Genomic DNA, 124,149 nt, shown 5'->3' on the forward strand with positions numbered 1-124,149 from the left:
TCTCTGATGTCTACATAGAAGGTATGTAGCACTGGTCAGGGAAAAAAATGTCCAGATGTGTATGAAGTTAATTTTGAGCCAGATGTTTAAAATAGAATGGTAAAATCTACAAGCAAAATATTGCAAGTCAAAATATCCAAAATATGTTGCAAAAATATATAATGAAAGTAAATTTTCAAAAAGAGTACTGCTCATTTTCTCTCTGAATTTTCATTTTTCATTTTGTCAGTTTTTGCTTTAATTTGAATTTGCTGATTTTGCTGATTATATTTTTTGCCCCTGGAATCACTCTTTTGCTTCTGAAATTTTTCTTTTGCTTCTGACTTCAGTCTTAGAAAAGGTTGTTCACCTGCACTCTCTATAGGTCAACTGATTTGGAGTGACAGGTCTTCTGAACACAGCCACTCAGTATGAACCCCCAGCATTGAACTGGCATATCTGACATGATGAGCTATGTTTGTCATATTCATTTTAAATTATTATTCTGAAACGTTTATGGGTCCTTTGTCAACCTGTATAAAAGGATGTAGCTGTTATTTTGGACTTTGACGAATGAATGAAGCTATACCACCTTTCAAGGTTACATATGCTAGTGCCAGCTATGGATAAATAGGCTAGGCATACTGGTAATAAAACTATTCATAATACTACTCTTGCAGAGTTTAGTAATCAGTTAAGGAGCTGGATCTGATGTTTTAAGGTAAGGAATAGCTAGAACATGTGGAGCTGCAGGTCAGCAGAAAGAGGGTTAAGAAACACTAATTTAAACAGCTACAAAGCTCCCCTAGTTAGCCCTTTAGCTGACACTACAAGGCTAGTTAGCACTAGCATCTGCAAACTCGAAAGGTAGTACAGCTTTATTCAACAGCTAAGTTTACCTAACATAATTCAATTTCCACAGTATATATTTTACACATATTTATCTCTACACAGGACCAGTGCGTGTTACGTTAATAAATACAAGCATTGCTCATAATGTTGGACAAGCCAGCACAATTCTCTCTGGCAATTCTACACTCAGTACAACGTGCTCTGTCGTATTCGAGGCAGATCACGGCTCTCAGAGTGGGCGTGGCTATAAGTTGTCAGACCTGTCACTCCAAATCAGTTAACCAATAGAAAGTGCTGGTGAATGTGAATATGAGGTCGAATATCAGAAGAAATAGAGAGATTCTAGAAGCAAAAAATATGTTCAGCAAAATAAACAAATAGAAATAAATTAAAGCAAAATGAGTAATACAGCTATATTTTAGAATCAGAGAAAACGAGTAGTAATCTTTTTGAAATTTTTTTTTGTATTTGCAATATATTTTGGATATTGGATATTTTGTTAGTGATTTTAGTATTTTATTTGAAATTTCAGGGATCAAATTTTTACACAGCCATTTACAACCCTGTGATTGTAAATAGCTGTGTTACTAGCTGAGCTATTTTCCTTTTTGGGGGGGCTCATGAATAATTTGATGAGCTCTCATTTTACAGAGAGGCACAGCAATGGCTCACACAGAAGCGAAAATAGACAGGAAGGAAAATAAAATGAGCCTCTGGGTAAATATGGTAGGTCATCATACGATTTAGTTAGCTATGCAAGTTACTTGCAGCTTGCTAGTAACTAAAATTACCCATACTAGCTAAATGCTTTTGATCTCGACGACAAGATGAAGAGCCCTATTGGCTGCCCTTCACATAGGAAAAATGGATTGAGTGCCCTCTAGGGTGCCCCTTCATGCAACAAATTATGACCATGTGCCCTCTAGAGCAAGAAAAGCAGATAACGTGTCTTAATAAGTGCCCTTCTAGTGGAGAAAATGGCGGATTACAGGGTGCCCTTCCAAAGATCTAACTATGACAAACCCATGGGGGCACTTCCAATGGAATGGGATAATGTTGTGAATTGCCCTCTCTGCCAGCCATACATGACAGTGTCCGAAAGGTTACCCTTTCCTGTAGAGACAATGGGATGCAGTGCTTTTTGGGGTAGTCCTACATGATGAAGTGCCCAATTAAGTGTTCCTGTGTGATACAGTGCTGTAAATGGTGTCCCTACATGCATGAGAATGAGGGATGGTTTCCTAATGGATGCCCTTTCACGGGGAGAAAATGTACCGTGGTGTCATATAGGTCCAAGTAAGAAAACACAAAGTGACAATGGAGAGAAAAAAATCCCAGTGCAGAAAATGAGATGGAGTGCCCTACAACATGCCCTCTAGGGCAAGCTTTCCCAAAGTGGTTGCTGTGATGACAGTCTAGGGGTGCCACCAAATACTTTGATGAGATTTTGAATTTACCTTTCAAACCCTGTTAATGCTTAAAATTGTAATTGTATGGCTGCTAACAAATCTTTTCTGCACTTTTACAAGGGGTCAGTAAGTTAGGCCAATATCTAGCCGGCATTTTGATGTAATCTCATCTGCACTGTCCCTGTTGTTTGTTTTTCAGTGTACGCTTTAGGTTAGGTTAGATTATGTTAGGTTAACTGTATATGATAGAAAAATACAAAGTGTTGCCGACAATGACAACAAAGTTTCAAATACTCTTGTTCAAATGTCAGAGGAGTCTTACTACAGTCTGAGCTGTAATGACATCCTACAACAGTGTGTGAGGTAAGACACAGCAAGCAAGAGATTTACCAATAATGCATAACTAAATACTATTGTAAGTAAACTGCCAGTGCTTTTATAGACAGCTGTATCACATAGCCTATATGTCTAACTAAGGAGCTAGCTAACCAAAGTTTGGTGTTGCTTTTTCAATTAACTTGAGTGACTGCTCCTGACTACTAAGGTCCCAAATAATAGCTTTCTCATTGACATTATCACATCTGTGTGTGTATGTGTGTGTTCGTAAAACAAACGTTAATAGTTCCCTCTGTGTTTTACTTTGGAGGTGTTTGCGAAATAAACATTTTAAAGGATTAGAGTTTCCTGTGTAATGTGGATTGTCGAATAACATAAAACTAATCTTAGTCAAGAATAAAGACTTGATGGAAGACTTTTACATGATGTATCATAGATTTTTGTGTACTGGTGGGACCCCAGTGTTGTGCAGTAGGTGCCCTTTTTATTTTTTGCCCCTGCCCTCCAAACAGCCTAAGCCCGCCACTGCACATGAAAGTCAAAGAGTGTCTACATTTAAACATGCGCAGGTAAAAAAGTACCAAGTAAACGTTTTAACAAAAAAAAAAATGAAATTCAGTGCTGATCACATTCTGCATAATCCAGACTTGCAGGCCTTCCTCATCCTAACAGAGTGCTTATTCATTTCAAGTGAACATAAACTTAAACTTAAAAGCACTCATCAGAAGCTGAAATTCTGAGTCCTTCCACATTTAACTAGACGTTTGTGGCTTAGTTTGAAATGCTTTTGGCGATTCTGATCCTTTTAGCATTTGTGAAAGTTCTATTTGCTGGAATACACCTGCTTCGTCGGCTTGATTGTTACCCTGCCAACAGCAGAAGCGACCGTAATTGTTCAGTCAATTTTTGTTGCTGACAAAAGTTTACAAAAATCGAACAGGGGTGTCGCACTTCTATTGGTCCATTCATCACAAAATTCTCACATGATGTAAAGAACAGCTGTTGAGCTCCAATTATGCAGAAAACAAAAAATTGGGAAAAACTGATACGTTTTGTGCCCTGCGATGGACTGGCGACCTGTCCAGGGTGTATCCTGCCTTCCGCCCAATGACAGCTGGGATAGGCTCCAGCACCCCACCGCGACCCAGAAGGATAAGCGGTTTAGATGATGTATGTATGTATGTATGATACGTTTTGTTTTATAACTAATTACATAAAAATAAAAAAAAAATAAACATTACAGAACAGTTTAAAGAACTTTGGTTACCATGTCACAACACAAGCGTACTACTGCAGCGTGATATATGTTAGGAAAGTTGTTGTTTGCTGTGCAGATGCAGTGTAAGTATTCTCTTTATGGAGATGATTAAACACCATTTCACACATGTAATTACATAAGAAAAAATATGATGTTACAGCTATCAAGACCTGTGCAATTATATGAGTAAAAACCAAAGTTAATATACATGCATATTTAAATAAGCTTGTTAATGTAAATATGGTTATTACACAGCCCTGACTCACAAATCTACTCTTTCAATAGCAGCCTTTATTTAAGCAAGAAGACTCATTTGTAACAGGGCCACATAAATTACATGAACAAATATACACAAAAGCTCAAATTTAAAAACAAAATAAATAAATAACAACCAACCAGTCAAGCACATAAAAACTGTAAATGGTAAAGCATTTACATTTAAATGAGCCCACTTTTAGATTCACTTCTGATGTAGCAGAGCTCACAATGCTGAACTGCGGTTTACAAGCACACACAATAAACTAGCTGGCTAGACTGCGGGTCCACTGTTCTGCTGTTCAATCAAATGTTTAATATATTGATATGTAAACACGCAATTATGTTATAAATAGTTTAAAGAAGTGATACATTTTAAATAAGTGTAACAGTGAGGTTTTACCTCATCCAGTGTTGAGATGCACAGACTTACGGGATCACATACACTTGTTACTCAACATGTGTTACCGACAATTAGCTGTACCTGTTACACTGTTACACATTCCGCTTTGAGGATATTCTTTTGTGGCTAGCTAAATTACTATTGGAATGTTTTTAGTTGTGCATGGGAAGGTGGGGTAATGTAATTGCTCAGTGATTTTAGTCTCATCCTAATCCTCAATGTTGGTCATTTTTACATTTTTTACATTCATTTTATGTGCTCCTGAATCAGTAAAGATTTTCCTACTTGCTACAAAAGTCCTTAGAAATAATGCCAGATTATATTAATGGCACCCAAATCCATATCAACGCGAAAAGTGTATGATTTTCAAACCAACAGGTAAATGGAGAGAAAAAAAGATTTTATGTGGTAATGTTGGTTATTGTCTGTTTCAAGCCAAAGCCACACTTCATTTGCTTAAATCAGATAAGCAGATGGTCAGGGTGAACAAAGTTGCACTTTAATTGTTGTGAATCGAGTCACCCCTCCCATTTCTTACCAAGATATCTTATTCCACGTGAATCAGTCATTATCATTACAAATGTTCTGCAGTAAAATGACTTTATCCCTCCTCCTCATGAAAACTAATACAGTCCGAATAGCACTCAAGTCAGTAATACTTTGTCCTTTGCAGTGTACATTTGGTGTGAAGCTAATTTAAGCACTAATAATACATATTCGGTTAGCCCTCTGGGGTCTAAAAGGCAATTTCTTGATTTTTGCTGATCTTCTTAAATTCACCTTTAAAGACACTTGCATATAACATGATACCCATTTGTTCCATGTCAAAATGCTTTGTTACCTTCGTCGCTACTTTCCAAAACTGCTGCAGCAAATTTAGCAGCTGTAAACTTTTTGCACACTATTTCTTAACCTGTCTTTATAGCCTCATAACTATAGATGTGAGTCATGTATGATCTTGCAATAAGATGGAATCGAAATGGCAGGCCCTACAGATTCAGGAAATTACCATATTTCTGTGCTGTATTATTGCAAAGATAGAAAAACATATATAGAAACATCAAATCTGACATGTTGGCACATTCATGGACCACAAGCTAAACAGACCATGTATCTGACACTTAACATTAATCAAGGCTGCACATCATTCCATGTTCAGTAGGAGTTCCTACATCTTCATTTGTGCAGCTGTGATTAGCAAGCTAGTTGTTCTAAAAACATTCTCTCATAAAGGACTAATTCATAGCAATTCATAGAATCTTTCATGAAAGTGTTACTGGCCATATTTTCATGTGCATTAATACTCTAATATTCATAATAAAGTTGTTGCCATGCCAACTCATCATAACACTGAACTAAACTTCAAAAAAATCATGTCTTAAATACTGACATTCACTGCTTACAGAATGACTGAACTGAGCTCAACTTTTAACTGTAAACACAGAAGAATATTTTAGTTCATTTTAACTAGTTTCTCGTTAAATCTCTACAACAGGTTAAAAAATTGGAGGACGTACTGCGAATCTTTTATATGTAATATTGGTGTTAAATTGTTTATGCTTGTTTTAAATATAGCATTTATACATTTCTGTTAAACTTATGAATAATAAACTTCTGCAATCACTATTTCACGCTATATCATGTTAAAATAGCATCAGAATTAAAAAAAACTCAATACTCAATGTATCACTTAACTGAAGAGCTGTTTGGAGCATCGTTCTGAAATTGTGCATGTTTGAATTAAATAAGAGTTTGCATGATTTTCATGTATATATCACAGGTGTAGCTATTCCTACTAGCACATATGACCACACCAGACTGCTTTAGACTACAGAACCCAGTTTGGCCTTCTGCGCTAGTGGCATGCGGTAACGCAGCTGCTTCCAGAATTTTGCATTAGGCTTGGTGGAGTAGTCTTGCTTCCAGTGCAGGACACCCTGAGTGCAGCAGATGTAGCGCAGTGACTCTGGCAGCTGGGCTTCGTCCACCTTTGCTCCCACCTGGACCAGGATGACCTGCAGGCCCTCTTTAACCAGGGCATCATACAGGCCCACCCACCACTCATACGGACCCCATCTTGAGCCATACATTTGAGCTGGGCAGAAGACAGCAGGATGAATTGCTGTTTTGTTATTGTTTATGCTCACATGTTCAGCAGACATTTCCTGCAGAAGTCCCACTGTAGCACTGTTTGTAGGCTTGGTGAAGGCCTGAGATGTAAGAATGATGATTAACCGCCGGCTTTTGCCAACTGTTGCAGCAATGACGTCAGGGACCGCTGGAAAAAAACAAAGCATAGAATTCTGTATAGGGCTGTATGTAAAATATTCGTGTTGTGGCACAAATGTGAATTCTTCAGCACTGAGAAAATAAATGAACTTGTCACTTTAACTGTGAAAAAATGATAGCATAAAAGCAGTGTGTAAAATGTTTGTATTTTAATGTTCATTTTGCAAAATGTACAGATTAATTTTTTCTACATGGGGCGCTATTAGGCAGCATTTTTTTTCTGCATCTTTGAGTGCGACAAAACCCATGGAGCACACAAGTAGGTAGAGTCCTGCATTTTAAAAATGGGAAAATGAAACCGTTTATCACCTAAAGCGAACACTCAGTATTGTTTAAATATATGTGAATTGTAAATTAGTCAGCTTATTCTTGAAAAAAGGCTAAGTATAGTACACAGACCCACCACAGTAAAGGCGAATTTGGGAGGCGAAGTGTTAAATCCCAAATCTCTGATTCTCCTAGAGCCTCAAACTAAACAAGTTCTGGGCATTTTGTACATTGCAAAACTCTTTGTTTACAGACATCTGGATTTGTTCTCTAGTGTTCATATTACCTGATGAACTACAACTACCTTCAACTTCAGAACTGAATTGTTGTAGCAGATGACTTGGGCAGTGTGAAAATGTTTGATATTGCAACACCACGTAGTTAGAATGGCTGACAAATAATTAACTATAATTAATTGAGTATGACTTCCATGAGCACTTGCACTCAACAAAATATTTAAATGAAGATGTACACACCTGCACAAGAAGGTCTATAGTATGTGTGCGACTGTGATCTTTTATGCATTCACACAGCATTAATTTTTCCTAGCACGTGGAACAATATTATGGTGCTGCTGTAAATGCGCATATGTGTAATTTGAGATGTTACACATTAAGTAGAGATGGCATTTCATTATCAGTGGGTATCTGCTGATAACAGCACATAATGCTGGATGGGATATCGGAGAGAAAAAAAACAAAGTCCTGCAAGTTAATGTTAGTTAGTTGTAGTTCTTTTCTGAGAGGCGTTGCTGCCATCAAGTTCTAAATGAGTTAATATTTTTCATGAAATGGTAAAATGTCTCACTTTCAACATCTGATATGTGTTCTATGTTCTATTGTGAATAAAATACGGTCTATGAGATTTGCAAATCATTGCATTTTGTTTTTATTTACATTTATTTACATTTTACACAGCGTCCCAACTTTTTTGGAATTGGGGTTGTAAATCTAATGCAATTGCAATTCTTTATGAAGTTGATACGTTAATAACTTACTAATGCAATAAATGAATGGAGAGATTTTTTCCCCATTAAAAAAAAACAGGGCCTTTTTTTATAGCTTCAGGCAAAAATAAAACACACTTCAACAGGTAATTTTTCTGCCAATTATGGTGCACAATTTCTATTTACATGCTTAACAGAGTTGGAAAAAATTAAATTTAAATTTGCCATAAATTAAGCACAGACAACATTATGCTCCCCCCCCCCAATATGTTAAATTCAGCAAATAAACAGTATTTGTGTATTAGAACATGCAGAAGTGTGTGCGCAGTAGAGGATGTGTTAATTTATTTACACAAACATTTACAAAATTAACACCAACATGGAATTTAAATGGGGTGCCCAAACATTTGTATCTATAGCTATAATAAAATACAAAAGTCTCTCTTTAGGCTAAAATTTGAGCAAATACAACTAAATTAACTATGATTTACAAAATGTGAAACGTAGAGCAAAATGACAATAATATCTCAAATGTATGGGTTAAACATACTGTAAACAGACTGTTTATAGTGTATGTATTGTGGCTTATTAAACATACAGTAATTAAACATTAAAGGATGTGCCCCAGTATGAGCCTGACTGTATGTGTACCTGCTCCTGGTAGATCATCCCGACCACTGATGAACAGTTTGTAACCTAGATGATCCTCTAGCACCTCCGGCAGGACATGCAAGGCAAAGGCTGTTGCAGAAGATATGCTCTGATCACTGCTATGGAGATAGCTGACATAGGCATCATAAAGCTTCCCATCTGTTAAAGAAAAAATTAGACACAGTCAGATCCATAAGTACAACCCCAATTCCAAAAAAGTTAGGACGCTGTGTAAAATGTAAATAAATCTAAATAAAAACAGAATGCAACGATTTGCAAATGTCATAGACCCATATTTTATTCACAATAGAACATAGAACACATATCAGATGTTGAAAGTGAGACATTTTACCATTTCATGAAAAATGTTAATTCATTTAGAACTTGATGGCAGCAACGCATCTCAGAAAAGCTGGGACAGGACCATGTCTACCATTGTGTAGCATCCCGTCTTCTTTTATTTTTTTCTTTTAAAAAAGTCTGCAAACACCTGGGAAGTGAAGAGACCAAATGCTGGAGTTTTGGGAGAGGAATGTTGTCCCATTCTTGTCTGATGTAGGATTCTAGCTGCTCAACAGTCCTGGGTCTTCTTTGCCGGATATTTTGTTTCTCGATGAGCCAAATGTTTTCTGTTGGTGAAAGGTCTGAACTGCAGGCAGGCCAGTTCAGCATGTGGACTCTTCTTCTGCAAAGCCATGCTGTCGTGATGGATGCTGTATGTGGTTTAGCATGGTCTTGGTGAAATATGCAAGGCCTTCCCTGAAAGAGAAGTTATCTGGATGTGAACATATGTTGTTCTAAAACCTCTATATACTGTTCAGCATTGATAGTGTCTTTCCAGATGTGTAAGCTGCCCACACCATAGGCACTAATGCAACCCCATACCATCAGAGATACAGGCTTTTGAACTGAGCGCTGACAACAAGCTGGATGGTCCCACTCCTCTTGAGTCTACAGGACACTGACCACAGAACAGTTTTCCATTTTGCCTCAATCCATTTTAAATGAGCTTTCGCCCAGAGAAGACGGCAGCGTCTCTGGATCATGTGGACATATGGCTTCTTCTTTGCATGATACAGCTTTAACTTGCATTTGTGGATTGCACGGCAAACTGTGTTCACAGACAATGATTTCTGGAAGTGCTACCGAGCCCATGCAGTAATTTCCAGTACAGAATCATGCCTGTTTTTAATGCAGTACTGCCTGAGGGCCCGAAGATCACGAGCATCCAATATTGATTGTCGGCCTTGTCCTTTGCGTACAGGGATTTCTCCAGGTTCTCTGTATCTTATGATTATATTATATACTATAGATGGTGAGTATTCACAATTTTACACAATTTAGTTTTTCTGAAATTGTACCCCAATTTTTAGATGGTTTTTTGCAGATTGGTGAAAATGCTCTTTTCATACGCAGTCATGTGAGTTAGTTGCAAATTGTTCCTCCAGCTGTTTTTCATTAGTACCACTTACTTTTCCAGCCTTTTGTTGCCCCTGTCCCAGCTTTTTTGAGATGCATTGCTGCCATCAAGTTCTAAAGGAGTTCATATTTTTTATAAAATGGTAAAATGTCTCACTTATAATATCTGATATGTGTTTCATGTTCCATTGTGAATAAAATATGGGTCTATGAGATTTGCAAATCATTGCACTGTTTTTATTTAGATTTATTTACATTTTACTACATGTGATTAAAGTGTAGACTTTCAGCTTTATTTCAAGGGGTATAACAAATATTCTACTCAACGTTCAGAAATTAAAGCCATTTTTACATAGTCCCTCCATTTTCACAGGCTCAAAAGTAATTGGACAAACAAACAATTATAAATACAAGAATTATTTTTAATACTTTGATGCAAATCCTTTAGAAGCAGTTAATACTGCCTTAAGTCTGAAACCCATGGACATCACCAAATGCTGAGTTTGCTCCCTTGAGATGCTTTGCCAGGCCTTTTCTGCAGCCACCTTTAGTTGCTGCTTGTTGTTCTTGAGTGTTATCAGTGGTTTGCATCTCAAGGTAAACTTTCTGTATTTATATTTCTGAAGGTGTTACTTGATTGTAGACTTTAATGATATGCCGACCTCCTCTGGAAAGTCATAGACCTGACTAGATGTTGAGAAAGTGGTTTTCTTCACCACAGAAAGAGTTCTGCGATCATCCACTTTAGATGTCTTCCATGGTCTTCCAGGCTCTTCTTTTAAAAAATGTACACTAAAGTTTATGCTGTCTCTCTGATAGGTTTGTTTTTTGTTTTTTCAGCCTAATGATGGCCCCATTCACTTGTGTCGACACCTTTTTGGGCCGCATATTGAGAGTTCCCATGAACAGCTAGAAAATCAGTGTATAATTATAATAATAATGATCAGTGCTTGGAATCAACTCCAGACATTTTATTTCCTTAAAAAGGGAACAGGCCAGGGGCCTCCCGAGTGGCGCAACCGTCTAAGCGTTGGCCCTATCTTCAGGAGATCGCGAGTTTGATCCCTGCTACAGCCATCCGTAGCCAGGAGTCCGAGAGAGCACAATTGGCCTTGCTCTCTCTGGGTGGGTGGGATGGCCCCTCCTTCTCCCCCCATCACTCAGCGCGATGCTAGTCAGCGGTTGGCGCTTTCCTCCGAGCGCGTTTGGCTGTCCAATGACGTTGCGTGAGCGGCACTTTGAAAAGAAGCGGTGGTTGGCTTCACAGGTCTCGGAGGAAGCCCGTGTTAGCTTTCACCCTCCTAGCGTTGATAGCATCGTGTGATTGGGGGAGTCCTAACTAGTGGGTGGAATTGGAGACGACTAAATTGGGGAGAAAATCGGGGTGAAAATTAAAAAAAAAAAATAAAAATAAAGGGAACAGGCCACATCTGGCCATAAAACTGCTTATCAGGCAACTGTCAAATTACTTCTGAGCCTGCGAAAATGGAGAGGCTCCATTTTCACTGTAATATAGCTGTAATTCCTAAACATACATCATCTAAACCGCTTATCCTTCTGGGTTGCGGTGGGGTGCTGGAGCCTATCCCAGCTGTCATTGGGCGGAAGGCAGGATACACCCTGGACAGGTCGCCAGTCCATCGCAGGGCAATAATTCCTAAACAGTTAATGCAATAATGTTGTAACCCTTTGAATTTAAGCCAAAAGTCTACACTTCAATTACACTGCCTTATTTCAAATACATTATGGTGGTGTACAAGCCCACATTTGTTACTGTCCAAATACTTATGGACCTGATTATAATCAAAATGCAGTGTATAAACTTGATTTATGTAAATTTGTTATAACCTACTGAATTCACACATTAAAATTTTAAATTTAACATTTAAGGACTAGGTCGAACACCTCTGTCATATCTCATCTTTGGTACTAGGGATCTAGTTGATTCACCATCAAAACTTATCACACACTGTTTTATTTACTTAATTATTTTTGTAATATAAAATTACAAAAATAATAAATGCATCACTCACCACTCGGTGTTTTTAAACACGGGCTCAGCTTTCTGTAAGCTAGAACCAGGTCAACCTTGAAGAAATGGAACGCCAGCAAACCCAGTACGACTACTGTATAAGCAACAAGCAGCGCCACCCCGCAATACAGCTCACTCTGACTTGCTGTGAAGAAAGACAGAAGTAGATGTATGTGGATAACGGGCACATGTTAATTAAACTGCATTTTATGTGTTTGACGTTGCATCGTTTTTAAACATAATGTCAACTCTGTTCTCCATATCATTTTGTAAAAGGATGACATAAATCAATTAAAAATATATTCTCCCTCTCTAACTGCCTGAATTAAGATCTGGATGAGCTCTAATTCCCTTAAACACAACACAGATCAAACTAATTTCCTAAGAAAATGTCCCAACACGTTTGTCAACACCCACTCTGAATCTTACTTATCATATATCAGCTCACTCATCATGACTGCCGTTTTTGTCCCATGCTCAGCAGTAACAATGCAGAAATGCTAGATCATGTCTCCATTACAGCATGTTCTAAATCCAGAGTCTAGCTAAAGTCCTAATTCACACTAAATGCTGTTCCCACATTTCACCCATTCCTCATGAACTGCACTGATTATTCATCCATTTTCATATTCATTTAGTTAGTTACTGTGCATAAACTTTAAAGCCATCCATGGACGTGACCTACCATAAACCCTATTGACTTTTCCATGGGGAGGTAGGTAATGCTAGTTTACCACATGATGTCTGTAATGTTCATGTTTATAAAAGATATCTCAGTATAAATGACAGAGATGGGAGGGGATACTCAATTTACACACTGCATTTACTCTATAACCATATATCGTGCTGTCTCACATTAATGCAGTCACTAGTTTGGAAAGTAGAGCTGGGCGATATGGCCAAAGACGTTATCACGATAAACAAAATTCATATCGTTCGATATCGATACATATCGCGATAAATGTCAAATCATGATTTCTTTCACGTTTGAAGGCTGATTTTGCTCCTGGGTGGTTAACTGTGGTTTTAAACCATCACTTATGGTCTGATCATGACAAACACTCGGCAAACAGTGGAACATTTCACTAATCTGTCTTGGGACAGTGGGAGAAAGTTTCTGAGCTGTTTTTATCAGCTTGAAAAGCACAGCTGCAATTTTTGTAATAGTCATGATTTAAGAAAGAAAACATTATTTTTAGCTGCCTGGTGACGAGCACTTGGCTACCCCGTTACAAATGCTAAACAAGTGGCCAACGACAGTGCTAAACTCTTTAGTTTCTCAACAATGTCAACTCGGTTCGGGAGGTCACTGATGTCACTCCTACCACATCCATGTCAGAGCATATCACAGTATTCAGACACCAGCTAGCGACGGCTGGGTTTCTCTATGCTATCGTAGTAGTTTAAGGGGTGAACCGCAGTATATCTGACGTTCGCTGTGTAAAAGCATTATCTGCAGTGTGAATCTCTCACACCAGTCACAGAGTCCTCCTTTTAGGTATGTTTAAACTGAAAGCGGTGATTTTGTGTCTTGTTTGATCTACACTAGCATCAATTCACCGTGTTGTGCGGGAGCGCTGCTTCAAGTTAGCCAGCAGCTAAAAACAGCTAGCCTGGAAAGATAGCGCTCTCCCGCTCTCCGATGCCTCATAGCTTCCTCAGTTTACTTTCGAACATGAACCCACTTCTTTCTTTCACTTTCGTTGCTCGAGAATGCACTAATACTAACATATGACGGTTTGGCGCTGTAACAGGCGCTGCAGACATGATTTAACACCGCTTAAACTGTTAGGATGCACGGAAAGAGGTGAGTTCGCTGTAGGACAGTATAGTTACACCACTGACCTCGTCACTCACACTCAGTCACAGGAGAACAGATCGCCGATAACATCCACTCAGACAGGGAATGTATAACTCCGCGTTTCAGCCGTTGCTAAAGTATATATGGCGACCCTTACTCGTGGCCCCCTCCCGCTCTAATCAAGTCGAAAAACTCGGAAGTGCGCCCTCTCCTGGCGACAGCAGAGTAGTGTCGCTTTCCTTGCAGTAGAAAACGCCACCGGGGCTTTTGCTAAAACGTGGAAGTGTGAGAATGGTGTAATATATCGAACATTTATCGAACCTGTCTTATCTCTCTATCGAGGAAAAGTTATATCGCGATACTTATCGTTATCGTTTTATCGCCCAGCCCTATTGGAAAGTCACAGCAAATAGTCAACTTCACATCATAGAATATTTTTTTTGTACACATTGTGAGTTGTACACGTAAGACTTGATTTTAGCCACAGAGAACACAAGTAAATACTTCTTCGAGCCTCCATACTTCAGAAACTCCTTTTTTACAGAATATGAAAGCATTTTTACTGACATGTCAATTCACACTGGATTAATACAGCCTGAGGTAATTTCCTCAGCTCATTTTATGGAAGGTAAAAGGTGGCAGAATCTTTACCGAAGTGGGAGCGCACAATCAGTAAAATGACTGACATTTAGATGGAACTACAAACACCGAGAAACACCAGCAAAAATGCCATTACCTCCTTGTGTAAAACCAATCTTGTCCGAATAGAGCTATACATTGCTGAACCTCTACATCCCTACGCCCAGCCTGTACACTCAGGTTCTCTGGTACTGGTCTGCTTTGGGCTCCCTGGAGAAGGGTCCGCAGGTCAAAGGGCAAAGCTGCTGGACGCCTCAGAGCCGTGTTAATGCACGTGCCACGTTGAGGAAGAGAAGCCGCTGCTCACATGGGCTAGGAAGGGTCTGTAGGTCAAAGGACAAGGTCGCTGGAGGTGCGAGCCTTGGGCGACGCTTTGGACCAGACCACACTGGCAAGGCAGGCTTCCTGCAACGCGTGGCAGCCTCGCCAGCGAGGAACGCAGGTCTTCTTCTTGGCGAGGCAGGCAGTGGCTGGAGCAGGCTCTCGATGTGGATTTCAGTCAGCACTGTGTTTGCTTTTGTTTCTGTTTTTAAACTAGGTTCGTAGCGGCCTATCGTTGCCAATTAGACTTCAAAATGGATTAACGAAAGTTGCAAAACAAACGTAGCTAGATGCCGCTTTCAATAGTCTAACCTTACAGGTACAACACTTTAAGATTACTGAGTAGATGAAACGAACTAACAGCTCACATTTAAGATCTGCAGAACTTAGCTGAAGTGCAAAAAAAGAGGAGAGCGGGCTTCTTTACGTTAAGGTTACATGTTGGTTCAGGACCGACGAGAAGGGGAATGCTGCAGACCGGAGACCTAAAGGGGAGGGAACTGGGGGGCGGGAGTCTGTCAATCATTTTTTGAATCCACCAATTAAATAACTAATGTTGACCGTCAATCACATTTTGCATTGACCAACCGCAGATTAGAACGAGCTGTCCGTCATTTTTTCCATTAGCTAATCTAAGGGTCAGGCTGCAGACATGCACTCTCAGCCTGACATGCACCGCCAGCCTGTTAACGACATCAGTGCCGGTCTGCCACGGCAGTGCTTTTGTCGGATCACGTACTGCTGGGCAACAAGAGTTACACTGAATGTATATTAACTTTGCCATACCGATAATAAGGTAATTAAATATAGAAACTTTAAAAAAAAAAACATGACGATAAAACATAATGTCAAGTTTATTCACAGAAACAATAAACAGGCTACTGCTGAAACTCACGAAGCCATGCTGAAGACGATTAGAACCGTTAGGAATAAAACCGGTTTTGCTTCCTAACGGGAGTTGGCTTGATGGTTGCAGAGACCATTAGGAAACAAACGACTGTATATGGAATCAGTCCCAGAACACCTAATTAATTGATTTGAATCATTTACACTGTGATATCAACCTCTCAGGAAAACACAGAACACCATTAGCGACTACTGAAAACCACCAGGAAGCAGCTGACACTTTTAATGGGTTCTGTGACTTTTTTCAATGAGGAGTTAAATTAAATGGAATTCTCTAGCTGAGTTATGGACGGAAAATGGATGAAGTGATGATATCACTAAGCGGAAGCAGCCAAACGTTAACGTGCAATCGAGATGTTATTAGGCTAGTTTAACACCCAGTTTTGTGAGAAGGGGAACGCTGCAGACCGGAGACTTCAATTATCATAAGCACAAAACACTGAAGGTAAACAGTTTCCATTAGGAGCCAAGTGGCTATTAAATAACTTTTTGTGAACAAGCAAAGTTTCGGTTTATCTTCCCACTTCCGCCTGAACAGTATGTAATGCCTTTTTGCACTTTCCTTCAAACCATTGGCTGATACACAAAATTAGAGACAGGTAATTCACACTTGTCATTGGCCAATGCAAGTTTTTGATTGACAGTTCATCTCTGTTATACGATTGGCCGATGCAAGAAATGATTGACAGTGTCTCTGCCTATTTGTTACGCCCACTGGTTCTCCGGGCTGCAGTTACATGTACTTGGGACCAACCCTGTTCATCTGTTTCTTTTTCTGTATCTTGTTCTCGTTCTTGCTGGCTTTAAGGAAAGAACTTTGAGGGGCGGGGCTAAGGCAGAGCTAAGGCAGGGAAAAGGTTTTGGTTGGTTTCTTAGGTTGCATATAATGAATATGCAATTTCTTTGAATGCTGCTCAAGTGTCACATAATCCTTTGGAGATTCTGGGTGTGGTTACATTTAAGTAGAAGAAACTTAGAAGCATGCAATTTCATATATAAAATATTACTGTTTCCGTAAAGACTGTTACAAATAACTATGGAGCTTACAGATATATATCTAAGTATATTTAGTATATTTAAACGTATACCATAATATGGTTACATACAATTAGTTGAATCCTTAACCATTCTAGTCATATAAGAAATAGGAACTACTTAGAAAAAAGAATTAAATTGTTAAAAGACAATTTCGAGGTTATATGTCACACTACCATTTCTAAACAATGCTTAAATGAATGGTTACATAACTCAAGTAAAATAAGTGAGTACATTATCATCAATATTTCTGTAGATATGTTGGCAGAAGCTCTATGATTAAAGTATACATAGTCACACAAGCTACAAACTTCATAATCCTACTTCTAATAACACTACAAGAAGACTTGCAAGAAAAGCAGATATATAAGATTAACTGTGATTACGAAACAAATGGATTGCATGTTTCTCAAACAAAAGAAAAATGAATAAAATGGGTGAAATGAACACAGTTGCGAATGATCAAAGACCAACACAAAAACCTAGATCAATGAAACAGGGTTACAATTCAAGAATCAAAATAACTACTGGAGTATAATAGAGTATAGGGTAGAGAGTTTGGTATCAATTCCCTTTGGCAGGGATTAATTGATTCACGTCTGACAATGCAACATGTTAACTGTAAGAGAGGTGTTCTTCACAGTTTGATAAAGGAAAGGCATTTGATTGATACTTGATTAAACATCACATTGTGAATAATTAGCCAGAAAATAGGGCTCTCAGGAGCCTAGTCTCTGCACGGACCCAAAATTTACAACACTGAAGGAATGCACTTAAGAGTATCTGGCCACACCAGGGGTCTGTTCAGGGACTTGTGAGGTCTCAACAGTCCCCTCACCCAGGGTTGACTGGTGTGCCATCTTTGGCCTGTGTTTTAGGCTAGATGTCTCTCTTTGTGGGGGAAGGTGAGATGTATTGGGGGTGAGAGAGAGATAAAGGAATTTTCAAAAGTCACAATTTATGGTATCCAAAATTACTTCGGTGATGTCCAAAGGTCTCTTTAGGGTGTTTATAAAGGGGTGGCATGAAGTTCCATTAAGTTGCACTTAAACTGTTAGTCAAAAGAAAAAGAAAGTCTTCAGACCTCTAGGTCAAAGTAGGTCTGTTTTGAGGTGAGCCACCCCCCCCTCCCCACTTCTGCACTAGGTTGCCAAAAGATGGGGGTTGCAAGACGTGTCTTTAGCACTCAGCCATAAATTTACTATAGGTCCTTCTAAACATCCTGCTGCCTGCAGATGCAGATTTCTCTTTGCTCAGAAAGTTCTGATCAATTTATGAATTAAAAGCAGCAAAGCACGCTTCAATATATGTGTGTGTGTGTGTATATATATATATAAATAATATATACACACACACACACACACACACACACAAAGGGGACAAAACCTTGTATCTTCATTATTTCTTATTTTTGAATACATTTGTTTTAATTTGAAAATGCCAGCTGCTTTTTATAACTTATGAATAATTATTAATGCATAATTGAACCAACAGAAATGGTTCAAAATGACCTGTAATAAAACCTTTTTTGCAGTAACTTATGTTAATACATTTAAAGTTACCACTGCAAAGATACAAGGTTTTAGTCTGACATTGACAATTTATGTAAAACAATGTGATGAGTAATGAGTGATGAGTGAGTATAGTTTAATCACTTACATGGGACAAGTGTCACTGTGCCATTGCTTGTACCTTTGGAGTTTAAGATATAACACGTAAAAGGGATGTGCAGAAATTTTGTCTGAACTTCCAAAATGGTAAGAGTACTTTCGCAGTACTTTGTGTTGTCCACTGAGTTACAGCTAAATCAACAAAAGAGAAAATCTCAGAACATACCGAACATGACTTCATGCTGTATATCACTGTACAAGTAGAGAACCATGACTACTAGAACTAGGCCTTCAGTTCAGTCCAAAAATATCAAAATCTGAGTCAAAAAACAAGACCAAAAAAACCCCACTGTTACAATAATTCTACTTTACATTCCATATGTTTTATTTGAAGCTTGTAATGGCAATTAACATATACACTAAATGGTCAAAAATATGTGGACACCTGACCATTACACCTATATGAGCCTGTTGGACATCCCATGTCAAAACCATGGGCATTGATATGGAGTCCCCCCCCTTTTGACTTTGTGCCCATTCAGTCAAAAGACCATTTGTGATGTTGGACGAGAAGGCCTGGCTCACAATCAACATTACAGTTTATCCCATAGGTGTTCAGTGGGATTGTATATTAGCAGAGCAGAGGCATGTAGGTCGAGAGTGTTCAGGGTGAGTCAAAAGACGATGCTCAATTTTTATAACCCCACTGACATTCTACATTGAGAACACCAGCTTATTCCATTACAAAGGTGCTTTCAAACACTAATGTGTAGAATCAATCAATAAAAATATTCATTTATTACTAAAGTTGTATGCAAAAGTTTGGGCATCTGTGGTCAAATTACATATGTTGTTCATTTTTGAAGTGAAAAGAATTATCTGCAGTGGGTCCAGAGTGGCAGGTACTGAGGAGACTTTATCTGCTCCTCACTACCTGCCACTCTGGACCCACAGCAGTTCGCTTACAGACAGAACAGATCCACTGATGATGCGATAGCCCTGACTCTACACACTGCCCTCTCCCATCTGGACAAAAAGAACACGTATGTGAGAATGCTGTTTGTGGACTACAGCTCACCATTCAACACCATCGTGCCCTTTAAGGCTCGACATTAAGCTTCAGGATCTGGGTCTGGACAGTTCTCTGTGCAGCTGGACCTGAACTTCCTGACGGACCGATGCCAGGTGGTAAGGATGGGCAACATCACCTCCTCCTCACTGACCCTTAACACTGGTACTCCTCAGGGCTTTGTGCTCAGCCCTCTCTTGTACTCTTTGTACACCCACGACTGCTCAGCCAGACACAGCTCCAATGTCATCATCAAATTTGCAGATGACAGCACAATTGTGGGCCTGATCTCCAATGACAATGCCATTAAGCGGAAAGCTCTGCAGAGAGTGGTGCGGACAGCCCAGCACATTAACAGGGTCCAGCTCCCAAACCTCCTGGATTTATACACCAGCCACTGCCTGAGGAAGACCAGGAGGATTCTAAAGGACTCCACCCACCCAAGCCACTGTTTGTTCTCAACAGCTGCCGAGCAGGAGGAGGTACAGAAGCATAAAGTCCAGAACCAGCCAGTTACGAGACAGTTACTTCCCTGAGCCATCAGGCTGCTGAACAGCCAGTAGTGCTGGTGTATTGGTCTATAGGCCTGTCACTGCACCTCTGATTCATCATCTCCATGGACAATCTACACCTTATCCACATCTCATCAGACTCACTCAGATCTTATGCATCTTCAATCTAGCAAATCTGTACTTACACATATAGATTGACATCTTGTACATCTTCTATCCATATCTTGTATAATCTGGAAGATTTCTATATAAATATTCTATCCCCTGTGTACCTGCATCTCAGTTATTTATCTACCTGAGACTAATTGCACATACGGAATGGGTACAACAGTACATTTCATAGTATTATTAAATAACTTATTACTGTACTGTACTGTATAGAAAATAGTGCAATACTGGTGTATATTGTGTATACGTGTATATTCACAGTCGGTGTAGATATATTTCTTTTTTTTTCTTTTATATACGGTGGTGTGAAAAAGTGTTTGCCCCCTTCCTGATTCCTTATTCTTTTGCATGTTTGTCACACTTAAATGTTTCAGATCACCAAACAAATGTAAATATTAGACAAAGATAGCACAAGTAAACACAAAATGCAGTTTATAAATGAAGGCCTTTATTATTAAGGGAAAAAGAAATCCAAACCTACAGGGCCCTGAGTGAAAAAGTGATTGCCCCCCATTAAAACATAAATTAACTGTGGTCTATCACATCTTTGGATAGCTGAGTTCAATTTCCCTAGCCACACCCAGGTCTGATTACTGCTACACCTGTTCTCAATCAAGAAATCACTTAAATAGGACCTGCCTGACAAAGTGAAGTAGACCAAAAGGTCCTCAAAAGCTAGACATCATGCTGCAATCCAAAGAAATTCAGGAACAAATGAGAAACAAAGTAATAGAGATCTATCAGTCTAGAAAAGGTTATAAAGCCATTTCTAAAGCTTTGGGACTCCAGCAAACCACAGTGAGAGCCATTATCCACAAATGGCGAAAACATGGAACAGGAGTGAACCGTCCCAGGAGTGGCCGGCCGACCAAAATTACCCCAAGAGCGCAGCGACGACTCATCCAAGAGGTCACAAAAGACCCCACAACAACATCCAAAGAACTGCAGGCCTCGCTTGCCTCAGTTAAGGTCAGGGTTCAAGACTCCACCATAATAAAGAGACTGGGCAAAAATGGCCTGCGTGGCAGAGTTCCAAGACGAAAACCACTGCTGAGCAAAAAGAAAATAAAGGCTCGTCTCAGTTTTGCCAGAAAACATCTTGATAATCCCCAAGACTTTTGGGAGAATACTCCAAAACACACCAGCAAGTCCACCTCTGAATGGCTTAAGAAAAACAAAAGTAAAACTTTGGAGTGGCCTAGTCAAAGTCTTGACCTGAATCCGATTGAGATGCTGTGGCATGACCTTAAAAAGGCGGTTCATTCTCGGAAACCCTCCAATGTGACTAAATTACAACAATTCTGCAAAGATGAGTGGGCCTAAATTCCCCCACAGTGCTGTAAAAGACTCATTGCCAGTTATCGCAAATGCTTGATTGCAGTTGTTGCTGCTAAGGGTGGCCCAACCAGTTATTAGGTTTAGGGGCAATCACTTTTTCACACAGGGCCCTGTAGGTTTGGATTTCTTTTTCCCTTAATAATAAAGATCTTCATTTATAAACTGCATTTTGTGTTTGCATATGTTGCCAAAACATGTATATATCATTGAGCATTAATGGTGCCTTCACAGATGTGCACGTCACCCATGTCATGTGCACTAATGCACCCCTATACCATCATGAATACTGGCTTTTAAACTGTGCACTGATAACAAGCTGAGTAGTCTTTAGCCTGGAGGACACAGTGTCCATGATTACCAGAAATAATTTCAAATGTAGATTCGTCGGACCATAGGACACTTTTCCACTTCCCCTCAGTCCATTTTAAATGAGCTCAGGCCCAGAGAAGGTGGCAGCATTTCTGGATCCTGTTTATATATGGTTTCTTCTTCACATTTTAGTTTTAACTTGCATTTGCAGAAGCAGCGACAAACTGTTTTCACAGATAGTGTTTTTTAGGAGTGCTTCTGAGCCCATGCAGTGATTTTCATTACAGAGGTGATGAAACACAGTGGTAAACATGCCCCCATCCCAACTTTTTTGGAACATGTTGTTGGCATCAAATTCAAAATGGGCATATATTTTTCAAAAAAACAATACTATTTCTCAGTTTCAAAACCTAATATGTTGTCTTTGTACTATTTTTTGTACTATTTTCAATGATTAAATGATTTGAATTTAAATGCTTTGCACATCATTGCATTTTGATTTTATTTACATTTTGCACAGTGTCCCAACCTCTTTGGAAATGGGGTTGTAGATAAAAAGTAGATACATAAGGATAGAAAAATATATAAAAACACTTCCATCCTGCATTTCCACTGTCTGAAATGTCATTAAGAAATGTCACTAAGGGGAACTATGGAAGTTATGGCAAGACCTGGTAGCACAAGAAAACACCTGGATAGAACTGCTCGTATGGTAAGCAGAAAGGCAAAGGAAAACACCTATATGAAAGCAAAGGACCTGCAGTAAGGTTTAGCTGACAAAGAAATGGTGGTGTGTCTTTTTACTGCACAGTATTGCCTCCACAAACATGATCTGCATAAAAAAGCCATCAGAATTAAACTTCACCTGCAACCCCATCACAAAATTTACTGGCTGAGGTATGCAAAACATCTGAATAAGCCAGAGGCATTCTGGAAACAATTGCTGATGAAGTAAAACTGGATCTCTCTGGCTACTGTCACCAAAGTGTTTATGTGCAGCCAGTAGCACAGGAAACACTGCAGGTTTATTGTTTGTGTGCAGCCAGTAGCACAGGAAACACTGCACAAGTAGATGGGAGAATGGATTTCACTAAATAACATCAAATTCTGGAAGCAAATGTGACATAGCTACTCAAGGAACGGAAGCTGAAAAGAGGCTGGCTTCTACAACAGGACAGTGATCCAAAACATGCCTCAAAATCCATTGTGAAGTATTTGAGGAAACACACGCTGAAGCTTTTTTGACCTAAACATCATTGAAAATTTGTGGGCAGATATTAAACATGCTGTTCATGAAAAATGGCACAAGAATATTGCAGAACTAGAAGTTTTCTACATTTAAGTTAATGAAATATGAAGTAACTGTGCATTAAAATTTACAGAAAAAATGTTTTTAATACTTTGTGCAGAGGTTGTGTTTACCTCTTTTCAGTTTCAAAAATCAACAAAATATGTGATTTGGCCTGTGGTGCCCAAACTTTTGCATACAACATTATGTCTATTAATTACTTAAAAAGGAAATGGGGTGAGGTGCAAATGTGGATGATTAGCACTTAATGGGGAATGTATGTATGTACTGAATTGTATAGTGAGTAATGTATAGCCACCTTTTCATGCTTTCTTTTTTGCACAGTCCACATATAATTTGCACTACACACATTTTCATACTCACCTGACTTCACCAGTAACAATGTGTTCTGAGATATCATCAGCATAACTACCGTTCACCATCCAAAAAATCATGGTAGGTTCTGAATTATCTTCACCAGTTCCAACAAACACTCTGCAGTTCAACTCATGTCTTATACCTACAGCGTAAAACACACAAACACTTAAACTCAATTACAACATTGGTACAAAACAGGCATATATTTGCAACTGACTGCAAAAGTACAGCAGAGTAGGTGTACTTTTAGCAAATAATTTAGCTTGTGGAACAGACAAGGGTGTTACACACCACTTACCAACTTTAACAGTATGCGTTTCCTGTTGATGTGGTTTGACCATTCTGGGCTTCTGTGGAACTGAACCTGTTGATGCATTAAGTAACTACTATGACCCATTGCGGAGAATACAAAAATGTAATAGTAGATCTCACAACAGACAAGTACATGAATAATGTTTATTTAATTTCACTGCTATAACTTGACATGATTTAACTTTATAGTCTGTAAACAGCTGCTCATTCAGAGTTTCTTCTGAAATGAAGGGTGTTTGTCCCCTTTTGCTGCAGTAACAGCCTTGACTTTCTCTAGTTCCACTGCTCCACAGCCCAATGCTAAGGTTTTTATATTCCTCTAGCCCACGCTTTACATTGGGTATGCTGACCTTAGACTCATGTGCAGCTGCTTCAGAGCATTCCATTCAATTGGTCAATGCTTTTCTATGGAGATTATGAAAACTGTGTAATAAAACACCTGTATCAGCACCTTAAAGCAGCTGAGTTCTAATTATAAAGGCTGTCTGAATACTTTTGGATGTTTAGGGCCACTTTCCCAGATCCAGATCAAGCCTAAATTTGGCCTAAAAAGAATTCCACTTTGCACCTTGTATTTGTTGTCTAAAATAATACTGTTTGCTACATCTAACAAAAATAGCTCACTATTCTAGGCTTGTTAAAATGATCATATTAAATTTACTCCACGTTCATTGGATGGATTTTACAAGCTGATTTGTTCTTCTTCATCACGCTTAACAGTTTCCTAAAGCTTGAAAGAGATGCTCAATCACAAATCAGTATGCTGTCCAGGATAAACAAATGTACAGTGCTCTTTTAAGATTTGTTTGGTAAAAATATGTCTGTAGAACTTTCTTGCTACTCTGGTCAGCAGCACAAATGCTGTGTGTGAGAATGACCAGTGCGGGCAAGCTGTAGCATCTGAAACACCCAAAATCTTGTCCAAATGTAAACGTCTGAAACAGTGTAAAAACACAACATATTTCTTAAAACAGTAATATATTTAAAAAGTAGTCCAAACAAAGATATTCTTCTTCTTGTATAATTTTTACCTGCACTGCACTTTAAAACTAGCCGGATTTGTTGGGAAAACCAGCAACGCGTGACATCTCTGTTCTGTTCAACACAGAGCCATGACAAGAGCTGAAATGGAAAGCCGTGCAAGGGTAAAACTATGTGCAAACGCCGCACAGCGTGACTGACAAAACAGAACTTGCTCATAATGGTTCGTGCACGTGGCATACACCCAACAACACACTTGCTTTGTGCGCACAGCCACATAAATTTATGCTGACTGATGTACAAGGCGCTGCGAGCAGCACTCAGCGGTGATGTTTTGTCTAAAACACCATTTTGCTTAGTTTATAAGAGTTATTTAAGCTGTTCATGCTCACGGTTAATTTGTCTCAGGGGTGCCAATGTTTGTGGTTCAGTGTACTTGGGACTATCAAAGTATCCACTGTACAGCAAAATTTGTATCATCATCATACTAGTATTTAGTTTTATATCAGTAAACCACCCACCCCTACTATGTACTAAATAATGTCGATATCCATTAAATGCATCAAGTGTCGACTAGTTCATCCCATTAAAAGTTTCACAAGCTTAAGATGATTGCATTGAGATGTAAACCACTCCCATTTTTACTTTACAATATTCCAAACTTAACTAAAATTATCGTCAGAATGTAAAGAAATAACAGTTTTAATGTTATGTCAAAGTTGTCTGTGTATCGTGCTGCAGAGATATCTACTGAAGATAGCATGCAACCAGCTAGCTCTGTCCTACTCTGTCTTGTAATACTACTTTTTACCCCAAGAGGCAGTAGTGAGTCACTGTAGCATCAGGTAAACACAACTATGGCTGAGGCTTTGGCAAGCGACTATTATCACCACCACCACCTGCTCCTGGCAGGAAACCACATTTGTCAGCAAAGAAAAGAAGTGACATAAATAGAACCAAAACAAGAGTTAACATTGGTGTTGCTTTCCACCGCTTGAGACAGCTCTTGTTGAGAAAATATTGGTGATATGTTTCCCCCTATTTGTTTGGAGTGTGAAGAATGTGACAGTTTGCATCATTTTACATATTGTTCCTTTAAGCTTGATGTGCAGGAGTTTGTAAGTGTACATAGGACAATAAAAATTGCGCATCTTTACATCTTGCCAAGGCTGAAAAATATTGTAAATTACAAAGATTCTTGATATTGAGTGTAATGCATTTATATTATTGATAAATGTTAGAGAGTTCAAAGAGGTAGGAAAGCAAAGTTCTTCTTCGATATTAAGACCTTTGTCTGGGCAGCCCAGTAGTACAACAGAAAATCTGTTGAGTCCCAGTAAATTTTTCTCTTTAGATGTATTTTTTAGAGCTATTTTGGTTGAGGAGTTTTTTCCAAAAAAAGGAGCTTATCAATTTGTTTATTTGTTTTAAAGAATGCATTAATATAATATAACAGGGCAGTGACCGAAACATAACTAAACTGTGGCAATATATTCAGTTTTATCACTTTAATTCATCCAAGAAATGAGATAGCAAGCAGATTCTAATGTTTCAATTCTTCCTTGATCTTTTTAAGTAGCAGGGCGTAATTTAGGAGAAAAATCTTTAAAGGTGATATATACGACATTTTAAACATTAATATAGCAGCAAGCAACTATCTTCTATGTAAAAACATAGTGGTGCAATGGCGTCCTGAGCAGAGAATGAAGTCATATTCCCTCTCTATGTGCTGTAATCCGAGCTTATCTGTTTTTTGTTTTTATGGCCGGTCTGGCCGTGCATGCATGTTAGTCCCGCCCTGTGAAAACGGTGGCCCTCCCCACATTTTGTTTGGCCCTCCAGTGACCATCTAAACAGCGTGCATGCACAATTTAAGCCGGAACGGGACAATTCTAACAAGAAGCTGAGGCTCCAGAATGTAGTCTTAACTGCTGCACTTTTCAAGGTGGAACGGGAAAATCCAAACAAGAAGATGAAGTGCTTGAATGTAGTCTTAACTGGTGCACTTTTTAAGGGGAAATGGCAAAATTTGAACAAGAAGCTGAGGCATTAGATTGTAGTCTTAACTGCTGCACCTTTTAAGGTGGAACAGGAAAATTCAAACAAGAATCAGGTGCTGGAATGTAGGCTAGCTGCTGCACCTTTTAAGCTGGAACAGGAAAAATTAAAACAAGAAGCTGGCAAAAAAGAAGCTGACTTTAGCTTCATTGAAAGTTGAAATGAATAGAAAGAGATAGGGAGATTGCTCGTGCTGGACAAGTGGGTAGCATTAACTCATTTTTGCGGTTTCACAGAACCAATAGGGCAGTTTTGTTTTGTCCTGTTTGTGAATGTTTGTGATAGCAACTGGTAAGCTTCACAGCAACAACTGCAGCGGCAGTTTGCTAACCCACTACCTAGCTAACATTCGTTACATTACTTGCTGTGTCTAACTGTAACTGTTCACTCTAACGTTATATTATGGTATTTGTGTGTACAATGTTTGCGAAGGATTTTATGGCCACAAAGATCTCAAAAAGCGTGTTGACCTCGACAATGCACATCCATGAATTTGGGTGCAGAGCTTTTGAAGGAGCACTGAAGGGAGGGGTGTGTTTGTTATACTGTTGAGAATCGTATAGTGCTCCTTTAAGTTTAGGAGATACATTCACCCCCAGATATTTAAATCTGTTTAAATATGCCCAGGTAAAGAGAGAAATACTCATGGGTTTACCTGAAATTGATAAGCCCTTGGCTATTTTGATTAACAAATCATGTTTTAAAAGGTATTCCTCTGCGTGATTCTAAATTCTTGTGCAACACCTAAAAAGGAAAGTTACATGTCTGTATTAATTTTATCTGAAATCCATTTTTATCTTTATCTCTAATATCCATTCATGAACTCATTTATGCATACCACGAATACTTATAAATATCCAAATTTGTCTAAATGCACATCCCTAGTAGTTATAAGTAAAGAAATCCCATTACAGTTTGATAAACAAAATTAGTGATTTTAAATGGATTACTGTTTTAGTAGCTAAACCCCAGCACTGATGACAAGGAGATGAAGCCACTTTACGCAGCTGCAAGTGACATTTGTGGTCTACTATGACCTGCTCATTTGGGTCTTGCCACAGTGTTCACCTCAGAAACACAAACCTCAAAAAAAATGGTATATAGAAACATATCACATGCATAGCTTTCTAAACATTGTTTAGAAATTTTATAAATGTTATTTATTTACCAGAAATGACGGACACTGTCAGGGTCTGGGCAGCGGTGTACGAATTTCCTTCATGGGTAAAATTCAATAAGCAGGTATACTCTCCTCTGTAACTTTCTTTAACACTCAACAATTGAAGAATGATCCCTTTTGAAGGAAGAGGGCTGCAGTCCTTTGCAGAGGTAGAAAAGAAAAGAAAATGAAGTTTCACCTGCATGACCATAAGCATACATGCCACTACCATGCCAGTGTCACTGCAGACTACAATCTCTAATTATAGAACTACAAAGTGCTCCTATATGGTAAGTGGAGCTGATAAAATGAACAATACACATAGAGGTGTATTAATGAAGTGGCCAGTGAGATTTATAAGCCAACCAAAAATCCACCTCTATGAACAGAAAGCTCAACTCAAAGTAGATTTGCATTAGGTAATAATGTAGATTGTTTATGAAACCAAATGAAAAAGATGTCTCAGTAGAAAGTCATACCTTCATCCAGGTCACATGAAAATCAGCACCTAAACTGAGGATTTTGCTTATGTGGCCAGAGTTACAGTTGAGGAGCTGATTAATGCCCTTGGTTAGGTGGATTGGGAAGGGTTTCACTGAGGGACAAGTCCTATTGGCTACAGAAATGACAAAGTTGACAACTTTTTCTTCTTTTCTCCCCTTGCGCCTATTATGAGGACACAGATACAAAGGAGAAATAGTGTCAGAGTCATAAAAGGCTGTAAATGGGAGACAGCTTCTGTTTACACTCCAACTGATGAATCATTTGGCTAATAAAATTGGCCTGTGTTAAGGTAACTTGGAAAGCACTGTTTAACTACCAGTTTCTTTCATTTTTGATCATATAAAGTTGTATGAGTCAAGTATGTTCTTATCTCATATTGGTTACATATTAGTGACAAAATGTTCACTCGTCAGGGCCTACTGCATTATATTATCTTGTTGGAGAATACCAAACCTTGTTTTAATGTTTAATTACAGTATAATCCAGATTTTCCCACAAGTTTTCTCACAAGCTTAAAAGCTAGCTCCGAACTGTCCACTTCACGTAGATAAGTAACAGCCTAACAGAATAAGCACAATTCAAATGTCGAATATTCCAGCATGCAGTGACCAAAATGCTGACAGATTAGCCCACATTTTTAATGATGCTTTAAACTGCAGCAATGCATAAATGCCTATAAAGACTTTCTATATATATATATATATATATATATATATATATATATATATATATATATATTTTAGGGGTGGGAATCTCTAGGCACCTCACGATTCGATTCGATTACGATTCAGAGGGCTGCGATGCGATTATAAAACGATTATCGATGCATCTCGATGCATCTTTTTCTTCTATATAGCATTTATGTTTTCTCATTGTGTGAGCTCAAGTTTTGAGTTCAAGTTTATTTGTCACTTGCACAACATGTCAGGACATTTATGCATTGAAATGCTTGTGGTGAGGCTCAGCTAATCACTCTACAGAAAGTAAATAAGTAAAAATAAAAATACAACCAACTGAAATATATTTAATATACACAAAATATAGAGACAATACACATTTTAAAGTGACTAAGTAACTCGGTCTTATTGTTATTTAAAGTGACTTGGAACTTTTAAAGCAAAGTATTTGTAATGATCCATAATGAATTTACTTCCAACATTTTTTTTTATAAAACAAATGGAAGTGATGTGGCAAGTGAACTAGAAGGCTCTCATTCAGTGCTCTTGTTAGGAGCACGAGACGCTGCTGCCACTCATCTGCGCAGTTACGGTGAAATAAGATCCAGTGGTGATGGATGTCCACGCAGCGCGTTACAGCTATTCTACCCGTTTTCTTTAGTGATTTTATAACTTCGGTTTTGGTCTTGTTGTAGAGACGGGGGGATCGCTGTGTCAGTAAAATGTCTTTGAGACGGGTCGTGTGAAACATAGCGCGAAAGCCCTGTTTCGCAATGACTGAGAACCGCCGTGCGGACTGCAGGTCACATAGCAGCAATGCGTTATTCACATTTATAAACAGCGCAGTTGGTTTCCTGGTACGTTAAACCTGCAACGAGAGACTGTCAAACACTAAGAAGTGGTGAAGGTGAAGTCGCTTCTCTTTCAAATTCTCCCGTTCCACCTTAAATGGTGCCGCATTTACATTCGGCGCCTCAGTTAGAATTTAAGGTTGAACGGGTAAATTCGAACAAGAAGCTGGAGAATAAGAAGCGACTTCAGCCTTGTAAAACAGTCGAACCTTTTGCGGTCTGTCAACATTACATTATAAATTAAATATTTAGAAAATCGATCTTTGACATTTGTGAATCGATTCAGAATCGTTCACGTTCGCATCGCGATGCATCTTTTTTTCCCGCACCCCTAATATATATATTTATATATATATATATATATATATATATATATATATATATATATATATATATATATATATATATCAGATAATCATAAATAAATTGCATTTTAAATTTTTTAAATTTTGATTGTAAATTTCAATTAATTTTAATGCCCATTTCTACTGACATGTGAGAGTAACCATGCAAAGTACTGTTATGCTGTGACTCCCAATCCAAATACAGGGTATTCCATGCTTTGGACATTTTAAGAAATAGTTAATGCCCAAATCGATTAAAGGAGATCAAACAAAACATTTCTGAAGTCAGCTTCTTTAGTTTTGCACTGAAGATATAAAGTTAATGAAGATAACAAGTCATAGAATTTACTTTTATGAGCCACATAGCCACACTGCAAAACTAAAGACACTAACTGCAGACACCAAATGTCTTGATCAGTCAACTCCACTCTTAAAAAAGATGGTTCTTCAAGGGTTCTTAAGTAAAGACAATGGTTTTATATAGAACCATGAACATTCAAACAACCATTTGCATGCTTTAATGGTTCTCTGAATGGTGAAATAGTTCTTGAGATTGATGGAGAATGTGTTTTTTATAGAACCTTACTAAAATGGTTCTATATAGCACCAAAAAGGTTCTTGTAATGAATACAAGCTTGACATTGTAACAATAGCAGAACCTTTTTTGGTGCTATATAGAAGCATATACAACACACTGATGAAAGGACTTTATGTGTGCAGATGGTTCTTTGAGTGTTCATGGTTCTATATAGAACTACTGTCTTTACTAAAGAATCCTTGAAGAATCCTTTTTTAAGATTGTATATTTGGTTTACCCTGATACAACTTGTAAGCTAACTGACCTCTCCATGCTTCACTCAACAAGAAAATTGTGGCAGTTGTTGCAATTTTGGATGAAACTTATAGAACATTAGCAAAAATCACAACCTAATAAGAATGTGTAGCACACAATTACATAATTCTTTTAAGGATAGGAATTATTCACATCGGACTGCTACAATTTCTGTTCAGATAAATACGCATCAGCTTTCTCAGGACGGGAACTGGGAGCTACTGTGTTTTCGTGATAGGATGTCCTCACACCTGAAATTACAAGAGTAGTTTCCACTGTGTGAGGGTTGTGCAGGAAAGAACCACAGCAAGTGATTTCGAAGCTTCATTCCTGCAGGAAGACCGTCCTCATCAGAGTTCTGCTTCTGCCCCCAACTCCAGCTCACTTCAGTGTCCTCTGGGAGAAGCTGCTCACACTCGAGTGGAAACACATGACCTGCAGTGATCTCAAGTTGCTTTGTCTCATGATCCCCTGGAGAAAAGAGAGAAAAGTTGATAGGGTACACTTTTCCCATTATAGAGTAGAGTAATTATACTGTATAGTTCTCATACATTTTTCCAGTAAAAAGAAAGTTTTTTAAATGTTGAAAATATGCCAGCAGAAGTGCTTTTGCATTTTCACATTTTTGCTGGTGAACTAGTATGTATGGTTTCTTCATTTGTAGACAAATCGGTGAAAGGTGAAAAATACACACAAAAAATGTATTCAGATAAAATAAGAGCATTTAAATTAGGAATAATATGGCAAAGGAACATCACAATTGTTAAATTTTGGACTTAAAATTTGGTTTAAGAAAATAAATACACACTTTTCCTGTTAGCCTACAAGTAACTGATCAGCCCAGACAAGTCTGCTTCTTTAGATCTGCAGCAGAGCTACAAAGCTAACATAGGTAAAAAAAATAATGGAAGCTAACGTCATAGGTTCAGCCCATACTGTTTACCGGTTTTGTCACAGTTTTGGACGTGTAAAGATGTGACTAGTCTAATGCAGGCTCCCCATATCTAGACAATAGTTCTGTTTTTTAGGGTGGTGGAATATGTGAATAAGTGTACTCGTTTATGTAAAAATACTTTCAACACACGCACGCTGTACACACCTCATGAAAAACGGATCAACACATCACTTGCCAGAACTTAAAAATTCCAACCACAGTCTCAGTTAACTCATCTCTACATACAGGCAAAAACTTAAAACCAACAAGCCTGTCAGCACAACAGTGAAGAGGTGGACCAGTGGAGATGTTGAAAAGCTTCATGGCTGCTCTGAATCCACAAATGGCACTCTTTTTGAAGAGGCAACAGATGGACTCGACGAATACACAGATACTGTGGCATCATACATCAGCCTCTGTGAAGACAGCTGCAATTCAACCACATTACTGGTGAAATACAGCACTGGTTTTCAGCTTCGGAGGAAGAAAGAGGCAGTATTCAGAAGTAGTGACAAAATTCTCCACAAAGAGGCCAAACAGAAGCAAGAGAAAGAGATTACAGCAGCAAAGAAAAACTACTCAAAAAAGCTAAAAAAGCAACATTGCTGCTAACAACCAAACTTCAGTCTGGAAAGGGCTCCAAGAGATCACCAACTACAAGGTGAGCCACAGCCAGACATGCTAACAGCTTTTTCCCCAGAGCTATAGCGTTCATCAACCACAGCGGACACCCCACACATTAAATTTAAACTGAAACTAACAAACTTCATACTGTATTACAGTATAACTCCTGTGTACCATAATGATTATTTGCCCAGTCATACAAATGTTAATTTTTGTAAAGGATCATTTTAATGTGCATTTCATTCTGTAATATTCAGTATAAGAGTCAATGACAAGTAAGATTTTCAAAAAAATCTTATTAAAAAGAACAATGTTGTTATCATATCAAGAGTAGACATGCAGAGATTACAGTAAAACTAGGTTGGTCTTTACTTGAGAATTCACAATTAATTCAAAAGGCACAGTCAGAGCAGGCAAAGGTCAAAACCAGAGGGCAAGGTAACCAAAACAAAGGGAGTATTAAGGGAAAATCCAGAAAACAGAAAAGGCATCCTCAGCGGGAGCATGACAGATGTGCAGTTTTTGATAGATAGATAGATAGATAGATAGATAGATAGATAGATAGATAGATAGATAGATATTGCACATTTACATAGCATATAAGACAGATTGGTTGTATTTACTTGAGAGCAGGTAGTGCACTAGTTGGTATGAGGTAGTTACAACACAATGAATATAAGCATACCTATGAATATCAGCAGTATACATATACCTGAATACATATTTGCATTTATATCTATGTGCGTTGTATATCTTAAACATAGTTGATGTTTTCAAAGTTTTTAAATGCCTGTTTCAGTTATTAAAACTTTACTGTTTTGGTTGCACCATTTGACTACTATTGGTTGTGCCCGCTGACTTTTCAGACTAATTTCAAATGGAACTGGCATTTACTTAGACAACTGTGCAAACTTTTGATCTCGAACTTGAGTTAATTCCTACATTTCAAATTACTACACATTATTATAATAATTATGCATTTTCATGGTTTGCCTGAGATTGTACCACCTGACATGGTAAAATGAACCATTCTAACCAAAAATTTTTCCAAAATTATTTATAATGCAATAGCCCAGTCCCTCTTTTGTGAATGCATATCAAAATAAAAGTCCTTTGTTTTTGGTTGTGCCGCCTGACATTTGAGGAAGAAAGGTCTTGCGGACAAAAGTTTTCAAACATAAAATCGTGCCAGAACTTTTCTGATAGTTTAGTTTAATCAACATACATGGTTAGTTTAATCAACATACATGGTTCGGCGGTTGCACCACCTGGCATTTTGGTGGCAAAAATGAACTTTATGTGGATGCACTGAAAATTGTTTGACATAAATAAGGTATTGTTGAATAATTAAATATGTAATATATTTAAATTATTTGTTGGGAAAACCGTGGACTTGGTTATCAATCACTAACATAATAGTTAATAATTATATGTCTACTCAGAGCTGCATATGTGTAAATATTCATATCTGCATATGTACAGACATTCATACATTTCTTTGTTATTCTTTCATATTCTTTATTCTATTTATTGTACTTTTATATTTACTATTTATTGTACACAGTCTGTGTGCTTGTCTGGTCTGTTCAGTAAGTTATGTGAGCTTTCACCAAGACAAGTTCCTCAAAACTGTAACTTACTTGGTAAAATAAAGTGACTCTGATCCTGAAAAAGTTCCTATAACAATCAGATCATTGTTTGGTCTGATGATAGGAAAAAACATTCCACAATGATTTTAATGATGTAAATATAGAGCTATGAAAAATGATATTTTTAATAATTACATCACAATATGTCACAATAAGCTTTTCTGAGCATATTGCCGATGTTTGATTACAAAGACAGCACAAGTCCTGTTTAATTGGATTTAGTGCAGCACAGTGCATGAAATGCTGAATCAAAGTGATTGGATTCGTAGTTTTTTGCAGTACTTTTTTAAATGTAGCAATACTTTGTCTGTTCAAGAACATGTGAGTGGAGCAGTGTGGGAGCAAAGTGACATGATTTTGCTTGGAGTGCACAGCAGCTTTTTAGAAAGTCAGCGTGCCAGTGTTCTGTCTTGCTTCGAAATCATTCCAGTATCGCTCCATCCTGCAAGTCAGACAGTCCTTTTTTCCCCACTGACTGCCTCTGTGTGACATTAGTGATGTGGCAGTGACTCTACAGCTTGCACACGACAGCCATTCATAGGCAGCTTAGTGTAAGTCTTGTGTCATTTATTTTGCTGTACGAATGATAAAGATGATATTAAAAGTGCATGCATTCATTTACCCTCTGCAAATTTCTAGATTAGGCTGCTTTAAGCCTAAACTTTCAGAAAAAAGCCTTGTGTAGCTCAGAATGTTAATATAGCTTTTCGTTTAATAATGTCCATACATTCAAGGCGCAAAAAACGTCCTGAAGTATCGTGATATTGCACTTTGCCATATTGTCCAGCTCAATGTACATGTAGTAATGTACATGGGTATATGTATACAGTTGAAGTCTTTGAATATAAAGTTCACTGTCTCTAGAGGTTGACACCTGTACTATGCACTGTGCAAAATTTTAAATCATCACACACTTGCCTCAAACCACACAGCTGTTCAGTAACCTCTGATTGACTTTTTGTGTTTCTGACACTGTATGGGTCACTGTTATCCATATATCTATATAGTTTGTATCCATTTTCAGATAACAGTATTTATATTTTTACTATAACTTAATTAAACTGTAGATACTGAATGCAACAATTAAAGCCCTTTTTAAAAAAAACTTTGCTTCAGAAAATTCAAGCAACGTTCACTGACTAATAATCAAAGATACTGGCAAGTCAAAAAAATCAGATTATTTTAGCATTTCAACTGAATCCTCAGACAATGCAATATACTAATAGATGCAGTAATAAACAAACGCTATGTAAAGGTATGACTATCTATTTTTTCAGCAGCATGTTCCAGAAAAACTGAAACATTTGTGGTCTCTGGTCCTTGTAAATATGGGTCATGAGGACTTGAAACTTTGAGCTTTTCATATACTGTCCAATAACAGGTGTGACCCAGATGTGGGTTGTGGGATATACCAAATCAGTTGTTGAAACGAGTGACCTAAATTATCATTTAGAGAAATTTGAAAGTTGTTTTTGAGAATTGGCAATGGAGAAAGGTGCTCTAACGTTATGACTAAACCTAAACGGTAGACAATTTAGGTCAAACACGTTTCCATGTAGACCACATTAATTTCTTCCTAATTCTTAATACTTAATATACTTAATACTTAATAATTGTCCGGGGGCTGAAGACACAAACTGATTGAGTTTTGACATTTTTTGCCATTCTTCAGTTATACAAATCTTAGTTGTGTAACCATATGGGACCTTTGCTGTTGTATTTTGCACTTTATAATGTGCCACATTTTTAATAGGAGACAGTTCTGGACTGCAGGCACATCTGTCTAGCACCTGCACTATCTGACTACGCAGCCAAGCAGCATAAAGCCACTGAACGTGGCTTGGGGTTGTCAGTTTGGAATAAGCATGAACGTCCCTGAAAAAGAAAGTGTTTAAGAGTCCTAAATGTGTATGTATCTTTCATCCTTTTACCATGAATGGTGCTTTCAGAGATGTGCAAATTTCTCTACAACACCATGACAGACAATGGATTTTGAATTTTACACTGGTAACAATCTGGATGGTCATTGTCAGACACAATACACGTTTACAATGTGCATCAGTTCATTTCAGACAAGCTTTACAAATCACTGAATGCAATGATGTGCAAATCATTTAAACCCTTTATTTAATTGAAAATTGTACAAGGACAACATATCAAATGTTGAAACTGAGAAATTGTATTGTTTTCTGAAAAATATATACCCATTGTGAATTTGATGCCAGCAACAGATGCTCTTGCATGCATTACAACAGTATGGCTTAGTGGTCCGGATGCAGTCCAGGCCTATCACCCATTAAAAATATTTTGCTCTTTAGATGAAAAATATGACAAATGAGACCTTGAGCTGTTGAGCAGCTCAAATCCTATTTCAAGCAAGAATAGGAAAACAATTCACTTTCAAAACAGCAATTGGTCTCCAGCAATTGGAGATGGCACAAAATATAATAATAGAATCACAAATAATTCTAAGTCACCTATGGTGCTTTTACACCCCCCCCCACCCCATACTCAGATAAAACAGAGGTTCTTCTTCTTGGTCCAAAAGCTGCTAGAAATAGGAGACTATCTAATTTAAGCTCAGTAGTTTCTCAGTTACATCAGGTACATCTGTAAAAAACCTTGGTGTCACAATAGATCCTGACCTGTCCTTCGATAACAAATATTTCTAGAATAGCTATTTGGTGAAGCTAGACTAAATTTAGCACAACAGTAGACTCAGCTTAGCTCCAGGTTTCCTTAAAGATACAGAAGCACACTTAAACTAAACTCTCATTCACAAAAACTAAAGATTTTTTTCCTCAGTAATTTTATTTCATTAGTTTTACAGTAGTTTTAATTCAGTTTTCATGTTTTAGAAAACTATTGTTTTTATTTTTATTACAGTTAACAAGCATGTTTTTACATTGGTAATTTTCATTTTAGTAATAGTTTAAGTTAACTATAATAACCCTGGTATGAATTAAGTGTATCTACCTACCTTACCATGCAAGTGGTCACACTGTCCTGAAATGACTGTGTTGCAGTATTTCACTTAGATAACTCTGCCCAGGAACAGAAATATTTGTCTAGAGCAGTATGTATCTAATATGAATTATAACATATAATATTGTATCTAATATGAAGTTCTCCAGTATCTTTGGTGTACTGGAAAAACTTATATAGGTCACAAACTGCACACTACTTATTATATTTGGGAAAAATCACCACTGATGCACAGTGCAGCCAGAGCATAGATTCTACAAGACTGTGGAACTGAAGGGATGGAACACCGTTCTTCTAAAAGATACTGCCTCATTTGATGTTGACAAACCTGGAGACCATGTTGGTCCAAAATTGCCCATAGGATTGTGATCTGGTGACTGTGAAGGCTGCAGTGTATGATTTACATCATTTCTATCCTCATAACACCATTCAGTGACTACTTGGTCGTATGCTACACATGCATTCGCACACTTTAATGTGGTGACTCATCTGACCATACTTGAAAAAATCATTGGACACTTTTTTTCCCTGCGTTTTTAACTGGCCTCCTTTAGAGAAGACCAGCTGGATATTGGCCCCTGGGTAATCTACGTTGAGTCAAGACCCCTGACCTAGACAATATCCGGTCAGGGGTGATCCTATGTTCTAAAGTTGTAAACCTACAGTGCAACTATATTGTAGGTGTTCCTGATAAAATACTCAAGTGCAGTTTCAATGTAGCTGTATCAAATTTAGGGCCTGACATGTAAAACGATTCTGGTTGCGTGCAAAACAAGTGAAGGAAGATGATCAGTATTTGATATGCCACTCCTCCCCACCACTATATCCTGTTTACTTCTTTTCAAGTAGCCAACTGAAGGTCTTGTGTGCTCTTTGGTATCTATAAAAGTGGAGCTGATCTGAAGTGTTTTTGAGGTTTTAACTGATGTCACATATAGGTCTGAACAATTTGCAGAAAATATGTAATTGTGATTTTTCTGACCAATATTGTGATTCTGACTTAAATTGCGATGATTTTCGATAAATTGAGGTTCGGGCCTTTTTTAAGGCCAAGAAGGCTAGTATATCTACTTCTTCAGGTTTGAGGCTTGAGCATAGCCATTTATCACATCAGGCTGCCAGGTAATTGTTCATATACACAGCACATGGTTTGTTTCTGATTGGTCTAACTCATCTACAGGTGGTTCACAGGTTCCAGTTTCAATGTTGTTAGGTTAAATTTTACCACTTAAAATTTGTTAAGGTAACATAGTTGATAATGTAGTTTATTATAGAAATTGCAGCTCTTGTGATTTTGCACCCTTTCACACTGCGATTTTGATATATAAAAACCATACATTTTTCAGCCCTAGTCACATTCATCTTTTATTCATCTTACTTTTATTTTACTGCTGTTTCATTCAGAATATTTATTTGAGTCAACTAAAACCAGATCAATTGCTTGTTAACATGTTAAGAAATTTTATTAGGTTGAACTAACAAGCCATTTTTCACAGTGTTGCAATTTGTGCATTTATTCAGTTTGGATTTACAGTTCTGAGATTCTGAATATGCCAAGCTTTTATTGTTTGTGCACTTTTTCTAAAGCTGTATTTAGGAAACTGTTTAATGCATTCTACAGCTGCTCCTCAATACCAACTTTGTAATGTGAAAGAGAAAATAATAAGGATTGCACACTGTTTGTTAATCATTCTTCATTATTCACCATTATACAGGGAGATTCACTCTAAAGAGGCCCTGAATATTCTGTAATAACTCTCGCTAGGACAGAGCAATCTGGACAAAACAACGTGCAACGTGCTCCTCAGTATATGGAGCTTCAAACGAGCTAGGATGCCCCTGCGTCGGAGCGATGAGTCGCAACGTTTAACTTTTCGGTGCATGCCCCCGTACCCCTTGACTCAGTCACTCGATCAGGATGGTGTTGTACAGTCAAGGTATGTAGTGTACTTTTTGGTTCAGATTGCTTCATCCTAACAGGAGTTACAACAGAATATTCGGGGCCTCTTTCGAGTGAATCTCCCTATATCACTGAGTGCGTTTACATGCATTTAATATGGAACTGTGCTTTACAACCGGCCAGTAAACTCCAACCCTTCAGACAGCACTGCATTAAAAACAGGCATGTTTCTGTGATGGATATCACTAGAATGGGCTAAGGAATACTTATAAAAATTGTTGTAAGTAAAAAAAGAAAAGGACATCCAGATTGTTGCCAGCATAAAGTTCAGCATTTGTCACGGTTGGGGGTATATTAGTGCACATCTGTGAAAGCACCATTAATGCTGAACACATTTTGGAGCAACATATGCTGCCTTTAGATGCCATCTTTTTCCAAATCACATTCTCCACATGTTACAAAAGTATAGCTATGTGATCAGAGAGTGCAGGTGCTAGGTGCCTGTCTGCAGTGCAGAACTCTTTCCCATTGAAAAAATGTATTTCATTAAGCTCAAAAAACAACAACGATGATCCTGTACATTTACACAGCTAAAGAACTGTGTAATTGAAGAATGGAAAAATTCAGCTTTTAAAACTCGATTGATTTGTGCCTTCAGTCCCCAAATGATTATTAAGTGTTGTTAAAAGGAAAGGTAATGTAATACAGTGGCAAACATGCTCCTGTCCCAACTTTTTTGGAACATGTTGCAGGCATCATATTTGGAATGAGTATATATTTACAAACAGTAAAGGTAGAACCAGGTCAAATATTGTGTTTGTGTATTGTTTTCAAATGAATACAGGACAATGTGGATTTACTAATCACTGCTTTTTTCATTAGCATTTTACATACTGTCCCAATATTTTTGCCATTTAGTAAGTTAAATTAATGAGGAAAGGCTGTCTTGAATACTATGTAATTTCACTTAAAAAAATACCCAGTCACTATAGCATACTTCTCAGCATTTTCTTTTAGCTAACAGAAAGGTCTGTGGTATTTCTTGCAACAGCCTTAATTATCTGGGAAAGGAAAAACCCTCCCTTAACGTTCATACTTCAGGGAAAAGGTCTTGTATGAATGTAAATAACTGGGGGCATAGCCAAGACGGGTGCTGAGTAAACAGAATAAGAACTTTGCTCAGACTCAGCCCAAACTTCAAGACAGATTAAGCTCTACTCCTTCGCCTCAGCTCCATCACCTGCTCATGCAGTACTTCTGCAAGAAAGTGTTAGCCACAATCATATCATGCAGCCCTTCAAAAATATATTTTTTGGGGGGGTTTTGTGGTGCCTGAAAACAACATGTTGGTAGGCTGACACATAAGAAGCAAACTAGATTTAAGAGTCCTTCTGTTTAAATCAGATTTGGTCAGTTGTGTCTGGTGCTTCATCTGGAACAAGCGAAGGAAAGGGTTATGGGGTTTCATCTCATATCAACTGACTCATCAGATAGAATTTTGTCAGCTACAGTCAGATTCAGATAGTATTTTGTTGTCTACAGTCAAATTCTGACAGAATTTTGTTGGCCACAGTCAGATTTGGATTGTCAAGTCACCTTTATTTATATAGCACATTTAAAGATGATGTGTCAGCTAATGCACGGTAAAATAAAATCAAGTCATTTCAAAATGTTGTTTGGGTCAAGTGATATTCAGGCAGAGAATGTTCTGGATTTTTATTCAAGCTTAGATTTTTGTCATGTTTTACCAGTCATGTTTTTGAAACGTTTCAGTTTCAGGCTTATAGGTTTTTCCACATTTGAAGAGAAAGAAGCCTGATCCTGTGTGAGCGGAAATAGCCCTGTGGAGGTGTTGCTGAGGTGGGTGAGATGTGATGAGTGAACAGATTTTTCTATAACGACTTTGCTCAGATCCAAATTTCAAGACAAATTAAGCCAGTTGTCACTAACCTTCAGCTCCAACCCTAATTGACCCCAACTCACCCACCTAATTACTGCCTTCAGAAGTCCTTGATTAGCTGAATAAGATGTGTTAGATTTGGGTTGGAAATGAACCCTGCAGGAAGGTACATCTCCAGAGGAAGGGTTGGTGATCACTGGATTAGGCTGTGCTCCTCCTGCCCTGCTCCACTACCAGTTAATGTTAGAACCTGATTTTTTTACCATTGTTGCCTTATTTTCATTATTTTATAATTTATTTGTTTGTTTATTTATTATTATTCATATTCATATTTTAATTATGGTTATTTTCTTATTAATGTAGTCTTTTAAATTAATTTTTTAGTTTACGTTTTGATCTTATTCTCCTTTTGTTTTATTTTGATTTGATTTTATTAACTTTTACATTTTAGTTACATTTAATGATTGTTTTATATTTTTTACTGTATTTTTTATGTATTTTTATTATTAATGTTAAATTTTTTGTACTTACTTGATTTGAGTCATTTTTTAAAATTTACTTTTATTATTTGATATGTTCTTACACATTATCAATCCCTTGTTCTGCATCAACTTGGCAACATTGTAAATGAGGATCACCCTTAATGTTCTCTGAGATTAAATAAAGGTTGATTGATTGATTGATGTGGCCACCACAATTTGGAAGACATCTTGATTTAGGCATGTTGTAGCAAGGGAAAAACTAAAATCTGTGGTGCGGTAGTTCTTTAGGGCTTTAGTTAGACACCCCTAGAGCGCTTATCATCACACAACACTCATTATGTGGGTGAACTTTCACATAGGAAATCACTGCTGACCAGACTGTACAGACATTTGAAGCTTGATTGTATTACTTCTTGGTAAACCAATATTTTTCTGTTCCCTTTTGTTTCAGTTCATGGCTTTGAACACCTCAGCAGATTGATTCCAGATGCAGATTAGTGTTATACCATGACCAACAGCATGTTTGTAAACCTCAAACACCTAAATACTAACAATCTGTGAATTATATACATCCACTATATTTGAAACCCAATCCTTGTCCATCGGAGAGGTGGGCAGAATTTCATTGTAACCAAGCAGAAGCACCTGATTCCACATGTTTAATCTTACTCTTCTACATTTTATTAGCTATATGAGGTGCTCTTGAAAACCTTCAGCTCCAACAACCCTTTGTAGATAAGATTATTGACTTCTGCTATAGCTCATCTGTTTCTGCACAATCTGTTAGCTGCCTTTTACCCCATTAATCACTGGTCCACAAGGCAGTGTAACACTGAGTGTTGAAAACCACCCGAAACATCCAGCCAAGAGTAGCTCTGATGAAGCACTAGAGCAGGGATCACCAATAGGTCTGTAACAACTGTTATATAATTTGCAATGATTTGAGATAATCACAATTATTTAAGCCGGTCAGTCATTAGATTCCACAATAGTATTAAGCTACAACAAGCAAAACATGAATCGGTTGTGTTATGTTGAGGCAAATAAATGTAAATAGGCCTATAAGAAGGCAGTAAATGCATTTGTTGAGACATCATGGAATTTATGAAAAAGTTCTAACTTGGTACTCTAACATGTTTAGATGGCAGCACAAGTAGTGTTTATTTATTAGCTATGTAGCCAATTCTGATGTTTTTAGCATGAATGCTAGTAAAATAAAGGTTTTTCAAATGCCATGCCCAACTTTTTTAAAACTTTGATTCACTTTAGCAGAAAACATGAATATACATTGTCAAGAGTAACATCTAAATTCTTTATTTTAAAGCATCAAGCATGTAGTTGGTTTCAGGTTTCACCCCAAAAGTATGTTGTTGTCTCGCGGGTGCAGTGTTAAATGATGCTTGCTGCTTCTGGGACTGCGCTCTGTTTTCACATGTGCACAGACTGGACTGTCTGCTACAGTCTTTTCTTCAAATAGAAACAAGGGAAAAATGCTTTCTTTTCTTCTTACTGCACAGTAAGATGTACTTAACATTAAACTTATAGTCCAGGACAAGCTCAGCGGTTTTGGATGTTTTTGGAGCATTTTTTGAAGTTCTAACATACTGTTTCGTTCCTCTATGGACACTAGAGGGGGGTTGTGTCTCATTCTGGGGTACTGAGGTGGACTGAGTGCTTTGAGAACATTCTGCAGGTGGCTGCTTGGGACTGAAAGAGAAGCAATTTACAGCATTCCCCACTGTGAACGTATTGCAGACATGTAATGCAGCCTTACTCCCTTCAGTTTCTTTAAGGAGGAGTTTATCCTACCATTCAAAAACATGTTTCAGCATCAATATCAGCAAATCCACAAACCAGTCTTCAACAAACAAAGGCAGGTAATTATATGAAAACCATCAACCTGAACCAAACTAGCAAAACAGTTTATGCGGCAGCAGCTTATGCGGATAATGAGGTGGAGCTGAAAAGTTCCAAGCAGATCCAGGAAGGGGATCCTGTGATTTTAGCTTCTATACATTTGGTTTGTCTTCATTTAAGCTCTTTAATGCAAGTCATATGGAAGTCAGTTCCTGCCACTTAAAAAAACATATAGCCATTTAATAAGTCATAATAATGAGAGGTTTTCCTGTAATTACGACTTATTATCTCATAGATCTGACTTAGTATTGTGGTGTCAGTGAAGAAAACAACATGAGAAACATTGCGCTTTATAGGCCAGTGCTCTTATACTAAACAGGCAGCAAGGGAGAAGAGCTGCAAGATGCTGCTGATACGACCAAGATAGCAGGCAGGTCACTTCTAGCCATACACTTTCACCAGATGATAGTCACTAACACTGCACTAACTACCCCACAGCCCAGCACAGAATAGCAAAAACAATACAGATGCACATACAAAGCTAACAACAGCAAGTTATTTACAACAAATGCCACCACGAACGTGGCACCTCCCAAGAGCCTCCTTGCATGGCTGCTCTGCATGGCCACGCCTCCCCTGCTCCCACAGCAGAGCGAGCCAGTAGCAGGATGCTACAGTATCTCAAAATTATGAAATCCTATTTCAAAATTATGTCTTCTTTCCTCATGATAATAAAATTCTTTCTCATAATTTTGACTTGCTTTCTTATAACAATGACATCATATCTCATAATTATGACTTAAGCCCTATTTAGTTAGTTTTAGTTTTAGTTTTCCATGGGGAGGTGGAGTAATAAAAGCCTACCTCAGGACATCTGCAAGGTTTATAAGTGATTCGCACAGCATAAGAAATCTCAGTATAAATGACAGAAATGGGAGTGGCTGCTCGATTTATGCGCCACCTTTACTTCAGAAAAGAGTAGAAAAGATCAAAAAATTAAATTTAGCCATCATTTTATTTACTCTAACCATTTACCTCACTGTCTTAAGTGAATGCAGTGCATCATTAGCATCACCATTAGGTTGGGAACTCACAACAGCCACATAAAATGTTTTTTCCTGTTCTGAGTTGAGACATGACAGTAACATTACACATCAGGCTGATTTTAGCCACAGAGAACAGCAAGGCTGAAGTTGGCTTCATATTCACCTGCTTCTTGTTCAGATTTTCTCGTTGCACCTTAAATGGTGCAGCAGTCTGACGCCTCATTTGTTACAATAATAACTGCTGCACTATTTAAGGTGGAACAGGAAAATTCAAACAAGAAGAGAGAGAGTCAAAGAAGTAAACACTTCTTCAAGTGTCTCCATACCTAAGAAACTCCCTTTCCACAGAATATGATAGCGTTTTTACCAACATGTTCATTTGCACGGAACTGTAAGCTGAGGTTATTTTATGGCTTGTTTTACAGAAGGTATAAATGCACCAGAATCTTTACTGACGCAGGAGCGTGCAGTTCGTAAAAATGACTGACTTGGCGCATTCAGACGGGACTACAATCACATTGTAATTACATTACCCTATACATTCATGTAAAACTAACATTCTACATTAGTCGTGCGTCATTCTGTAATCCGCATTACATATTAGTAATTAGTAATAGTAATTCCCATATTAGGAAATATAGGACAAGCTTGATTTCTCTATGGCCAGAATGAATGGGTTTTTCAAAAAATTGCCTCTATCGTGCCCTGTAGTGAATAGAAATGTTCAGATCCTGATATGTTTTGCCCTGTGTACCTTTTTCTCCTAAATATCTTTGGATTCTCTAAATTACAAGGTCATTAAAGAGTTTTAATGATGATATTGCCACATGTAAGTGAATGCTGCTTCATGTTTCACGTCACTAAGCACGAAGTATGAAAGTAAGGCAGGCTACGACAGGCTTCTGACAAATTGTGCTACCTCATTGAAATGTCCTACTATAGCACGTATTTATAGGTAGCCCTACACATAAAACCTCTAGGTAGGATATTTCAAAAGCCTAAATCTCCTTATCAATAAATACGACCAGCGTTAACACTACGAGACTGAAGCCAGCTTTTTGTTTGAATTTTCTCATTCCATCTTCCATTCCAGCAGTTAGCTACCACAGACATTAGCAAACAGGACAAAACAACAATACTGACCTATTGGTTCTGTGGAACAGCAAAAACAAAAAAAAGTTAATATAACCCACCCGTCAGTCAGAAAAAGAGCAACCTCCTAATCCCCTTTCATGCCTTTCAACTCTTGATGAAGTTGAAGTCAAATCCTTTTCACCAGCTTCTTGTTCAAATCTTTCCATTTAACCTTAAATGGCGCAGCAGTTATTATTATAATGCCTCACCATTTAAGATGGAACAGGAAAATTTGAACAAGAAGCTGGCAAATGTCTTTAGCAGAAAATGTTACCTGCATTAGAAGAATAATGCAGAATATTTTCATAGCCTAAATCAGCTTGTAAGGGGGTTAAGCAGTAATATTAAGCTGAGTCTGTACTGAGTACAGTTAACCTTTGCTGGCTTGTAGAGCTTTTCAAAGCAAGCTATTAACAGAACAGAAAGATCTATCGTGTTTTAGTGAGCATCAGATGAAGAACAGATTACTGCTTTGTAACTTAACAGGGAAACCTGTTGACTTCTTTTTATCTGCCCTCATTTTGTACACAGCTGTATACCACACTGGCAGAGCATGCTTGTTTGGGTGTTTTTACAGAGGCTGCCAGTCTAATGACGTCAATTCAGTGCACGGTAGCATTAGCTAACATGTAGCAATATTCATATTTCAACTCTTTAACAACCTTATAATTCAGAGGATCCAGTCGTATTCGAGAGAAAAATGTTCATTGGACAAAATGTATCTGCTCTGGAACATTTTTGATGTGACTGAGGCAATTTCCGAAAACTCCATTCATTCTTCTCATAGAGAAATTCCTTTTAGACCCGGAGTTCCTTATATGGGCATGACTATAAAATGACTACACGACTTCAGCGGTCTATTCAGTCCGAATAGGGCTTTGGTATCTCAAAATTCATATTTAGTATTCTTATAATCTTGATTAATATCTTTTAATAATTAGATCGTGTATCATAATTATAACTCAGTATCTCAAAATCATGATTTATAATGATATTCTAGCTTAGTATGTCGTAATGATTCCTATCTTGTAGTAATAAAATCCTTATTCATAATTATGACTTAGCATTTCATAGTGAGACACCAAGTGATAATTATGATATACTAAGTCAAAATAACCGAATTCTTCTCATTATTAAGACAAATTATTTTCAAGTGGCGAAATCGGCCTTCCACAGAGTCGACTCCCAAAAAAAGACTCGTTCAAAGAGTCGGCTCGTTCGCGAAAGACACACACATGAAAAAATAGCATAAAAACTCCAGCAGACCGGTGTTACCAGTATGACTGCTATGATGTTTAGCTTAGTTTAGGTGTAATCGATCAGAAATAGTTCTGGTTAAAAAAGCAGATTTATTTTACCATCTCCTTCCGCTTTTTCCCCCCTTTCTGACACTTCGTTTCCACTGTCAGTGAGAAAAGCCCGTTCCTGTATTTAACACGAGTCTGAGGTAAAATGTCATTGTGTCAGGATCAGAAAACTAAAACTTACCTTCTGTCTGTGAGGAAAAGATGAGAATCAACGTCAGTTGGAAAGAAACCGTATGAATCATCTTCCCCGTGCTTGCTGCAGCGAATCTGGGGTTTACAGTGTGTTTATCTACTTAGGATCACTAACAGCTCGACTCCTGGAAAATAAAATAATTGTGGAAATGTTAAACCGAATAAAGTCCGTCGAAAAAAACTCCCCTGCACCATTGTACGAAAAGTACAGAAAACATTTACTAAAGACTAAAGAGCAGGAACGTGGACTTTCTGTTTTCTTCGTGGTTTCTCGGAGCAGTTCCACACAACACTAGGGAAGTTAGCTTAGCGTAACAACAGAGGAGTGACAGGAAACTCAGTGGACTTTCCCCTCAGATAAACCTATTTATTCATTCTAAAAATCCGACACGCCTATTAGACAACATTTCAGACGAAGCTAAGTATATTTTTATTCGCCAGCTCCTTGTTTTTATTTTTTCCGTTTCATCTTAAATGGAAACGACGAGACTGAAGACAGCTTCTTTTTCGCCAAATTCTTATTCAGATTTTCCCGTTCCATCTTAAATGGTGCAGCAGTTCATCTCCCACCACTTAATCCACGATTTTATGACTTAAAATGCCTTTTTATAACAAATTATGTTATTCTAGCGCTAACAACACGTGGAAGGAGTTCTCGATTAGCCTTCAAAGTCTTTAAAATTCCACCAAATTTCTTCAGTCCAGTGTTTGAAATGTAAACAGAGTTATTCAGTGTGGTTTTGTGTGAAATTGTTCATTTTAAAGATTTAAAGAAAAAATGTACAGTGGTGGTGATAAGAACCAGGGGTCGCCATGTCCACGACACATTAGCCATTATATTTACTAGAGCCACCAGTGAACCTGTGAGTTTTTAGATGGAATGTTTATGATGATGAAATAGCGGAAAATCTAAAACAACAAGGTTTTTTGGGGGCAATTTTACCATGCACTGTGCATGTAAATTAGGTCTACCCTATTTAAAACATGTGGACCAAAATATTTAGATCAAAATATCCTCAAAACTATTCAAAAACAAGAAACATCAGTCTCAGACATCAGGTAGTATGGTCATAACCATTTCATGTTTCTGTGAGGGAGCTTTTAGAGGTGGATGTCTGGTCTATCATCATGTGCAACTCTGACTGGGCATATTTCTCTAGAATGGAGCATTTCACACCAGGCCACTGTTAATGGATCTTAAACTTTAACTTATGGAGAAATTTAGGAAAAGAAAAGATTTAAAGGGACAGTATCATGGAAAATGATTTTTTTTAAAAATATGAGATTTTGATGTGGCATGTAAACATTTAGCTCACATATGAAAAAACAGCCTATTTTGAATTCACTGTTTTTGTGAGGTGGCAAAAGTTAACACATTTATATTTGTCAAGAGCACTTTAGGCCCGCCCACTTGTACTGAAGTTATAAGGAGTGTTTCAGCCAAGAATGCTTTTCAAATGAAGCGCAATACAGGGCAATCAGAAGAAAGATCATTTACATAGTCATACAGGCACAGTAACAACGACAAAAACCTAACACAAAACTTGATAAGTGGACCATAAATAAAATATGTGGTAAAAATGTATGCATATATGGGCCCTTTATGATACCACAACTAAACAAACCTCTGGTCATAAAGAGGGCCTCATGAACACAGAACACTGCTAATTAAAGACAAAGTGATCGCTGTGAACTCTTTCTATTGATGCCAAATATAAGAAAAGAGCATTTGTGGCTTAAAAGGAAATTCCACAATTTTTTTGTTTTGTTTTGTTTTTATATAAAATTGCTTCAGAATTTAGTCATTGATCTGTGTAGTTGCTGTGATTTGATGTGAAACAGTTAATTGTGGGGACTCCTAGTGAACCTACACGTGTCTTCTGAGTTTTAAATGTAATTTTGATGATGGTGAAATAGTAGAAAATCTGAAAAAGAAAAAAGTGGGTACTACTTTGCCCCTCTGTCATGAATGTATTTGAAAAAATAAATTTTAGACCCAAATCTTCTCAAAACTTTGCTCAAATAACGTCGCAAACAGGCATATTTTTTGCATCTGAAAAGACGTTGTTAAGCATAATATATTCTCGTCGTCTAAGTATCTCCATTTTGTTTCAATTTTTATTTTTCAGGTCATGAGCTCAACAGCTCACACTGAAAAGACAAATAGAAATGCTCCACAACTGCTTGGAATAATCTCTTTCTGTAATCGCTTTATTCTCAATCTGTAATTTCTTCACATTAACTTACCTAAACTTACATCGTCCCCTGAGTTGCCATTTTGGAGATGCTTGTTTTTCTTTAGAGCAATGATATGTGAAGTATGTGTATTAAACAAGACAAATACTATTTTTTTTAGCTTTTCTTCTTCGTTTTCTGTGAAGCAGCTGTAAAGTTACCATTTTGAAGATACTTGCGTTTCTTTGGACAGCGATAATATGTACAGTAGTTTTAAAATCAGTAGCGTACATGACTATTTCAGTCTTTATCCACGCTCTTCTGCTACTTAACTTGATTGATTAGTATATAGCAAAGCAACTAGGTTAATTCAAGAGTCTCACCTGCTCCAGCATATGTGGATATTAGGGATATTGGCGATGCTCCCTGCTCGGCTCTCAGTCTCAGAATAAAGCCCTCAGTCTCGGCTGCTCATGTTTTGCGTCTCGGGTTTTTCCGTCACCTCTCTTTAAGTTTTTTTTTTTCCAGTGAAGCAGCAGCAGAGATGCTGCCGCTTCATCTGAAAGCGGGTGAGGAAGCCTGCGGTTTTGTTTTGCGTGAAAAATCCGCACAGACAGTAGCTGCAGTGTACGCTCCATTCAAAGGAAGGAATATAAAAGAAAGGGGCTTGAAGCTGTGTTACTGTGAGTTTTATGTGGGCTCCTTTATTTCCTTTATTAACAGTATGTACTAATTCTATATCGGCATGCTTTATAACCAGGTTATAAAAAACTCCAGAATATGACTAATTTGTTTCGCTCCATGATTTCTGTTTGCTACTGACCCAACACGCCATTGGCAATGTGTGTGTGTGTGTGTGTGTGTAGGGGGAGGGGGGCTGATATCAGTCCTAGCTTGAGAAAAGCAATAGTAGTGAGACTTCGTAGAATAGCTGGAGAATAAGAATAGTGGAACTGCATTTAACTGTATGACAAAGGGATTTTAAGAGTGCAGGGACGCTACTACGACCAGAATAATTGCTGTTTTCCATGTGTGTGTATTTGACTCGCTGGGTCTTTCCCCGTACAGTCTGACACTCTTCTACAGCAGGCAAAAATAACCACTACGTTACATTCAGTGTCACTGCAGTGCTGAGAATGATCCGCCACCCAAAATGCCTGCTCTGTGGTGTCCTGTGGGGATCCTGACCATTAAGAAACAGGATGAAAAGGGGCTAACAAAGTATACAGAGAAACAGATGGACTGCAGTCTGTAATTGTAGAACTACAGAGTGTACCTGTATAGTGAGTGGAGCTGATAAAATGGACAATGAGTGTTCATATGTATGGTCACAAAACTGAAAAGTCAATGCTAATTTGTATGTGTTAATTACAGTGGTCAACAAGACCCAACACACTGCAAAATAAAAAAGGCTGTAAATGCAAAAACGCCTTCATCAAAATGACAACATAAATGCTACAAAATAATAACATGCACTGCTAGTTCGTAGATTCTCTGTAAACTCAGAAAACACTTTCATCAGAATAACAACACCAGCACGACATTTCACAAACACAAAAAACATATGCAACTTCAGAAACAGCAGTCACATAGTCTTTATGAAATAACCCCTGAAGAATCTTTTTTAAGAGTGTACTTCTAAAGCAAGATGTAGTGTAAAAATGGCCTCTTCATGGCATAAAACAAGACAGCCAAATTACTTTTAGAAAATCAAACTGCTAATGAGACAGCATTCTTTGGGGGCTGGCCAGGGTGCCTTGGTCAGGCTGGAGATTAGAGCCTTTGACAACAGACCACTCTTGAATGACTGTTCACATCTTTACCCTTTAATTATGCAGAGATTTTGAAAAATCAGTGGAGTACCTTTTTAATACAACAAAAAGAATACTGTATGTGACAAATGAAACTGTTTTCAACATGCTTTTACAGTACAGTTATTTGATGCCAGTTATTACAGCTCTTCCTCTTTCTCCCTAACTATATTCATATTCATAATTATAGGGGTATTTTCCTTAAATATTTATAGCAACATGCAGAGCAGACTAAAAATGTCAATGACACACAGTGGAACAAACTGCCATTTTAATAGGCCTGATGATAGAGGATTTAGATAACTTTGATGATAGAGATAACTTTTCACTTATAAAATCTTGGAAACTTGGATTTTGACCAGAACGTTTACATACAACTGTATATACACACAAATATAGCTCCATTTATGTTTTGTGTACCATTTTATTATCATCTTTCTAAGTAAAATTCTGCTACATTTTTCTGCTCCTAGCATCAATTAATAAAGTCACTTTGTGCATTTCTGTACTATGTGATGTGAAAAGTCCTCCAAAGAGTCTGAAAATAAAGAAGAATGAAAACTGAAGACTTGGTTTTTCAGGTAGATCCCCAGGTGACGGCATCTTCTCTGATTTTGGATAATGGACTTTGACCCAACAAAAGTTTCTTTATGCAAACTGACTCTTTTTTGAGCCATGGTGATGATACTGAGCACAACACAACACAGCTTTGGAGTGCTTGCTGTGGTTCTGCAAGAAGCTCTCCAAACTCCACAGTGCCCGATTTAATCACAGTATCCCCCAATTCCAAATCCTAGAAATGCATGATACATCAGCAGCTGATATATTTTTTGCTGAGAAAAGTTGAAACGTATTCTTGATTATTATTATTGATCCTAAGTTGTGGCCAATAATTATTACTGATACTTTGGCATCCTTTTTCTAGATTGACTGGGTTCTGTAAAAGCACATATATACAAACACAGATGCTGTTTTGGGTTCAGCCAGGCATGTCAACCGTGCCACTATTTTGGGGCGGTCAACACTGCCAGACTGATAGTGACAGTTTAAGAAAGGTATTGTCCAAATTTACACTATTTAAAGAACATCTCACTCAGTAGGTTGGATAGGATTATATAATGATGCGAAGATTTTTTTGCTTTAATGTGACACAGATCTGATTTTCATAGAGCTGCGTGGACACGCAAATCTGATTTTTTCAAATAAGATCTGAGACACTTTGGCTATATTCATATTATAAGCCTCACTGCTCAATTCTGATATTCTGCTCTGATTCAATCTTTCTCAGACGGTTCACATTTGAATAGGTTAGTGAGTTAAATTTGTCATTAATGTGAACAAACCTGCATCTTGAAACGATTTGCATGCGCACATCCTAATCAATAACGTCACATGAACAAACAACAAGCATCATGAACAACAAACTAACCAGCAGAACAAGAAGTTCATTCACTCTGATCAACTCTCATCATCATTATTAGATCAAGACGAAGGTTAAAAGGCTCAGATGCTTTTGCACAATGTATTGGCACTAGCTTCAGATTTGGCACAGCTGCCTTGATTTCTGATCTGAGCGTTCTCATTAAAGTCGTCCCTCACTGAATTTGTGTCTGATCTAGGACCACATGGGACAATACTTCAGATCTGAATAAAAAAAAAAATCAGGTTTGCGTGTCCACACTGCTCTATAAAAATCTGATCTCCATCACATTATGGCAAAACACTGGATTCGTGCAACTTCAGCCTGCTAACGTGAACGCAGCCTTTGTAAGTGGTCCTAGATATCCATACATATCTTATTCGCAGTTACAACCTTTATGACAATCAGATCTGAACTCATGCTATTTTTTAATGCACATGCACTGTCATTCAGTATTACAGTGATAGCAGGGCCAAACCTGATGTTAGTGCTAATAAACACTACAAAAAAAAGCATTTTCAGCTTCATTTCACTCCAATAGTGAAAGGCTGAGAATCTTGGTGAGGAAGGCTCATTCTGCTGGTTATTTTGCTGTTAACGATGCACATGGTTCATTATTGATTAGGAAGTGCACATGCAGGTCGGTTCATGTATATTACTGACAGATTTGAATCAATTACCTGTGTGAATATAAAACACTGAGTTAGAAAGATCAGATCTGAGCAAAAAATCAGATTTGAGCAATGAGGCTTGTAATGTGAACTAAGCCACAAATTACTTTTAGTTGGTTAGATGGTTTGCTTTTTAATCAACATATTTTAGCTTTTTATTTACAACAAATAGTGTTACACATGTATGCACCCCATTTTGCACTGAATGCTCCAGAAAAACCCAAGATATTCCAGGCTGTTCAGCTTTAATAGTTAGCCTATTTCAGACACAGAGACAGATTATAGGATTTCTGTTGATCTACGAAGCAGTGATGTTGTGGCTGAAAGTCTATTTGTAAATATCTGCTTAGCTATGTGTTTTTATATTAAGAGTTTCACTAAACGGAAAGCCAAGCTTATACTTCATTGCAAGTGAAATAACGTCAAAAGGTGAACACAAATCTCGTTCAGGGCTGATGCCTCAGCAAGGTTTGCCAAAGTCTGATACAGAGTTCATTTGTTTCTTTCTAACCCCACACAAATCAGATAAACCAATTAGCCTGTTAGCTCTGTGTGGTATGGTGGGGTGAAATGAGTGACTAAGGACATGCTCAGCTTCACTTTGAATGTCAAAACTGGAGCCAAGCATGAACATGGAGTATTTCTGAAACATTTTGTTAACTGTTTTAATATTTTTCACTAAATTATCTTCAGTGTTTCAAAATAAGGGGTGAAGTGCAAAGTCATAGCTGGGGAATTTCTTTTAGCATGCAGTAATGGGTATGGCATTTTTTAAGTAGCCTCATACTCAAGTAGCCTCATACTGGATTCATAGTTTACATTACATTCATTACCTCAAAATATTAAAATAATTTAAAAGAATTTAAATAATCTGTTTATGATACCAGTATCAACCACTATAAGGTCATAATTATCAATTATTGCATCGGCCCCTGAAATTCCATTGGTGCATCTCTACCCAATTCTATTTATTTTTCATGTTGACTTCCCATCTACCTCATTCCTACTCACCTTCTCACTTTTGTAACTGGATTTAGGGCAACAAAGTATGCCAAATATTGAATAAAAATAATTGTATTCATTTTTGATAGTACTTTTTTAAATGTAGCCCTACTAGTTGTTTTTTATGTTTCAACTGATCAGATGTCTGTAAAAATAAATATTGTGACATAACATGTATCATGAAAATAATCACTTGAAGTATCGCAATATTATATTTTTGCCATATCACCCACCTCTACTGAAATCTTTTGGAGCTGCTATGCACAAAGATAAAATGAGAACACACAGCTGTCTACCATTAGCTAAAAGTATATATGGTATGCTCTTCGGCCAAAAATGACCACAATGTATCTCAAGATGCAAAGCTGCCCAAGCTCTACAGTTTTGTACTCTTGACTCCCTAGAGTCAAATGAAAAGGTCTGAGGTGCTTCCTTTGAGATTTGGAATGCCCTTCAAGATGTCTGGGATTCCCCCTGATGCTAACTGCAGAGGGGACTCTTGGAGTGCCTTTCTTTTTCCATAATAGGAACACAGAGTATGTAGTCTTCTTAGTCTTTGGAAGATGGCTGAACCAACATGGGCCTTCACTTCACAGGTTCAGGAGCACGTTCCTCTTTGAATGAGGCTTAGCTTTGCCCCTCACTGGCATGTGGTAGCGCACCTCCCTCCAGAAGCGAGGGGGCAAGTTGAAGAAAGCAAGAGGCTTCTCTGTGCTGCTGTCTTTCTCCATCCCCCTCTGGCCTGACCATGTAGGCCAGCACTTCCACCTCCTTCTCTTATCCCAGGCCTGCACAGCCCCCTGCTTCTCCCGGAGCAGACGGACCGACTCTGGGAGACTGGAGGGGTCGCTGACCTCACTCATCTCCAGCAGCGCCACCTTGAGGGAACCTTCCACCAGGGCCCGGTGCAGGCCCATCTGCCGCTCCACCCACTCCACCCCCTCCGGCCTGCACAGTGACAAGTTTGTGTAGAGCAGAAGCAGCCGACGGCAGCGGCTCAGAGTGTCCTCCACCACGTCCACCACAGCTAGAAAGAGAAGGTCAGATAGGAGGTGTGTAAATGTTTGACCCCACAATTTGATTTTATTAAAATTCTTTCGGAAACGTTTCAGTCCATCATGAAATCTAAAATTTCAAACAAGGTAATCTGTTTTTTGCCTTTTTTCACATGCTCATCCCAGAAATGATTACAACTACAATAATGCTATTTTCTCCTAGCCTGTCTATGGGTTTCAAGTGTTATATTAGTACTAACTTAACCCACCCTGGCTTCAATATTACCCTACTCAAACAGAATAAGTTTGGACATCTTTTTTTTCCTCAGATAACTGAACCCATTCTGTCTATTCCCTCTCTGTTTTCATTCTGGTATGCTTCTCTTTCTCTATTTCTGTCTGCATCTGATTACTGAAACTGTAAGATAAGAAAGTTGGTAAAGTCATACTGTGATTCATCAGATCTACTGTAATCATTTTATCAAGCTAATTTTGGGTCACAGTGAAGTTAAGGTGATAGAGATAGATTAGTATTACATTCTGTGTTTGATTTTTGGTGTTGTAGTTCTCACCCTCTTTCTCTCCCAAACAGTCCAAAGCTTCCCTAAATTTTTTGAGCCTTTTGCAAAAATGACCATTTAGTAAATATGAATATATTTGTACATAGCAGAGAGGATTTTTTTTTCTCCCTTACAAAGGTCCCTCCTGTCTCTATATTTTGTGTATATTTAATATATTTCAGTTTCAGTATTTTATTGTATGTTTACTTTCTGTAGAGTGTGCCTCAACACAAGCATTTCAATGCATCAATGTCCTGACATGTTGTGCAAATGACAAATTAACTTGAAACTTGAAACTTAAAGCTGACAATTTAGTAGCTACAGATTTTAGTGATATGATAAACAATCACATAATGTGGGGTGTCGTGTACTGAGAAAACCACTACTGTAGTGAGAATTTTTTAAAAAAGGAACCGGTTGCTCTTTTCACAAGAGTGAAGTTGGCTTCATATTTGCCAGCTTCTTATTTGACTTTTCCGATCCACCTTAAATTATGCAGCAGTTGCCTTAATAGACCATTGCATATGTGTCATCATTCTGTAATCAGCATCATTCTCTTTTGCTCATATATGGAACTCTGGGTCTAAAAGGAATGAGAAAAAAGGAAGTTTTGGAAAACTGCATCTGTCGAATTCTATGATAATCAAAAATGTTTCAAACTGATAAATTTTGTCCTATGAACATTTTTCTCTTAAATATCACTGGGTCCTCTGAATTACAAGGTTGTTAAAGAGTCAAAATATGAATGTTGCTTCATGTAAGCTAATGTTAGCGCACACTGAATTGACATCTTTAGACTGGCAGCAAAAAAAACATGCAAACCAGCATGCTTCACCAGTGTGGTAGCCCTATAGGCTATCAAAGATAAATAGATAAACCACAAAGTGATATGACTGCCATCGGGCAGTGCTACTGAGCATGCGCATATCGTTAGTACAGCTTAGTAACTAAGAGTTTTAACTGTTTTATTGTGTATATTGTTTTCTACATATTACATCAACCTCTTACTTTAAAAAGTGAGAAAATGCAGTTTATTGTCTATGAGCTGTTGAAAGAGAAGTTAATGAGTTTAAAACATCCATATATCTTCACACAGCTTCTTTATTGTTATCTATTGCAAGGCACTGATCCTACATTGTGGTCTGATCACTGACCTTTATCCAAAAACATGTTTAACACTGGTAAGTGAGGGACAAAGTTTAGCTTTGGCCTTCTTTGAAACATTCTGCAGTCAAAGATGCTAATGAACAGGCTAGCAGTATTAGCCGCAGCACAAGGAAGCTAGCAGCAGCTCAGTGCATCCTCCACCACAGCTAAAAAGAAAGCTGGAGTTATTCTAGAAAAAGAAAGCTACATAAAAGCTATATATATATGTGTATATATATATATATATATATATATATATATATATATATATATATATATATATATATATATATGTGTGTGTGAGTGTGGCTGAAAATGGCTATCTAGCATGTTCTTAACATGTTCTCATGAGAAAGTTAAAATTAATTTGTATACTAAAGGTAGCACTAAAGAAGGAGAGACAAAAGTTTAAAATATCACTGCTGTGGGAACATTTAAATGTAAATGTTCCCATAACAGTTTTTAAATTATGGCAAAACAATGATCCAAAACCAGAGATGTTCAAATCCATTTTGTAATCACTGGTGGTTCAAATCCACTTTGTAATCACTGGTGGTTATTAAGGTGCAGATTTTGGAGACATACACCCAAAACTATGGCCTTGATTAAAAGGAAATCAAGATTTTTGAGATCTCACTAACAATTCTTTAACATACCAGTTCTATATAGAGCAACATGTACATTTACTACATTTACTTCTTAGAAAGCAAAACTTACAACTTATATAAAAGGAGCTCAGAGATCAACATAATCACCTGTTATGCATTTATAAACAAATGTATTAATAAACTGCTTTATGAAGTATAATATATACAAACAAAATATATTTAATATACTTATTATATGTTATACATTTTATTTACAGATCAAGCAGAAAGCAACTCCTTGACCTGTGCTCTGAATATATATTCAAATATATGACAAACAATAGAAAAATATTGCTAAAACTGAAAATCAATCCCACAGTATGATGATATCATGGTGTACTCATATATGTGATGTATTGCCAAGCCCTACTTACAATTTACTTAAAATGTTTGTTGCCATTTACTCAGTATATTGCACACCTCCCACTAAGGAAGCGAACCATATGCAGTGCTTTTTGTCAATGAGGTGGTTCGTCTGAACACTCTGAAACTGAGGTGTTAAATGCAAAAAGGTCAAAGTCAAGCATGTGGCTGAGCTGCTGGAGAGGAGACTGAGGTCAGAAAATCTTGCACAAACGCAATCGCAAACACAACTGCAAAAGTACTGTGAAGAGTCATCAAAGAAGATCATGAAGAAAGGAAGATAGCAGCGTCAGGACACTGCAGCCTTGATGTGTGCAATTACACATGGCTACTATAGCACTGATAAAAAACTATTATTCCAAAACCACAAAACACGCACTCACAAAATTACCAAAATAAAATCTGAATTTCAAACTTTTGGCTCATTTTCAAATTGTATTAATTTATGTTTTAATTCAAACTGCTTGAGCTTACAGAAAAATAACAATAAGTTCCCTATCCCACTACTGTTTGATTTATATTTCTCTGGACAGGGTTGGGGGATGCAGTTTGGGCGGCCCTGGTCAATTTCCATGTTTTTGTTTATAGTCTTAGTCAATATGTCCTCTACAGAGAACACATTTCAGTACATTTTAATGCACAATTACTGTGTTTTTGCTGAATTCAACACACTAAAAAAACATAAAACGAATGACATAAAAAGGATTAACTTATTTTCACTAAGCAAATCAAAACATGGAATTTGACCGAGAGTGTTAAAACTTTTGCAAACCACTGTGTATATTAGATATTTCTGATAAAAAAGGGCTCTGTAATGAATAGAGCCTGATGCTCGATCCATTTCATTATGAAGAAACACCAATAAATGCATGTCAGTGAATGTAACCATGCATTCGTAGAAACATAAATAAGCAGCAAAACCTAAACACAGCAAACTTTACATTTCTCATCCAGCATCGTATACTGCTTAGGAACAACTTTACCTTGTCCAGGTATGCTGTCCCGGCCCAGAATGAAAAGTCTGTACCCGTAGCACCCCTCTAGAACTTGTGGCAGGGTCTTCACTGCAAACATCTCCAACAATTCTTTGGAGGTGTCTTCATGGAACCGCGGATACACGACATATGCATCATACAGCTTACCATCACCATCTAAGGGCGAGAGTGATAACAATAACCTGTATTTTTTTGTTTGTTTAGCACAAGAAATGTTATTTTTTATACTTTTTCAGTCACTAAAAGGTGTGGATTAAGGTTAGTTCAGTAATCACCTGCTTCAGTAGTCTATACGATAACCACAGCTTTGTCTATCCCTTGTGGCCAAAAGATATACTAGCATGAATTAGTTTTGCCTAACATCACATTTTGAATCTTCTGAGTATTTGCCAGGTATTTTCAGATGCAGTCATCGTTTTTGTAAGCCAACATTAATGCTAGCCCTTAGCACTATCAAATAACTTGGCAAATGTTTTTTAAGCTAATGTTAAAACTTAAAGGCAATGTGAATCAGAAATCATAACAAGACATAAACCCTTAAGCAGTAAAAAAAGGTTTCAGAAAGTTCAGAAAACAATCTCCTATAGAGGGATCCGACAGCAGCATTCAGGAGAACTTATTTTAACATTTAATTTAAAATTCTGGTGCACTCTGAGGCTAAAATACAAGGGTAACTGCTTTGGAGTTATTTAGTTCATTGAGTTTAAAAACTATGCAAATATGACATGTCTAAATTTTGTACTGTTTTCTAGATATTTTGATTTACTTGTTAAAAACTGGTTGCTTACCACATCAAAAGGACAAAAGGTCAATGTTCATGACAGCTTCTTTTGAGACCCCACATCTATTATAAATTGAGGCCATTCTAAAAACTTCACTCATCATTTGTGTCCATAAGGGGAACAGTGCTTGGATCCCGATGATTACCACTGACAATGTAATGTGTAGATGGCAGTTTTGGTCTCACAGCAGTTACAGTCCCTAAAAACATTACAATACCTTATATTGTTGGTTAATATTATTTTCCCCCACCCGTTGATGCACAATGATGCAGTCAGAAATCAGATGTTTTAAAGGCAGACAGATGTCATTACTCTTATATGGAAGATTATGGGAAAATAAGAATTTTGTCTTTTAAATTATATTACATGATGAACCACCAGGAACATAAACTAACAAGACAACCTACATCCATTCTGAGGCTCTTATGGTTACTCTATGTCATGGAAAGTCTAAAGATTTTGTGTTCCTTAATTTGTTTTTATTAAAAATATAAATTATTTTATTATTTCAGAACATTTCATTTAATAAATTTAACTTTGATTCTATGGGCATAATGAGCATATGTTGTGTATTTACAGACCACTGACCTACTTTCTGTTACTGACTCTGGCTCAGCACTATAAAAGACAATGTTAATGCAAAGTCTCAGTTGTAGATAGAGTTTGTGTACATCAAATTATAAATTAAGCATTATTAAGCATTATTATGATGAAATTTTTTTTCTGTTAAATGACAGCATAAAATGTAACAATATTAGATATAGCGAGTTATTTAAAGGAATAACAGCTGTATAAAGGAAACCACAATTTCATTTCTCTAATGCAGGTGCTGTTAATCATGACACTGATATTTCTTGTGTGAAGGCCACTCCCAACAATGTATATCATAAAAAAATAATAAAAAATTGAAAATGGTCTGTACTACAAAACAAATTCCTGCTATTCTATTTGCACTCTTATTTTTATCTCCCTGGCTGGAAAGTCCAGGCTGTCGGTGGATGTTACAAAATCAACACATACATGTCTGAACATGACTCTTTCCTGTTTTGTGTGTTGCTGAGGAAGCTGTTTGTGGTGGCCTGTTCTATCTACTCAGCGCTTTTTCATTTCGCTCTTTACACAAGTGTTCAAATAAATAGGAAAGGCCCGGGGGTTAGGGTGGTGGTGGTGGGGGTGGGTTTGCTTGTTTCCTGTCGTGCAGCCTACCTGTGCTTTCATAAAGGAAAGGACAATGGGTCCTAAAGGCTAGTGCGAGCTCCACCTTAAACATGCTGTACAGAAAGACTCCCATCATGAACAGCAGAGCCAGCATGGTCAGCAGGAGTCCAATTGGAAGACGCAGATCCGGATCTGTTAATATATGAGAGTATATCAGTATATACATACACACACATGCATACATACATACATGTGCTTGGACAAAAAAACAAAACCACATTTAATCCTGTAAATTCTCTGTACACAAAACAACAGTGAGTAATCTCATACATAGTAATCTGTTAACTGCAGAAAATCTGATTTTAGCAATGTAGTTCACTACAGTAATCTGATAAGGAGTTAACTCTGGGTTTACATGAGTCACTCACAAATCTGATTTCTGTGTATGAATTTGATTTATGTTCACCTCCTGCAGTTAGCAATTCACAAACAAACTCGCAATCTGTGATGGAACTGTTTTCTGTTTTCATTACAATAATGTATTACTTGAATTAATCAACCGCCAGGTCTGACTTTTTTTTTTTTGCTCATTCAAAATTCTATAGTATGGATGATTTTGCATTGTTGAAGCTTATTTTTATTACAGTATGTTTCAAATGCATTTGTAGATTTGTGCCTATAGCACCTCACAAGTATGATGTCATAAAATATGGTGTCAAAAAGTGTTAGTAAACAAACAAAATGATTAAAGTATGAAAAACATGTCAAATACATATACTTATATATAAAAAGGCAATAATATGTTTCCCAAGTGTCATTTCATAATTACCTCAATAGAAGGTTAAGGATACACCACTGTTTTCCACAAACAGGTTATATGCTCAGCAGTTCATAACTCAAAAGTAACTCATGCATAATATTCTCTACAGCATCAAAACAGCTTTCTCAAAACAGTGCACCCTACTGTAAAACACAGAAAGCGCATTAAGCACAGTGCTTAAATGGAGGAGGTTGACCATTAAGTGTTCATTAAAGACTGTGACTGGACAATTAACACCTTAGATTCTATTTTTTGGCACTGCTTAACAATGTTAAGCCAACGAACTGTTTGCAAAAAAAGTGACATGACTCTTAACCAATTGATGCTTAGTAATTGCATCTAAGCTCAACATCAAAACTATTAACAAACTTTATTATCTTTTGGCTCTACAGTAAGCCAAACTTACACATTTTAGAATGATGTCCAACAATAAATAAGGTTAAATAATAAATAAAAAATGTTAATATCAATGAGCAAGCTCATTAAGTTAGGTTTTCTTACTGTCGCTAATGACTGTTAGCTTGATAAATTAAGTAAAAATGGCCACACAGTGCATACATTCATGATTAAAAAAGCATTAGATAAATATAAATGATCTGCTTTTCTTTGCATTGCTGTTACTGAGGCTTGATTTTACCTTTTCTACAATTCTAGAGAACGGTGTGCTTTCAAATTTATCCTGTTATTACGTATAACTGACCATTCAGCTGACACCCTTTAAGCCCAGTCATTCACAGAAAGATAACAAGGAGTGTTTCAACAGAAACTGCTTTTTGAACAAGGTGCAATACAGGACAGCCAATCAGAACAGAGCTCATTTACATATATCCGTCTTAACAAAAACAGCCTGTTCAGTTCTAGGCCTGGCAATGTTCATGTATGAATGAATGTCTGTTTCTGATAAACTCAGACAAACCTTGTAAGTACACTTATTAAAATATAAAAAATGCAGATTAGGGGCTTTCAGTATCATATGAGTGTCAGTACAGAGGCAGAGCCTTAAACTGATGAGAGCTGTGTGTTTTCTGACCTGCAGGCTGTAGTTTGAAGTAGCTATCAACGTTTCCTCGACTACTGTATGCTACACAGTTGAAGAAGACGTTGAGATCTTCTGGCAGCACTGAAGAAAACTTCAGGGTGCGCTCCAACCAAACGCCTTCTGCCACATGACTTTCACTGTAAGGAGACAAAGATTTTTGATTCTCAACATGCAACAACAACACAAAATAAAGATGTGTTTTTATCTTTTTCAGTTGAGTGAAGTAACTTGCGTAGCTAAAATGCTTTCTTCACTTTGACCTTGATTGACTTAACTAATGCATTTAAGGTACAACTGTGAATGTATAGGCTGTTAGAAAATGTTAGGCTTGGAACTTGACAAATGCTGAAAAAATACTGTCAACATATGTAATGTACAGTGTGTACATTTCAGTCACATGACCTTTTTCAAACCGGATATTCCACTGTTTTCAATGGAGCCTGGACGGAAAATTCTGCCACAGCCAGCGACAATGTTCCCCAGGCTGTAGCAGTAAGCAGAATGTTCCAGCAATAATAATAATAATAATAATAATAATAATAATAATATCTTTATTTATAGAGCACTTTTCATTGGCAGCTCAAAGTGCCTTACAGACAGCTTGATAGTATTAGAAGAAACTATGAGTATTACTTTAAAATCAAATAAGACAATGACACAGATCAGATTAAAAAGATGAATACCAAAGAGACACAGAATTTTAATTGAATGCTAAGTTAAAGAGATAGGTTTATTTATATGTTTAATGTTCATTAAAGTGAATACTGAGCCTGACTGTCTAATAAAAAAGTGAATTGAGCTCCACAGTTTAGTAGCAAACATGGTGATTTAAAGATGGACTGAGTATTACACAACAAAAATAAAAGAGTACGGAGCATCCTACCTTTCTCCACCTTAAATAAACAATCTACACTGCTAAAGCTCTCCTCTGATAATCATCGTTTTACACCGGTAACGCTGTAACCACACCAACATTTGTGAAGCTTCATGCTGCCATTGGTTGCGTACTTCTATGAGACGCAGAACAATGCTTTTCAACGCAAACATGAGAATGCAGCATATAAGCAGATAAAAGGAAACAGTCACCTCAGATGAAACATATAAACAAAGTTAGACATTATTGGTAGATGATTCCTCACTACTGTCACAACAACACATGCATTGGTTTTATTACAAGACATCTACAGCAGACATATTTATTATTATTTTTATTATTATTATTATTGTTAGCAATAGCAAGTAAATTAGAATTATTAGAAAAGCTAGTGGTAGAAACAAGTTTATCACAGTGGATAAATCAATAAATTCCATTTCAAAAAAAAAAAACAAGAAAGAAAAAAAAACACCCGACAAAGGACAGCAGCTTTAAAGATCTGGGCGTCACCTACTCATTTTCCTGCCACACGTACAGCACAGCACTAGTGGCTTCCTTTCAACAAACTTTTGCCACTGCTTCCTCTCATTTCTTTTACAACTGTTTATGACCAGCAGGAGAAAAAGGAAATGTGGCAAAGATCTGTTTCTACAGCGGAAATGACCAGCGTTGAAGACTTATGTGTTTATACAGAGTGAAAGCCTGTGTTATACCAGCTTAGAGGTGGGCGATATGGTCACAATGATCTATATCACAATACTTCAAGACATTTTCACGATACACATTCATCACCATACATTTCATTTTTCTGAGATTTAATAAATTGGAACAGACAAAATGGAACCTGTAGTGCCACATATATATTTACTATAATAATAATAATAATAATAATAATAAAACCTAAACTATAATTCTAAACTAAATATTACTGGTCTCTTTGTATGCAATTAGTGTTCTTTACAGACGATACGTGCAATATGATCAGAAAATCATATTTGACGTAATTTATCACAATAAGAATAAAATATTGCCATATTGCCCATCCCTATCCCAGGTGTTTGCTATGTCGATAGGCCATTGCTCTGGAATCCCAGGTGTTTGCTAAGGTGTTGCTAGGCCATTGCTGTGGTATCCCAGGTGGAGGTGTCCTTTGTGACACCATTTGTGCCAGTTAGATTTGAATTTAACAAAAAACAGAAAACTCAAAAAGCCCAAACACACTATTCCAATATAGGCTCTGCGATCCTACAAAGCTTTGTAGTTTTAGCCCGAAAGCTGCAACCTGCAACTCGAATAATGAAGAACAGTAAGCTGGTTTTGTCAAGCCAATGTAACAAGACCTTACTGCACTGCAGTGTTTATATATTTGTAAAATTCAATCAGGCGAAATTATCATATACAGGACTGATGACTTGATCAAGCTTAGAGGTTGGTGCAGCTTTAAATTTTACAATTTCTTAAATGTTGGACGGTACCACTTTGAAGCATCTTCATTTTGCACTATTTTTGATGCACTTTTTTGAGAAGAGAAAAATGCTCTCAGTTTTGCAACGGTACCAGTACATTACGCTAAATGTAATGCCACACAGAATTGGACATTATATAAATAAACGAGTATACCTAGTCTCCTGCAAGTCTGTTTTACAATCTACTCACTTTGTAGGTGTCTGGTACACCCGGTCTGAGGGGTTTTGATTGTACACCCACTCCAGCATCACCATGTGAACATCGGTGCCAGGTATGAAAACACAACACTGCTTCTCAAACGGAGAACCTGCTCATAGAGAAAAACAACTATAAACTGAAATGATGCTGGAGATCTTGATTCTTGATTGATTACTCAAAAGCTCAAATAAATCTGAAACAAACGAAATGAAGAAGCGCTGCAAAAAGCAAAAAGACAGGTGCTCCTGGGGCATGGGTGCAGCAAACTCAAAATAACAATTCCATGCTGGGAGTTGCAAAAAACAGAAAAATCTATCTGCATCCATACAGCTCGCGCAAAATAAATCCCAGAGCAAAATAATTCCACTATCTTAAGAAAAGTATAAAAAGCCTTTATGGATGAAAATGTGCTGACCCATTGCGGCCTTCTCAGGCCTTCATCAGGACACACAACATTGATGGAATTTTTTGTTTTTTTGCCACTTCCAGCATGGAATTGTTATTTTGAGTTTGCTCAAATAAATCTCTTCAATAAAAAATCTTTACATATTTTTGTAAAGTGTAACTCACCTAGTGCCAGTGTAATGTTCTCTTTACTTGGCTCGATCATGCGAGGTCTCAGCGATACTGCATCTGAAATAAAAAAGTGAATAATTGATGCAAAAAAAGCAAAAATTGTGCTTCCACTTTTTACCAGAACAGGCCACTATAGCCTGCTAATAGTCTTGCTTACCATAAAGTACCATATAACATATAATATACAGTAGGGCTGAGTGAACACTGTGTACAGTACTGCGCCAAAGTCAGAGACCACCCTTCATTTACTTTTCATTTACAAATTAAACTGGCCAGTAAGTACAGAAAATTACCCAGAGGCCTCAACTACTAAATATAATATTAGATGTTTCAGTATTTAGTGTGTCTACTCTACCTTCACTACAGCTTCCATTCTTTTCAGGAGACTCACTTTCAGTTTCTCAATGAAATCTGCAGCCACACCTCCAAAGTTTAGTCTTAGAAGTTGGTTTAGAATTTTCTGCTTCTTTGCTTCTGCTTCCATTTGAAAAGAATGGAAGCTGTAATAACGGTGAAGAGTGGATATACAAATATTAAAAAATCTAAATTATATTTAGTTACTTATGTGTAGTTTTTCTGTTAAAATATTTTTGCTGTCCAAGTATCTCAAAAATGGCAAATGTACTGGAGAAGGCAAAAACATTCTTCACTTTTAATGTAGGTTAATGTAGACATTTTATTCCAAGCAGTTTTAGAGCATTTCTAGTTCATTCATGTTTCATGTAATCTTTACACGTAAAAGGCAGCTGCTACGCAGAAATTATGTGGATAAATAAACATTTTAAAAATGTAAACACTTCTGGGACAGCAAAGATCTACAATGTTTTTGTAGACCCTTAAAAATGGCAGTTTTGACTGGTAATAAAGTAAATGATGATCTCTGTCAATTGCTGTGCTTTAAGGCAATAAATAGTTGTCTTCCTGACAAAAGACTGGAGCTGCTCTCACTTATAAAAAAGATGATTCTTCAAAGGTTCTTTAGTTAAGACAGTGGCTCTATATAGAACCATGAACACTCAAAGAACCATTTTAAAGCTTAAATGGTTCTTTGCATGGTAAAATGGCTCTTCTTTCCTTGATGAAAAATGTACTGTATATGGTTCTATATACAACTTTTTTGAAAAGAGTTGTGTATAGAACCAAAAAGCGTTCTTCTAGTGATACAAAGTTGATATTGTAACAACAGCAGAACCATTTTGGTGCTATACAGTACCATTTTTAGAAAGCTTTGATAGAGATCCTTATGTAACAAATTCTCCATCAATCTAAAAGAACCATTATACCATGCAGAGAACAATTTAAGCAGGCAAATTGTCTTTGAGTCTTCATGGTTCTATACTGAACCACTGTCTGTATGATAGAGCCCTTAAAGAACCATCATTTTTTAAGAGTGTAACCATATGCTGTATTCTCACCAGTTACTTCACACTCGATCGTCTCTGCAACTTCGCTGGTGACCCCACCGAGGACAAACATCATTCTGCAGGTATAGAACCCACTATCTTTGGGGGAAACATCAAGGACAAGAAGTACTAGTTTATTGTCCAGGAAGATAAACTTTGGGCCTTCTTGAAGAAGCTCACAGCCCTAAAAGTGAGAAAGAGAGTCAGTGATTCTTCTGCAGCAGTCGGAATGGTGTAATCTAAAACTCTTAATTAAGGCTGTCCCGTCTAAGTTATTTTAGTCTGTTAGTATAGTCTATAATATAATAATAGTCAGTTGTAATATTCTTGGTTCACTAAGATTCTGTCAGTCAACTACCTGCATTTGTTTATTTCCTTGTTTATTTGTTGACTGCATTAATGATAGTCAATACTGCAGATATATCAGCAAATTGTTTTAGACAACAGAGTTTGGACACTGTAGCTACCCATAATGTTTAGCAATGTATAGTTTTACTGAAGGTACTCCACACATACATCAGCTGCACACCAGGAACTGAGGAGCACAGCAAATGCAACACAAACATACTTGAAAATGCCTCACTTCAATCACTTCGTACAATTTGTGATTTCAAATCAGTGGAAAATCTGTAAACAACATTTTACTTACAGCCCAATATCAAATTTCAAAAAACAAATTACTTTAAAACAGTTATTGTGTGAGGTATTATGTTTGAATCTGGAGTTAGGCCATCACTTGCTTTTTAGTCTATTGGTGACTAAAGCCATGTTCAAAGTGGATTGGTTTTACCGATGAAATCTGGATTTTAATCCAGTATGAATCTGCGGATGTGTAGTTTTTATATAATAATATAATAACTGCTGTGTGAATGGTATTTGGCAAATGGCTGAACCAAAGGCTCCCTCTCGAGCCGTAGTTCTGCTCCATTCCATCTTACACTAATGAAATAACAACTACTAATATATGGTCGCTGCACACTTTGTAAAATCAAATTCAGCTCATTTTAATACCTTTTTTAGGGCAACAAACCAACTGCACCATACAGCAGCGCTCAAACTCAAAATGTCTATTTCATTCAAATGGACTTGTTGTAAATATGTGGATATATGCTTTGACCCTTGATTCAGTGTGTTTAACTTTATCAGTTTTGGTGTCCAGCAGTGGTGATGACGAGAGCATTGCTGTCAGCTGGACAGTTTTGGTTAGTTGACTGTTCTGAATTAGTTTAATATATAAAATGACCTGTCCTTTAGCGTAATTTAATTAGGCATGCCCCTGCCTTCCATTTAGACTTGAGTCCTTTAATAAGGAGTGCCAGTTTTCACATAATACAAATGCACAATTTAGGTGAGCTATGCTAGGCCAGCAATTATCACTATTTAGTATGCGCACAATGTGAATTCCTGGACTGTTCTGTTTAAATTTTTGGCTTGCTTTGTAGCTTAATTTTTGACTTGCTGTTTACTATTGTCTTGTTTTATTGCCCTTCCTGTAATATATTGGGACACTTATTTAAATTTAAAACCCCTAGTAGTAAAAATACCTTTTCATGTCTATTTAAGGACTTTCTTAGACTTTTTAAGAAACCCTCTAACAGACACAGCCATGCAGAGTGTTATTGTCATTGAGTGTGATTTTTTAGCGGAATACTGATGTTGACATTTTGGCTATGAGCTCTCCAACTGAGTAATCTGGGGTAATGATACAGATACTTCATTCCATACAAATCAGCTTCTCAAATCACGCACGTTACATTATATAACCTCTTCCGGTAAAAAGAGTCCAGCTCGAACAGACTCTCAGAAACTCCTCAGTCAGGACTGCCCTACTTTTAATATGAGCCAGACATGTTGTACAACTTGCCTTGTACCACTGGATGGAAAAGCTCTCCACTCCTTCAGTGTAGTCTCTTAAAGGGCAGGCAAGATTATCGTTCACTGATGCCTGCAGCCACTGCGGTGCTTTCTGAGGTCTTCCACACTCTCCGGACTTGGGCTGCTCCACAAGCAGAACAGTGGCCTGTTTGTAACACTTGTCAGGGGTTCTGTTGAAAATGACCGAGAGCAAAACGTTTGGTAGATCAATTTTACAACAGGGTTAAAATTTCTCAATTTGTAATTTCAGCAGCTGCTTTAGTTTGAAGAGAAATGAGTTGTATGATGGGAAATCTCTTAAACATGACACATGATAATGCATAGCAATTGTAAACAACAGTTGTGGTAAACTCTCCTCTCTCCCATTTGTTCTTTTTTGGCACAAAAAACTAGTTAAAAGCTATTCAATTAGTCATGGCATGTACTGGAAGGCTGACCACACTTATCTGCATCAACACTGTCACATGAAAGCTGTAACTGCTTATACATGGGCTATAGTTCAGGAAAATTTCAGAAGCTCTGTGGGTGTATTCAATGAGCGATCAACTTGGTGTGTAATTATTTTATTTATTTAATGTAAAAGACATATATAGATATATGAATATATAGAGCACACCTAAATCGTCCATTAATAAAACTCCATTTGCTAAATGGGTAAAGAAAAGAAAACATGAACGAAAGAAAACACGTCTTATAGTTTTCTGTTTTTCAACTGAGGGTGTCCTGTGTTTGGGTTCCAGTCAAGAATCTTCATTTCGGTGCATCGCTAATATTTGTAGATGAAAATTCTGTTTTACATGCTTCACACATTATGAATTACTCTGTTAGAGTCATTTCAGTCACACTAGTAATGCAAGTCAATTCTTATTATGTCAGTAACTAGTTAATAAGAATTTATACTGTAGTACATTACACTACCCCATTTACAGTACTCTAAACTGCGTTAGCCCCAACACTGGTCACAATTTTCTTGAAAAACATACCACCTGACATACCTAACAACACATAAGTACTTTCCCTGGTGTTCCACAGTGCTATTGAGGAACCATAGTTTAGTCCCCTTCACTATGGTACCATCCTCTTCTCCAGTGACTTCAAGGCCAGTCCTCTGGTTGTACCATGTTATGTTATAAGGAGTATCCAGAAATTCAAAGACATATTCATTCACCAAAGAGCAGTTCAACAGTGCCGCCTCATGTGGCACTGTGAACACACGCTCAAATGCCTCGCCATAGTCTTTGCAGAGATCTGTACAAACACACACACACACACACACACACACACACAAGAAAAAGAGTCTTCATAAATACATCGTTCTAATCTTGTTGAATCCTGCATCAATACAACCAGTTATTAAAAACCATTGTGCTGTCCATAATTTTTCACTGTTACACTGCTTGGCAACCACAGTCCACTTAATTGTGATTATTACAAATTATTTTAATTACTAAAATTAATGTATTTTATCATATTGTACAAACCGCAGCTCCAAAAAAGTTGAGACAGTGTGCAAAATGCCAATGAAAAACAGAAAGCAGTGATTAGTAAATTTTTGGTAAATATATGGTCATTCCAAGTTTAATCCCTGCAAACTGCAACAGGACCATGTTTACCAATGTGTTACATGACTTCTCCTTTTAAAATATTTTGATAATGGTTAGGAGACTGAAGACACAAACTAATTCTTCCAGTTTAAACTTCTTCAGCTGTGTAAGCATACACGACCTTTGTTGTCGTATTTTGGACAGCAGTGTTTCTGGACATTGTTGATGTATGACTTCCAATGTGCATAGTACAGTCTTAAGCTTTGAACAGTGTTTATTGACAACTGTTTGTCAAAGTATTCCCAAGCCCATGTGGTGATATCAATTACAGAAGTATGACGGTATAACGAAGTGTCATCTAAGGAGGCAAAGGTCACAGAGGCAAAGGTCACATTTCTCCAGATTCTCTGCATCTTTTGAGAATATGCACTGTATAGAGTGAAATCTTGGAATCCCTTGGAAGGCCCAGTTGAGGAATGTTGTTCTTAAACCAAACATAATTGCATCACCTTCCTAGTTGAACACTTCCTAGTCACAAATTTCCCTTGTCCCAACTTTTCTGGAGTGTCTTGCAAAAATAATGTCTTTGTACTGTTTTGTTTTCTGTATTGTTTGTTCCCAACATTTTGGGTTCTGTAATTTATCACTGCTTTATAAAAGCAATAAACCACTGAGGAGCCAAACGATACAGTGATTTTACTCTAATGCCTAACAAAACCTTTTAACCGTGTAGAGTCACCATAATACATGGCCTCTCATGAATTATTTCTATGAATTTTATTGAATCACATTCAAAGAATCAAGATTGGGGTCCAGAGAACAGACAAACTGCAGGCCTGGCAAAATCAGCCACTCGGCCAGCACAGCATTACATGCTGGCAAATGAACTTTAAATATACACTTTTACTTTCTTCTGCTTCACAGATTCAGCGTGAATTGTGATTGTCACGGTTTCTTCTTAGAATTTTGAGCCATGCTGTTGCATTCAGTCACTTTCATAAGCTGAACCATCTCTGTAGAACATGCTAAACTACTGCCACACTAAATTGTGAAAAAGTGTAAACTTGTAGGATTCAGGATGGATTTAATGGGTTGGTTATAAGTAAACGATTGGGCAAAATGAAAAAAGAATATTTCAAAAAAGAAACATGTATTTTATTGGTTCTACAATGTTTAGATTTCTACTAGGGCTGGCCTGAACAGCATTTTACAGGCTTTTTCAAGGCAGCAACAATGTATTAACAGAGTATACCAGTGATGACACAAATCAAATCAGCTATGGTGTAAGCCTCTAAGATTAGGTACTTACATACTCAAGCTGATTCATCAAACCTGCCATGCTTCCAATTTGGCATGAGCATGTTTCTTACCATCCAATAAGCAAACATTTTTAGCTTTAGTGGCCACGTACAAAGTAGAGCAGTTTGTTTGTTGTGCTCCGAGGCCAGTATGCCTGGTATTATCCATTCCACATATAACAATAATTGTTCTTTTTAAAGGCCTTTACTAATTTTGTGGCTTTAAAAAAAGCTTTTAGAATACTAAATAGGTAATCAAGTACCAATATAAACAAATGAGCACTCAGTTTGGCCAAATTTGGCCCAATTCTATTAGCTACAGTTCATTCAGACAGTTTGGAAGTTTGGAAGACACATCAGAAGTGCAGGCTACTCATGTAGGCTGCAGTAATAAACTCATTCACAGCTTATACAGACGTATGCAAAAGTTTGTGCACGGCTGGTCAAATTCCATTATGTTGTTGATTTCCAGAGTGTAAATACATTAGCAAATCTTCTACAGAGAAAACACTTCTGCACATTTTAATACACAACTACTGTTTATTCATTTCATTTTATATATTGACATAAAATGAGGCCTGTGTTTTTCAGTATGCTAAACTAACAAATGTATCAAAGCAGTCTGAACAAAACCTCATATCTCCAAAATAGTAACTTTACATGAGAAGGAAACATTCTTAACTTTTAATAGAAATTTATGGAGAAATTATTTATTCCAAGTGATTTCTGTTGGTCCCTTCATCATAAAAGTTTAATACAATAGAGGGCAGTTAGCGATTCAAAGATACAAGGTTTTATTCTGACAGCAACAATATGCAAATAATTTGACATTGTGCACTATTAAATAGCAGAAAATGTCATATTTAATTGTGTTCTCTGTAGAGGATGCTTTAACTTGTTTTTACTTAGAAAATCAACAAAACATGGAAATTGACCAGGGGTGTTCAAATTTTTGCATATGACTGTATAGAAGCAAACTTCAGACAGCAAACATGGTTGATTGGCTGATTGACTACATTTGGTGTAGCTTGTGTAAATTAGATTGTTGGAATAACTTATCCTTTAAAGGAACAGTCGTCAAGCGCAAGATTGCTTGTTGTGCCTTCTTTGAAAACAGTTATAGTGTATGTAAACAGCTTTTTACGCCTTTATTTGGCTTTCTATGCCAACTGTGGAGTTACGGGCCACCAAGTGTTCACTTCTGTTTTATTTCAGTGACTTACCCAACCCTGCAATTGTCCACACCAAGGCCAGCAGAGTGAGGGATCTCATACCCATGTCTGAAAAAGATAAAAGAGAAAGAGCATTACTTTTAAAAGCTCCTGTGAACTGCCTTTCTACCTACTAGTGGTAGTTTTTCTAATGTCTAATTATATATACCTGTTGCATTTAATTCTTCTAATTGAAGAATTACTGAAAATTGAATGACTCCAAACAATAACAACAGGACAATTAAGAACTGATTATTCCACCTTTTATTAAAAGATGGATGTGTGTTTAGCCTTTATTGCTGTGTCATAGATGTGGTGGAATAAATGGGGTGGCTAATGACTCACTTTCATTCAGAGTGGAAGTCATTTCTCTGTGTGGATAAAAAAAGATATAGTAAGTCTTCACAAGTACAATAATAAATTGCATGATGTCTTGGTGTGAATAAATCAAAGGACTGTCTTGAAGCCGGAGTTTTGTCTGTATTTTTTTCAAGTGGTCTTAATGTCATTCCTTGTCATTCTGTCAATTGATTTCACATAGCAGCATTCAAATAGTTAAAGAATTTAAAAAGCAGGCATACAAGATAAGCACACATGAAAACCACCAGAATATCGTGTTCACTTGAAGATTTTTCAATGAGCCCTGACCTAGAGGCATCCAGTGTTAGCCACTGATATTTGTACTGTAAACTCAGTGTATTTTAGTTATTCTGTAGCCACACTTAAGCTCTGCAAGATAAAGTTTTATAATTATTAGATTAAACCTAAAGAACACTCGTGCCAAGAAGACAGACAAACTGCAGGCAGGACAAAATCAGCCACTCATGGCTTCCACAGATTCAGCCTCATATCATCCTAAGTGCTAACATTTACATAGCTTTGATATGAATTTCAAAAGTTTGGGCTATTATTATAGTTTCATCTTTGAGTGTTGCTCCCTGCTGTTCTACTTGCTGTAAGCTGGACCACCCCAATAGCTAGTACAAAACAATTTGTGGAAAATATTTAATTTCCTTGACCAATTTTGCAAGTTAAATGTGATTATTTTCTATAAATAAAACTCCAGGGTCTTTTTGGCCAGAAAGACCAGCACACCCATTTTTCAGGCTTGAGGCTCAATGCAGTTAATTTTTTTTATCAGTTGGGCATAGTAAAGACCCAGACATGCTTATTTTAGAGTGGAGTTTCCATGTTTATATTTTCTTTAAGTTTGGTTATGTTTCAGAAACTGCAGTAACTGTGCACGTTTGCTTCCTTAGCCAACTGCTAGCCTCTTTGGGAGTGTGTTGCTAAATCACACGCAGGTTTGAGTGCAGATTTAGAGGCTAGTTCTGAACACCAAAGCAGCCTAATATTGTTTATATGCTTAAAACATATAGTCAAATCTTTCAGTGTGACTATGGGCGTGACACAATCGGTTACCATGCCACAGATCAACAATCTGATTGGTCACCTCTAAGTTCATTTGCATAAAGTTACTCCAGAACAAGACAGCTGAGAGGTGATGTGTGTCAGTGATCTGCTGTGTCAGTTATGTGTGTATCTCTTGTCTCATTATAGCGCGTTATGATGCGTTCTGTTTTACGTAAACTAGCAAAAAAAAGCAACGAAAAAAGGCAAATCATTTCGTATCATGTCATCGCTCATGTCACATATACGCAGCTTAAAATTTCAGCAACCTTAAAACCCCTGCATCCATGAAAAAGATCCCAACAAATGTCCCGAGAAAACCTCTGAACTCAGCAGAGAAATCAGCAGCTCAGGTAGCCACCACTGAACATTCTGTATGTACTTTTCATGCTCATTTCTCATATTATAAATCATAATTTGTTATCGCTTCAGTTTTTTGTCTCAGTGAATTACCTTGTGGGGAAGTTCCATAAAGGCACGAAAACAAAGCAGTTGATCACTGTGAGATAACCTATTAAACTCAGGTGTGTGCGTTAAACTGTGTGTGCTGGCTGTGCATGCATGAGTGGGTGGAGAACACAGGAAGGCAGTTGTGCTTCTCCCACTCCTTACTCTGAGTCATTTTGAGCAAAATAAGCCAGCAATTTCAAGGAATGTACTTTACAATGAGGCTGCCATTACATAATTGGTACCAGAGGCTTCTGGATGCAGCATAACATGACAAATTATGGTAACTGTATATTCATTTTTGGAAAAAGAGCACACTACCAGTACAGTGGTCAGTGACTGGCAGCTGTACTGGCCAGTTCCAGTGACAAACATAGCGCAAAATCATGTATTTTAATTTGAATTTTATCTTTACTGTAGTACACAATTAGGGTGACACGTCTTGAATATGCCCCTAATCAGGGATTCATTCAAACACATTGTGTTGAGTATCTTATTGATATGCCACAGAGTGTTGTTTATATGCGAAACTGTCTGCACTTTGTTCATTTAATGTAAAAAAGCAAAAGCATGGTCTATTTAAGGGTGTTTTCTGATGCTAACACATAAACAAGCAAAGTGGCAACAGATGTTTATTAATAAGCATTCTCTGTGTTCATTAAATAATGACCCAGTTACCCAGAGGCCTCTGAACCCTGACTGTTGTATTTTTTTTACAGTGAATGATGTGTGTTTGTGCCGCAAACTCAAAGGTCAGAAAGTACCTGCGGTTTACAAAACACACATAAAGGTTAGTTTACTCTTATTTCATAGGCTGCAATTAGTTGTGAGCACTAATTCTACTTACTATAAGGTAGATATAGGGTTTCAGTAATATGATAATTTGGTAAGTTTAACACATTGGGGGAAAAAACATGCTGTATAAAATGTTTTGCACAGGCCACATTTTGTGTTTTTACTTTCTTTTTGTTCTTCCTTTTCCAATATGTTGAATTCAGTAATTGTACATTAAATTTGCAGAAGTAAGGTCTCGGTAGAGGATGTGTTAACTTATATTCATTTAATAAATAAGTAAAAACATGAAATTTGACCCAAACTTTTGCACACAACTGTATGTTCCCTGCACTTGCCATCCAAAATTTCTGTATCCATAATAGAAACATGCAACAAATACACAGTTTATATTTTAAATAAAAACAAATTATAGAATAAAATTCTTAATTGGCTTTGACATAACAAGATTACATACCCCTTTATTGAGAGCGATGAAGCTGTAGCCTTAGCATTAGCTGGAAAACAGTTGCTAGCGCAGTTAGCTACAGAAGCAAAATCAGATACCATTAGCTGAACCACAATGACTTATAAGTATTAGCAATGTAAGCTTATAAACGTGCTACATTAACAAAACAGACCAGTAGAAACATTTAAAGTGTGATGTTACATAAAACTAATAAGTTACAGGCTGATAATGATAAACAGCATGTTTTTGACTGAATAAAAGACTAACAACAGCACAACACTGCAGTTATCTGTGTTTGAGCCCAAGGTAGATCAATGATTTGTATTTATTTTATTTATATATCTTATTTATGAAAATGTGTCTTTGTTATATTTTTGCGTTATATGTTTATTTGCCCAGTCATGGACATAGTGGGGATGCTGAAACGCCTTCCTGCCTCCCTGCGCCCAGTTATGAATTGCCCCTTGGGGACAAACAGAGTTTATTTAATTCAATTCAATTTAGTTTTCTCACTTAAAAAAAGGTTTTGAAGGATTCTTTAGTAAAGGCAGTTCTATTTAGAACCATGGACACTCAAAGAACCCTAATGAATAGGTTCTTCGGATTACTGAAGAATATATTGCATATGGTTCTGTATAGCACCAAGAAGTGCTCTTTTACAGTTACGATGTCAAGTTTGTAACAACAGAAGAACTCTTTTTGGTGCTTTATAGAACCATTTTCTAAAGGTCCTATATAGAACCATATACAACACATTCTTCATCAAACCATTTCACCATGCACAGAACCATTAAGCATGCAAAGGGTTCTGTGAGTGTTCATGGTTGTATATAGAACCACTGTCTTTACTAATGAACCCTTGGCGAACAAATTTTTTTAAGAGTGAACTCTTTTCTGTCATTTTGTCTTACAAGCCAGCTGTAAATCCTCAGTCCATTAACCAACAGGATTTGTTTATACTAATAAAAAAGGAGGTACAACTGTTAAGGACATTGCACTTGGACTGTTGGATCTTAGTGACTGGACGAGACAAAAACAGTTCCTGTGCAACTGTAAACTGTATTAGTCATAGATTCCTGGATTCACAGCAGTGGAGTCACCACTTTCTTTTTTACTTTCACAGTTCACAGTGATTGCTCTGTTCTCAAAAGCCAAACCATTATAAATGAAGTACTCCAAAACTAAGCTCAGAAGATCCAGCAAGCCTCCTTCAGGAAATCTGTGAAAGATTCTATGGGAGTGTATTACTGTGACTTTTCATTTACATGTTTTTGGATAAGAGTGTTTACTGAATCGATATAAAAAAGACAGAAGTGTTAATATTGCTAACGAATGAATGCTGCAAATTCCAACATGCTAAAAGCTTCCATTAGCCATGTTAGCATGTACAGTAGAGTTATTCATTTCAAACAATCTGGTATATGGCAAAATATGGGTTTCAAATATATGACATACATTAGCATATATGGTTTTTCTTTAAGTCCAAATAAAATTAGTCTCATACGTGGCATATATGCCAACGTATTTTAAACTGTCCATTTTCAAATCTGGAGTATATATTTCAGCAATAAATCACCATCCAAATTTATGTGTAACACATATGACACATTTGACAGCAAACATCATGTATATATTACTCATGTGTTAGCTTCCTGTTATATAAGATTTTTATGCATCTTCTTTGTTTCTTCCACATACTTATGAAGTGAACATTAGTAGAAAAGCTCCAGAACTAAACTCTAAAAACATGCATACTGTAAGCTCTGCAAAAAAAGCATTAAATATGAAATAAATGAAAATATTGTATATATTACATATATGCCCATATGATACATTTAAATAATTTAATATTTAATAGGAAACAGAACTCAATGACCACTTTAGGAACAGCTCCTTGCATCTACATTCTACCATCTAGGAGCACTTTGTAGTTCTACAATTAAAACTGCAGTCTATCGCTTTCTCTGCATACCCTGTTAGCCCCCTTTTCACCTTGTTCTTGAATGATCAGGACCCCCACAGTCCACAACAGTGCAGGTATTATTTGGTTGGTGGATAATTCTCAGCACTGCAGTGACACTAATTAATACAGGACTAATTATGCTCTTTTTGTAATCAAACTTGCAATTGGTAAGTGTTTTGTACGTAGTGATGATATCCATGATATGCTCAGAAAAGCATCTTGTGACATATTGTGAAGTAATTTATCATGATAATGATCAATATTGTCATATTGCCCAGCTCTAGGACAGTATGATGTATCGTGCTTATAAAGACCAGAGACATGAACTAAGATGGTGAAAAATATCAATTTTGCTTTCGTATTGCTCTCTAAATGCTTAGTTGGTGAGCAGGTAGAGCAGTTACCACCATGCTATCTCTGAAGTTAACCTTTTAGCTGGTAATATGCTTGCCATTTTTCATAATCACTGATTATATCTCAAAGATGAAATCCACAGAATAACAGACAACACACAACACACTTAAAACAACAAAGTGAGATTTAATAGAGAATTCAAAGATATGTTTATAACTGAACTGCTTCACTTTTGCGGTGGTCAGACTGCTAGATACCTGCATCCCAGTGCAATTAACTTTCAACTTTTAAAGCAATTTAAAACAATTAGTCAGACTTCGATTGGTCTAATAATTTTATATTTATGAACTCACAAACCCAGCCGCGTGCCTCCCAGCCAGAATATATGTGGCAACCATATGACGGAACTAAATCTAATCAGATCAGCAAAAATCTGGGAGCGGTAGTACGAAAATAGTACACACTCCAATAAAACAGGACCTGAGAATAGGCAACCCAAGACATGGCTCCCTCTGTCCATTGGAAACTGCTAAGCTAGCATCATGGTCACCCTGGGATTGGCCTCAAGTTTACTAACAGATATGAGAATTAAGATAAATGCTGAACCATTTAGCGTTTAAGATCTTGCAACATTACCAACATTGACCTGCCAGGTGAAAAATCAGTTCAAAAATTCTGAATCACACCAAACAAAATGCTGCATTGCTTGACAACTGAAAGACAGTCTTGCATTTCAGGGGTGAAAATGACAGATTTCAAGAAGTTTGCGGTTTCCACATTTTACAAACCACTTACTCAGCAGTGCTCATGGGTATAGCTGCTGCATGTTTGGGCCTGTTTGCAAAAATGTTCAGAATCAGGTTTGACAACACCCCCCCTTCGATTGCAACACCAGGTCCTTTAGTCAACACTGCTGCTGGACTCGGTTGCACCACTTTTGCTTTGGTTTGTACATAAGATTTAAACCAGGGTGATTACAGGTGTATGTAAAATCACAGCATATCGCATTGTTGTCTTAATTAACTAAAAAATGTCAGGGCTAAGGTGATAGAATCATCATCGGGATAAAAAATGTCACAGTACGTACTTAAAAACACTTCCTTCCCAACTGCATGTCTGATTTCAAAAAACAAAATCTGTCCTTTTTATTGGATTTAGTGCAGGACAGTGTAAGAAATGCAGAATGCAAATAATTTTATTCATATAACATTGATTACAAAAAAAATGTTGGGTATGGGCTTTTTAATGAACAGCCCATGCCTGTTTATGTGCGCCTTAAACAGTTTTGAAAAAAGTGTAAACAAAATGATTGCCTCAAAAAATGTGATGCAGTAGCCTTTTATTTCCAGCAGTTATATTTTTGCACATTTTTGGTCTTCTGGGGGCTTTTAATCATTTTAAATACAGTGCCAATGTAAGGACATTTATTTGACCATTACATAAATGGACAATGTGTTTATTTAATGTGTTTATTTAATTTATGCAACTGTAGTGGACTGTCCCCAGTCTTTGAGATGCCTCAAGCCTTGTGGTCCATTGAGCCCCTGAGTGTGGGCCCCACTGGCCTGGTCAGTAATCCATCTCTGCTCTGAATGTACAACACATAAAGACGGATGGACTACAACAGCAGGAGAGGAACTGCTGACACTGTAATCACTGTAATAAAGGGAGCTTCACTCAGACTCCAGTGGCTGGGAGTGACCACTGTTTTAGACACACGCAAAGCTCTGAGGCAAGGTGATGAAGAGTTCTTATTAAGAATTTATGATGCATTTTCCATCTACTGATGATAGGTGTTTTAAAATGTCTTTACTGACAAAAATGGGTTGTTTCGGCAAAACATTTTTAAAAAAGTGAAGCTTCCAAATACTAAACATAGAAGCAAGTACTAACATAAACAAGTTCAAATTATTCTGGTCAGCCCTACTTAAAACACAAAAATAAATCAGTAAATCAGTCAAATGATCAGGTATGGATCATCTCTTACACTAGCTGCATGCAACAAATGAATATTGAACCTTCTGTGTTTTCATTTTTTACTTACAAAACTATGAATACAAGGCATACTGGAAAACTTTTTTCCATTTAATCATGAGGATAATTTAATGGCAAAAATCCCAGAAATGCCAATCCCTAAGGCAAGCTTCAGCAACTTCATTACAGTCAAAGACAGTCTTTGCCTGAAAAGGAAACTGCATGTGTTTGTTTAATTTCATTGTTTCATTGTGCAACCTATAAAATGTATACACAGAAAGCACTGTGACATGATCCTGCAGGTACCTATTATAAAAGATAGTGGTATCATATTGCTATACGGTGCTGCAATACACCTTGTAATATACTGAAAACATAATAAACCCTTGATATGGCGTGATGTAATGTGGTTAAAGATCGGCAGCATTACTCTGTCCACACTTATTTATGTTTTTTGGACAATGTCAAAGCTTTGATTTAACTGAACATCATTTGGAACTTCTGAGATTGGTCAGAATGGTCATAGCACACACTAACAAAACTGTAGTCAGAGGTAAAAGTGTGGACTTGAGTGATATGACTTAATTTTGAATCTGATGACTTCAGACTTAACTTGACAAAATGAAAAAAAACGTACACCATTAACTGTTGACTTGAACACTAACGACTTAAATTTGAACTTGAACACTGATGACTTGAACTTTGACTCGAACACCGATGACTCAAACTTTGACTTGAACACCGATCTACAGTCGGTTACTTTTCATGTGAATAGATTGGTTTCCTGGTGTAGTTATGCCAGAACAGCAGTAAATGTAAATATAATATAGAGCAACACTGTGAAATGTCTGTTACCACGTTTATGCTTAGCATATTTTTTTCAGAAGACAAGCAAAGTGTGAGAATTCAAGTCCGCCTCTATGAGCTAGTAAAACAAAAGCATAAAATAAGCCCTTGTTCAGCACTTAACAGTCTCACTGAAGAAATGTAACAAGTCAACACTTGTAATAGTTTCTGCAGTTAAAACAAGTACAACATCCAGCACAAAACTGAAGCTGACTTCTTATTCACCAGCTTCATTTTCCAATTTTCTGTTCTACCCTGAATAGTACAACAGTTACATTCTGGTGCCTAGCTTCTGTATCATTTAAGGTGGAACAGAAAATCTGAACAAGTCTTAGCTTTATATATTCACCATCCTTCTGCTGTCTTTTCTGTAAACTTTGATAAGCATGGTCGTTTTGGTTTTGTTTATTGTCTAAATTCAATTCAAATTAGCAGATGTTTTTAGTTTGCTGAGCTAGTTTTTATTTTACTCTTAAGCTCCTAAAAATAATCACAAATGATTATCTTTTTTTTTAAATAAATTCAATAGTACATCTGTTTGTGCACTATTCTTTGTGTATGCCATGTCACCAAACAAAAAAGGTTTCTCATAGCACTACAATTTTGCAAATTTTAGAAAAATGAAATATTGTATACATATTATGTATTGTGAAAATGACATCATTTATCTAAGAATGCTTTGTCTCAGCTTAAGTGTGACAAAAGTGATTTCTCTACAAATAGCAATAAATACTTAAATAAGGATTTATAGGTGACCTGCATTAAATCAACAAAAAATATTGTTCAGCGATGACTTCTAACTACGCACTGTCAACCCAGATCTTGACAGTGTTCAAAATCTTTGACAGAACTTTCCACATTTCCCATACCCTCAACAGAAAACACTGGAGCAGTTCAGAAAACGTATTAACTTCTGAAAAGCTGCATTCTCAGTAGTAAAGCGGAACATAGCTGGATCCATTTAAGTGGCTCCACTTCTGTGTTGTTAATCACAAAGCAGCCATCCCCTTAAAAGCGCTCTCAATCCAGCATTACTACAGACCAGTTCAGACAAAAACAGTGACAGTACTTTTCAGCAACTTTTCTGCTCTTAGATATCCTGTACATGGGTGTCAATTTAGCATCAGTTAGCTGGAACCAAGCTTGTGCTGTGAGGCACGTTTGGCCTGCTAACTAAAACATTCCAGTCCTAAACGCCACACTCTGTCACTTACTTGACATTTTGCTCTGTCAGACATTAGTTTTATCATCTAAACTTGTGTCAGCAAAGCACCTGTTAGTCAGACTCAAACTTGTACTGATCAGTTTGTGTCTGTAGCATGCCCACTATGCTAAAATTAAGTAAGCCAATCAAGCTGGACATTCAAACACCAAAACCAGGTTTAATTTTGTCTGGATTTAGTGCAGCATGATGTGTTGAATAAATTATATTATTGCTATATCACTCACAAACACAGCTCGCAAAAAAACATTTAGTAATTGTGTCAAGGCTCATTTGCATATTCTGCAACACGTGTATTGCCAAACAGAACATTGCGATAACAAATAAGGAACAGTATACTGTGCAGCTCAACTCAGTAGCCATGAAGTGCCTGAAGAACCTTACTGACCACAGGTAGTGGGGATCAGCAATTTGAGTGCTGGCCTGCAAATTGTGAAATTGATTACCTTTAGACCACAACAACAAAAACGCACAACAAACCAAAGCACATTACAACAGTCTAAAAACAGATACCAATAAAGAATAACTCCAACTATTGCCCTGTCCACACGTATCTGGATATTTTTGAAAACACGTTTTTCTCTGTGTTTGGCCTCCTGTCCACAAAAAACTGCATTTTGTTCACTGAAAACTGATATTTTTGAAAATACTCTGCAGAGTGGAGCTTGGTGAAAATTCGGTTTTCAGTGTTTTTGTATAGATGGCAAAACACAGCCTTCTGAAAATTCTGTCATTATGCCATTAACTTGCACTTTATTGAGCAGAACCCTGTAAATTATGACAACTGGGTTGTTTCTGTGTGCTTTATAATTTTGGGATGATCTGGGAATTTTATTTATTTATTTATTTTTTTTTTTATTTATTATAATAATGTTTATTATTGCATACAAAGGTGTCAGAATGTACTGCACTTTTGCCCTGCTGAAAAAACCCATAGAAACCACTGTTTCTGTTGGTTCCTTATGATTTTGTACTATGTTCTGACTTTTTTTGATGGGTTAATTTCACAATGTGAAGGATGGTTTAACAGGTGAGTGATGGCTGATTCTAAATGCATGTAATCGTTTCTCAACGGGATCTAAAGGTGTTCTGCAGGAAACTAGTGGTCTCTACTGGAAACTATTAAGCTAAGTCCCACTAGAAAGCAAAACCATTAGGTTTTAACCCTGATGGTTTGTAATGGTCACTTTCAGCAACTGCAAATATTAAAAATACTTAAATGATTCTAAAGATATGTGACCTTATGATCATTAATCAAACTCAAATTCTCACTTCTTAATTAAAATGGTTTGAAAAGCCAGAAAAGCTCAGCTTCTCAACTGAATCAGGACTGTGTGGATGTAAACAACCCCAAGGCAGACGGTATGTTTTCCTTTTATTTTCTGGCAGAAATCAAACTTTAACTCGATGTAAAATACTGAATTATAGATTTTGGAAGGAACATGCTGCTGTCAAGCTGTTAGAAAATCTCTGCTCTACTGAGGACACAGGACACTCACAATGTTCGTCTTGAGGTTTATGACATCAAATTTTATGGGGTATTATGGCACCCTACTGGGCTGGCATGCTCAAGCAAGCGTTTTTGAGAAGTTTTTGTGTTCTTGTGTTGAGAATTTCAAAAACACTGATGGATGAAGATCTTTTGTTTTTAAATAGAGGGAAAAACCAATGTTTATAAAAATATCCAGATACATGTGGACGAGACCTTAGTCTTTAATCAATAAAATCACATTTAAACTGATTCATGCAGAGAGAGCAAAGATGGGAGTGTATGGTAGAGCTGCATGGCATTGTAAGCCGATTATTTTGACACATATTGCAACTGCAATGTACTTTGTTTTTAGAGATAGCATGACACAACTTTTCTTTGCCAGAATTGTTTTTTTTTTAAACTACAAAGCTTTAAAATTATCTATTAAAGCACTTCACTTAAAATGAGCACCTAAAAGCATGACAATATGGTATGACGCAATAATGGTGTGAAAAGCACAACCAGAGGAAGTCTGGCAACTACTGAGCAGCCTGTTATACAAAGCTGTTCCATTTCTCCTCCTCCCTCGCTCTGTCCTTGTTTGGACATGATAATCTAATGCGCTCAATCAGTCTTTGCCAAGTCACATTCTCTTTCTGAAGAATGTGAATGTGAGCTTTCGAGTAGTGGCCTGGGAACTAGCTCTGTCCACTCACTGAGTCATCAAAAGAAATATTTTTCCAAAGCAAGACAATAATAAGACCTATTAGTTCAATTTTTTTCATTATCTATTTTTTACACCACTTGAAAATAATAGCCACCCCACACTGTGTGAATATTCCATGATGAATTAGCGTTACATTACTGTGCATTAGAGTTAATCCTTCTCTTGTAAAGTAATTTTATTGAAGATACAGTATTATGTTACAGCAGCAACGATAAGGATTCAGGCATGTTATTACTACTCGTATAACTGCTCGTGAATTCAGCAGTTGTTCACCATGTACAGTCATATGCAAAGTTTTGTGTATCAAATGCCATGTTTTTGTTGATTTTCTAAGTAAAAATAAATTAACATCCTATAAACACATTTTAATGTACAGTAATGCACATATTTTAGTGCAAAGTAAGACCACATTTTAATGCACAGTTACTGTTTATTTACTTAATTTAACAAAAACTAAAACATAAAAAAATGTTAAACTCTACAAATTAACAGAAATTGTACACTGAAATTTGCAGCAAAATGCCAGGTTTGTTCCCCATAGAGGATGTGCTGGCTTCAATTCACTTAGAAAATAAAAAAAAAACATGTGATTTGACCAAGGGTGTTCAAACTTTTGCACACAATGGTATCTAACACAGGGACAACTTCCATGCTGATTCATGGCAACTAAATGGAGACGTGACACATGGTGAATCAGCACACTTTTCGTTAGAAAGTTTTGTGCAACCTAGCGACACAAGAACGTTAAAGTGTGTAGAACTGTGATTTAAAAAGGAAAAAAAAAATCTCACCTGGATGACACTCATCTGGCACAAGCTAGGCTGATGACTCGTAGGACTGTGTTCACTGTGACGGAAACCGACTTCAGCAAAAAAAAGGACGGAGCCTCATCCAGGAGAGAGTGTCCATTCAGGTGACTCACCACTCACTGCATCCAAGCACACAGTGTGACTGATGGTCAAACATCAAGCTGCGTCAGAGTGACCAAAATACCACCTCCTTCCCTAAAGCAAGAGCAACGAATGTGTTTACATAAGACACACAATGAGCAGCTGGACATTTCCAGGTCTTCTCAGACCAGCTTTTGGTATACATGCATTGTTGAATTTAACATATAGGGGAATAAATAAAACATAAAATGTGATCTGTGCGAAGATAATAGCACATTTTTTTCTTCTGTTTTATTTTTTTCCACTGAAATTTGCAGAAAAATATGCTATATTTAAGTTTGCTCCTGGTAGAGGATTTGTGTTGTAAGTCAACATTAACATGAAATTTGACCTTAGCTAATGACTATATATCGGAAGAAAACCTCTCCATTTGTTGTTGTTCGTTTTTTCATGATTATTCATGATTAAAGGACCAATAGAAGTGCTCCAAAATTACTTATTTAAAAACAATCCTTGTTCAGTTGTCTTCAATGCAAACTTAAGAATGTACTTCCTTCTCCTGTGAAGTTATTTTGAAGATACAAGGTTCTGATTTATATAACAATATACCAAACAAGAAATAACAACAACAATAATAATAATAATAATAATAATAATAATAATAATGATTATGATGATTCATGTCTCTAATTAATTAATAATTATTCTTGTTGGTGGTGTTTTGTTGCTATTATTATTAGTGTTGTCGTTGTGTTGTAAAATGTGTTTATTTAATTAATTAGAAAGCCAGTTACGTATTTTTGGGTATACTGTGGTATACTGTCACCATCTGTAAAACATTCACGTCATCTCACCCTCCCCTACAAAAGATACTGACCCCCATTCATCAAGGTTGTGTAGAAACAAGCACAGATTTGTCCTGAATTACGTACAACCTACTCTGCAGCTGGTTTCCAGATTCTGGAAACTGTTGATTTAAACTGTGATTTGACCGCACTGAATTAGTCCACCACACCTGATGCAGGTAATGAAGGCCTCATAAGTATCTAAATTAGGGCTGAACGATTTAGATAAAATATCTAATTGTGATTTTCCCGACCATTTAAACTTTGATTATTTTCTATAAAATGGGGTACGGGCCTTTTTTGAATTCTCGAGCACTGAACGTACAGCGCCAGACTACTACTGAACTAAATTTGCATCTCTTGCAATTTGCAACGTGCACTCTTTCAAATTGTGGTTTCTATATAAGAACGATTTAGCTTTAAGCCCTACCCTGAATATTACAGCCAGGTATGTAGGGTGGTAGAAATCCAGGACTAGGATTATGTGCCCTGCTATATCCTATTCGTCATGGGTCATGTTCTGACCACAGGACCACTGCAGACCAGATAATACTGGAACAGCTTATTATTCAACACATTAAACTGGGGCAAAACATCAGTTTTCAATAAAGTGGCCAGCGAGGACACTCCGTCAAACAAACACACATACACCACTCACCACTCATGCTCACGAGCCCACAACTCTCCCACATGCAGTCAGATAATGAATGAGGAGCTTCTCACCCACATCCACCGCTTCTGGAGTGTGAGGGGTTAAACTTTCAGAGCTCTTTAGGTTTCAGTCAGTAAAGCAGTAGCCGTAGCAGCACTCAAACTTTCATGAAACAAACCGAGCTATTTCCCTGGAACCGGCTGAGTTGGCGAAATACTGAGTGCTTCTCCATGTTTAGAGGAACGTTTGAGAAACCCAGTGTTGCAATTTCCTTTTTCTCACAGCACAGATTGCTTTCCTCTCCCTCCTTCTTCTTTTCTTCTTCAGCTTTCAGCTTGCGCAACTTCTCAGGCGACCGAGCTCGGCTGTCTGGAGAACTTAACCTAATTAGGAAGTTCTGAAGCACAGAAGTAGTTCTGCTTTTTCTCAAAAACCGCCGAAAAACACAAGCCAGCTTGTGTAGATAGACACGATTCCTTCAGCAGCTTTTGAACAAGGACTGTTTAGGTCCTCGCTTCTCCCGCCTAGCCTAGCATACGCTCTCCCGGAGGAACAGAGAGGCTACGTCCATATTGCATTATTGCAGAGTGAACAGAACGAACGGAGTGAAGTTCACATCCTGCATTCTCTCCCTTTCGCCCAGACAACTCCCACACTTCTCACACAGTCCTGTAAGGAAGCTCCAGGGTGGTAATGATTACTGTGAACATGGACAGATTACTGTTTTCACTTATGTGAAAAATGAAATCTGTAATGTAATCCAAAGGATTACTATTTTAAAGTAACGTAATCTTATATTACTTTTGGATTACGTGTCTTTTTAAAGTCATATTACATAAACACGAGTTCAACGAGACTGCAATGTTTATGACACAAAACGATGTACAGCATTTTACAGGTGACATATATTCCCAAAAGTATGCCAGTATTGCCACAATTTTATTTTTGAGAGGGTGGTACATGGAAGCATTATGTGTTATAGTCCTGTAATCAGAGAGAGAAAAAAAATTAGACTGCTGACCTGCATTTAACTGGGCCAGATAGATTTTGCTAACTGGGTATAGTGAGCTAGAAAAATCTATCTGCCCAGATAGATTCTTGCCCAGCTGATCCCAGTTCTTTATAAAATATGTACACATCTGAGGTCAAGCCAACTGTGTATGAGAGAGACTGTTTTGCTATTTAACTTGATAAACAGCTATACTTTCTCATTCTGTGTGCAATAGATAAGTATGATTAGAAAACTTTTTCACAGTAAACAAATACAAAACCGGATAAACTGTTTATTAACCCTTAGAAACCTAAAATTTTAGGGTTTTGGGTCAATTACAATTACAATTGCAATTATAATGTATTTACGTGTGACAGTTACACATGCCATATGTTGTTATTTTCAGGAGACCCTGGGCTACTCAGATATGCCATTTTTTGACATGTGCTAACAGAAATTTGATATCTTTATGAATTGGGTCATTTCTGATCAAAAATGTACCTAGCGCCTGCTAAATTTAGCATTTTTTTTAAATTACAGAGATCTTGAAAACAAGTGCAGTAGTAATTATCTTTTCAGAAATTATTAGTCTAGTCATCAATATTATTGGTTATTATGAGTAAAAATAAACAATTAGCATAAGGCAGACATTTTTTATTGATTTTCTGTCCTCTTGAAATTCATGCTCAGTGCTAAAACTCTGGTACACAGCAAGACAAGCTTTATTTATAGTTACAAATTGAGTTGCATATTTAATATAAAATATTTTTAATACTCAAAATCAATGTAAACTGAAAGCCCTTTGTTTATAATATGAAGGCTAAAAATAGAGATGTAATGTAACAATATGGAGTGTGGTTTGGGTGATTTGGAGCTGGGTTTCTGGCTGATGGATGGTCACCGGTGGATGAAATCACTCTGGATTGTGAGGGCAGAGTATGATAAGTGATCTGATGTGTGAATCATGTCACTGCAGCAGAGCAATAATATCAGGATTTTAGGTGATTTTCCGAGCCAAATTACTCACTAATGCTGATGTAACAGCTCGACGACGTCATGCTTGCTAGATAGGGGCAGGTCTGCTGAATGTCCTGATATGTGGATCATGTTTGTATTTTAAACCGTTCTGAAGTTATGAAGGCTAGAAGTGACCTACCGTTTTCCACAAAGAATTTAAATTAAGGGTAATGTAACTAAACCTTGAGCTGATTGCCAGTTAGTTAACCTAGCTAGCTTGTGCTTTTCAAGCATTATGCCATAATGGTACTGTTAGCTATAGTTTTAGCTTTTATTTTCCATACTGAAAGTCGTGGGCTAGAGGTTAGGGAACTAGCCTTGCGACCGGAAAATCGTCGGTTCGCTCCTCTGAGCCGACCGTGCGTGGTTGAGGTGCCCTTGAGCAAGGCTAACCTAACCCCCAACTGCTCCCTGGGCGCTGCGGATATGGCTGCCCACCGCTCCGGGCAAGTGTGCTCACTGCTCCCAGTGTGTGTACACACTAGTGTGTATGTGGTGTTTCACTGCACAGATGAGTTAGATTAATGTAAACGTACATAAACATGCTTGTTTAATTATATTGTTTACCTTATTAATGCTCTTCCATTTGTCTTCACTTCAAACCTAGCTACTGACTTGTCCAGTTGAAAATGAACTTGGGTGGGAAAATCCATCCATTTTAACCCTTAAATGGTGAGCATCGTTTGTTTTCTGTAACTTCAGTAATGGGCCACTTATGACAGGCCAGACTTGGGCAAAAAATACTGAGGCATAAATCAAGCAAGCACTAAGTAAGCCAGAATTGGCCCAGAACTGTCTGCTATCTGGGTAGCTCTGTTAAACAAAAGTCCATGCTGGGAACAAGCATGGCTCAGCTACGTTCCTATAGTCAGGGGAAACAATGGAGCAAGTAAGATAATGCTGTGTTTGTATATTGCCACTGAGAAAAGGTGCTCTGCAAAAAATAGTAACTTGGCAAGTGAAATGTTCTTAAATCTGGTCAATATATTAATATATCTGATTTTAGAAGATTATTTATCTTGTTTTACGTGTCTTAGGTGATTTTATTTCGTAAAAGTATCTCACTATATTGGCAGATCATTTAGCTTGTTTCAAGCATATTTCTTACAACAAGCACAGTCATCTGCCAAAATTGTGAGATCATTTTACTTAACAAAATCAAATAAAACAGGTGAACACTGTCTTGAAATAAGTTAAATAATCTTAAAATAGGGTTACAAAACGAACAAAATAATAACTGTTAGATATATTGATTAGATTTAAGATCATTTCACTTGGCAAGATGCCAGGTTTTGCAGTGAGTCCTTTTGGCCTTTGCAGTCACTTTTATTTGTTTAAGGTGAAAAAAAAGCTCAAGGATGCACAACTATTATTTTCTCTGTGACAAAGATATTCTTCACTGCTCAATAAAGACAAATTGTGCAACAAAATTTCTGCATAATAGTGTTTGATACGTAAACAGAGTCATTCAGAGTGGTTTCGTGTGAAACGGTGGTGGGATCGCCATGTCCACGATACAAAATATAGCCATTTCATTTACTATCCAACACCACAGGTGAACTTACATGTGTCTTCTGAGTTTTTATACTGTATGTTGATGATGGTGAACTTGTGTAAAATCCAAAATAATATGTTTTCTTTGGGACTATTCTGCCTCACAATGCCCGGTATATATCCCTCCACCATGAATGGATTTTAAGGCTGAAATCATCTCAAAACAACCGTAAAACAGTGTCTTAGATGTCAGGCAACATATTCATAACCATTTTCTGTATTTTTAACTTTCTGTAAAGGAGATTTTCATCACTGTGGAGGAGATTTGGCTCAGAACTGCTTTGATTCAACCACATTGGAGGGCTTTCAAGCATGAACTGCCCATTTGAGGTCCTGCCACTGCATCTCAAACCTTAATTTTGTTTCTTCTGCGTCTTTCAAAGGTGGACTTGGCCTTGTGCTTCAGATCACTGGTCATTCTTTTGCAGACAGAGAGCAAAATTCATGGTTCAATCAATGATGGCAAGTCGCACTCAAGTGGCAGAGCATCCTCTTACCATCACACGACCGCCATGTTTCACTGCTGGTATGGTGTTCTTGTGGAATGCTGTGTTGCACTAGATGTAATGGGTCCCCTGTCTTCCAAAGAGTTACACTGTCTACTTTTTGATTATTTATACATTTATATATTATATTCATAAAGGCATTTTTTGGCAAAAGTGAGATGTGCCTTAATGTTCCTTTTACTGGTTTTCATTTTGCGACTCTCGTGCTTGATTTATGCCTCAGTATTTTTGGCCCAAGTCTGGCATGTCATAAGTGGCCCATTACTGAAGTTACAGAAAACAGCTGACACTCGCTGTAAGGGTTAAAACCCTCATTTAACAAATTTTCTGGCCCAAGTTCATCATTTTCAAATGGACAAGCCAGCAGGCAGGGCTGAAGACAAATTCTCTTCAAGAAGACAAAGAACAAGAGGGTAAGTAATATACTTAAAAAATCACATGTACATACGCTAACATGATTTGTGATGTGTAAGTTTAGTTCAGTGAGCTTAACTATTTTCAATTATTGTTCCAGTGTGGAAAATGAAGTTATAACTATAGCTAACACTTGAAAAGCACAGGCTAGCTAGATTAATGAATTGGTCAATCAGTTCAAGGTTTAGTTACGTTATCCTTCGTTGCTAATTCGTCGTGAATAATGTTAACTTACTCCTTTTAGCTAAGTGTTCAGAGTAGTTAACTAACGTTAGCTCGCGGTTAGCACGTTAGCTCGGAGCTAACGCGTTAACCGCGTTAACCCAAGCTAAAGCACTAGTTCCGAGCTAAAGTGCTGACCGCGAGCTAACGTTAGCTAATTACCCTGAGCATTTAAAGGAATAGCCGGTGCTTTTCAAGTGTTTTTTTCAATTATGCCTTAATGGTGTAGCATGTTAGTTTGTGGTTAGCACGTTAACTCGGCGCTAGCGCGTTGTCTTGACAGAAGTCCTCTTATGTGCACACACATCACCTTTCAGTAAAACTAGAAGAAAACAGTTTAAAACAGGTGCTGTGGTTGTTCACCTGAGGTGATATTTACTAGTTCATATGAGGGTTCATTGTCAGGAGTGCTTAACATTAGTTCGACCTGTAAGTAGCTTATTTTTGATAATGGGTTTCTTAATTTTTGTTAGAACAAAACCTTTGTTGTTGATTACAGATTTTGCAGTTGTGGAATTATTCAGTTTATAAAGTAAAACCCTCTGTTCCAGACCAGCTGTTATTGGGGTTCTGTGACTGCTTACAGTGGAACAACTTACAAAGTGACAGAGCTCATTCAGTCTGTAGAGGGGACTGTTGGAAATGCTGATAGTGGTGTTGCTCCAGATTGTCAGGTAAAGGGATTTGTTGTACAGTGTAACACAAAAAACTGTTATCTGGAAGTCAGTTAAAGAATTAAATGATAGCTGAATGCTCTCCTCTTTCCTCAGGCATCAGGAAGTGGACAGGTTTTGACCGATGTAGAATTTTAGGAATGTTTATAAATGGTAAATTTTTACATTAGAGCAAGTATTTTGAAAACTTTTATATTATTAAGGTCACTGAATAACTGTCATTATCTAGTATTTTAAATACATTTTTGAACAACAAATCACTTCAAACTTAGATTATTTATTATGTTACTATAGGCTATGTAATTAACAAAAAACATATATTGCTTATTCTATCTTGTGTATTCACTAGCCTTTGTGTGTTTGCTTTTGTGCATCAGTATTTTTTCTACTTTGAAAATATTTATAATTGTGATACACAATGAACAGTCTGAATACATTCTAAATGTTTTTGCTTTTTGTTTTGTTTAAGGGATTCTGCATTGGTAAAAATGAATGTATGCAAATCGAAGCAAAATGATCATAATATATCCACGTAAGCTCATGATGGAGCAAATTTCTAAACCCACCTCTTACTGAACTGGGATCCAATGCAAATCTCAGAAAGGGTCCATGTTTAACATAATATAGAATAAAATCATGCATTTAATCATTAGTGATACAGCAGATTATCCAGTTTTGTATTTGTGTACTAAAAAAAACTTTAGTAATTATTGCATAGAGAATCACAAAAAAGTAGCTGTTGATCAAGTTAAAGCAAAACAGTGTCACATACACAGTTGGCTTGATCTCAGGAATGTATGTATTTTATAAAGACATACTGAATGGGTTGACACCTATGTTTTAGGGACATACACAACTGTTTTCATTCCACAGACTGTTTATAATATTATAATTATAGAGTATAATTTTTCAGACATTTTTGTCATCGTTGATCTTAAATAAAATGTCTGAGAAATTACATTCTAAACCCACTGAAACAGTGATCCAAGGAAGATGTAAGATTTAGCCTCTATTTTAGTGGCCTCTCCACTTGGCTCAAGAATTTTTCATCTGCCACTGTTTAGAATGAATGCAGAAATACTGTGAGAAATGTATTTATGAATGTGGAAAATATTATACTCTTTGATAAAAGGCAGATGGTCTGCGGAACGACCAGCAGTATATGTCCTTGAAGATGTACACACAAACACTGCAGATAATGACCTGTCACAAAGGTGAAGCTTTCTGTTTTTATTTATTTAACCAAAATCAACATGGAGTTTTTTTATTCTGAAATGGCTTTTGTCAACACTTATCGGTTATTAGGAAGAAATATTACTAATATTTTGCATGTTCTGCAGTAAATGAGTGTGGCATCCTGCAGGGCCACTTCTGGGCCGGGGACGAAGGTGGGTAGTCAGCCGTAACTGTGTGCCATATATGAGCCAGATCTGGCCCACACCTTTTAAATATGGTCACTTTACAGAGTGTGGGCCAGATCTGGACCACAGCCATTAAACTTGCACACATTACAGTACATGGGCCAGAGCTGGGCCAGATCCCTTGGTTCTACTCACTTTTCAGTATATGGGCCAGAACTGGGCCACATCTGTTAGTTCTACTCACTTTACAGTATATGAGCCAGAGCTGGGCCACATCCATTAGTTATACTAATTTTATAGTGTGTGGGCCTCATCTGGGCCGCATCCATTAGTTCTTCTCGTTTTACAGTATATTGGCCAGATCTGGCCCGGGGACCCAGCCAGAATTGGGCCAGAACTCAACCAAGAATGTGGCCAGATCAATTTTGCAAACTGGGAAGTGAAGTCAGCTTCTCTTTCTAATTTTCCCGTTCCACCGTGAATGGTGCCGCATTTACATTCTGCCGCCTCAGGCAGAATTTAAGGTGGAACAGGAAAATTCAAACAATAAGCTGATTTTAGCCTCGTAAAACAGTCGAACGTTGAGAAACATTTTACAAGAAACTATTCAACTTTTGAGAAAAGGTTTCTTCCGTAGATGGAAGGAAAGCAGTTATAGCTAAAGCTTAAAGCAGAGCAAAGTAAGTCCGCGTTTTCATTTATATTTTTAGCCTATACTAGGACATTACAACATACTGAGACATACTGGATATGAAATGTTTGGCTTCCAAGGTGGTTTGATTTTTGTTGAAAAGACAAAATGGCTCTTCTTAACATTTGGGTTGTTGACTCCTGACTTAACCAAGCTTTTAATGCAGAGGGTACGGGTCGGATTTCTCGCTCATCCATTTGTGTTTTTGTTGTGTGCACGCCACAGACTGTCTGGGCACTGTAATGCCTTTTGCGTTCCGTCAACATTACGTTATCAATTAAAATTTAGAAAATCAATTTTTGAAATTTGTAAATCGATTCAGAATCATCCACGTCGGCATCGCGATGCATGTAAGAATCAAATTTCATGTTTCAAGATACGTGTGGGGTAACTCAAGTACAGCTCCACACAGGTGTGCAACAGTTCTATGGCTTAGACCAGACAGATCATTAAAAGTGACTTCTATTTTATCTTTGCACATCACAGTGGACCCTGTGCAGAAGCGGAGGAAGGTTTCTAATTTTCTGTGGTCTGCTCCTCTTACATGCACCAGGTGGTTAAATATTGTCTGTTCCTGTTGATTTACATGCTCATTTGCTGGTTGGATAATTTGGGCAACTTTTCCATTTGTAGCCTGCTTTGATGCATATAGCTCCATTACCTTTTCTTTGCTTAATGGGCTGATGTGTATGCTGCTCAGTAAAGATGAGAAACAATCTATGACAAATTTGGGTTCCTGTGCACTTTTTCAACAGATGCTCATTCTAATGGAGACAAATATTTTGCAAATGAGGCCATCAGAAGATCTTCATCGACTGCTGAGACTCCAAGACTGCATGCAAGTAGGAATGCTGGAGACATGATGGATATCAATCTAGACAACGCTTTGCCCAAATCCTTCCAGTAGCTTTCCATTCCTTCTTCGAGTAGTCAGGTTGTAGCCTTGGAACACGTTCATCTTCCCCCTCACACTGTTCAAGGATACAGTGTATACTTCTCCTGATACACCATCATCATCTAGAGCTTTTTCATTTGCAAACTCCATTCCTGATATCATATTCATTACTTTGGCATCCATGAAGAGATGCAAGAGATCCTCTACAACTCTAATCCAGCTAACCTTTTCATGTTGTACTTTTGTCACACTTTCAGATAAAGGGGTAGTGAAGTCCCGCTTACTGATTCAAGCTCTTCAACAGGTTCAGCATTCAGCCCAAATTCCTGTAAAATCAAAAGTTATAAAATTTGTGTGACAAAGGCTACTACTTGGTCACCATGAAGTGTAATGTATAATGTGGAGTCAAATAATAAATAACATTCAAAATTCTATTGCATAGACACATCACAACAACAAAAAACACTCTGGGTTCATGGATTCTGCAAATTAGGATTGCTAATGCCTTTGAAATGAAGCGAGGAGTTATATGTAAGAAGTAGCAACTACTTTCACTGATGCCTATCCACTATTCACATAACTAACAACCAGTTAAAACAAGGACACTACTTGACCACAGCAGCAATACAATAATATATCAGCAGTCACAAATAAATCACTACAAATCTTTACTAGCAGAAAAAAACTGGACCATTAAAACATTAGCAGAACCAATTTTAGGCAAATCCAGAAGGACAACAGTACTGAAACATTTTGTTTTACCTACTCCTGCTAATGAATAAATCCCTGAATAATTTTCTGAAACAGAGCCATGTCTATGGAATAATCTTTACAAGTTTGCTGGTAATCAAAATTATTGTAGGGTTTGACACTTACCACTTTGGTAAAGCAGTTTTAATTGCCGTTAATCCTTGTTTTAATTGGTTGTTAATTAAGTGATTAGTGCCACAGACTGGATTAGAAATTTAGGTAATGATTTCATTACAATACATTACAGTTTAGAACACACTGACCAAATTTATGGTGACTAATTTTGAATAAAGAGAGATAATGATGCTTTTAAAGAGAAAAGGCTTCCTTTAAATGTAATTGCTTGAATGTCAGGAAAAATGTATCTTCAATGACCATTTAAAAGCAAGTAACTTTCTACTACTGTTACTGATTACTGATGTAAAAACTTACTCAACACAAGTAGCTGCAGGCCTAATATTTTAAAGTGTAGTTTGATCAACCAACATAAACATCATATTTAACCCCCTAAACTTGAAGGGCTTCTATGTAGGCCCAACTTCAGTTTCTCCTTCTTCAGGGTCTCTTAATCTCTTAATAAATATACATAGTTTAAGTACAAGTTTCATAATAGTTATGGAAAATTCATACTTCTGATATATAAGTAAGAGAAAGGAAGAATGTTCACAGTAGTGCTGGGAAGTATATTGTCTGTACCAGTATTGATATTGACATCCTGTGATTGTACTTTTGAGCTTTGTGATTGCTGTTGATCCATAATGAACATTACATTGGTGATATAACACTCATAAAATGGCAGTGTTTCATTTGGGAAACATCATTAAATTCATTTTAGTTGCTTAACATTATTTTAAAAGATCAGTTTAAAATAGATAAAAAACAGTACATTTTCTTTCTGTAAATGTATCTAGTTAATCTTTACAACAGTGTGTAAGGTGTGTATTAGTGTAATTTTAAGAGAAGAAACAAAACAGTCCAATCAAAACAGGATATGTCAGGTTTGTAAAATGTACTTTAAGGATTGAGTACTAGGATTATGAGATCATGTGCAGTATTGACAGTATTATACTTTTAAGATAACTTTGTTTTTGGTATGGTTTGGTAGTTCTTGAAACTGTCCTATACATTTTTGGATGGTTTCATAGTTTTTGGTGTGGTCCTGTAGTTTGATACAATTCTGTAGGTTTTGTTAAGGTTCTGTAGTTCTTGGTATGGTTTAGTAGTTCATTCTGTAGGTTTAAGAAATTACATGTTTAAAGTCTGTCAATCACTCATTTTTATCCTATCAATAAAACAGTTAAAGCTTAGCGTATTCTTACTGCAGCTTATTACGATAATTGCATTTTTTGATGTTATATTAACTTTGATTTATCCACAACATCAACAACAGATTAATTTTGTCTACATTGAAGTCACAGATGGTGAATTTTCAGACATTTAAATCTTCCAACTTGATTAACAGTCATGATAGATGGAATCTATCGATGATTCATAATACTATCCTCAACTGGCTCAAGCCTATCAGGTTCCAGTAAAGATAGCACTTTGTCAATGCAAACGTGAATATCTTCTAATACTGTAATGCCATGATGTATTTAGAAAATACTATGATATGAATTTGATCAGCATCACCCAGCATTAGTTCAGGTTTCAATTTAGCCCTCTGCTTTTGAGCATAGCACACACAACTGCTTTAATAAATCATAGTAAAACTGTCCAGATAAAGATAGCTTTGAGGAATCATTTAATGTTACCTGAGAGAGACACTTACCTTGACCCACTTTGCCTTTGCCATTTTATCAAGCTCTGAGGCTGATGATGTATATGTTCGGATTTCACCTTGATTTCTGCTTTTCATTTCGGGGGCATTTTCTTGCCTATTTAGAATCACAAAATTATGCATGAACATCTGACAAGTTGATAACGCTCTACTAACTGCTATTAAGTCTACTAAGTGCTGAGAATAAAACACAAAAAACCACATGCACCGTTAACTGATTAGTATAATACTCGCTTCATCTTTGGGATATCTTCTGATGATGTGGATGAAGTAAGAAGGGAGACTGCCTGTATTTCTTTGGTACAAACATAAAAGTGCAAAACCTTTACCTTAATTTGCTCATACAGTTGTGCATCTTTACTGTCCAGAAATTAGGTTTTGACTGAAGTCACGGACATCAAATTCAAAGTTTTCAGCTGGTCCTTTCGGGGAGCAGCCCTTGGGGAAAAAAGACTCTTTCCTGTTTCCAGCAACTTTTCTACGCTGGTTTGTTTTGAACAATTAATATGTTGTGCAGACCTGATGGAACTCCCCATTCTGAAAATGAAGCCATCCTTTTTCTTTTATTTTAATCTCAAATAAACAGCTGTGTACCTATTGGTCTATACTACTGTTCCCCAAGTTGGACATTTACTCATACACTGACTGGCCAGAATCCTCTACCTTGTACCTACACTCATTAGCAATATTATGAGAAAAGCCTACAATATGTGCACTTCTACTGTTTTTGGCTTCTACTGAATGTAGCTAAACTACTGCACAGAATCTTCTGACCTCTACCCAATTAACAGTAATGACAAGGTAGTATGTGTGGCACTAGTACAAGTGTATAAGGCGTAGAGGTTAGAGGTACTTGTCTTTTTGGTATTTTGTGTACAGCTAGTGACTATAGCTCATAATTTCCTATGGACAATCTGTATCAGCCATCCTCTGACCCATACTTGGTTTCTAACAACAGGACAATTGTAAGCTGGACATTTTTTGGGTGGTGGACCATTCACGACCTATCAGTGAAGCGTTTTGCTAGCCCTTATCTGTGTACAATTTTATGTAGTATATTTATGCCTCTTACTATGAACAACTTGCCAATGGTTTCTAACTTAGCTAGAAATTTACAGGTTGCAAACTGGCCCTGGAGTAACCTCAGTCCTGCGTATTTTAATGTTTTCCTGCTCTCACCTTAACTTAATAAGAGGTTGTTAGTGAGTGGCTCAAGTGTGCTATAGCAGGATCACAATTGTGAACCAGTGATCTGGGCCCATCTGGGCTTTAACGTTTATTCAACTTGTAGCTAACATAGCTAACTTAGCTATGTTAGCCCACCTGTTCCAGTAGTATTTCGGAGGGTATTTCATTTTATCTTGTAACATAAAATTACACATTACTTTGGTGCTGCTGAAAAAACACAAGACAGGCTAGGCTAAAACCTACTAGTCAAGCCTTTGGTAATTAGTTTTCCCTGATAGATTAATAGTGCAGATCTGGGGGCTCATGGACATAGGGTACTATGGTAAACTGGGAGTTTTGGTGCTGTCGCCCCGCTGCTCTCACACGTTCACTCAAGTTTGCTGACGGTGGAGCAGAGGGGTGCTGACATCTCAGGGAGCCTCATGTCTCTGTTACCTTTCTGGCTCTCCCTTTTCATTAGGCTGTAATAACAAGACCTGCCGGAGTCTGTGCTGCACTCTGTTAATACTGTATTCTGTGATCAGTCACTCTTTACAGAACTAACTCTCTGTGTGTTTTCGTTTTCTTTGCTGAGTTAAACAGCTGCCCATCCTGCACAGTCTGATGCTGTTGCTTCTTCTGCCTTGATTGGGTGCCCACTGCTTGCCAGCCTTCTGGACCATTTCAGCCTTCTGGACTGTTTTGACCACCATTGAGCTTCACGCTGTACAACACTGTGCAAACCTCACCTGCATGAACTGACCCTCCTGATGATGATGCTGCTGCTGCTGCATAAATTATCTAATTAACCATTGCTCCACCTGTTTTTCCTTGTTTTGTATTCTAATATTTTATTCTAACGTTGTTTGCTATCCAATGTCGACCAGAGGAGGATGGGTTCCCCTTTTGAGTCTTGTTTCCTCTCAAGGTTTCTTCCTCTTGCTCTTAGGGAGTTTTTCCTTGCCACCCTCGCCATTGGCTTGCTCATGGGGGCTTCATCCCGGATTTTTCTGTAAAGCTGCTTTGTGACAACACCTGTTATAAAAATATAAATAAACTTTGACTTGACTTGATTTGACGTGTAATAGTAGCAATATATCACCAGACGATATTGAGACGTTCACTAACTAGCTACAGTAACCAAAACAAACATCTATGTATGCAGAACTGCTTAACAATACATGAGAGAAGCATTGCAACAATGTCTTTCTTCCTTGCTTAGCGTTTGCCAATTGTAACCAGATTGCACTCCCAAACGCTAGAGGCTGGGGTAAAGCGACAATACGCTCATCGAACAACGTATTGCTACCATCTAGGATCCAGAGTGGGCACAACATCCACACATACATCCACCTATAGCCATTAAGTTCTGCTGGAAATATGCAGCTGCTCTTGCATAAAAACCAATACCCCTGATATATTTGTGTAACTCTTTCTCACGTGAAAAAGTAGCGTGTTGTGTTTTAAAAGTGTTCTATCAGTTGGTGAGCACTGAAACAATGTCTTTTGTATTTGAGACCGAGTTCAAAATAAAGTGCTACATATCGGTCAGTTTCCATTAGAATAGCACCAATCACGAATACAGAACTACAGAAAAATGGACAATGGGCTTGGGGATATAAATGCTGTCTAAATGGCATATTGGTGCCATCTACAGGGCTGAGTGGGTAATGTGCCTAAGGTTCCTCTATAAATCTCGTTTTTTCCTCCACAGATTAATTATCTTGGGATAATTATCTCATGATAATTATCCCGAGATATTTATCTCGAGATTTATCTCTGTTGTTGTTCCAAAAGAAGACAAGGGCATAGCAGCTTCTTTGAGAGCTTCCATTGATATTATGCTTGTTGGGCAGCTTCACTTCACTTCCTTAGACACATTTTAAAGGAAAAATATCTAATTTAGTGTAATTCTGTTTTCTTTTATTAAGCACATCAAACAATTTCATCATTACATTAGTTTCTTTTGGATAGATTTTTTATTCCAGTACCTACAAAACTGCTCAAACAGATTGTCCCGTGTTGTTAAACCTCTGCTGTGTATAATAAATTTGTACCTCAGTCTAGGATATGTACCAAAATCATTAAAACTCGCAGTCATTAAACCCCTACTTAAAAAGCAAGATCTTGATCCCAATGAACTCGCCAACTATAGACCAATTTCCAATCTCTCCTTCATTGCAAAGATCTTAGACAAAGTGATCTCACATCAACTGTGCTCCTATCTACAAGAAAACTCTCTCCATGTGATGTTTCAGTCTGGCTTTGGACCCTTTCACAGTAACAACATTAACACTGAAACAACATTAACTAGAGTAGTAAATGATCTCCTTGTGTCTCTCGATAGTGGCCATATTTGCATACTAGTCCTTCTTGATCTCAGCGCAGCATTTGATACTGTCGACCACAAGATCCTCCTTGATAGGCTGGAAAATCTGGATGGTATCAAAGGACAGGCTTTGTCTTATCTGACTATCTGACTGACCGTTATCAATTTGTCAGTGTTAACAATAAACACTCTGATTGTACGCTAGTACAATATGGTGTCCCCCAAGGATCAGTGCTCGGGCCGCTGCTTTTCTCTCTGTACATTCAACCTCTTGGTAACATAATTCGCAGGTTCGGCATTAGTTTTGACTGCTATGCTATGCACGCAGCTCTACATATCTGCTGAACCAAATGATGCTCTGAAACTAAATAAACTTGAAGAATGTGTTAAAATATCAAAAGTTGGATGACCAACAATTTCCTTCTTCTTAATCCTAGCAAAACTGAGGTCTGCTACTACTTGGACCCAAAGCAGAGAGATCTCAACTCTCCAAATTTGAACTAAATTTAGATGGCCATACGGTCATTCCAAGCACCACTGTAAAAAAAAATTTAGGCGTCATTTTCGATTCCAGTCTCTCTTTTGATATACGTTTGCAACATCGTTAGAACCGCATTCTTTCACTTGCGTATCATCGCTAAATTACGTAATATTCTAGCCCTAAACGATGCGGAAAAGCTGGTACCTCCAGGCTGGACTTCTGTAACACCCTTTTAGCTGGATGCTCCGATACATTACTAAATAGGCTCCAACTGGTCCAGAATGAAGCTGCTAGAGTCATTACAAGGACCAAAAAATTTGACCGTATATCCCCAATCCTGTCGTCATTACACTGGCTACCTGTTAAATTTCGTGTAGAGTATATGATCCTTCTCTTAACGTATAAATCGTTAAATGGCCTGGCCCCGCAGTATCGTAGTGAATTAATTCAGTCATACGAACCCACACGTACGCTCTGCTCACAAAATAACAGCTTGCTGGCAGTTACTAGAATTAGAAAAACTACAACAGGGGGTCGAGCATTTTCCTACGTAGCCCCAAAATTGTGGAATCATCTCCCGATTTCTGTTCAGGACTCAGAAACACTCTACATTTAAAACTAGACTCAAAACTTAGCTGTTTGCACAAGCATTTTGCTAATATCAGTTGTTGCACTATTGCTCATTAATATCTGTTCATAAACGAACCTATCCTGTTAATCAATTTCTCTCGCTCTCTCTCCTTTTATTTGAGACCCTGAGCGACGTTTGCCTGAGTCGCCACATGGGAGCCACCGGAGCTGCTAGAGTCAACAGAGCTCCATCTCTGTTGGCTGATCTGCACCGTTTTGACCACCATGGAGTTTCATGCTGTACAACGCTGTGCAAACCTCACCTGCATGAACTGACCCTCCAGCTGCTGCTGCATAAACTCAAACTATCTAATTAACCATTGCTCCACCTGTTTCCCCCGTTTTTGTATTTTAATATTTTATACTAATGCTGTTTGCTATCTGGTGTCTACCAGAGGAGGATGGGTTCCCTTTTTGAGTCTTGGTTCCTCTCAAGGTTTCTTCCTCTTGCTCTTAGGGAGTTTTTCCTTGCCACTGTCGCCATTGCTCATGGGGGCTCGGACCCGGATTTTTCTGTAAAGCTGCTTTGTGACAACACCTGTTGTAAAAAGCGCTATATAAACAGTGTATTTTGTCAGTGGTGGTCCTGTAGTGATCTTATGATGTTATGTTGATGAACAAGGGTAGAGGGCATCTGAGAAATTGTGCCGAAATTGACGGGCCACAGTCAGTAAACCTATAAACCTATCAAGTACAACATGAAAATGGTAGGTGTTCCTTATGTAATGGACAGTGTGTGAAAGCACACTAAAAATATTTCAGCAGTTCAACCTAAAAAAGTATTCTGCAGGTGGTAAATGCATTTTTTTAATAAAAACTTTGACTCAACCAAAGCAAAATAAAAATACTTAAAATGAACAAAGGCAACAATTTTAATCAGTCTGATCTCAAAATCACTTTTTTACGAGCAACTCAGCATATAATCTGTTTTATTGGTTAGAGAGTCTATGCCAGAGGTCACTAATAGGCAGACCGCGGTCCGAGTCCGGACTCAGACGCTGTCCTATGCGGACCTGGACCTATAACCTATAAACTATGGAGAATTGTTTAATTTCGACGGGGTGGTCCTATTTTAATCTATGTAACCTCTCTAGCCTTTATGGTACCACTTTAGTGACCCGGGAAACTCACAGACCAATCGCATGCCTTCTAAATATCATACATGACGCTACTCAGCCAATCAGATCTGTGTATTACGATGAGCACCGAGACTCGAGTAAGTGACGCACACACAAGGGGACGAGGTGAGAAACAGCAGTCGGAGAAGAAAGGGAGCCAGAGGAAAGTTAATTCACATGACGTGCTCTAAAAAAAGAAAACTGACAATAAATGTTGAAATATTACTGATTTGTACTTTATTTAATTTGACATTCAGTTGTTGACTACATAAGATATTGATATACCTACTAGGCTACTTCAGTATGTAGTATATGGCACCGAATCATGATACAAGTTTGACATTATTGTAGCAAAACACCAACATCTGGTTGAGCCAAGTTACTCCTGTTACCCACTAAAAGGGTTTGGCTCCACAAAGTCTGAGGTAGAAACCATTAACAGGATTAAGTTGCCAACAAGTTTTACAGCTTAAAAGGACGTTACCTTAGGAATCTGGACACTATGGGAGGTTAGCAACCCCCTTTGCTCCCTATGGCATACCAGGCAGCTATAAATCCTTGCCTGGAATCCAGCTACAGGCCTCACCAAACTTCTAACTAAACCTGTGAATTACAAGAAATTAAGTTTCTAAAAGGTACACCAATACAGAATTGCCACCATTGAACGGGGTACATTTCAAGAAGTCTGGAGACACCAAGAACGAGGTTGACATGAGAATCTATAACAAAGTTAGCCTTTTTAGATTTTATTGACAATTTAGACGTGGGGCTACAACACCCCCAAGTGGTGAGAATGAAGCACAACACACCACCACCGTAAGGACATGCGCCTATATAGAACCCAAGAAACTTCTTGCTTTGTCTGCTTGATTATAAACATTTATATAATCTAAAAGCAATACTACTTGTTTTATTAATCTTATTGTTATGTGTATTACCTAAATATTACCTGTATCTTTTTCTACTATTAAGTGCTAGAAATACGTAGTGTATAACTTTGATAACAGACAGATCCAACCATTTAATTGCTATGAGTTTAGACCATTGACCAATATGTATCCTGAATGTGGTTTTCTTTTCTTTTCTTCCTGTTCCTTTTCTTTTGTTGTCGATTTTATTTCTTCATGCATTGGGCCATATTCAGATATTATAGGCAAATATTACCTGTGTTCTTTAACATGTGTTGTGTATCAGGTAACAAGGGTTAAACTCTCTCTTATAAAAATACCTGAATATCCTAGTTGTTCCTTCCTTGATTTTGAAAGTTAAACCAATTTGATATAGGAATGTTTCTTTTTCTTTGTTTAAACTAGTTAAAACAAAGAAGGCAGTGATTCTGGGGAAGGCATTCCTTAAATTATGCACAACCAATCAGAGTTGGAAACAATGAATAGCTAGTTAACCTTAGGTGAGGAGAACCTAACAGCACTTTGGCTCCACCTCCAAAGGGTAGGGCCTCCAGCTGAGCAAAACCAGAGTGCACCGCAAATTTCGGGAGTTCGGAGTCCTGCGTTCTCAACAAGAAGATAGCTAAATTTCTAAGTTTGTGCCGGCCTTGGTCAGAAAGACAGGTCAGAAGTATTAGAACGCTAAATTTCAGATCTGAAACCTTTGTTTGTTTTGTAACTTGCCTGTTCGTCTACACACCTTAAGTTTAAACCACCCTCAGAGAAGGAAGGTGGATATTTCTTGTCTGGCCAGGGAGAATATATCCACAACTTTCGATTCTGCTAAAGAGAGGTAGTTAGTTAAATTAGTATCACCAGCCTCAGAACCCTCATTGCAATCAAAACCTTGCCAGCGGAGTGGGCACAGTTCTGACACCACGGAGACCTGGCATCACACCCAGAGCCACGCACTAATCTGTGAGCAGATTGACCATCGAAAGGCTGCCCAAGCTCCACCCTCAGACGGCCACGAGACGCCTCCGCCCAATCACTGACGGAAGGGCGAGTGCCCGCACGGAGACGCAGCATCCACGAACAACGACGAGATGAATCAACGCGTGAGCCCCAGCCTTTGATCGAGCCGGACCTGAGACGACCCCTCCAGAAGTCGGCCCCCGACTCCAACGTAAGCTGGTTTCATCAATTTGCAGTCAGGGCCCTTACGCCAATTTATTTAATAAGAGAACTTAATAGGTACATCCAGCCATATAGTTATTCCCGTCTATACTTAGGTTAATTCTCTGGAGGCGCTTTCAAGCGACTTCCCCAGAACCACACTGCCTCATACCATTTAGCTGTGAATCACTTTACTCGAGCTATTTTGTCCTTTTGACTTTCATTATTATCATTTCTGTTTTATTTTGTTTTTTTTGTTTTTCTGTTGTTTATCACTGAATGTAGTCCAAAAGTAGTTTGATATTTAGACAATAAATTCCCTTTTACTGAAGCATCCTTGGTGCGAGCGTTTCTCTCTCTTGCCCTGGTCTGTGGACTTCAAATAAATCCGGGTTACTCCACACCCTTATCTAAGGTTCTAGCAATAATAACATTAAAATTGCAAAATCCGTTACATTATGATGTTCCGGACCTTTGGTTGAGCATATTTTCTCTAACTGGACCCCTGATCTATGCCCATAAATAAATAGTTTTTTTCTGTATTTTTCATGATAAGAGAATATACCAGTAAAATACAGGAAAATCACCTTTTTCAATAAATCTGCTGTAAACATACAGTCAAAGTCTGTTATTTTTAAATTATAAGAATCCACCATTTTTTTTAACACGGTTGTACCATTTTTTGAGTTTTGCGTGTTAATTTAGTAGTTATCATTGTAAAAACACAGTTATCAGTGTAGAAATACAGACCAATAAAGTTGTTTTACATTTTTCCTGCTCTGTGTGTTTATTTAAAAATACAGAACATTGATTTTTTATGCATGTTTGCTGTAATTATAAGTAATAAACACATAATAAAACCTAAAGAAAATGAATTCACAGAACTGTCCTATAATATTACTTTCAATACAGGGTAATAATATAACAACTCCATTGCCTATTGTAACTTAACAGTAATTTGTTGTTTTGAAACAGTAAATGTATGGTAAATTAATTTAAACTTCCATATTATGAACTGGCACACAGCATCAGACCAGATTTTGACTAAAATAATGAGGTTTAAATAATTCAAATAATTGTCAAACCATTTAGTAATTCATAACACTTCTCTTTAACATAGGCAGCAAATTATAATATCAGCTCAAATGTATATTATTGTCTTATATTTGCTAGAATTAAAGTTTTGAAACCACAAAAAATAAGTTTAGCAGACAGTTGTGTGTGTTCACTGGACAAAATCGAGGTTATGGTCTGTTCAGCCAATGAACGTCGAGAATCAGTTGTTTGAATCTGAGCGCCAGCTGCTCCAGGAGTGCGTCGTTCACACTGAAACACAGGAAGATACAAGCCTAGCTGCACCTAAGTCCCTGTTCACACCATGTCTTCATGTTTAGCACCGAGGTAACGTCTTGCCTTTATTTTCTCAAATACCTGGAAAAGTGTAAAACAACCAATGAAGTTGTTTTACATTTTTCCTGCTCTGTGTGTGTTTATTTAAAAATACAGAACATTGCTTTTTTTTCGCATGTTTGCTGTAAGCTGCGAGTGAAAACGGCTTACTTTGCATTTAGTTTCTTTATTACGAATAGTGTTAGTAGCAGTGAGCTAACAGTAGTGAGCTAACTTAAGTGATTTAATGCAAGCTAACTGGAGGTTTAGCTAAGTTGACTAAGTGTACGGATTTAACGTTATTATAAGCTTAAGAGTTAACTCCAGAGTTGGCAGTGTCGCTGTTTCGCCGCCAAATTGGGCTCGTAGTGGCCAAAACGACTGATTACTGACAGGAGAAAATCAACGGCCTTATTAGCGTATAAACGAACTATCGTAGGAGTGTTTGAATAGCTGTAAACCTGAGGAGCAGCCAGAGAGAGGTTTGCGGTTTTCAGGCCAAATTGGGCTCGTTTGAAAATGTAGTCGTGAGGGAAGTTTTGAAAGTCGCGTGATGCGGAGTTTTGGGCTCCTTTCAGAATGAACCGCGGCCGAGGAATCGCCGTATGAGTGTTTGAGTAGCCGTAAACCTGAGGACACACAGGCAGGTACAGTAGAGTACAGCTGAGAGAGAGACTGTGAGTGTGAACATGAGGGAGAATCGGCGCTAGAAGTAGAGTCAGAGAGAGAGAGATGCAGTAATCGTTAGCTAATAAAGTTATATTACTGACGTCTATCAGCAGTATTTTGACGTTATAATGTTCAGTGTTTACTGAAATAATCTCTGCAGTAAATTATCTTAAATAAAGTACTGTGCAAAAGTCATAGGCAGCCTAGAAAATTATTTAAAACAATTTATCTTGGCAATAAAAGTGTTTTTGCCGGTTATTAATATGCTGGTTAGAAGAATACAGTTAGAGGAACTCAGTTCTGAGTCCTGATTTCTCACTGCACTTCAGAATGGATTTGTTAAATTCCAGTACTCTTGATTTAATTTAATGAAGGACTGTTAGTGCTGATTATGACATTTTTAGCTTCTTAGTGCTCTGAATGTCCTGTAGTGAATTGTGTGCAGGTGGTTAAATCACCAGTGTCTCTTTGTTAGACAGAGTATGCAGTGTTTGAGTGCAGGAGTTATAAGTTAAGGCCTATGTTATGCATTATGTAGGGAGTAGGGAGCCATGTGAGATTCAGCCTAGGTATTGGATGGTATTAGATGGTAAAAAAATAATGTATTCTTTATTTGTGTGTTTGTATTTAATGTTGTTTTAAATAATAACATTTACTGTCAATATCAATAGATTTACATATAATTGAGGCAGTTTCTTTTGCAGTTGAATACTTTAAATTTTGAGCTAGTTTCAGCCACTGGTGGGAAGGTTTTAAGTACACTTTGGTCTGGAGAGTTTTGCTGGACCTGGTAACCCTGGTTCATCCCTTTAACGAGTTTAGGTACATTAGTCTTAGAAATTGAATGTGATTGTGCATCTGTTAAGTTCAGTTTAGGCAAACAACATCAAACATTACTTAGTAGTGGTCACTATTGTATTATTTAATGTGCTAACCTGGCAGTAACGGTAAAGGTGAAGGATGTTAGCTCTTGATAGAAGTACAAAGAGCTGCATGTGATTATTGTTATCAACCTGACTAGGGTAGTAATGAAAACCCAATGAAAATGTTTGGGAACAATACTTAAACAGTAATTAAAATTTTAACTCTTTTTGTTTCGTTTTGTTTCTTGTGCTTTTTTCTGTTGTTTTTTTTACTCACTTCTGCCCATGTCAGAAAACCTCCAGTGCTGCATCAGGGACACATTTTGCTGTGTTCCCACATGTTCAAAAGATTCCTACAAACAAAGGGATGTGACCAAGGTATGTTTTTTGGGTGTGTTCACATAACATTAGAAAATTAAGTAATGCTGGAATGTTACTGTTAGTACTACAGCTACGCCTGACAGATTAACTGCTTTTATATTTAAATCACAAGAACTGCAATATTTATTATAGATATATATTAACAAGGTTTAAATGAGGAAATTTCAACAAATCATACAGAGCTTATGAACTGCCTGTACATGAGTTTGACCAACACGTGCTGTATATGTGATAACCACTAAATAGTAGTCTTGCTCACTCAGTGTTCAAGCGCCTGAAGCCAGAAAAAGTGGATATTCTGGTCGTCTTGGCCAAAAATTAATTTATATTAATTTATAGAAGATAATTGCATTTAAATTGATATTGCAATATTGGTCAGAAAAATTGCAATTAGATATTTTCCCCAAATAATTCAGCCCTCGCTACAGCTTGCACATACTATGATTCCAGATCATAGAATTTTGTCATAAAGACTATATCATCAAATTGCTGCTTATTATGCCTGATTATCAGACAACAGTCTTAAAGGTTAGAGTTACAATGACGTAGAGCAGAGAAAAGTGGCAAATCAGTCATCAAACGTAAGTAGCTTCCAGTTGATCAGCTAATTCAGATATTAATACTGCAATTACACATGATAACAGTAACAACAACAGTTATCATGATTTCAGATTTTTTGCATTTTACATTACAATGGTATGCATGCTAAGTTGATTTAAAAGTGCACAGGATGTACCAGGTTACAGGCTAAAACAGATAAATGTTTGATTTTCTTTTTTCACAGGTGAGGTAGTGGTCACTGCTTTAATGGTAGCTAACAAGATCATTGAGAGATCCCACAGTGTCCAAAGCCTGGAATTATGGAATTGTCTTCCTTATGGATGCCTCCTAAGATGACTGTCATCTTTCTCAGAGTTGATGTTAAAACTGTTATGCAGTGACGGTTAAGGGTGAGTGGACAAAAATGCACAGTGAGAATGAACAGTGACATGTCATTCTATGAGATATTTGATGTGAGCATTGTATATAATTAAAGTCCTAATCCTTAACATACAAACCCCATTTCCAGAAAAGTTGGGACATTTTGTAAAATGCAATAAAAACAAGAATCTGTGAGTTGTTAATTCTCTTGAATCTATATTAACTGACAAAAGTAAAAAGAAAAAATTTCCAATGTTTTCACTGACCAACTTAAAATAATTTTAGAATTTGATGCCTGCAACACACTCAAAAAAAGCTGAGACAGAGGCATGTTTACCACTCTGTTACATTGTCTTTCCTAATTTTACCCGATTTTCTCCCCAATTTAGTCGTCTCCAATTCCACCCGCTAGTTAGGACTCCCCCAATCACACGATGCTATCAACGCTAGGAGGGTGAAGGCTAACACAGGCTTCCTCCGAGACCTGTGAAGCCAACCACCGCTTCTTTTCGAACTGCCGCTCACGCAACGTCACTGGACAGCCGAACGCGCTCGGAGGAAAGCGCCAACCGCCAGATCTGTTACGTCAGCTAACAGACGCCTGCGCTGACTAGCATCGCGCTGAGTGATGGGGGGAGAAGGAGGGGCCATCCTACCCACCCAGAGAGAGCGAGGCCAATTGTGCTCTCTCGGACTCCCGGCTACGGATGGCTGTAGCATCACCAGGGATCGAACTCGCGATCTCCTTATGATAGGGCCAACGCTTAGACGGTTGCGCCACTCGGGAGCCCTGTCTTTCCTTTTAATAACACTTTTTAATTGTCTGGCACATGAAGATACTGATTGTTTTGTAGGTGGAATTTTTGCCAATTCATGCTTAGAACTCATTGAGTTCCGGCTCAACAGTCTGTGGTTGTTGTTGTCTGATTCTGCTCTTCATGGTGTGCCATACATGTTCAATCTGGCAGATCTGACAGATCTGGACTGCTGGCAGGCCTGTAAGGCACACACACTCTGTGTCTATAAAGCCATGCTGTTGGAGCACATGCAGAACGAGGTCTGGCATTGTCTTGGTAAAATAACCATGGACTTCCAGGGAATAGACGTGTCTTGATGGCAGCAAATGTCTCTTTAAAATCCTAATAAATTTGTCAGTGGTACCTTTCACACATATTCAAGTCACCCATGCCATTGGCACTGATGACCCCTACCATGGCAGATGTTGCCATTTGCACCTTTCACTGACAAAAGTCTGGATAGTCCCTTTCATCTTTGGAATGGAGAATTTGAAATCCATTTTTCCCCAAAACAAGCTGAAACGTGAACTCATCTGACCACAGCACACATTTCCATTGTCTTTCAGACCGTCTGAGAGCTTGGGCCCAGAGAACTCACACACATTCAGCAGTGGTTTCCAGCCTTGCCCTACATGGACTGAGATTTCTCCAGATTCCCTGAATAAGTAAATCATGAAAGACCTTCTTTGCAGTCTTGTGGTGAGAAATGTTCTTTTTGAACTGTTTGACAATTCTCTCACGAAAATCTTCTCTTTGCTTGATAAGCCTGAGCCTTTGGTAGATGCTCCTTTTATACCCAATCATGAAATCCTCACCTGTTACCAATTCACCAGCTTATTGTGGAATGTTTCAAAATGAAGTAACTTGAATATTCTAGAAACTTTTCACTCTTGTCTTGCCCTTGTCAGCTTTTTTTTTGAGTGTGTTTCAGGCATCAAATTCATAATTTGTTTATGTTCACAAATACAATGAAGTTCGTCAGCCAAAACATTAAAAACAATTTCTTTGTACTTTTGTCAGTTAAATAAAAGTTTAAGAAAATTAACAAATCACAGATTCTTGTTTGTGTTGCGTTTTACCTATTTTTTCAGGGTTTGTTTTGTCAGCACACTTTCCATCTTACTGTCATTGTTGAAAATGCCCTTAACATTGTGTGTAGGCCCCTTTTAAGGACTGTAATAACTGTTGCAGTACTAGGTTCTGTTATTGACCCTTGTGCTTTGTATTAGCCAATTAAAAGTCCTCATTCTAGAGGCATATTCAGTGTTGTAGGTGAGTCATGAATGTAGTGTGGTTGCTTAGTCCTTCAAGTTGCTGGTTTTGTTGTTAGCATGTGTAAATGAAATCAAGAAACATTTTTCTCATGCAGTTCCAATCTGAATCTTTTAATAAGTGCATGCTGTAACAGTCCATACTACAAATAAATCCAGAATGATACACGAGGTAATTAGTGCTCTAATTCACATCATTGTTTATGTTTTAGACAGACATTATAAATCTTTAAAACTGTAGAAAGATTCACAGTAGCTATCTTTTTGCCGCCAATTGGTGATTATTTTGAATGTTAGGTTGCTGGGTGATGTCATGATTGTTAAAGTTCAACTGTCAAAATAAAAAGATTGAAAGTATGTTTGTTGAGGTATTATTGTTTTGGCCTGAAGTAAAAGGTAATTGTGCAAAATGTTCATGTAATTATATTGACTATATATCTTGTAAGTATATTGACTCCTGTATAAAAACTGTAATATAACAAAATGACCACAAAATTATGGTATATTTTTTTTTGATAATGCCCAATTTCTGCGAATATACTGAATAATAAAATAAAGATATTAACCATCGACTTTAATATTGGGTTAATTACATGTAATTTTGCATTGTATTTCTGTATTTAACCTGTAGAATCCAATGCTGTAACAGTGGTATCTTGTGGATAAACAGTACATTGTAATACTTGGTAGGCAGATCAACCAACATTTGTAGAATAAGAACATTTATTGACAGATTATGTCTGTTGAAAATTGTTTCATAGGATTTAAAAGTCAGTAAAGTGACTGTTAATATAAATAATGTTTCTTTATTTTACTTTAAAAATCTGTAATTTGACAGGTGCATGTTGTAGATTGATCAAATAATTCTATGAAATAACCAAATTACACTGTTATTTAAAAGATAGCAACCCTCAAATTGCAGACTTTGTGTATTTATGCAGTATTTCCATGATTTTAATACATTCTAGAGATGTTTTTTAATGATGAAAAGTTGTAATTCTACTAAACTTTGGCTGTAAAATTACACAGAATATTTACAGGGAAAAGCTGTACAGTAATCCCCTGTACAGTATTTTACTGTAAAATTACAGGAACTGTTTGGCAACTTTTGCTGCCAGACATCTTACCGTTTTTTTACTTTTAAAAAAACATGTAAATGTTAATATGGCAATTTTTAAAAATTATCTTTGCAAAACAGGCTGTAAAGAGACCATATTGTCCTACCGTGAACATCAATGTCTGGTTTTAGCTTTAGTGCACAGTATAGTTAGCCGAGTTGTTGTGGTTCAGTTTCTCAGTGTGTTTGCTCAGTCCTTGGTGTGCAGCAATTTTTTGTAATGAAGCAGCTTTATTGATAATTGGCCATTAAACAGAGCTGTCTATAGAGGCTGCATTTCACATAGTATGTCAGTCAGACTGAGAGTTTTCATACAACGTGAATATATAAAAATGTAGGCTTTGTCTGTACACAATGGACTATTCAAACTTACAGTGTGAGTCACCAAAGAACAAGATTTCTAACCCCACAAAGTGTATGTCTGGCTTTAGAGAACATTCAACTACAGCTCAAACAGACAATCAGAAGACCAACAAAATGTAAAACTTGAAACGTGAGCTCCTCGAATGTGTTAGCCCTGGATGTGATTCCTGCTCTCACTGTGCTGCAGGGACTTTCGTGACAGAAGTGACAGATGATGATCAAAACTATGAAACTTTATTTACAGCTGTACAGAAGCGCTTTTCTGATGTGGAACAAAACCGGCTCTTCTCCACTGCAATGCTACTCGATCCAAGATACCTAATGTAGCATAGCTAGCTAATGCACTTCACTTAAAATCAGCTAGATTTGAATGATTTAACAGTTAAGGTACACTGCAGTCATTTACACTAACAACTAATTAATTCTAAAGTATGCATATTCAAGGGTTTTTCAAGGGTTCTTTAGTAAAGGCAATTTAGAACCATGAGTTTTATATATAGAACCATAACATGCTTAAATTCTTCGCAAGGTGAAATGGTTCTTCAGATTAATGGAGAATTTGCTGTTTTTGGTGCTATATAAAACCATATACATGTTCTTCATTAATGTGAAGAACCATCTTTTTAAGTAGGTAGCTTACTCAGTATAGTATTGGAATTGGTATTGGTGAGTACTTAAAAACGTACTGGTACTTGTACTTGGTCTGGCATAATGGTATTGATGTACTAAAAAAGGGTTAGAGGGGTGAAGTAAAAGTTGTTGCGCATTGCTTCTTGAAAGGCCATGGCTAATCAGTGATTGACATGGGGACAGTTTGCTGGGAAGCAGTTTGCTTTCACATTATGGTCCTGCCCAATAGCCATTCCCGTTTTATTGCAAGTTTCATGTATCGCTAAGTATTAGTCATGACCAGGGGAAGTGGTTGTGACTGAAAAAAAAAACTCATTTCTGGGACGCCCTCACAGTGTCATTAGCGTTATTACCATATCAGTTGTGTTTTGATGTTCTGTTCCATCTCAAGAACTTGTAGAGAAGGTGAGAAACCTATCAACCTTTATTTAAACTTGGAGTACATTGAAGGTGACACTCATTTACAACATAGCCGAGCCCAAAATGAATCAGGGATAAAAAAAAAAATATATATATGTATTCTAAGAACATATCAAATGCTAATGCTAATAATAATAAGAAGAATAAGAATAATTATAGTAAATTTAAAAGCAAAAGAAATTATCGAATCAGAATAATCTGTTAAAATCGCAAAAATAACTTCATAAATGACAGATCAAATAGGGATAAAATAATTGAAAAATAGTTAATAAAAGTTATTAGTTAATAAAATAAATAAAAGAATAGAAAATGCAGAACACTAACCCAACAGTAACTAAAAAGTAAAGTTGATAATAAAATAAAAAAGAATGGTAAAGGGTGATCCAATCACTGGAATATGAAAGTAGAAGTGGAGTTTCATAGTGGCTTGTCCGTCATTTCAAAATTATTTTTATCACTGACTTCTTATAACTCAGAAGTGAATCATTTATCAAACTTCACTTGAGCTATTACTGTAATGGAACAGCTTTTTAGATCAGGGGTTGTCAGCTCTGGTCCAGGAGGATTGGTGTCCAGAACAGCTTGGTGACTTCCCTCCTCAAACACATAATGAACCTCCTAATGAACAAGTGAGTTAAACCAGGTGTGTTTGAACAGGGAAATCTCCAAGCTGTTCTGGATACCAGGAGCTGAAGACCCCTGCTTCAGATGACGAGGGATATATATATATATATATATATATATATATATATATATATATATATATATATATATATATATATATTTATGATGCAATGACACACTAAACCATGTTCACTCAGAAAAAGTAAACTTCAGTGAAGTTTAGTATGTATTCATGAGATTTAGGTAGGGAGTGTGATTGTGCAATTTAGGTGTAAAGTTGCATTGATTCCATATTCTCCATCTCTACTCCAGGCTTTTTACTTTATTCTTAAGTTTGAAATATTAGGTTATAAAATTTGTCCCTTTCCCCTGGGAAAGTGAATGAAGTGTACCTTTAAAACTGTGTGTACCTTGGTGAACAAAAGTGTGCATATATAGTACCCTTTTTCTGTTGATGTTCATCATAAAACAAATAAAAAAATAATGTTAAGGATATTTCTGTAGTGCTGTGTTCAAGGTGTGAGTCTCTCTAGTTCCTGTCAGATCTCAGGGTGGCAGAATACTGCAGTTTGCTCATTTGTAATCATAAATGCTTCATCATTAGTATGAGGGCATATATGTGTGTGAGAGAGTGTCTGCAGCTGTGAAATGAACAACAAGTGACAAATTGTTCTCTAACCCGAGCCACAGATTACATATATCACGGTAACATTCTCTGCTCAGAATTAGCACTTAAACAAAATGCTAATGACTAAGTGCTGACCACAGCAACTACAAACTAATAACTCTTTGCAACTGCTATCTAAACTGTGTCTGTGAAAGTGAAGCTATCTTATATATAGGACATCATACAGGCCCTAATGACAGTTAGTAAAAGATACTCACTTCATTCATGCACACAGCAGTCCATGATAAACTGAACTAGTTTCTTCTGTTTTTAGTTTCTCCTGAATGGTGCTCAGCCGGAGTGAAACATTCTTTTCTAATACAAACTTTTATGATTCATTCATTCTTTCATCTTCTTAAACCACTTGATGCAGCTAGAGTCACAGTAGCAACAGGGAAAGCAGAGAATTCCAGACGTCCCTGTCCCAACTTCCTCCAGCTCATTCTGGGGATACCGAGCCGACCCAAAGCCAACTTGGAGACATAATCCCTCCACCAGGTCACAAGGATGACCTTGGGGTTCCCAGTCGGCCATGCCAATGGGAGGTGGCCAGGGGGCATCCTAATCAGATGCCTGAACCACCTCAACTGGCTTCACCCAATGTGGAGGAGTAGCAGCTTTACTCCCGGATGACTGAGCTCCTCACCCTATCAAGTACAGTGTAGCCTGCCACCCTACGAAGAAAACTCATTTCCGCTGTTTGTATCTGCAATCTCATTCTTTCACACATTACCTAAAGCTCCCTCTACCGCTACAGTCCGGTACAGTGACTGCATTACTGCTGCCGCCTGAGCCAGCCTGTGGCTGATCTCACAATTCCTCTTCCCATCACTCATGAACAAGACCCCAACATATTCAAACTCTTTCACCTGGGCAGGTCCTCTCCCCTCACCTGGAGGGTTTTTTTTTTGAGTCTTATTTTCTCCATTCAAGCCAGACCACTCCTTCTGGTCTACTCATCAGAGGGTTTTGTACAAACTTGTGGCGTCTATCATTATCATTATCATCATTATCACTATCATTAATGCAAAAAAGAAACACCACCAAATACCAAGTATTTGTCACATATATTATTATGATGACAATATATTTTTGTAAAGAAAAATCTTGTATTAAATTAGTTTTGCAGTATTTTATAGTTTAATTTGGTATGTTTACATGTGAGCCTTTATATTTATCATGATACGGTACTTTGCAAAAATGCTTCGTGTATTAAAAGGTCTGCTCTTGTAGCAAATTTAAGTCAATTAATTTTTATTGGTAAGGCATTGTACAGTAATTATGTAGCTCTAACTTATACCTATTAACTTTATGTTGATTTTCTACTTTAGTTAGTACATATTACAATTTTTTTCCTCAACAACATGCCATTCGCCATTCACAACCTCGACAAAGAAGAAAAAGTAATACTTTCAGGGTAGATGATTTTCAGGAGTTAAACAATAACACATATTTGACTGATATTTAAAACTTAAATGAAAACAAAGTATAAAAAAATAATAAAAACTAAAGTAGAAACACAATCAAAACTAAAATGAAAACTGGATAAAGACAAACACCTAAAAACACCTTGTCCACTTTATCAGAAACTCTTCCTCCTTGGTAGCTCAAATTTTGATGCCAACACTCAAAAAAATTAAATCGCTTTGTTGTTGGTTTTAAAATGTTTTCTTTCCTGGATATGACTTAAAACACCTAAGTCAGTGGAACTGAGCTAGTTGTGTTATTTCAATAAAATTAAATGAGTTTACTTCATACGTGTTTATCAGAGTCATTTTTTTAGTAAAACTCATGTTTAGCATTGGTTCTTGCATCATTTATTTATTGCTTTTATTATTTACTCACTTCATGTCATCTCTCTCCCTGACCTAATTTCTATTGTGTGTATATACTTACTTAATATCTTACTCCTCGGTTAAGGGCCTATTCTTGTTGTTGTTGCTGCTGAGTGCAATTCTGCGAAGCTCAGTTGCCCAGTAATTATGTAGATCTCTAATTATGTAGAATTCTAACCTATTAACTTTGTTTATTTTCTGCTTTAATTAGTACATATTACTCAACTGAGCATTCTAAAAGCTAATTAACACAGTTGTGTGGAACCACTTGATACTGCATTTGTAAGTAAATCTAATATTTCATTTTTTGAGTAATACATAAAAATAATCACTCCAGTTAATCAGAATTTACTCAAAATGCTTTTGCAGGATTTCCTTGAATTCGTTAAGTACATATTACTCAGTGGAAGCACTTGACACTTGATGTGGAACCACATGACACGTCTCTGTAACATTTCTAAATAAATCCAAGACTTCATTTTCAAGGCCAACCTCTAGGCCGTCATCATTGGTCAGTTTCTGACCATACAGCCACTCTTGACTGGATACTTTTGAGTGGGGGACACTTGTGACCTAGCAGTACCAGCACAAGACACATTACAATGCCACTACCTTGTCAGTGTAACCACTGTGCTGAGAACACCTCCCAAATAACATCAGAGAACAGCTGTCCTATCTTTAGAAACTGACCAATGATGAGCAGCCGAACAAACTGTACATGACTACAGGTGGGCTACAGCCTGTAAGTGTACACATATGTGGAACTGTAAGACTCATACAGTGAACGGATTTTTGCTTGTATAGTATTAGTTGTTCACTTAACAGTATACTATTGTAATTCAAAGCACAAAATATGGGGTCATAATAAAGTGGGGTATATGTAAATAAAATAATTGAGAAACAAAAAAAAAGGAATGTAGCAAGGGGTAATCAGGAGTGAGTTGGAAAGACAAAGGCATTTAAAAGGTGCTGTTCTGTCGGGCCAGTATATACTCGTTCTGTTTCCCCCATCTAGGGCGCAGCAGATGCAGGAACACACTCACCACCAGCAGGAAAAAGCTGCTGGCTATAGCAGCTGTCACCAACCACACAAATGTGGAGTCTGTATGCAGAGACATTAAGAGAGGGTGAGAAAAGATCACACACAGGTTTACTAAGATTGGGTTCTTTTATTTGTTTAGTTTTTTCCTCTTTAAAAAATCTTAAATACTTAAGTTTAGCCATACTTCAGTTTAGCTGAACACAGAATGACTGAACTGAACTGAATTATTAACTACACTCTTAAAAAAGATGGATTCAAGGGTTTATTTGTAAAGACAGTGATTCTATATAGAACCATGAACACTCAAAGAACCATCTGAAAATTTGAGTAGAACAATTTGGTTCTTTGTGTGTTCATAGTTATACAATCATTATCTTGACTAAAGAACCCTTGAAGAACCATATTTTTAAGAATGTAAGTGTACATGTTAAGAATAATATTTTGTTTTAAATCAGCAGGTTAATCTAGAGGTTGTATTTTTTTGTGCCAGGGCATTAAATCTTTCATCTTTGAAATGTAATCTTTCAGCCAGTTTTAGAATTATTAAAAAATATATGTGGTATTCTTAAAATTCTATCAAAGCTATGATTTAGTAATACGATATGTGAAGTTGAAATATGCGTCTAAATTTAAAATCCATTTTGAAGGCCTTTTTGCCCTTATATTTTCTCAAAATTGGCCTAATCCTATTTTATAACGTGAATAAGGACAGTTATGTCTTATTAACATATAAAAAAAGCACAGATGTAGTTATTTTAATGCTTCAAAACAATGCTATATTACAACCACTAAGACAATGATTAAAATGATATAGATGTGAAGTGACATTAGGTATGGTAGCTGGAAAACTGAAAAATATGTGAGATTAAAAAAAAAACAAAAAACCCTTTATGTTACAAAAACAACTTTGTGAATATTGACAAATCTGTCCAGTTGCTATAAAAATCACAGGAGCTGCTATTATGGGAATAAGAGATTTGAACCAGTTTAACTACAGTCCATGTTAAATTTTACCCAGTGCTTGTTTGTGATAAACATGATAAAGTCCCTCATTCTCTGCAATATCTCAGAAAGGTTGAGAATCACTAGTTAAAATGTGTGTAGTTAGTCATTGATATGGTTGTTGGATTGGGAAGTGGGACAGGAATAAGTGAATTAAAACAAAGATGACAAATTGAGTCTGAAACTGAATATCAAATTTGACTGAAATGCCCATCTCTATAACTCTGCATTCAGCTTTGTGTCACAATGTGGACTTATAATCTATGCAAACAGTAAATCACTCTGTGTGCACCTACCTTGCACTTTAATTTGTGTAATGACTTCCTGTTTTCCTAACACATTTTTAGCGACACATTTTAGCTCCACGCTCATGTCCTCCTCATGCACCTCCAGGATAACCAGTTGCACCTCAATGTGGCTACCTGACACCCTGGAAATATATGAAACATGCACATGTTTTGATCTCAGACTTTGTGTGTCTAAATTGACCATACTTAATGTGGATGTTTAAACAGTGAAGCTGGTGTTTTTTAGGCTGAGCTGCTCCTTGTATATCATTTCAATAAAAAGTTACAATGATCAGCTGTAACATTTAAACCACACCCATGTTTCTACACCCATAGTCCATTTTATCAGCTTTGGCTGTGTCTGATCTACTCGTACCAGTGCAACACACACTAACATGCAACCACCACGTCAATGTCATTGCAGAGCTGAGAATGATCCACCACCAAAATAATATCTCATCTGGGGTTGTCCTGTGGGGGTCCTGACCTTTGAAGAACAGGGTTAAAGAGGTCTAACAAAGTATGCAGAGAACCAGATGGACTACACTCTGTAATTGGAGAACTACAAAGTGCTCTTATATAGTAAGTGGAGCCGGACCACAAGGATGTGGTTTTAACGTTCTGGCTGATCAGTGTATGTTTTTGAAGGAATTTACAAAGACTTTCTTACTTCCTGTTTGCTTGAAATGCTCGCCCATTCAGATAAGAGTGCTCAGGTAATTGGCCATTGACCAACCAAGTGACCTCAGTGAAATCCAGTGACTGGCTGCCAACAAACACCTCGCACTGGATTGCCAAACTGGAGCCTAAATGCAAACATTGAATGTAAAAATATAAATTAAATTTATGCCACAAAACAGAAACATTCTTCATTTAGTGCAAACTCAGTATACTTAGATAAAAATTATGTTAATAAAAGTGTTTTTTAAAAGAAGTGCATAGCCTTTTTTTTTCCAGTTTTGTGAAAGCTTGCATCAGTCTTGCCTCATTACACTCACTGTCCACTTTACAAGATAGCAGCCTGTTAATGCACAGTTTGTGTTGTTATCTAGCCGTTTAGGAACTGCTCTCGCCTGGACATTATCTGATGGTGGACCACTCTCCACCTAGCAGTATCACTTCAGTACCATTTCCAAAAAAGTTGGGACGCTGTGCAAAATGTAAATAAAAACAAAATGCAATGATGCGCAAATCATTTAAACCCTATATGTAATTGAAAATAGTACAAAGAGAAGATATCAAATGAGAAATGTTATGGTTTTTTGAAAAATATATATCCATTTTGAATTTGATGCCAACAGCATGTTCCAAAAAAGCTGGGACGGGACAACAAAAGGCTGGTAAAGTTGTGTAATGCTAAAAAAAACATCTGGTGGTTGATTTGCACCAGGTCAGTGACATGATTGGGTATAGAAAAAGCATCCCAGAGAGGCTGAGTCTTTCAGAAGTAAAGATGAGGAGGGGTTCACCACTCTGTGAAAGACTGCACGAGCAAATAGTGCAACCATTCAAGAAAAACGTTTCACAACATAAAATAGCAAAACCTTTGCTTTCCATCATCTACAGTATAAAGTATCATTTAAAAAAAATCAAGAGAATCTGGAGAAATCTCTGTATGCAAGGGACAAGGCCAAAAAACAGTATTTGCTGGTCATGATCTTTGGGCCCTCACGCGGCACTGCATTAAAACCAGACGTGATTCTGTAGTGGAAATCACTGCATGGGCTCAGAAACACTTCTGAAAACCACTGTCTGTGAAAACCGTTCATCGCTGCATCCACAAATGCAAGTTAAATCTCTGAAATGCAAAGAAGAAACTGTACATAAACAGGATCCAGGAATGCTGCCACCTTCTCTGGGCCTCAACTGAGGGGAAGTGGAGAAGTGTCCTGTGGTCCGACAAATAAACACTTGAAATTCTTTTTGTAAATCATGGACACTGTGTCCTCCGGGCTAAATATCACTCAGCTTGTTATCAGTGAACAGTTCAAAAGCCAGTATTCAGTATGGATATAGGGGTGCATTAGTGCACATGCTATGGGTGACATGCACATCTGTGAAGGCTCCGTTAATGCTGAACAATATATACATGCTTTGGCAACATATGCTGCCATCTAGATGATGTCTTATTCAGGGAACGCCTTGCTTATTCCAGCAAGACAATGTAAAAGAAATTCTGCATGGATTACAACAGCATGGCTCTGTATTAAAAGAGTCTGGGTGCTAAACTGGCCTGCCTGCAGTCCAGACCTGTCACCCACTGATAACACTTGGCGCATTTTGAAATGAAAAATATGACAAAGGAGACCCTGAACTGTTGAGCAGCTGAAATCCTTTATCAAACAAAAATGGGAAAACATTACATTTTCAAAACTACAGCAACTGGTCTCCTCAGTTCCCAAACACTTAGAGAGTACTGTTAAAAGAAGAGGTAATGAAACACAGTGGTAAACATGCCCCCATCCCAACTGTTTTGGAACATCTTGTTGGCATTAAATTCAAAATGGGCATATATTTTTCAAACAACAATAAAATTTCTCAGTTTCAACATTTGATATGTTGTCTTCGTAGTATTTTTCTTTAAAAATATGGTTTACACGATTTGCATATCATTGCATTCGATTTTTATTTACATTCTGCACAGCGTCCAGAATGTAAATAAACAGTGAACTCACCCACGTGGCTTTCAATTATAGAGCCATTTACTGGAGTGGTGATGTAAGGGTAGAGCAGGCTTGATGCTGCATGAGAAGATCAGCAACATCAGGCCCACACATACAATGCATATCCATTATATAAGTGATTACAAGACGCTTTTTCGTAATGTATATGCAAATATTTCTCCCGGAACTTTTCACAATGACACCAAATAACATTTTGTTAAGTTTTCTTTTCCAAACTATCGATAAAAGCACATATTGAAAGTCTTTCGGCCCAAACATATTGTCTTACTCTCATAATAACACATTGTTAGATGTTACTCAAATTGTTTCTAGCAAAAAGTAGCTTTCTATTCAACATTTTACGTTATTGCAAACCAACAAAGAGATTTATTAAAACATTTTGAAGAGCTAGTTGTCCTCAAACTTTGGACAGGCCGTGTAATTTTGTTATAGCTGAGTAGTTTGTTACATTTTGTTAGTAGGTAATAATTATACAATTTAGCAAATTATTGAATATACCTTGTGAACATTTTACCAGTTTATTTTATTTGAGCTGTAACAGGTATATACTGCTAACTGTCAAAGGTAACACAGTCTAAGTTCACTCACATGTCAAAGCTTCATCCATTGAATTGGTTGTGGGTTCAGTTTGATAGTCTAAAATGTCTGTGTCTGGGTCTGAAGAAGAACAGAATGGGAAACACAATGACATAAATATTTAAATAATATAGCAAAAAAAAACAAACAGCTCTTTACCAACATTAAGACACAAACATTTAGAGCTCATTAACAGTGTCTTTCCCATAATAAAGGACAGCCATAGTAGTTCCATGTGTGCAGCCTTAGTAATAGTCTAGTACAATACAAAAGGATTTAGTGCAACACAATATGCCAAATATTGAATAAAAATCATTGTATTTACAGTTTTTGATAACATAGTTTACCTAACACTTGTAGTTTCCAGATCCTGCTAACATTATAATGAGTATTGTTGATGGTCACTGTGAGCCTACAGGTGTATAAGCCCTCGTCCTCCACAGAGATATTTCTGATAGTGAGCAGGTCTCCTGTCCCGGTGTTATAGCGAGCACTTTTTAAAGGAAAAGCCTCAGAGTGAAAACCCTGTAGAGAGACACATGGAAAATGCATTGCTGACCATACACAAGCAACAATTAAAACATGCAAACATGTAGCCCTTCTGTAGTCAGTCAGTGAGCATCAATGAAGCAGTCACCAGAGGAAAGTTCTTGTACTTTACGTGAACAATTTATAATGAAAATCTGCCATCAGAGTGCA

The 124,149-nt window shown here is 37.2% G+C and overlaps 3 protein-coding genes and 1 long non-coding RNA gene across 9 annotated transcripts in view; 1 reads left to right on the forward strand and 3 right to left on the reverse strand.

Annotated features, from left to right (window-relative positions):
* Positions 1 to 3,999: 3,999 nt before the first annotated feature.
* Positions 4,000 to 49,885, reverse strand: LOC118801537 (interleukin-1 receptor type 1). 2 transcript variants are annotated; one of them, XM_036561860.1, is made up of 11 exons: positions 49,757 to 49,885; positions 47,188 to 47,323; positions 31,440 to 31,659; positions 28,460 to 28,646; positions 27,990 to 28,140; positions 23,769 to 23,834; positions 23,477 to 23,612; positions 18,458 to 18,600; positions 12,098 to 12,241; positions 8,646 to 8,804; positions 4,000 to 6,770 (listed from the first exon to the last, which is right to left on the reverse strand). In XM_036561860.1, exons 2-11 carry the CDS (start codon positions 47,246 to 47,248, stop codon positions 6,316 to 6,318), a joined length of 1,722 nt encoding a protein of 573 aa, XP_036417753.1. In that variant the 5' UTR covers positions 47,249 to 47,323; positions 49,757 to 49,885; the 3' UTR covers positions 4,000 to 6,315. The 2 variants fall into 2 exon arrangements, with proteins under 2 accessions (XP_036417753.1, XP_036417754.1); XM_036561861.1 differs by lacking the exon at positions 49,757 to 49,885 and adding an exon at positions 47,421 to 47,530.
* A 1,298-nt stretch (positions 49,886 to 51,183) lies between these two features.
* On the reverse strand, positions 51,184 to 87,918 carry zmp:0000000936 (interleukin-1 receptor type 1). 5 transcript variants are annotated; one of them, XM_036561858.1, is made up of 14 exons: positions 87,276 to 87,918; positions 85,674 to 85,886; positions 76,335 to 76,374; positions 73,574 to 73,599; positions 73,241 to 73,297; positions 70,171 to 70,423; positions 69,165 to 69,345; positions 67,313 to 67,484; positions 65,892 to 65,954; positions 65,313 to 65,430; positions 62,774 to 62,919; positions 60,972 to 61,115; positions 58,972 to 59,139; positions 51,184 to 55,304 (listed from the first exon to the last, which is right to left on the reverse strand). In XM_036561858.1, the coding sequence occupies exons 4-14, from the start codon at positions 73,593 to 73,595 to the stop codon at positions 54,868 to 54,870; spliced, it is 1,761 nt and encodes a 586-aa protein (XP_036417751.1). In that variant the 5' UTR covers positions 73,596 to 73,599; positions 76,335 to 76,374; positions 85,674 to 85,886; positions 87,276 to 87,918; the 3' UTR covers positions 51,184 to 54,867. The 5 variants fall into 5 exon arrangements, with proteins under 5 accessions (XP_036417751.1, XP_036417750.1, XP_036417749.1 ...); XM_036561857.1 differs by having other exon boundaries at positions 76,335 to 76,401; XM_036561856.1 differs by lacking the exon at positions 76,335 to 76,374 and having other exon boundaries at positions 87,341 to 87,918.
* A 19,330-nt stretch (positions 87,919 to 107,248) lies between these two features.
* On the forward strand, positions 107,249 to 110,286 carry LOC118801573. Its single transcript, XR_005006547.1, has 3 exons — positions 107,249 to 107,313; positions 109,126 to 109,211; positions 109,999 to 110,286. It is a non-coding gene; the product is annotated as an uncharacterized LOC118801573 (long non-coding RNA).
* A 7,078-nt stretch (positions 110,287 to 117,364) lies between these two features.
* LOC118801576 (interleukin-1 receptor type 2) overlaps positions 117,365 to 124,149 on the reverse strand; it is a 14,404-nt gene continuing 7,619 nt past the window's right edge. The window contains exons 5-10 of the mRNA XM_036561937.1: positions 123,798 to 123,975; positions 123,463 to 123,531; positions 122,866 to 122,931; positions 120,861 to 120,996; positions 120,200 to 120,333; positions 117,365 to 118,961 (exon numbers count right to left, since the gene is read on the reverse strand). Of these exons, the coding sequence (XP_036417830.1) occupies positions 118,819 to 118,961; positions 120,200 to 120,333; positions 120,861 to 120,996; positions 122,866 to 122,931; positions 123,463 to 123,531; positions 123,798 to 123,975 (726 nt within the window). The 3' untranslated portion in view covers positions 117,365 to 118,818. The remainder of the gene's footprint in view (positions 118,962 to 120,199; positions 120,334 to 120,860; positions 120,997 to 122,865; positions 122,932 to 123,462; positions 123,532 to 123,797; positions 123,976 to 124,149) is intronic.

This window comes from Colossoma macropomum, unplaced genomic scaffold (assembly GCF_904425465.1).
Source record: "Colossoma macropomum unplaced genomic scaffold, Colossoma_macropomum, whole genome shotgun sequence".
Classification (NCBI taxonomy): Eukaryota; Metazoa; Chordata; class Actinopteri; order Characiformes; family Serrasalmidae; genus Colossoma; species Colossoma macropomum.

Bases quoted from the DNA above. Each gene is read 5' to 3' on its own strand.
- zmp:0000000936 (XM_036561856.1), bottom strand. From the start codon at position 73,595: ATGACTTCCACTCTGAATGAAA. The intron at 65,431-65,891 runs GTGAGTTACACT...CTCTATGAGCAG, and splicing joins GAACATTACACTGGCACTAG to GTTCTCCGTTTGAGAAGCAG. The intron at 62,920-65,312 runs GTGAGTAGATTG...GTCTCCTTACAG, and splicing joins GTGTACCAGACACCTACAAA to TGAAAGTCATGTGGCAGAAG.
- LOC118801537 (XM_036561860.1), bottom strand. From the start codon at position 47,248: ATGATTCATACGGTTTCTTTCCAACTGACGTTGATTCTCATCTTTTCC. The intron at 31,660-47,187 runs GTAAGTTTTAGT...TCTTTTCTCCAG, and splicing joins CTTTTCCTCACAGACAGAAG to GGGATCATGAGACAAAGCAA. The intron at 28,647-31,439 runs GTGTGAGGACAT...TCCTCATAATAG, and splicing joins AACTACTCTTGTAATTTCAG to GCGCAAGGGGAGAAAAGAAG.